Source organism: Equus asinus, chromosome 17, assembly GCF_041296235.1.
Source record: "Equus asinus isolate D_3611 breed Donkey chromosome 17, EquAss-T2T_v2, whole genome shotgun sequence".
Taxonomy (NCBI): Eukaryota; Metazoa; Chordata; class Mammalia; order Perissodactyla; family Equidae; genus Equus; species Equus asinus.
The window spans coordinates 20,139,462-20,283,640 of NC_091806.1; the positions used below are offsets into that span (position 1 = coordinate 20,139,462).

Below are 144,179 nucleotides of genomic sequence, written 5' to 3' on the forward strand. Positions count from 1 at the left end.
TTTATTGATATGGGCTTACAAAACAGAGATTCTGCATTTAATGTTATAGCTGGAGGAGTTAAGAAAGGCTCTAGCAGTTTGTGTGGTTGGTGGCTAACACATGAACCAAAAGGTGGCCTACAGTGAGAAACTTAGAAATACCAAACATGCCTTGGTTTACTGTAGGGGAAGAATTTTGACAGATTAAGGAAATCAGAATGTTAGAGTGGATTTGTCATTTAAGATATACTCAAGCACACTGGGAGAGTCCAGATAACATAGCTTTCATCATAATCATAAAAAATAAATTTGTGAAGGGATCCCCAGCATCCTTGAAAAGCTCTGTGATTAGTCTTTTCTATAGGCCAGTCTTCTAATAGGACCTATGGTCACTGAACTGGGAAATTTAATGCAATGGGAGTAATGTGATCCTGGGTAACAGTGGCCAACTGGTGGCACTCAATCCCCAGAGGTAAGGTGGGCATGGTTACCATAAAGGACAGCAAAGTCAAAACAACAATCAGAATAATCAACACAAGAAGACTTACAGTGTTGGCTAATTGATCACGATATTCCTAGAAGTGAAATAGAGAGGAAGCCAACTCAACTTTTAGTTGATCTTTGTCAGCAGAGAAGTTCCAAGTTAAGAGACCAAAAGTCTCACTTGAATCATAGAAACAGAGATATGGCCTTATAATCGATTCCTGTACTTGAGCCAGTTTCCAGACTGAATTCATTGAATGAAGGGGAGATCGAATCCCCTTGAGGAAGGACCCTGGAAAACTGCTAAAACTTTACATATTTTTATTTCTCCCAGCCTTCCCCAAAGGGACCTGTGATGTTTTATCAGGGTAACTGTGAATTGTGGAAAAGAAAATAACCAGACATATCAGGAACTACTGGGCACTGGCTGGGACCTAACAATGATTCCAAGAGACCCAAAAATAACACTGTGATCCACCAGTTAGAGTAGGAGGTTATAGAGGTCAGGTGATCAATAAAGATTTAGCTCATGTCTATTTCACTCAGGTCCGTTGGGTCATTGAACCCATGCTGTGTTTTTTCCCCCAGTTCCAGAAGGCATAATTGGAATAAACATACTCAACAACTCGTAGAATCACAGCATTGGTTCTCTGACCTGTCGATTGAGGGCTATTATGGTGGGAAACGCCGAGTAGAAGCCACTAGTACTGCCTTTACCTGGGAAAATAGTAATCCAAAAGCAATGCCATGTTCTTGGAGGGACTGTAGAGATTAGCGCCACTAGCAAGGACTTCAGAGATGTAGGCGTGGCAATTCCCAACACATGCACATTCAACATTTTTATCTCACTGTGCAGAAGATAGATGGATCTTGGAGAATGACAGTGCGTAATTGTAAGCTTAACCAGGTGAAAACTTCAATTGTAGCTGCTGGGCCAGATGTGGCTTCATTGCTTGGGAAAATTAATAGATGATCTGGTATGTGATCTGTAGCTAGAGATCCGGCAAATGCTTTTTATCTCCCTGTCAATAAGAACCATCAGAAGCAGTTTGATTTAAGCTTGCAAGGCCAGCAGTATTGTCCTACATCAGGGGTATGCCAATTTTCCAGCACTGTGTCATAATTTAGTTCATAAGAATCTTGATTGTATTTTGTTCTATAAGATATCATGCTGATCCCTTAAATTGACAACGTTTGGGGTTATGTCTGTGAGGTTCTTCTGGTTGATATTAATGTTTGAATCAGTAGACTGAATAAACCAGATTGTCCTCTCTAATGTAGGAGGTCCTCATCCAATCAGTTGAAGGAATGAAAATAACAAAAAGCTTAGGTCCACTGAGTAAGGAAGAATTTTCCTGCCTGAGATCTTTGGAACTGAAACATTAGCTTTTCCTGTCTGACACCCTGCATACGGGCACATTAACTCTTCCTGATTTTACAGCAGCTTTCTGCCTATGGACCTGAACTGGGACATTGGCTCTGCACAATTTTCACTTGCCACCTTCCATAATTTCAAGTGCTAATTCCTTATCATAAATCTCTTCATATATCTCTCTGTCTTTTTCTCTCTCTTTCTGTATATATATACATATAATTATCCATCATTGAATGACAGGGATACACTCTGAGAAATTATTCATTAGGTGATTTCACCATTGTTCAAACATCATAGAGTGTACTTACACAAACCTAGACAGTACACCTTACTACACACCTAAGCTATATGATAGTAATCTTATGGGACCACCACAGTATATGCAGTTCATTATCTACTAAAATATCTTTATGCAGTGCATGACTGCATATATGCTATTGGTTCTGTAAGATATTTCCTTTTCATGGATTGGACAACTTAATATTGTTAAGGTTTCAGTAATACTTAAAACAATACAGATTCAATACAATCCCTATCAAAACTCCAATGACATTTTTTGCAGATATAGAAAATTTATTTGAAAATTTCATATGGAATCTCAAGGGACCCCATAGCCAAGAAAATCTTGAAAAGAAAAACAAACTTGGTGGTCTCACATTTCCTGATTTCAAAACTTACTGTAAAGCTACAATAATCAAAATAATGTGGTACTGGCATAAAGACAGGCATGTGGACCAATGGAATAGACTAGAGTCCAAAAAGAAACCATCACACGAGTGGTCAAATGACTTCTACAAATGTTCCAAGACCATTCAATGAGGAAAGGACAGTTTTCTCAACAAATTGTGTTGACAAAAATAGATATCTACATGTAAAAGAATGAAGGTGGACCCTTAACTTACACCATATATACAATAAACTCAAAATGGATCAACATAAACATAACAGCTAAACCAACATTTTATTGTTTTAGAAAAAGTAGAGAGGAGAACTTTAGGGCATTATATTAGGCAATAATTTTTGGAATGTGACAGCAAAAACGGGCAACTGAAGAAAAAAATAGATAAATTGAACTACTTCATAATTAAAAACACATATGTTCCAAAGGACACAATCAACAGAGATAAAAGGCTAGCCTTTGGTTGGGAAGAAATTCCTGCAAATATATGTCCGATAAGCAGTTAATATCTGGAATATACAAGGAGTTCCTACAACTCAATAACAAATAATAACCTGATTAATAAAAGCACAAAGGACTTGAATAGACATTTCCTCCAAAGAAGATATGCAGGAGGCCAATAAGCACTGAAAGGATGCCCTACATAACTAATCACACTTTTGCATTCTTCATGGGAATGCAAAAAGGTGCAGCTGCTATGAAAGATGATAAAATGTTAAAATTACAATTACTATATGGTCCAGCATTTCCACTTCTGTGCGTATACCCAAAGTAATTGAAAGCAGGGACTCAGAGAGATATTTGTATGCTCGTGTTCATAGCAGCATTATTCACAGCAGCAAAAATGTTTAAGCAACCTATGTATTCATCACTACATGAATAGGTAAAGAAAATGTGATATATATGCAATGGGATCTTATTTAACACTCAAAAGGAAAGAGTTTCTGACACATACTACGACACAGACAAACTTTGAGGATGTGTTAAATGAAACAAGTCATTCAGAATTCTCGTCAAGATGGCGCTGTGAGCAGACGTTGAACTCGCCTCCTCCCATGAACACAACCAGGTTACAACAATTTTGGGAAGAATACACCCTGGATTGAAAACTGAAAACTGGATAAAAAGAAACCCCACGACAAGGGACAGTCCTGACGAAAGCAGAAGAGGCACTAACTCCAGCCGGAGAGGAAAAAAGCCACCTTTGGGAACAGCGGAGCTTCTCAGCTGGCCAGGCGGGAACCAACCTAAGGTACGAGCCATCCCTGGAGGAGTGAGGTACGGAGCGGGGGCAATACTGCTATAACCATCCTTCAGACTCAGCCCAACTGAGAGGAGGGTGTTACTGTCTGGCTTTGCTGGCTATTAACTGCAGCAAGGACACCCCAGAAAAGCTATCAGCCAAAAGCCGAAAAGATCCAGGTCTTAAAGGGCCCACACACAAACTCACTCACTGCAGCAACCTAAAATCACCAGAGAGAAGGCTGACTATCCTTTGGTGAAACAAGACTCACCTGGTGGGCTCTGGGGGCATCTTGCTGAGAGGAGGATCCTCTCTGGACACAGAGACATTGGTGGGGGCCCTTGGCCTGAGCTGGTCCAGGCGTGCTGATACAGACACTGGTGGGGGCCATTAAGGTGCATCCCTTGGGCTGTTAGCCCAGGGGTCTGCCACACCCACTAGAGCACAGATTTAATCCAGTTCAGCCAGGGCAGGCAACCCGCCCTAGGGACTGGCCCCACCTAACATCAAGCCCTCAGGCTACTTTTCAGCCTGCATTGACTGAGTGCTTGATCCTCTACAGGCAGGCAAGGGTGTCTGCCTCTGTGGGGCAGGGCTTGTGTGAGGACCTGGTGAACTGTGGGGGGCATTGGGGAAGAGGTGGGGGCCTCTGCAGTGTGGTGGTGGGGTACACTCCAGGGGGTTGAGAAGTGAGCACCGACCAGGACTGTGTTGACAGTGCATGTGGTCCAGAGGGGGGTGAGGCTTATCAGGGGCAGAAGACTTGTGCTTCACTAATAGCCATAAAAAGGATCAGCCCCACCTTCCAAAGCCTGAAACAACTGAGTGTCTCCATGCCAAGGGCTAGCCCCACTCAGCTGCACTCCTAAGAGAAGTGACATCAGCCTTGTTGGCCTCAGGCCTATCACAACTGTAGCCCCTGAGCCTAGCAACCACATACACTGGGTACCAACCCAATTAAGAGGACACTTGCAATAAGAGTGTGCTAATAGACTTTGTAGCCAACAGTGCTGAGACCCCTCCAAGCCGGATTTACAAACAGCTGGCCAGGGAAGGAAAGATCAGACTCCCTGGGTACCTGCAGTGGGAGCAACCCTGCCACAGCAGAAGAACACAAGTAGCCCACAAAGGGGTCACTCCTGGCTTTTATGGTCTGGTGACGAGAGGGAAACACACTGCTGGGCCTCATAAGGCATGTCATACATAAGGCCACTTCTCCAAGATCAGGAGACATAGCTGACTCACCTTGTACAAAGAAAATAGCACAGAGAAAGGGGCATAATGAGGAGGCAAAGGAATACTTTCCAAGCAAGGGAACACTACAAAACACCAGAAAAAAACCTAAGTGAAACAGAAACTAGTGACCTCCTTGACAAAGAATTCAAACAAAATATAATCTGATGCTCACAGATATACGGAGAAGAATGGATGAACACAGTGAGCACATCAGCAAAGAATTGGAAGATATAAAAAAGAACCAATCAGAAATGAAGAATACAATACTTGAAATGAGAAATTCACTAGAGGGACTCAATAGCAGAGCAGAGGCAGCAGAAGAACAGATCAGCGAGCTAGACGAAAGATTAGAGGAAATCACTCAAGCAGAACAGAAAAGAGAAAAAAGAATTAGACAGAGTGAGAACAGTGTAAGGGAAGTCTGGGACAATATCTAGAGTGCTAACATTTGGATTATAGGGGTCTCAGAAGGAGAAGAGAAAGACAAAGGGGCAGAAAATATATTTGTCAAAATAATAGAGGAAAATTTTCCTCACCTGAGGAAGGAAACAGACATCCAAGTTCAGGAAGCACAGAGAGCTCCAAACAAGAGAAGCCCAAAGAGGCCCACACCAAGACATATTATAATCAAAATGTCTAAAATTAAAGACAAAGAGAGAATCCTAAAAGCAGCAAGAGAAAGGCCACAAGTGACGTATAAAGGGAAGCCCATCAGGCTGTCAGCGGACTTCTCAGTCGAGACCCTACAGACGAGAAAAGAATGGCACGACATATTTGAAGTGCTAAAAGGAAAAAACCTACAACCAAGAATACTCTATCCATCAAGGCTGTCATTCAGAATGGAAGGAGAGATAAAGAGCTTCCCAGACAAGCTAAAATTAAAGGAGTTTATCACCAAGAAACCAGTTCTACAAGAAATGCTGAAGGGACTTATTTAAGTGGGAAAGCAATGACCACAAATAGAGATAAAAGAAAAAAAATTATCGAAAAAACCCAAAACAACAACAAGAAAAAACAGGCAATAAAATCACTTGTAAGGTAAAAGTATAGTAAAGGTAGCAGTTCAACTACCTGTGAAGGTAATATGAAGGTTAAAATACAAATGTACTAAAATCACCTATTTCAATGATAAGAGGGTAATGGATAGACACCCACTAAACAAAAGACTATATATGATGTGAAAAACATATGATGGGGGAGGAGGGGAGTGAAAAAGTAGAGCTTTTAGAAAGAGGTCAAGCTAAAAAGTCTATCTACTCAATATAGACTGTTATATGCATAGTATATTAAATAGGATCCTCATGGTAACCACAGACCAGAAACCTATAACAAGCAGGAAAAAAAGTAAGACAAAAGAAATCAAACATATTACTAAAGATAGCCATCAAACCACAAGTGAAGAAAGCAAGAGAAAAAGAAAGGAACTGAGAAGAACTACTAAAACACCCCCCCAAAAAAAGTGACAAAATGGCAATAAATACATATTTATCAATAGCTACTTTAAATGTCAATGGACTATATGCTCCAATCAAATGCCATAGGGGTGGCCAACTGGATAAATAAAGAAGATCCATGTAGATGCTGCATGCAAGAGACACACTTCAGACATACAGACACTCACAAACTGAAAGTGAAAGGATGGAAAAAGATATTCCATGCAAATGGCAAAGAAAAGAAAGCGGGAGTAGCAATACTTATATCAGAAAAAATAGACTTTAAATCAAAAACTGTAATAAGAGACAAAGGCGGGCACTACATAATGATAAAGGGAACAATCCAACAAGAAAATATAACCCTTGTAAATATCTACGCACCCAACATAGGAGCACCTAAATATATAAAGCAATTATTAACAGACATAAGAGGAGAGATAGACAGTAACACAATAATAGTAGGGGACTTTGACACTCCACTTACACCAATGGATAGATCATCCAAACAGAAGATCAATGAGGAAACACTCGCCTTAAAGGACACATTAGACCAGATGGACTTAGTAGATATATACGGAACATTCCATCCAAAAACCACAGAATACACATTCTTTTCAAATGCCAATGGAACATTTTCCAGGATTGATCACATATTAGGCCACAAAACAAGTCTCAATAAATTTAAGAAGATCGAAATAATGCCATGCATCTTTTCTGACCACAAAGGTATGAAACTGGAAATCAACTACAGAAAGAAAACCAGAAAAGCCACAAAAATGTGGAGATTGAACAAAATGCTACTGAACAATGATTGGGTCAATGAAGAAATCAAAGAAGAAACAAAAAATTCCTGGAGGCAAATGAAAATGAAAACACGACATTGTAAAATCTGTGGGATACAGCAAAAGCGGTTCTACAAGGGAAGTTTATAGCGATTCAGGCCTACCTCGACAAAGAAGAAAAATCCCAAATAGATAATCTAAAAGCGCACCTAAAGGTACTGGAATAAGAACAACAAACAAACCCCAAAATCAGCAGAAGGAAGGAAATAATAAAAATCAGAGCAGAAATGAACAAAATAGAGACTAAAAAAACAATAGAAAAAATTAATGAAACCAAGACCTGGTTCTTTGAAAAGATAAACAAAACTGACAACCCCTTATCTTGACTCACCAAGAAAACAAGAGAGAAGGCTCAAATAAATAACATCAGAAATGAAAGAGGAGAGATTACAACGGACACCTCAGAAATACAAAAGATAATAAGAGAATACTATGAAAAGCTATACGCCAACAAATTGGAAAATCTAGAAGAAATAGATAAATTCTTAGAAACATACAACCTCCCAAAACTGGACCAAGAAGATGTAGAAAATTTGAATAGACCAATCACCAGTAAGGAGATCAAAACAGCAATTAAAAACCTCCCAAAAAATAAAAGTCCAGGACCAGATGGCTTCCCTGGTGAATTCTACCAAACATTCAAAGAAGACCTAATACCTATCCTTCTCAAACTCTTCCAAAAAATTGAAGAGGAGGGGAAGCTTCCTAACTCCTTCTACGAAGCAAACATTATCCTGATGCCAAAACCAGACAAGGACAACACAAAAAAAGAAAATTACAGGCCAATATCACTGATGAACATCAATGCAAAAATCCTCAACAAAATACTAGCAAATTGAATACAACAACACATTTAAAAGATCATACATCATGATCAAGTGGGTTTCATTCCGGGGATGCAGGGATGGTTCAACATCCGCAAATCTATCAACGTGATAAACCACATTAACAAAATGAAGAATAAAAATCACATGATCATCTCAATAGATGCAGAGAAAGCATTTGACAAGATGCAGCATCCATATATAAAAACTCTAAATAAAATGGCTATGGAAGGAAAATATCTCAACATAATAAAGGCCATATATGACAAACCCACAGCAAATATCATTCTCAATGGAGAAAAACTGAAAGCTATCCCTCTAAGAACAGGAACCAGACAACGATGCCCGTTGTCACCACTCTTATTTAACATAGTATTGGAAGTCCTAGCCAGAGCAATCAGGCAAGAGAAAGAAATAAAAGGGATCCACATTGGAAAAGAAGTGAAACTATCACTCTTTGCAGACGACATGATTTTATATCTAGAAAACCCTAAAGAGTCCACTAAAAAACTTTTAGAAATAATAAAGGAATACAGTCAAGTTGCGGGATACAAAATCAATGTACAAAAATCGGTTGCGTTTCTACACACTAACAACAAAGTAGCAGAAAGAGAAATTAAGAATACGATCCCATTTACAATTGCAACAAAAATAATAAAATACCTCGGAATAAACTTAACGAAAGAGGTGAAAGATCTGTACACTGAAAACTATAAGACATTGTTGAAAGAAATCGAAGAAGACACAAAGAAATGGAAAGATATTCCATGCTCTTGGATTGGAAGAACTAACATTGTTAAAATGTCCATACTTCCTAAAGCAATCTATAGATTCAATGCAATCCCTATCAAAGTTCCAACAACATTTTTTACAGAAATAGAACAAAGAATCCTAAAATTTATATGGAACAACAAAAGACCCTGAATAGCCAAAAGATTCCTGAGAAAAAAAGAACAAAGCTGGAGGTATCACACTCCCCGATTTCAAATTATACTACAAAGCCATAGTAACCAAAACAGCATGGTACTGGCACAGAAACAGACACATAGATCAATGGAACAAAATTGAGAGCCCAGAAGTAAACCCACATGTTTATGGACAGTTAATATTCGACAAGGGAGCCAAGAGCATATGATGGAGAAAGGAGAGTCTCTTCAATAAATGGTGTTGGGAAAATGGACCGCCACAAGCAAAAGAATGAAAGTAGACCATTCCCTTATACCACGCACAAAAATTAACTCAAAATGGATTAAAGACTTGAATGTAAGACTTGAAACCATGAGACTTCTAGAAGAAAACATAGGCAGTATGCTCTATGACATTGGTCTGAGCAGCATATTTTCAAGTCCCATGTCTGACTGGGCAAGGGAAACAAAAGAAAAAATGAACAAATGGGACTACATAAAACTAAAACGTTTCTGCACAGCAAAGGAAACCATCAACAAAACGAAAAGACAACCTAACAATTGGGAGAAGATATTTGCAAACCAAATATCAGATAAGGGGTTAATATCCAAAATACACAAAGAACTCATACAGCTCAACAAGAAAAAAACCAACAATCCAATTAGAAAATGGGTAAAAGATCTGAACAGAGATTTCTCCAAAGAAGATATACAGATGGCCAACAGGCATATGAAAAGATGCTCAACATCATTAGTTATCAGGGAAATGCAAATCAAAACTACAATGAGGTATCACCTCACTCCAGTCAGAATGGCTATAATTAACAAGACAGGAAACAACAATTGTTGGAGAGGGTGTGGAGAAAAGGGAACCCTTGTTCACTGCTGGTGGCAGTGCAAACTGGTGCAGCCACTATGGAAAGCAGTTTGGAGTATCCTCAGAAAATTAAGGATAGATCTACCATATGATCCAGCTATTCCACTGCTGGGTATTTATCCAAAGAACTTGAAAACACAAAGGCATAAAGATACTTGCACCCCTATGTTCACTGCGGCATTATACACAATAGCCAAGACTTGGAAGCAACCTAGGTGCCCATCAAGGGACGAACGGATAAAGAAGATGTGGTATTTATACATGATGGACTACTACTCAGCCATAAGAAATGACAAAATCCGGCCACTTGTGACAACATGGATGGACCTTGAGGGTATTATGCTGAGTGAAATAAGTCAGAAGGAGAAAGTCAAATACCATATGATCTCACTCATAAGTAGAAGATAAAAACGACAAAAAAAGAACACATAGCATTGAAGATTGGACTGGTGGTTACTGTTGGGTAAGGGGAGAGGGAGGAGGGCAAAAGGGGTGATTAGGGTCACATGTGAGGCGATGCACTATAATTAGTGTTCAGGTGGTAAACATGATGTAATGTATACAGAATTTGAAATATGATGTACATCCGGAAAAAAATAAAAATTAAAAAAATAAAATAAAAAAAGAAACGTCATTCATTTTTAATAAACTTTATATTTTATAACAGGTTTATATTTACAGGGAAGTTGTGAAAATAATACTGAAAGTTTCCATATACCCCACCTCAGTTTCCCCTACTGTCTTCTTATATTAGTATGGTACATTTATCACAACTAATTAATTGCCATTATTACATCATTTTTAACTAAAATCCATGCTTTAATCAGATTGATTAGTCTCTATTAAAGCTTTTTTCTTCTCCAGAATCTGACCTAGGATACCACATTACAGTCAGTTGTCAAGTTTTCTTCAGCTCCTGCAGACAGTGACAGTTTCTCTAACTTTTCTTGTTTTTGGTGAACTTGACAATTGAAGAGTAAGAGTCAGACATTCCGTATAAAGTCCCGCAACTGGAGTTTTCTAATATATTACTCAAGATTAGACTGGGGTTATAGACTACTGGGAGAAAGATCACAGAGGTAAAGTGTCATATTCATCACATCATATCAACGGGTACATATTCTCAATGTGACATTACTGTTGATGATAATCTTGATCACCTGGCTAAGGTAGTATTTGTCACATTTCTTCTCTGTAAATTTACTCTTTTCCCTCCTTCCATACTGTGGTTTTTGGAAGGAAGCCACCATATACAGCCCACACTTAACAGACAAAGAGTTTGAGGTCAGAGTATCTATGTAAATCACTTGGCATTCTTTGGTATATTCTCCCCCTATTTATTTAGTTATTTATTCAATTATTTGCATCATTATAACTCATGGACATTTATTTTGTACTTTGAGTTATATTTCAATTCAGTTTTATTTATTTTGTTGCTCAATTTTCTTACAACTTTGGCCACTGGGGCTCTTTCACTTGGCTCCTGTGTCCCTTTGCCATCACTTCATCACTACGCGCGTGTGTGTGTGTGTGTGTGTGTTAGCACTTCTCTACTTTCTAGTACTACAAGATGCTCTGGTTCACCTGTACATTCCCTGCCCCAGACCTAGAATCAGCAATTTCTACAAGAAGCTCTGATTCATTTTATTGGAGAATGGTATTAGAAACCAAAGCTTCACACTAGAAGACCATCATTTTTTATTCTAATCAAAAGATGTTATTTATGACCCATATCAACATCTTTACTTGCAAGAATAGGCCACCTTTTTTCATAATGTAATAAGACAAATTGAGGATTATCACATCTGGCTCATGTTTTTAATTGGAAGAGAAGGGACGCTTCAGGGAATAACTTACCCCAGACTCCTGTATTGCACAGCATTGGTGTTAAATATCCTGCACGGAAGACAGAAGAGAAGAATTTCCCAGTCAAAATCCTGTGTGAGCATAGATTTCAGAAAGAGTGAGATGAATCTGGGACCATCTTAGCCTGCCCTCTGGCATGTAGGTGAGAACTTAAGCCTCTTCGTGAGAGCAAAGAGATCCTGGTTCCAGATAATCAGACAGAATTTAAGATCATTTTTTTATTCTCATTTGAGTAAAGAGTGTCCAAATTTCCTTGGGAAGAAAAGAGGGCAACTGAACATCCTAACCTCTCCGTAAGCTCTTATCAAAGCTAGTAAGATTTGTACTGGGGATTAACTTAGTTTTATTTAATACTTGGAGAATGAATCTTACCAATGCTACTGTGAGGATCTAATACATACAATGCATTTGTGGAAGGATAGAAAGTTTAGGACATTTTTAGGAGTGTTTTACATTCTAAAGTGAGATGATGGAAATAAAAATGTGCACAGCAGCTCCTGATGGAAATGGCACTATTAGGTATGGTATATTGGAATGAATGTGTGAGAGACAAGCAAATAGAAATAATATCTGCTTGGGTGTTCCAGGAAATAGTCCATAGATATGATGACATGGTGGTGGATATGGTAGGATACAGGCTTCCCTTTTCCTCAATGCCACCTGAGTATAGAATAGTGAAGGACACTATTGGATTGTAGGATATTTTCTTAATTCTTTCATTCATTCAACAGATATTTATTAAGCACCTACTTTTTTTTAGATGCTGAAATTCAGTAGTTTATGGATAAAAATTCTCATCCTTATGTTGATTCGTTCTACAGTGTGTCATTTGTATATATGTAACTGTGTTATTTGTATACGTGTAATTCTAACATATGTATATCTATACATATGTAAACAGATATAGATAAGGAAATATATTTATATAATATTCTTAATTGATATAAACTGCCAAGAATTTTTCATTTGTTTGTTGAAGAGTTTTGACAAAAAGCATATTTGGAAAATATCCAAGAAAGCCAGGGGACCTGTAGTTAATGGCAGCGTGGTAGTGTATAATGTGATTAAAGAGCACTGAGTTCTAGAACTACCTCTATGATTAGCTCACCATTTCACTCTTGGGTCTTATTGTTGCCTCAAAAATGTTTATTTTCTTCCCGCCTACATCAGGAGACACTTGTTATGGCTCAGTGGTATGCCAGTATGAATAATAGACCATCTCCTTTTATTTTTTTTTTGAGGAAGATTAGCCCTTCGCTAACTACTGACAGTCCTCCTCTTTTTGCTGAGGAAGACTGGCCCTGAACTAACATCCTTGCCCATCTTCCTCTACTTTATATGTGGGATGCCTACCACAGCATGGCATGCCAAGCGGTGCCAAGTCCGCACCCAGGATCCGAACCGGCGAACCCCAGGGCCGCCGAGAAGTGGAACGAGCGCACTTAACCGCTGCACCACCCGGCTGGACCCCTAGACCATCTCTTAAGGTAAGATAATGTTGTAAAAAGATTTATTATTTTTATGAAATGACGATAGTGATGTATTTTTAAATTTTTACAAAATAGCACACCTTAAAAATTAGATATTGCTCACATTTGTGATGCCAAGAATGCAGTTTCTTCACATAGAGGTGCAAATGCATGCTTTCGTTGACATTCATCTTCAAAGTACCGTTCATTTACATAACAGTATGTGTGTAATATGTATATCCTGCTTTTAATTAAAAGTTACTATCTTAGCATACAATTCTGTCCTCTTATTTTTCACTTTAAACTATATTGTAGCGACCATTGCATGTATATCAGCCTTTTTTTATGAATGATTTTATCAATGAGTAGTATCAATAAAGTACCATTTTTGCTTAATTCAGCTCCCTGCAGATGGATTTTAAGTTCTTTCTCATCTTTGCCAATGAGATTATCTGTAGGACATAGAATCACTTGATTGTTTTCTATGTGTAATTATAATATTATAGATATTGAAAATCACCCCCTAAGAGACTGTGTCCACTTAAACTCCTACCAAAATGAGTGGGGTTGACTATTTCCCACAACTTGTCAGCACTATATGTCAACAAATTTATATCATAAAGATTAATTTATTCAAATAATTAGTGAAAATGATATCTAATTGGAAATTTAATTTGAATGTATTTAACTCCTAATGAAATTGAACATCTTTCCATATGCTTAATTATGTTTCATAACCCATTATTCATTTTACTATTTTTTCTTTTAGGAGAAGATTTGCCCTAAGCTAACATCTGTTACCAATCTTTCTCTTTTTCATTCCTCCTCCCTAAAGTTGCAGTACATAGTTGTGTAAAGTTGTAAATTCTTCTAGTTCTATGAGCTGCCCCCACAGCATTGCTTCTGACAGGTGAGTGGTGTGGTTCCATGCCTGGGAACCAAACCCAGGCTGCCAAAGCAAAGTGCACCAAACTTTAACCACTAGGCAATCAGTGCTGGCTCAATGTTACCGTATTTTTTAAGACTGATGAGTGAAATCCATTTATCCTTGAAAATTACGCTTTGTCTGGTCAGTGAGTTGTAAATATACTTTACCAGTTTGGCGCTTATAATTTTCTATTGACTATGCTATTGTTTGGAAAATATAAAGGCAAGTAAAACAATTTATCCACTATTCGACATTCAATATATATGAATAAATATTAATTCCCTTTTTATTTCTATAGTTTCTTACTTGAAGTGAGAGTATAAGACATTCAAGATACATATCATAAGAATTCTACTGAAGAGTATCAGGTACGACTTAGAGCTTCCTGAGCTCATTATCCCAATCCCTTATGCTTAATCTTAAACCTGAAATTTGAAAGAGTGTTCTGATTTATGGAAAATATTCTCCATGCATTTTTTTCTTCATTTTAGTCTCAATGAGTCCTTGTATCTTAAGAACATATATTGAAATATGTAGAAAAATAATAAATAATGGGACAAATTTAACTTTGGATAACATAGTATACTTTGGAACATATGAAGTTCAATAATAGAAACTGAATTTAGAACCATAAACAATTAGAAATGTTTGAGAAGAAAAGTAAAATGAGATAAACAGTCAGGGCAACAGATTAAAATGTCAGATAATGGAATGAAACAACTGGCTTGTGTTCATTGCTAAAATTTTAATTTTATCATTTCTCTCTTTCAACCTTCCTCCTTATATTTTATATGTGTGGTGTATTTGTGTGTATGTATGGGTTTAGGTTTTATCAAGGAAGATACTCTGAAATGTTTAGACACTCATCCTCTAAGACAATATTTACTAGAAGAGTATTTTATAAATGAACTCTGTTCAAGAAATGTGAAAACATATTGAGTAAATCATGTAAAAGTTTCCTCTACTTCTGCAGCCCACTACACTAATATTGACATGTCCCTAAAGAAAACATTAAGCTGAAGAAGTTATTCACTCATTCCAAATAAACAAAATTAATGTATATTATGTCTGAAGAATCATTTACTTTTTCATTATTTTTCTATTTCTTATATCATTATTTTCACATGCAATCAGGTAAATAGATTGAATAAGTGCTATGAATTCAATTTCATTCTGCTAAAGCAGTACACAACAGGTAAGGAATACCCATTGGGAAGTGGCATTTCCATGATCAAGCATATGTATTCAGCCTCCAAATGCAGTATTCATTTTAAAATTCCTTTTTCATCTCTTCTTCACAGATTATTTTTAACCAGTGCTTTCCCTGCATCAAATGAAACAATGGAGCAAAATAACAGTGTAACTGAGTTCATACTGTTAGGATTGACACAAGATCCTAAGATGCAGAAACTGGCATTTGTAATCTTCTTCATTTTCTATGTGGGAACAGTGCTGGGAAATTTGCTTATTATTGTGACCATCAAATCCAGCCAGACACTTGGAAGCCCCATGTACTTCTTCCTATTTTATTTGTCCTTAGGTGATACCTGCTTTTCAATGTTTACAGCCCCTAGACTAATTGTGGATGCTCTCTCTGCAGAGAAAATCATTTCTTACAATGAGTGCATGACTCAGATCTTTGCACTGCATTTATTTGGTGCCATGTAGATCTTTGTCCTTGTCCTCATGGCTATTGATCGCTATGTGGCCATCTGTAAGCCCTTGCATTATCCAATCATCATCAGCCAGCAGATCTGCATCACCCTGATTGTGCTTGCATGGATAGGGTCTTTTATACATTCTATAGCTCAGATTATCCTGGCCTTGAGACTGCCTTTCTGTGGATCCAATTTGGTTGACCATTATTGCTGTGATATGCAGCCTTTGTTGAAACTTGCCTGCATGGATATTTATGTGACCAACCTCCTGGTGGTGTCTAATAGCGGGGCTATCTGCACAAGCAGTTTTGTAATTCTGATGATCTCATATATTGTCATCTTGCATTCTCTGAGAAACCACAGTGCAGAAGGGAGGAAAAAAGCTCTCTCCACTTGCACTACCCACATCATTGTAGTTGTCTTATTCTTTGGTCCATGTATATTCATTTACGTACGCCCCCCAACCACTTTCTCCATAGACAAGATGGTGACAGTATTTTATACTATTGGAACACCCTTTCTCAACCCACTCATCTACACACTGAGGAATGCAGAAGTGAAAAATGCAATGAGAAAGTTATGGCATACCAAAATAACCTCAGAAAGCAAAAAGTGAGTTGAGGGTTTGTCATGATTATTTGTTGAGTCACGGTTTGACTGAATCTGTACAAATATCAAATAGCATAGTCAATGACTATTGTGGGAATAACATACACTCATATATGACTGTGGGCAGCTATTTGTTTTTTTCTAGTTCACAGGCAAGATGCATGCTAAGGCTTCTAATTCTTTAACTGCACCAAACTTACTAGTTCTAGCTATATCCTCCTGTCAAAGATTATTTTGAAATAAATTCAGTAAAGTAACATAAGTTTTCTTGTTTTCATTTCTTTTAACTTTCTGGCTCATTATGAAGCTCAGTGTCTACCCTTGTGCCTCAAAATTGGAATGTCATACATGAAGAGGGCCATATAGTCACTAGAGAATGAAAATGTCATGATTCCGTTATAAACTCACTTAATCTACGCCTCAATAATACCAGCATACACACATGCACAAAATAGAGGGTTTCATGGTTATTTACATTTCAGATGAATGAATGAATGTATGAAAGTAAAATGTATAGAATAAAATAAGCTAACATGTAAGTGAAAAAATAAAGTTAAGATAATAGAATAAAAAGAAGTTATATAAAGAAGAAAGTTTAGAACATTTATTTGGTTCAAAAGAACTTGTAGTTAAATTAAAACTAAAAAAATAGTGTAAATTTTTTTAAAATTTCTAGAACATGATATCCATCCAATGTATTCTTTTGAAGAGACCACCCTCCATCTAAAGTGATTCACCTTAAAGAGAAACTGTGAATCCTACTTATCCTTTCATTTTAAGAACAAGTAGAATGCCTGAAAAGTGTCCAATGTTCTCCTGTTATCATACTTCTGTCTCATAAAAATAGTACAAATTTAGGTATATCTATTGAAAAGTTACAGATGAACAATCTACATTTCAGATAAGTAAACAAATTCTTTGAAGTTGTTCTGCTAAGAAGTGCCAGAAGCAAGGTTTTAAACCAGTTCTGTATGCCTCCCAAATCAGTAATAAATATTTCTATCTCTCTTTATCTCTTAATTCAATTATCTCTGCAAGCTGGCCTAAAAACAGGAAACATTTGGAAGTTGGTGAGTGATCATGAATTATACTTATTTTTTATTATAGATTCAAGATGTGTGGGAGAATATAATGATTGAGAATATGAATTCTGTACTCAGATTCATAAATCCAAATCCAGGGGCTACTTGCTACTTTATAGCCCTGTAACTTTAGAAAAGATATATGAAATCCTGGGCCTAAATTTTTGTCTGTAAACTAGAGATGAAAATAGTCCCTGTTTTATTGACTTGTCATGAGAATTAAACAAGATAGTATACATAAAATCTTAGGAAAAAAAAGAAAATTTAGTATATGCTATCTATTTTCATCATAATATAGATTTTTCAAAATATATTTACTGAAATTTATATTTTTAAATATAACAGCCACTATATATGTTTACTGAGTATTTTTATCTTATTCAGAAAATGCAATTTATAATTATAATGGAAGGTAAATTTTCAGTTAAAATTAAAAGTCAAGAACTGATTTAATAGGATTAAATAGAAACCTAAGAGAAGGTTAAACACATTGGTATGGCTTAAGTAAGAAATAAAACAGAGTCTTGACAATATGCTCTAGCCTCTTTATGTTTTGCATCATCAGATTTAAAGATGACTTATATGTGGAATCTAAAAAATAAAGAAAGAAGGAAAAGTCAGACTTGTGCAAATAGAAAACAGAAAAGTATTTGCCAGGTGCTGGGGGGTGGGGAAAATAGGGAGAGGTTGGTAAAAGGGTAGAAATTTTCAGCTATAAGATGAATAAGGTCTGAGGATCTAATGTAAAATATGGTGACTATAGTTGAAAACATGGTGACTGTACGGTGTAACTGAAATGTGCTAAGCCTGTAGAACTCAAATGTTCTCACACACACAAAAAGATAAATATGTGAGGTGATGGATGTGTTAATTAACTAGTTGAGGGGAATCCTTTCACAATGTGTACAATATATCAAACATCAAATCACCATGATGTACCCCATAAATAACTTAGAATTTTATATGTCAATTATACCTCAATAAATCTGAAATTAAAAAAACAAAAAGTGTATACCTTATATAAAGGGAGGAGAGGAACATCTGCTGGTTTTGAGCATGTGAAGATGTATTCAAAAATGGGGCTGATGGACATAAACTCAGATTGGCATCTTGCATGCAATTGAGGTTTGAAAATAGAAGAGATAAGAGAAGCAGAAATCTCAGAATATTCACACATACAGTCAGGTGCTGCATAATGATGTTTCAGCCAATAATGGACCGCATATATGATGATGGTCCCATGAGATCAGTACCATATAGCCTAGAGGTGTAGTAGGCTATACCATCTAGGCTTGTGTAAGTACATTCTATGATGTTCACACAATGATGGGATCACGTACTGATGCATTTCTCAGAACATGTGCCCATCATTAAGTGACTCATGACTGTCGTGCACCTTTGTAGTACTGATACCGACCCGGATATCAGTTTCCCCACATTAAACCCAGCATATATAGGGTTAAAACCAAAACACTCATTCCCTGCTTACTCTCTGGCTTCCTGGCTCCAGAATCCACTATTCCCCATGGAGACAGACACCATCAAGGACAAGCAGCTGGACTATCTCCCCCCACAAAGAGATACAGACTGGTGGGAAAGCTGCTGACCAGCAAGGTCATTGGTTTCCTCCTCTCTGTAAGTCTCTCAAGGCCAAAGACAGGCTGGTGGGAAAGCTCTGACCAGCAAGGCCATATGCTCCCCCTCCCCTACCTAAAGCCCCAGATAAAAACCCTTCCTTTTAGCTTTTTGGGGAGTTTGGGATTTCAGCGTTAGCTGCCCTCTCTCCTTGCTCAGCACTGTGCAAAAATAAAATTCCTACTTTCTTCCACCACACCTGGTGTCAGAGATTGGCTTGCTGTGTAACGGATGAGTGAACTCACTTCAGGTTTGGTAACAGTACAGTTTGAAATTAGGAAGCGTGATGCTTCTGACTTTGTTTTTCATTCTCAGTAACACTTTAGCTATTCAAAGTCTTTTGTGATTATATATAAATTTTAGTATTGTTTGTTCTATTTATGTGAAAAATGTCACTGAAATTTTGATAAGGATTGTGTTGAATTCTACAGATGGCTTTGAGTAGTCTAGTCAATTTAACAGTATTAACTCTTCCAATCCATGAAAAGGGATTGTTCTTCCATTTGTTTGTATCTTCTTTGATTTCTTTCATCAAAGTTGTTTAGGATTCATTGTATGGATATTTCATTTTATTGGTTAAATTTATTTCTAAGTATTTTACTGTTTTTGATGCTGTTGTGAGCAGGATTGTTTCCTTTATTTCTCTTTTAGATGTTTTGTTGTTAGTGTGCATAAACACAACTGATTTCTGTATGTTGATTTTATATCCTGCAACTTTACTGAATTTGTGGATTCATTCTGACATTTTTTTCAGTGGAGTCTTTAGGATTTTCTCTATATAAGATCATACCATCTGCAAACAGAAACATTTTTACTTCTTTCCAATTTGAATGCCTTTTATTTATCATGCCTGATTACTCTAGCCAGGATTTCCAGTACAATGTTGAATAGGAGTGGTAAGCATGGATATCCTTGAATTATTTCAGGACTTAGAGGAAAAATATTTCAACTTTTCTCATTTGAGTATGATGTTAGCTGTGGGTTTGTCATATATAACCTTTATTATGTTGAAGTATGTTCCTTCTATACCCAATTTATCAAGTGTTTTTATCATGAAAGTATGTTGTATTTTGTCTAATGCTTTTTCTGCGTCTATTGAGACAATTGTATGATTTTAGCATTCATTTTATTAGTATGGTGTGTCACATTTAGGGCTCCAAGAATACTCAATGGAGAAAAGACAGTCTCTTCAATAAATGATGTTGGGAAAACTGGATAACAACATGCAGAAAAATGAAATTGAACCTCCATCTTACACTCCTCACAAAAATTAACTTGAAATGGATTAAAGACTTAAACACAAGATCTGATACCATAAAACTTCTAGAAGTAAACAGAGGGAAAATCTCCTTGACAAAATCTCCTTGGCAAAAAGTTTTTGTATATGACATCAAAAGCAAAAATCAATAAGTTGAACTATAATTAAACTGAAAATCTGCACAGGAAGAGAAACAATCAAAAAAGTGAAAGACAACTTATGGGATGGGGGAAAATATTTAAAAACCTTATATCTGATAAGGGGTTAATATCCAAAATATAGGAACTGAACAGAAGTTTTTTCAAGGACGACATCCAATAGCCAACAAGAACAGGAAAAAAAGTGTCCAACATCAATAATCATCAGGGGAATGTAAATCAAAATCACAATAGGATATCACCTCACACCTGTTAGAATGGCTATCATGAAGAAGACAAGAGATAACAAATGTTGGTGAAGATGTAGAGAAAAGGGAACCCAACTGCACTATTGGTGAGAAGATAAATTAGTACAGTCAAATTGAAGATTAAGTTCTTTATTACATCTGGCTCATGTTTCTTAATTGGAAGGGAAGGGACTCTTAAGGGAATGACATTTCCCACACTCCTATATTTTGCATCATTCATGTTTAATTACTCCTACAGGGAAGGCAAAAGAAGCATTTTCCAGTCAAAATCTTGTGTGAGAGTGGATTTCAGAAAGCGTGAAATAAAGCTGTGATCATCCCTTGTGCCTTCTGGCATGCAGGTGAGAACCTAGCCTCTTTGTGAGATCTAAGAAATCCTGATCCCGGATAATCAGGAAGAATATTAAAATCATTTTTTAAATCTCTTTTAGGTAAGGGTCCCCTTAATGTCTTGGGAAGAAAAGAGGACAGTTGAATACCCTAACTTCTACATGAGCTCTTATCAAAATTGGTAAGATTTGTATTGGAGATTAACTTAGTTATATTTAGTATTTAGAGAAAATAAATCTGATGAATGCTGCAGTGTGCATCTCATACTTAAAAGGCACTTGTGGAAGGATAAAATGTTTAGGAAATTTTCCAGAAGTGTTTTATGATCTAAACTGAGAAGATGGAAATAAAAGACATGCACAGCAGCTCATGATGGAAATGGACCCTAGGTAAGGGCTATTTTTAGACAGGGGTATGAGAGAGAAGCCAATAGAAATAATATCTGTTTGAGTGTTCCAGGAAATGTTCCAAGGAGATGATGACTTTGCTGTGAATATAGTAGGGTGTAGGCTTCCCTTCTCAATGATATTTGCTTACAGAATAGGGTTGAACACTACTGGATTGTATCTATAGGAAATTCTCTTAATTCTTTGACTAATTCAAAAAATATTTATTATTAAATACGTATTTTCTTCTAGATGCTTAAATTCAGCAGTGAACAAATAAAAATTACTTTCGTTATGTTACTTCATTCTAACGTATGTCACTCATATCTATCACTCTAATTTATACGTATATATGTATATACGTATATATCAATTTTGTGAGCTGTACAAACATGTCAGTCTGTCTATATCTCTATCTTGTGACTTAGATACATAGATGATAGATAGATAGACTATAGATAATCATTTTATAATACTTAATTGCTAGAAACTGCAAACAACTTTTCACTTGTTTGCTAAAGAGTTTTGACAAAGAGAATATTTGCAAAACTTCTAAGACTGCAAGTGAACCTGTAGTTAGTGGCATTCTGGGGCTATGTAACGTGGTAAAGAGTACTGAGTTCCAGAACTGCCTCTATAGCTGACTCACTGTCTTACCCAAACTCCTAGATCTTACTGTGATCTAAGAATTTTGCTGTCCCTCCAGCCTAAATCACAAGACAGTGGTTATTGTTACGTAATATGCCAATGTGAATAACAAATCATTCCTAAGGTAAAGTTTTTAGAAGCTTTATTTTTAATGCAGTGTGATTAAGACATTTTCAAATATTATCAAAGGGAATATATTAAAAGGCAGGTCATCTTTCCACCTCAGACATTAACAATGCAATTTCCCCACCTAGAGACCACAATTGTCATGCTATTTTGGTACTTTCCTAATACAATTAATTTATTTAAGTGTATGTGTATGTGATATATATTATTCTACTGTTAATGAGTATATTAAATTCTTAAGCTCAAACTTCTGAACTCTTTCACTTTACAACATATTTTAGAAAAAATGGCATCTATATCATCCATTTTGATTAATAATTGCATAACGAACATTCCCTGATTTATTCAGCTTCCTTCTGATGGCCACTGAAGTTGTCCTGTCTTTTGCTACCATGGAAAGGGATGCAAAGATTGTCTTTGTGCCTGTGAGTGAGATTTTCCACAGTAAATGAAACCACTAGACTTACATCCACATGCAGTTGTAATATCATGGATGTTGAAAATCACTCCCTAAGAGATTGCACCCACTTAAACTCCTACCAAAAATGTGGAGATTGATCGTTTCCCACATTATTTTCAGTACTATTTGTTAAATGACACTTAGCAAAAAGATCACTGTTAATATGATAGGTGAAAAAGATATCTAATTGGAATTTAAATTTGAATGTATTTAGCTGTGAAGGAAAGGTTTTCTTTGAAATCAGTTTATTGTCCATTACTCACTTATGCTGTCTTTGTAACAATTGATCTCTAAAATCCATCTATGGATTTTATCCTTCGACGAGATTACGCTTCTGTCTGACATATATGTCATATATATATTTTACCAGTTTGGTGCTTATCTTATGCTTTTCATTGTGCTATTATCTGGAGAATATACGTGAGAGGTACATAAAAGAATTCGTCTACCGTTTGGTATATACGAATGAGTATTCATTCCCTTCTATTTATATCTTTTCTTACTGAAGTCAATGTATGGGAAATTCAAGAATATAGATCCCAAAAATTTTATTGAAAAGTTTCAGCTATGACTTGGAGCTTCTTGAGCTCATTTTCTAAATCCCTGGTGCTTAACATAACAAGAAATTTGAAAGAACATTCTGATTTATGGCAAACATTCTCCCTCTATTTTTTCTTAGTTTTCATCTCAGTATCTCCTTATGTCAGTATCTTCCTTATAAGAAAATATGTTGAAAGACTCAGAAAAATAATGAATAATGGGAATAATTTAACTTTGGACACAGAGTATAATTTAAAAAGTATAAACTTTAATGATAGAAGTTGAATTTAGAACTGTAAACAATGGGAAAAGTTTGAGAGGTAAAGTGAAAGGAAATAAACTTCATCAAGGAAAAAAATTAAAATAAGTCTCATGATCCTGGATCAACTAACCCGGTGTTCATTGCTAAATTTGTGTCTGTTTTTATCTCATTCTCCCTCTCTCTCAACCTGTGTGTGTGTGTTTGGGTTTTATTAAGGAAGTTTTGTTTTGATATCATTCCTTGAATATTCAGAGTATTTACCAGAAGATATTTTATAACTGGACTACCAGGTTTATGTAATGTGAAAGCATATTAGAATAAATCATTCACAAGTTTTCTCTATTTTTTCAACATGCTTCTAATAGGTCTTCACTGAAAACTAAAGAAAGGCATTCAGCTCAAGAAGTTAGCCATTCATACTAAAACTCCTAAATTAATGTTTATTATGCCTGAAGAATCATTTAATTTTTCATTATTTATATATTTTATTGTTTTCATAAACAGTCAGGTAAACATATTGAATAAATCTTTTCATTTCTATTTTATTCAGAGAAAACAACACAGAAGTTGGTGATCACCCGTGGATAAGTGGCACTTCCACAATACAGTACATGTATTTGACCTTCAAATGTAGTATTTATTTCATAATTTTTTTCCTTTGCAGATTACCTATTTCTACCCCACACTTTGTCTGCTTTGACTGAAACAATGAAACAAAATAACAGTGTAAATGACTTCATACTGTTAGGATTGACACAAGATCCTGTGAGGCAGAAAATGGTGTTTGTAATCTTCTTCATTTTCTATGTGGGAACTGTGGTGGGGAATTTGCTTATTATTGTGACCATCAAGTCCAACCAGACACTTGAGACCCCCATGTACTTCTTCCTATTTTACTTGTCCCTTGCTGATTCTTGCTTTTCAACTTCCACGGCTCCAAGACTAATTGTGAATGCTCTCTCTGCCACAACAATCATATCTTACAATGAGTGCATGACCCAAGTCTTTGCACTACATTTATTTGGCTGCATGGAAATCTTTGTCCTCATCCTCATGGCCATGGATCGCTATGTAGCCATCTTTAAGCCCTTACATTACCCAACTATTATGAGCCGGAAGGTCTGCATCATCCTGATTGTTCTTGCATGGATAGGGTCTTTTATACATTCTATAGCTCAGATTATCCTGGCCTTGAGATTGCCTTTCTGTGGACCAAATTTGATTGATCATTATTGCTGTGATTTGCAGCCCTTGCTGAAACTCGCATGCATGGACACTTATTTAATCAACCTGTTGTTGGTGTCTAACAGTGGGGCTATTTGCTCAAGTAGTTTTGTGATTCTGATGACCTCATACATTGTTATTTTGCATTCACTGATAAATCACAGTGCAGAAGGGAGGAACAAAGCTCTCTCCACTTGCACTTCCCACATCATTGTAGTTATCTTATTTTTTGGTCCGTGTATATTCATATATACATGCCCCCCAACCACTCTTCCCATGGACAAGATGGTAGCAGTATTTTATACTATTGGCACACCCTTTCTCAACCCACTCATCTACACACTGAGGAATTCACAAGTGAAAAATGCAATGAGAAAATTATGGCATATCAAAATTACCTCAGGAACCAAAAAATGAATTGAGAGCCTCAGTTGATTATTTATTGAGTCATGGTTCAACTCAATCTGTACAGATATCAAATATGATAGTGTACATCCTGACTCCCCCATGCAATCTAATAAAATGTGCCTGATTGTCTTACCTTTTTCTGTGCTTCTGCCCTCAGATAGTAGCTCCCCTCCTATCTTCAGCCTCTTTCTCTTCTGACGCTTTCTCTACCTGAGAGCTCAATTCTGCTTTTGCAGATGGTGAAATACACTTCACAACACTGTCTATACTCTGGTTCAATAAGAAGAGAGACACTATACGATCACAACTGTTAAGCATGTGGGCATCTATAAGTAAAGTGTAGCTAGTTTTCTATGATTAGTAATTCCCTCTTTAGCACCTCTCAGATAAGGTATTCTGTTTTTTCTTGAACACTTCCAGAGCAAAGGAACTAAATTTGTGTATCAAGAAGTTCATTACATTACCTCATTATTTTTTCTTGAAAAGTTGCATATTATTGAATCAAAAGTTTTTTTATATAATAATATTCTAAAATAGTTTTTCTTACTGTTTTCTTTGCTTGTTAAGATAATTGGGGTTTTATGTACGGGATTTTATAAATGTAATGTGACAGAGACCTTGAGATAGTCAGCTGTTTGTGTGATTGTATATAGGAGCTACAACAGTAGAATCCTACAATTCTAAGAGGTAAGAAAGTAAAATAATGTATGTTGTCAGGACTTAATGAAAATTAAAAATACACAAGAGATACTACCTATACTCTGAGAATGAAGTATATAGAAGTAGAACCCGGTTTGAAGAAAAAGAAATGTATATTATTTTTTAAAGTGGGATCATGTCAATGAAACAAAAGAAAGTACCATTGACATTAAAGAAATACTACTCTTGTCTATAATTAGTGAAGATAGGATCCATTACTGCAGCAGGAAGCTGCTTTCTTTCTCTATGTGTGCTTCCCAATACGGGGTAGTACAGAATCATAAGTTAGAATTGCCAATAGAATGTTGGTGCCCAGAGTGGGCAGAGCAGATTAACACCTGTGCCTTGGATGTGAATGCTGGGGGTAATATGGACTTTTAATATTTATCAATTTCAGTATACTAAAGTGTATGACAATCTTAGTAACTCTTACAAGATTCCGTTTCATTTTTAATACTGTTTCTCCTTATTTAAATGGAAAACCTTACCAATACTAATATTATTCTGCTGTCAAAGATTATTTTAAAATAAATTCATTTAAAATAACACAAGTTTTCAGTTTTGTCACTTCTTTTTGCTTCCCGAAACATTATGAAGCTCAGCGTCTGCACTGGTGTCCCATAGTGGCATGTCATGCACGAGGAGTGTCATTAAATTAACTCTGAGTGGAGATGTTATGATTCATCATAAATTTACCTAATTTACTTCTCTATAACACCAGCACTGGCAAACACACGCATGCACACACACACACACACACACACACACACATACTATACAGACTTTCATGGTGATTTGCATCTTAGATGAATAATTGATGGTAGGAGGTATAGAAGAAAAGAAATAAACTGAAATATAATGAAAAACATCAAAACTGTAAAATAGAAGTCAAAGCTACAAAGGGGAAGAAAAATTGGAAGAGTTTGAGTGGTTCAAAAGCACTTTTAGTCAAATTAAAACTGGGAAAATGAAGTAAAATTTTTTAAATTTCTAGGATATCATATCCATCCAATAGATGCCTTTGAAGTGACTGCCAGCCCTAAAAAGCACTTCATCTAAAAGAAAAACTATGAATTCTAGTTTTCCTTTTATTTTAGGAACAAGTAGTGTCTGATATATGTCCAAAGCTTTCTGGTTATCATGTTCGTGTCTCACAAAAATAGTACAAAGTCATGTTTTCCTATGGAAAATATACGGATGAAAAATCTAAAGGTGAGAGAAATAAACAAATTCCTTGTGGTTGTTTTGCTAAGTATGGTAACCAATGTTTTAAACCACTTCTATGTGTGATTCCAAGTCAGTAACAAACACCTCTATTCTGTATTGTGTCTTATTTCAAATATCTTCGTAAATGGCAGAAAACACCATAAATATTAAGAAGTTGTTGCAGTGATCATAAACTACACTCATTTTAGCATCAAAGTAGGTGATAGACTGTAAAGATTAAGAGTATAATCTCTGAAGTCAGACTGCGTGAATCTGAATGCTGACTTTAACACTTTTGTTAACAGCTTTATTGAGATTTTTTGGCAACAAAAATTGCATATATTTGGCTTTTACACCTTGATGTTTTGAGATATCTATAATGTGAAAAGATAACCCCAATTAAACTAATTAACATGCCCATTGTCTCTACCTAGTTTCCATTGTGTGTGTGTGATGAGATTTAAGATCTACCCTCTTTGCAAATTCGAGTATACAATATGGTATTGTTAATTATAGTTTCCATGCTATATATTAGATCTCTAGAACTTATTCATTCTACATAACTGAAACCCTGTACCCTTTGACCAACATCTTTCCATTTCCCACAACCCCTGTACCCTGGTAACCAACATTCAGTTCTCAGCTTCTATGACTTGAGGTCTTAGGGTTTGGGGAGAGCCTGGGGGTTTTATTGAGGTCGAAGGTGAAGACCTAGGGTCTCTAGAACTCACAGTTCATTGGCAAATTCAGAACATAGGAGAGGCAATTTAAAGAATGAGAAGAGAGAAAAAAAGAAGAAAAATAACAAGAGCCTCAAATAGCCAGTTATTTAAATCAACCAGGATCTCTAAAAAAGGGAGCTTCATGGGGTGGGGTGGAGGCCCACATCCTGGCTCTTTATCTACTCACATGGCTGGGAATATATTTATTTAAGATAGCCTGCCTTGAAGTGGATGCCTTTTTTTTTTTCTTCTTAAAGATTGGCACCTGAGCTAACATCTGTTGCCAATCTTTTATTTTTCCTTCTTTTCTTCTTCCTCTTCCCAAAGCCCCCAGTATGTAGGTGTATATTCTAGTTGTAGGTCCTTCTGGCTATGCTATGTGGGACGCCACCTCAGCATGGCCTGATGAGCTGTGCTATGTCCATGCCTAGGATCCGAACTGGCAAAACCCCCGGTCTCTGAAGTGGAGAGTGCAAACTTAACCACTAAGCTGTGGGGTGGCCCCTGGATGCTTCTTTAAAATGGATGTGTTGGCAGTCAAAGCTTAAGTCAGGCACTTACATTATAAAAAGAATATGCGTATGAAAGATGTATGTATATTTACATATATATCAAATATATATACAAAAGTATATATGCACACATACACTCATAATGTATTTTCTTTTCTATTTTCTTTATTCATCATTTGACAGAGATTTAGGTTGTTTCCATATCTTGGGTATTTTGACTAATGCTGCACTGAAAATGAAACTGCGGAAATCTCTTTGAGGTCCTGTTTTAATCCTTTGGATGTATTCAGAAGCAGAATCACTGTATTATATGGTAGTTTGATATTTAATTTTTTGAGGAACCTCCCTACTGTTTTCCATAGTGGCTGTACCAATGTACATCCCCATCAAAAGTGCACAAGCGTTCCCTTTTTTCTACATCTTAACTAAAACTTCTTAGCTCTTGTCTTTTTGATGATATTTATTCTAAGTATAAGATGATACCTCATTATGGTTTTGATTTGCATTTCTCTGATGATTAGTGATGTTGAGCACCTTTTCATGCACCTGTTGGCCACTTGTATGTCTTTGGAAAAATGTCCATTCCATTCTTCTGGCTATTTTTTAATCAGATTATTTGTTTTTATTGGTATTGAGTCATATGAGTTCTTTATATATTTTGGATATTAACCATTTATCAGGTAGATGGTTTGTAAATATTGTCTCCCACCCCGTAGATTTACTTTTCATTTTATTGATTGTTTCTTTTGCTGTGCAAAAGCTTTTTAGTTTGCTATAGTCCCACTTGTTGATTTTTGCTATTTTGCTTATGCTTTTGATGTATCCAAAAACTTTTTCCAAGACTAATGTCAAGGAGTTTTTCCCTATGTTTTCTTCTAGGAATTTTATGATTTCAGGTTTAAGATTTAAGATTTTAATACATTTTGGGTTAATTTTTGCCAGTGATGTAAGATATGGGTGGAATTTCATTCTTCTGAATGTGGTTATCCAGTTTCCATACATCACTTATCAAAGAGACTATCGATTCTCCATTGAGTATTCTTATCTTTGTCAAATATTAGTTGACCATACATTCCTGGGTGTATTTCTGGGCACGTAATTCTGGTCCATTGATGTGTGGCTATTTTAACGCCAGTCCCATACAATTTAGATTATAGTGTATGGTATAGTTTGAAATCATGAAGTGTGATACCTCCAGTTTTGTTCTTCTTTCTCAGAATTGATTTGGTTATTTAGGGTCTTTTGTTGTTCCATATTTATTTTAGAATTATTTCTTATATTTCTGTGAAAAATGCCATTGGAATTTTTGTAAAGATTACAGTAAATAATAGGTTACTTTGGGTAGCATGGACATTTTAACAATATCACTTCTTTCAATCTGTGAACATGAAATGTCTTTCCATTTGTTGGTTTCTTCTTTAATTTCTCCCATGAAAGTCTTTTAGTTTTCCATGTTCCAGATCTTTCCCCTCTTTGGTCAAATTTATACCTAAGTGTTTTATTGTTTTTTGTGCTATTGTGAATGTGATATTTTTAACTTTCTTTTTCAGGTGCTTTATTGTTAGTGTACAGAAATGCAACTGATTTAAGTATGTTGATTTTGTATCCTTCAAATTTAGTAAGTTTGTTTATTCATTCTAAAAGTATTTTGGTTGAGTCTTTAGAATTTTCTACACATAAGATCATATCATCTCTAAACAGATATAGCATTAGTTTCTCCTTTTCAATTTGGATGCATTTTATTTCTTTTTCATGCCTAATTGCTCTGCCTAGGATTTCTGGTACTATGTTGAATAGGAGTGGTGAGAGTGGATACACTTGACTTGTTCCCTACCTTGGAGGAAAAGCTTTCAAACTTTCACCATTGAGTATGATGTTAGTAATGGATTTTTTATATATGACCTTTATTATGTTGTGGTATGCTTCATGTATATGCAATTTTTGAGTGTTTTTATCAATGAAAGGATGTTGTATTTTGTCAAATGTCTTTTCTGTATCTATTGAGATGATGATATGATTTTCCTCTTTCATTCTATTAATGTAGTATGTCACATTTGTTGATTTGTGTATTTTGGGCCATCCTTGCATCCCAGAGATAATTCCCATTAAACCATAGTGTATAATCCTTAATGTGCTGTTAAATTCAATTTACGATATTTTTTGCATCTTTATTCATCAAGTATATCGACCTGTAGTTTTCCTTTCTTGTAATCTCATTATCTGGCTTTGATGTCCGGGTAATGTTGGCTTCATAAAATGAATTTAGAGTACACCTTCCTTTTCAATATTTTGGAGATGATATATCATTGCAGTTTTCACTTGCATTTCTCTGATTAATTGAGATGTTGAGCACCATTTCAGATATGTGTTAGCTATTTGAATTTCTTCTTTTGAAATTCAATTTATAACTTTGGCCCATTTTTAATTGAATAATTTGTATTTTGGGTGTTGAGGTACATATATTCCTTATGTATTTTCAGTATTAACCCCATATTCAATGTATAGTTGGCAAATATTTTTCCTTTCTGTACGTTGCCTTTTTATGTTGATTTTTATTTATTTGTTTGTTTGCTTGTTTATTTATTTTTGAGGAAGATTAGCCCTGAACTAACATCTGCCACTAATCCTCCTATTTTTGCTCAGTCAGATTGACCCTGAGCTAACATCTGTGCCCATCATTCTCTACTTTGTACATGGGATGGCTGCCATAGCATGGCTTGATAAGCTGTGCATAGGTCTGTGCCCAGGATGCAAACCTGTGAACCCGAGGCTGACAAAGCAGAGCAGATGAACTTAACTGCTACACCACTGGGCCAGCCTCTGTTGATTTTTTTTTCTGTGCAGAAGCTTCTAAATTTGATGTAATCACACATATATTTTTATTTTCATTGCTTTTCTTTTTCATGTCATATCCAAAACAATTATTGTCAAGGCCAACATCAAGAAAGTTTTTCCCTGTATTTTCTCAAGAATTTTATGGTTTCAGGTCTTACATTAAAGTATTAATCCATTTTGAGTTGATTTTTTGTATGTTGTAAGGTAGGCGTCCAGTTTCCATCTTTCCCTCTAGATATGCAGTTTTAACGACCCCCTTTGTTGAAGAGACTATCCTTTTCACATTATGTGTTCTTGTTTCCTTGTTGAACATCAGTGGACCATACATGCATGGGTTTATTTCTGGGTTCTATATTCTGTTCCAAGATGCTTGGCTATTAGGGGTCTTTTGTGGTTCCATATGAATTTTAGAATAGTTTTCTATCTATTTCTGTGAAACACATTGGGATTTTACAGAGATTACATTGAATCTGTAGATCACTTTGGGTATTAATACATTTTAACAGTATTAGTACTTCTGACACATGAGTATAGGATGTCTTTCCGTTTATGTGTGTCCTTTTAAATTTTCATCAATGTTTTATAATTTCAATGTAGAAGACTTCCATCTCTTTATGTAGGTCAATTCCTAAGTATTTATTATTTTTATTTCTAACATGGATTCTGTTCTTAATTTCCATTTCAGGTACTTCCTTGTTTTTCTATTGTAATGCCATTGCTTTTTATACATTGAATTTGTATCAACTTTACTGAATTTATTAGTTCTAATGGTTTTTTTGTACAGTCTTTGGGTTTTCTAAGTATATAATCATGTCATCTGGAAACAGAGGTAATTTTACCTCTTCTCTTCCAGCTTGGTTACCTTTTATTTTCTTTACTTGCCTAAGTGCTCTGGCTAGGACTTTCAGTACTCTGTTTAGCAGAAGTGGTGAGAGTGGGCATCTTTGTCTTGTTCTGGACTGTAAAAGAAAAGCTATCAGTTTTTCATCATAGAGAATGGTAGCTGTGGATTTTTTTATATAAAACCTTATTTTATTGAGTTCTGTTCCTCCTATACTTATTTTGTTAAGAGTTTTTATCACAAAAAGGTGTGGAATTTTGTCAAACACTTTTTCTACATCTAGTGAGATAATCATGTGATTTTTGTCTTTCATTCTGTTAATATGGTGTAAGACTTTTACTAATTTTCATATGTTTAACCATCCTTGCATCACAGGTATAAATCTCAGATGGCTGTGATGAATGATTCTCTTAAGGTGCTATTGAATTTAGTTTGATAGTGTTTTATTGAGGACTTTTGCATCAATGTTCATCGGGGAAATTGGCATAAAGTTTTCTGTTCTTGTGTTGTCTTTATCTGATTTTAGCATCAGCAATGCTGATCTCAAAAAACTTTGGAAGTATTCTCTCTTCTTCTACTTTTTGGAAGAGTTTAAAAAGTTTTGGTATTTGTGGTTATTTGAATGTTTGGTAGAATTCATCCGTGAAGCTTTCTGGTCCTGGGCCTGTTTTTGTAAGAAAGTTCTTGATTCAATCTTCTTGTTTGTTATTGGTCTGTTCATGCTTTCTGTTTCTTATTGATTCAATCTTGGTAGGATGTTTCTAAGAATTTATCCATTTCTTTGGGTTATTGTTTATGATAGTCCCTTATGATCTTTTATATTCCTGTGTCATCCATTGAACTATCACCTCCTTCATTTCTGATTTTATTTGTGAGTCCTTTTTGATTCTTAGTCTAGGTAAGGCTTTATTGATTTTGTTTTTCTGTTTAAGAAAACAAATCTTATTTTCATTGATTTTACTATTATTTTTCTTTCCACTATTTCATTTATTTCTGCTCTAATATTTCCTACTTCCTTTCTCATGCTATTTTTTGGTTCAGATAGTTAATATGTATTCCATTACTGTTGGTGCAAATTTCTCTATATGTCTGCTAGGTCTATTTAATCTATTGTGGTGTTTAAGTCAGCTGCTTCCTTATTGATGTTGTGCCTGGATGTTCGATCTAGTATTGAAGTGGGAGTATTGAAGAGCCCTACTATTATTGTATTGCTCCATCTTTCTCCCTTCAGTTATGTTAATATTTTCTTTATATATTTTGGTGCTCTGATGTTGTGTGCATATATTTTTATAATTGTTATGTTCTCTTGATGAATTCACCCTTTTATCATTACATAATGTCCTTCTTTATTTCCTTTGACCATTTTTGACTTAAAGACTATTTTTTCTGACATAAGTATAGCCACACCTGCTCACTTTTATTTATTATTAGCATTGAGTAGTATTCCATTGTGTGTATGTGTATGTGTGTGAGTATATACATATACATAAGGCATCTTATTTATCCATTCATCTGTAGAAGGGCACTTGAGTTGCTTCTACATCTTGCCTATTGTGAATAATGCTGCAATGAATATAGGAGTGAATAAACCTCTTTGGATCATTGATTTCAAGTTCTTGGATAAATACCAAGTCGTGGGATAGCTGGATCATATGGTATTTCTGTTTTTATTTTTTTGAGAAGTCTCCAAACTGTTTTCCAAAGTGGCAGCACCAGTTTGCACTCTGATCAGCAGTGCATGAGGGTTCCCTTTTCTCCACATCCTCTCCAACATTTGTTGTTTTTTGTCTTGCTAACTGTAGCCATTCTGACCAGTGTAAGGTGATATCTAATTACAGTTTTGATTTGCATTTCCCAAATAATTAGTGATTTTGAACATGCTTTCATGTTTTGTTGGCCATCTGTGTATCTTTTTTGGAAAAATGTTTGTTCCTATCCTCTGCCAATTTTTTTGATTGTTTTTTTGCTGTTGTTGAATTGTATGAGTTCTTTGTATATTTTGGGGATCAAGCAATGTTGATAAATGATTTGCAAATATTTTCTCCCAGTTTGGGGGTTATCTTTTTGCTTTCTTCGTTGTCTCCTTTGCTTTGCAAAAGATTTTTAGTCTGATGTAGTCCTATTTGTTAACTTTTTCTTTTGTTTCCCTTGCCTGAGTAGACATGGTATTTGAAAATATGCTGCTAAGACCGATGTCAAATAGTGTACTCCCTATATTTTATTCCAGGAGTTTTGTGGTTTCAGATCTTACATTCAAGTCTTTGAACTATTTTTAGTTAATTTTGTGTATGGTGAAAGATAGAGGTCTATTTTCATTCTTTGCATGTGGCTGTCCAATTTTCCCATTATCATTTATTGAAGAGACTTTCCTTTCTCTATTGGAAGTTCTTGGCTCCTTTGTTGAAGATTAACTGTCCATAGATGTATGATTTTATTTATAGGCTTTTAATTCTGTCCCATTGATTTGTGTCTGTTTTTGTGTCAGTACTATGCTGTTTTGATTACCATAGGTGTGTATTATATTTTAAAATGAGGGATTGTGATGGCCCCAGCTGTGTTCTTTTTTCTCAGGACTCCTCTGGTTATTTGCAGTCTTTTGCTGTTCCATATAAATTTTGGGATTCTTTGTTCTATTTCTGTGAAAAACGTTTTTGGAACTTTGATAAAGATTTCATTGAATCTGGAAATTGCTTTAGGAAGTATGGACATTTTAACTGTGTTAATACTTCCAATCCAAAAGCATTGAATGTCTTTACATTTCTTTTTGTTGTCTTCAATTTTCTTCAACAATGTTTTATAGTTTTCAGTGTACAGATTTTTCAACTCTTTGCTTAAGTTTATTCCTAGGTATTTTATTCTTTTTGTTGCAATTGTAAGTGGGATTGTATTCTTAATTTCTCTTTCTGCTACTTCTTTGTTAATGTATAGAAACACAACTGATTTTTGTGTCCTGCTACTTGACCATACTCATTTATTATTTCTAAAAGTTTTTTAGTGGATTCTTTAGGGTTTTCTGTATATAAAATCATATCATCTGCAAATAGTGACAATTTCACTTCTTCCTTTCCAATTTGATCCCTTTTATTTCTTTTTCTTGCCTGATTGCTCTAAGACTTCTAGTACTATGTTAAATAAGAGTAGTGAAAGTGCACATCCTAGGCTGGTTCCTGCTCTTAGAGGGATAAATTTCAGGTTTTCTCCATTGAGAATGATATTAGCTGTGGGTTTGTGGTATATGGCCTTTATTATGTTGAAGTACTTACCTTCTATGCCAATTTTATTCAGAGTTTTTATGATAAATGGATGCTAAATCTTGTCAAATGCTTTCTCTGCATCTGTTGAGATGATCATGTGATTTTTATTCTTCATTTTGTTAACATGGTGTATCATGTTGATTGGTTTGTGGATGTTAAACCATCCCAGCATCCCTGAAATAAATCCGACCTGATCATATTGTATGACCTTTTTAATGTATTCTTGTATTTGATTTGCTAGTATTTTGTTGAGTATTTTTGCATTGATGTTCATCAGTGATATTGGCCTGTAATTTTCATTTTTTTGTGTTGTCCTTGCCTGGTTCTGGTATAAGGCTTATGTTGACTTCTTAGAAAGAGTTAGGAAGCTTCCTTTCCTCTTTAACCTATTGGATGAGTTTGCAAAGGAGAGGTATTAAGTATTCTTTGAATGTTTGGCAGAATTTGCCAGGGAAGCCATCTGGTCCTGGATGTGTATTTTTTGGGAGGTTTTGGATTACTATTTCTATCTCCTTACTGGTGATTTGTCTATTCAAATTCTCTATTTCTTTTTTATTCAGTTTTTGAAGGTTGTATGACTCTGAGAATTTATCTATTTCTTCTAGATTATCCAATTTGTTGACATATAGCTTTTCATAGTATTCTCTTATAATTTTTTGTATTTCTGAGGTGCTCATTGTAATTTCTCCTCTTTCATATCTAATTTTATTTGTAAAGTATTCTCTCTTTTTTTCTTGGTGAGCCTAGATAAAGGTATTTCAATTTTGTCTGTCTTTTCAAAGAATTAGCTCTTGATTTCATTGATTTTTTTCTGTTTTTTTTTAGTCTGTTTCATTTATTTTGCTCTGATTTTTAAAATTTCCTTCCTTCTACTGATTTTGGGCATTGTTGTTCTTTTTCCACTTCCTTTAGGTGCACTGTTAGATTGTTTATTTGGGATCTTTCTTCTTTGTTGAGGCAAGCCTGTATTACTATAAACTTTGCTCTTGAGAACTGCTTCTGCTGTATCCCACAGACTTTGGCAGGTCGTATTTTCATTTTCATTTGTCTCCAGGTATTTCTTGGTTTCTCCTTTGAGTTCTTCATTGACCTGATCATTGTTCAGTAGCATTTTGTTTAATATCCACATATTTGAGGCTTTTCTGATTTTCTTCCTGTAGTTGATTTCTAGTTTCTTAGCTTAGTGGTCAGAAAAGATGCTTGGTATTATTTCAATCTTCTTAAATTTATTGAGACTTGTTTTGGGGTCTAATAAGTGATCAGTCTTGGAGAATGTTCCATGTGCATTTGAAAAGAACATGTATTCTTTGGTTTGGGGATGGAATGTTTATATATATCTACTAAGTCCATCTGGTCTAACGTGTCTTTTAAGACCAATGTTTCCTTATTGATCTTGTTTGGATGATCTATCCATTGGTGTAAATGGAGCGTTAAAGTCTTCTGTTATTATTGTGTTACTATTTCTCCTTTTATGTCTGTTAATAATTGCTTTATATATTTAGGTGCTCCTATGTTGGGTGCATAGATATTTACAAGTGTTATGTCTTCTTGTTGGATTGTTCCCTTTATCATTATGTAGTGCCCTTCTCTGTCTCTTGTTACAGTTTTTGTTTTAAAATCTATTTTTTCTGATATATGTATTGCTACCTCTGCTTTCTTTTCTTTGCCATTTGCATGGAGTATCTTTTCCCATCCCTTCAGTTTCAGTTTGTGAGTGTCTTTAGGTCTGAGATGTGTCTCTTGCATGAGGCATAAATATGCATCTTGATTTTTATCCAACTGACCATCCTATGCCTTCTGATTGGAACATTAAGTCCATCAATATTTAAGGTAGTTATTGATAAATATGTACTTATTGACATTTCGTGGCTTTTTTCTATGTGTTTCACTAGTACTTCTTTGTTTCTTTCTTCTTCCCTTGCTCTCTTCCCTTGTGGTTTGACGGCTTTCTTTAGTATTATGTTTGAGTTCCTTTCTCTTAATTACTTGCCTATTTATTACAAGTTTCTGGTTTGGGATTACCATGAGGTTCATATATAATAGTTTACGTATACAGCAATCTATTTCGCTTTAGTTTGACTTCTTTCTGAAAGCTCTATTCTTTTACTCCTCTCCTCCCAGATTTTATGTTTCGATATCATATCTAACCTCTTTGTGTGTGTGTGTGTGTATCCACTACTCTCTTATCATTGAAATAGGTAATTCTAGTACTTTTGTCTTTTGACCTTCATAGGTGTTGATCTGCAAACTTTACCGTATTTTTGCCTTTATCAGTGATTTTATTGCCTTTTTGTTTTTGATAATTTTCTTATTCCTATTTGTAGTCTTCTCTTTCCCACTTAAATAAGGCCCTTTAACATTTCTTGTCAAACTGGTTTCTTGGTGATAGACTCCTTTAATTTTCCCTTGTCTAGGAATCTCTTTATGTCTCCTTCCATTCTGAATGTTAACTTTGCCAGGTAGAGTACTCTTGGCTGTTGACTTTTTCCTTTAAGCACTTTAAATATATTTTGCTACTCCCTTCTTTCCTGTAAAGTTTCCGCTGAGAAGTTAACTGATAGCTTTATGGGCTTTTTTGTATGTCACCTGTTGCCTTTCTCTTGCAGCTTTTACGATTCTCTCTTTATCTTTAATTTTGGACATTTTAATTGTAATGTGTCTTGGTGTGGGCCTCTTTGGGTTTATCTTGTTTGGTACGCTCTGTGCTTCCTGTACTTGCATGTCTGTTTCCTTCATTTGGTTAGGAAAGTTTTCAGCCATGATATCTTCAAATAGATTTTCTGCCTATTTGTCTCTCTCTTCTCCTTCTAGGACACCTATAATACAAATGTTTCTGTGCTTGATGTTGTCCAAGAGGTCCCTTAGATTGTTCTCATACTTTTTAATTCCTTTTCTTTTATCTGTCCAGCTTGGGTGATTTCCTCTAGTCTTTCATCCAGCTCACTGATCCATTCTTCTGTATCATCTACTCTGCTATTGAGTGCCTCTATTGAATTTTTCATTTCCAATATTCTATTCTTCATTTCTGATTGGTTCTTATTTATATTTTCCAATTCTTTGTTGATGTTCTCACTGTGTTCATCCATTCTTCTCCCAAGATCAGTGAGCATCCTTATTATTTTTGAACTCTTTGTGAGGTAGATTGTTATTCACTTACTTCTTTCCTGGAGTTTCGCCCTGTTCCCTTGCTTGGAATATTTTCCTTTGCCTCCTCATTTTGCCTCTTTCTATGCACTTATATCTGTGTAGCAGGTGAGTCAGCTATGTCTCCTAATCTTGGAGAATAGACCTTATGTGGGAGACACCTATTGAGGCCCAGCCATGTGCTACCCTCTTGTCACCACTTCTAGATGTTCCATGAGTAACTCCTGTGTGGGCTACATGTGTCCTTCTGCTGTGGCTGGGTTACTCCTGCTGCAAGTGCCCAGGCAGGCTAGGCTATCCCCTGGTCAGCTGGTTGTAATGCTCAGCTGCCTATTGCTGCTATGGACCCTTCAGTCAATTTATTTGGTTTGGTTTGCCCCAACAGTTGGCTGCAATGTCGAATAGCACATTTGTGGTGCAGTTTTTCCGTTAAATGTGTGGTGCCCCATCATGGTTGGTTGATAGGTTCAGGAGCTTACAATTGCTCTAGGCCTCTGGCCTGCAATGTTATTGTCAGCTGTCTCAGGATTACAGCTGAGTGGCACTGACCCTAGACATGGGAGTACCCAATTCTTTCAGGCTTTCTAAAGTGGGGGCAGATCCCTTATGTGGCTGTTTGAGATGCACAGGTCTACAGCCTCTGATAAACCCCATGGCCCATGGATCCAAACCCACCATCAACACAGTCCTGGCCTGTCCATACATCCTGAGTCTCTGGAGCGGACCCAGTTGCCCCACTGCAGAGGCCCCCACACACTCCACCAATGCCCCACACACTCCACAATCTCCTCATGCCTGCCCAGCCCCACAGAGAAGAACCACTCATTCGCCTGCAGAGGATCTAGGCGCTCAGTCTATGCAGGTCAAAAATTTGCCCTAGGGCTTGCTGTTGAGTGGAGCCAGGCCCTTGGTTGGGCTGCCTGTCCCAGCTCAGATGGATTAAATGAACTCTCTAGTGGGTGAGGCAGACCCTGGGCTAACAGGCCAAGTGAAGAACTCCAATGGCGTCTGCCAGTATCTTTGCCAGCATGCCTGTACTAGGTCACAATATTGGCTGCTGTCAATGTCTCAGTCCTTTGGGAAGTCTCTTTTCACCAAAGAGCCATAGATCTTTCTTTCTGGTGATTTTAGGTTGTTTTCTGAAATGGGTCAGTTTTTGTGTGGACCCTTTAAGAGGTGACTTTTATCTGCTTATGTCTGATAGCTGTTCTAGAGGTATTCCCTGTTGTAGTTAATAGCCAGCAAAGCCAGATATTATGACACTTGTCACAGTTGTGTTGAGTCTGAAGAATGCTTATAGCAGTAATGTTCCTCTACTCAGTTTCCCCACTCCTCCAGGAAAGGCTGTCTACCTTCAGATTGCTCCTGCCTGGCTGTGAAGCTCCATGGACCACAAAGGTGGCTTTTTTTCTCTCCAAACAGGAATTTCTGTCTCTTCTGCCTCTGTCAGGATTGTCCCTTGATGCAGAGGTTCTCTTTAGCCAGTTTGCTGTTCTCTCTCAGTGGTAATTGTTCCAAAAATAGTTGTAACTTGGTTGTGTTAATGGAAGGAGGTGAGTTCAGAGTCTGCCTATGCCACCATCTTAACACCAACCTCTCTTTGCTCTTTCTGAGTCAGCAGAAAGTACCAGATTCAAATAATTAGTGGGGAGATTAATAATGGGAAGGCTATTCATGAGTGGAAGTAGGGGGTACTGTGTACCTCTGCTCAATTTTGCTGTGAACCTAAAACTCCTCAAAAAATAAAGTCTATTAAAAATAGATGTCAATAGAGAATATAGAGTTGATTGCTAAACAGAAACCACCTACTCAATTAGCTCAAAAGAATAGATGAGAGAAAGAAAATAATTTATAAAGGGGACAAAGGAAGGAGTAAATTACAATAAGATGAACTTAACTCCAAAAATGTACAATTGCATTAAATGCAAATACTCTGGATATAAAAGACAGAAGTTGTCAGAATAGACATAATAATCTTCAGCAAAAGAAAATAATGAACTAATGATACTCACCTAAACACCATGAATCTCAAAAATAGAGAGACCATACACAAATGGGTAAATGCTGTGGTTCAATTTATATGAAAAGTTCTTGAATAGGCAAAAGTGAAATAGAGTGAAACAAATCAAAATAGTGGTTGCATCTGGGGGTACTTACTGAAAGGGGCATGACAGGACTTTCTGAGTTAATGAAAGTATTCTGGATCTCGAATTTGTTAATGGTTACATGAGTATATACATTTGTCAAACTCATCAAACCATATATTAAAAGCTATGAATTTCATTGTATGTAAAATTTTTCTCAGAAAAAGAATTCTATTAAAGAAAAACTTATCAATATCTCTACATCCCAATAAAAATTGCTGGTCAATCTATTGATCATTTCTATAGAAAAAAACAGAACTGCAATTGTCATTAAGAATTTCATTCTCATAAGTGGAAAACGTAAGAATATTTTATTGAAAATTAGTACATAATAGTGACTTTGAATAGTTCCATTGGACTTCACCAAAATGAAAACTTTTGTACTGAAAATTATGTCACCAACAAAGTGAAGAGCCAACCCACAGATTGGAAGAGAATACTTGCTAATCATGTGTCTGAAAGGAACTTGTTTCTAGAATATATAAAGAACTCCTATCACTTAATAATAAAAAGACAATAATCCAATTAAAAGTTGGAAAAACATCTGAATAAAGAGATTTTCACAGAATAAATACAAATGGTCAAAAGCACATGAAAGGTGATAAACATCTTCAGTCATTAGGAAATGTAAACCTAAGCCATACTGAGATACCTTTTCATATCCACTATACTGTCAGAATCAAAAGACAGACAACAATAAGTGTTGGTGAGGATGTGGAGTAATTGGAGTTCTTGTACAATGCTGGTGGTAATATAAAATGCTGCAATCACTTCAGAAAACAGTTTGGCATTTCCTTAAAAGATTAAAGATATAATTACCAATAACCCAGCAATTTCACTCTTAGGTGTCTATCCAAGAGAAATGAAAATACATATTCCACAAAAACTTATACATCAATGTTCATAGAAGCATTATTCATAGTAGCCAAAATGGTGAAACAACTCACATGTCAATTAACTGCTGAATGCATAAATGATATACATAAAGTGAAATATTATTAATTAATAAAAATGAAATAAATACTGATACTTGCCACAACATGGATGAAAATCTAAGAACATGATGCTCAGTGAAAGAAGCAGGTTATAAAAGACAACATACTGTATGAATCCTTTCATATGAAATGTCCAGAAAAGCCATAGTGAAAATCCATAGTGAAAGAAAGCAGATTACTGCTTGACTAGGGTTGCTGGTGATGGTGGTAGATAATGAAGAGTGACCGCTAGTCGCTATGGGATTTCTTTCTTGAGTGACAAAGATGTTGTAAAGTTAGATAGTGTTGGTGGTTGCACAGACATACATAGTAAAAACCATTAAGTTATACACTTTAAATGAACAAACTGTATAGGATGTGAATTATATCTCAACAAAGCTGTTAAAAATAGATAAACACTAAACCTAGAGATCATTAACTATCATTAAAAATTTATTTTCCAGGAATTTACATTGTGTAAATATGTTATTAAAAAGTTAGTATATAACAGTGACTTTGAATCCCTAATTATCATGATTAAAATTTCAATTGATCAACATTGTATTTGATAATTTAATGTATATAATTCATAAAGAATGACTGCTTGTAAATTTTATTATTGGAATATTATTTCTCATGTAGCAAGAGAAAAGCCCACCTGTTTTTAATCTGTAAAATGGTACCGTATGAACTTCACCTTTGACATCTTCTTCAGCAGCCAAGTTCAGAGCACAATGCTGCCCATCAAGGGCAAACGTCCTACATGTTACTAGAGTTCCAGGTGCCCAAGGTGCCTCAGGGTGAGAAAACATGAGAACTTGGACCTTCAAATTCTCTTAACCTTTGGACTGGCAGAGTGATTCCCTTATCCATGCTCCAAAATAATAGCATACCTTTGAGTGGATAATACACAGTAACTTCACCTGAAACAAGATCCTCAAAAGATTCATATTTTTGTTTCTCAATATCAAAGGCCACAACCCTTATTACCTAGACCAATAAATAGACTCAAATATCAATGTGACACAAGTAAAGCTCTGAATGTGAAAGGAAATAGCCTGTACCCCCAATGTATTTGCAGCACAATCTAAAATTGTGGGAGCTAGGAGAACAGTTTTGAGGAATGGATCTTGAAAGTGTCAGATTTGAGTGGCAGGAGGAATCTAATTCTGGATAAAGATATTCTGGATATTGAATAAGGACTTGGTATTCAATATTTTGGCAATCTCCATGGGCAGCCATCTCCTTGGAGCTTGGATAGGATTATGGATTATAACAAATTACATGAAGGTGCATGAGCTTCCTGGGAGAGAGGAGAGGCTGACAAGGGATCAGTTTGCCAGAGGAACTGTGTTGTTGAGGATAGGAGAATACCCAGACCTCTTGAGAATTATTCGTTATAATATCTGACCTTGCACTGATAGAAGAAACTTAAAATACTATCATAATCCTCCAGTTAGACTGGAGGCTTATGAAGGCCACATGATAAATTGAGTTTTGCTACAAGACTGCCTCAGAGTAGGTTTGATGTGTCAATGAATATATGCTGTGATTATTTCCCCATTCCTCAAATATTTAATTGTAATATATGTATACATAACACCTGGAAGAAACCTCTTGTTGATTCTTCTATAATAAGAGCTCCTATGTCAAAGACAAAATAGGAAATCAGAAATGAAACCATATTTTGCAAGGAATTTCAAAGATAAAAGTAACCACAAAAGATTTGAAGGATTGAAGTTTTGCATAATATCACCATTTAATTAATTTGTCTCACCCATGTAAAAAGTAGATGGATTATAGCATATGACTTATATGACTTTGAACTGTTATAATATCATTTAGGTAGTATTCCCAGTGGAAGATTCAGTGAATGATGTATTAACCTTATTGGAGTATCAGATCCTCTAGTACTTGGTTTGTAGCTCTTCGCCAACACAATGAGAGAGTAGAAGAAAATAAATTCACCTTATGAGGCAAGGACAAGAGAACCTTGCCTGAGGGCCATGTTATCTCTTGTCATTTTTTTCATATCAGAATCCTAGCAAATTTAATCTTCTGAACAGTGTGCAAAACATCCAGTTGTCCACTATATTGATGACACCATTATGCTAAATGGACTAGTGAGTAAGAATTAGCAAGTATCCTATATAACCCTGTGTATACACTGATCACAACTCTTGCAATTCTTACCATTAAAAAGCAGAATATATCTCTACTTACTTTTATCTGAGCTAACCTTGTGACACGTCACGTGTAACCTTTCAACCACATGAGTAGAATGTGGTAAAAAGTGATGTTGTACGATTCCTGAAGCTTGTCTTGAGAAACCTTGAAGATTTAGTTTTCATGAAACAATAACTTCCTTGAAACAATTATGGTGTGCTGGAGCCCAATCTACACTACTGGAGAATGAAAGAGAACTGAAGTATCTGAATCAATTGCCAGATATATGAATGAAGGTATAGTGGACCTTCTACCCCATTCAAACCATCAGTGTTTCCAGGTAAAATCAGTAGAAAAAACACCCAGTTTGATCCAACCCAAATTGCAGAATAATAATCACATAAGTGTTTTTATTTTGAGCCTTTAAGTTTTGGTTTTGTGATTTAAAACAACTAACTTTTGGATTAAATTGTGTGGTTTTAAACCACTAATTTTTGGCTCAGTACTGTTATCCAGTACATAACAATAGGTAACTTACACACCTCCAAGTTCATACAGGCAGAAAGCAGAAGATAACCATTGTGAAGTTTCAGGGGATTGTCACATGGTTAGAGTTCTTAGGAGTCCTGTGGTCTGGAGGATGCAGAGGTTCCCTCAATGTAAAAGTAGTGTTTTCTATTCATGTCTTCTACCATTAAGAAAGAGGCGTAGTACTTCATGGGCCTTTAAATTTTAGAGATAATATATACTGTAAATGGCGGTGCTATTCCAAATCACTTATTTGATGACTAGGGAGACTGCTGATTTTCAGTAGCTTCTGCTGACAAAGGCAAAGCAAAAAAGAATCAAATCCCTTTTGGGTGAAGTTAAATTTACCTGAGATTTTAAGCAACTGAGACGTAACAGCTAACTGTAAAGGAGATCAAGTCCCAGTGTTTGGAGTAGCAAGTTGATGCATATCAGATATAGCCCTATGAACAGCCGCGGCAGTAGAGAACATAGTTTGATTTTTTTACCCCACTTCATGTCTTATGAGGAAACTAGAAGTGGCTAGCTTCTTGAAGAAGTCGATTTATGCCTCTGATCTCCTCTCCTTTAGTGGAAGAAGGAATTTCCCTCTCCAAAAAGACCCTAATATCATTATAAAATACAAGCAGATATAAGTGGCAAAAGAGTGAACTCTACTGAGCTTCATTTGTATGAAGAATCACCCAGATTCCTATACTTGCCTTGCTTGTAGCCAGAGACACTCTATCAATGGTCCACACTTTACCATGATATTAAGAGATCATAGATGAAACTATTCTCCATCTTAAGTTCACTTATGGGTTTGACTTGACAGGACCTTGGCTTCACCCATGTGGGCATTTCTGGAATCCTTCCTCAGAGATTCCGTGTTGTTCCTGAGGTGATAGATACTATGTTTCATGATTGGAGCCTAAGTATGCCTAATGGCTTTCCCATCAAGCTTACATCTTGCTATGAATGCCCCAGATGCTAATTTGGACTATTCCTTCTATTACAACTGCAGGAAGTGTCCAGGACATGGCCAGAAACTGTGGGGAAAGTGGCTCACTGTGGGGAGAACCTTGGCCAAAGGGAAAGGGGACATAATGGATACACTGTTTACAGATGGTTTGAAAAACGAACATACAGCCTCTCTTAAAAGGTCCAGTGGATCAAGAAATCAGCTGTGCTTACTACTAAGTGGTGGCAGCTCATAAGTTCCCTCTAAGAATACGAACAACTAAGAGTATTATGAATTTTGGGACATTGTAAGAAAAAGGAAGAAGGAGGTGAGATGAGGATTGAAAGGTGAAAGAAAGAAAAGCAGGAATGAAGGGAAAGAAAAGAGTAGGAATAGAAAAAAATAAAAAAGAATATTAGTAGTCAAGAGTCAACCTTAATGGTTTACAATCAACAAGTAAAAGGAGGAAAGCCTGCACTATGTTTCATCCCAGGTATAGGCTGGAATTGAACTTCTTCCCATCATTTTCTCCAGAAAACAGCAAAGATTCAACTGCAAACAGAAGCAGTGAAGCCCAATAGACTATTGAGTCCACTATTTTCCAATCAAATAGAACTTTCAAATGACTAGAATAAGTAAAATTCAATAGAGATATAGGCCAAAAAGATATTTTAATATATGTTATATTAAATATCTAATATTTAATATATATACTGAAGCACATTAGTCCAATGAACAATCATAAAACAATTACTTCTTTTTGTTCAACATCTTTATTTTTATTGAGGTAACGTTGGTTTATTACATTATATAAATTTCAGTGTATATCATTATATTTCATTTTCTGTGTAGACTACATCATGTTCACCACCCAAAGACTAATTGACACCCATCACTGTATGCATATGCCCTATTACCTCTTTCATCCTCCTCCCTCCCTCCTTCTGTTATAATTACTTTTGTTTGCAGAAATGCGTACGATTAGTGTTTGGTCTTAAACATAAGAATTGATCAGGTTTTAAATTTATCAAATAAAGGAAAATTTTCAATTTTTTTTAGCAAATTGAAAAGGCATCTGGAAATTAAAACTCGTTAGTTTTCTGATGTGGTCCTGATTATCGAGGGAAACTGGGAGAAAGACTTTCTCCAAGGTCATTTAACATTTTGCATCACTCTCTTTAAGAAGACCTTACACGAAGTAGAGAAAAGAGCATTTGTTGTCAAAGATACTGTGACATGGCAGATTTCAGTAGGTGAGAGACAGAACTGTGAGCAATAAATACAACCTCTATCAGCCTTTGAGTTTTTGGGGTCAGAGATTCTCTGGTACTAATTATTCATAAGGCAATTTACAAAGCATCACTCTTACTTTATTTTGGACAGCTGTACCCAAATTATCTCAGGAAAGACAGGAAAATAAAGCAAAACTCAAGCCCTGGACAAAACTGGTGAGATTGTTTTTATTCTAAAACGAATATAAAACATTTGCAGAAAAAGAGAATTCAATTAAATTTCTATATTGTGAATAACTGTAATACAATTGCAAGACATTTGTAGGGGCACTAGCCAGTGTGCCCCTTTAAAAACAATGTATCCTTGAAGCTCCTTGTCTGGACTACATGCCAGCACTCATGATGATAACAGTCCTGGGCTTGGCCAACCCAGCTGCTTTCTCGTGAGATAGTTAGAACAAGGACCCTCACAGTCTGAGGGAACATAGAGGCCCTCTAATGGGGGCTCTGGTCCTCGGAATGCAGGTCATACAGGGACAGTCCTCCATGGCAAGCATGCAGCCTTTGTTCCTCTGCCTACTTACACAAGCTTCTCTCAGGGAGCAGTAGTGGGTGCATATTGCCTGTCCCACCAGCCACACTGGACCTTCCCTGTAAGTTAATTCCCCAATAAACCAATATGTCTTGTTTGCTGTCTCTGGGATTTTTCTTTGGTCTCTGGGCAACCTGTCCTGCACTGGCTGCCCAGCTGGGCATGTGGTAGAACAACCCTGTGTTCAGAAATAAGGGGAGAATACAATTATTAAGATGATGATAAGGTAATGAAGTGCATCCATACATGACTATCACATAAGGTAACATGATGGTGAATAAGAAAATGCCAATAATTTCTAAACAAACTGAGGCATTACCATGTTTGAAATGCTCAGAAAGTTGACAGAGGAATTCTTTGAGATGGGTCTTGATCCAAGGAGAAAGAATTCCTTTAGGACTTAGGGTATGGACAGTGGTGGAACAAGTCTCAGTCTTCTAGATGAAAAGCAAGCAACACAACTCATGGTTGTCAAAAACTACTAGGATTTGAGCTCTCTAAAGTTGAAGGACTCTCTCAGTGAGAGTAGTAAGTTTTAATTCAGAAAGAAAAACCAGAGGGGAATGAACATGTAAAAAGAAGCATAGGGATGTGCTTGAGTCTGAATTTGAATTATTCCTATTCCTATTATTATTATTTTGTAATATATAAGAAAAGGTACACTTGTACTGACTGCTCTGTCAACACTATTATACAGACCTGAGAAAACACAGCCCTGTAGTTTCCCAAAAGCTAGAAGTGCCAGGCACAATGTTTCTTCAAAGGGATAGCCAAGAACAGAGATCAGTCAGAGTTGTAAGCACTAACTTGACAGATCTTGCAATGAAGTTGCCTCAGGTGGGCAAAATTCCTAATAATTATATAAGATTCTGTGCAATCCTATCCTAACCTAAAACTAAAGGAATAATTTACATCTGTGGCTTGGTTTGAGGAATAACTTGTAAGCCCCTTTGATCAAAACTATTCCACATATACATTCCAGTGACCCTGTTAGAGTACCCGAAATTCCATCACTGAAGACTTATCCATTTAAACTAAATATTGTCCTCTTCCTAAACCTGTCTTTCAGTATACTAAAGTATCTTTCAGTGATGAACTCTTCCAGGAATATTTAATTTATCCTACATGGAAGAGCTAATATAGACTAGCATGAAACATGAAAGATTAAAAGGATACATGAAGGAATGGTGAAATTAAAGGGCAGAGGTTTTCTTTTTCTTTTTCTGATTAACAGACAAATCTTTAAAATATCAAGGCAAAGTAATTTCTGAGGAATCCAGAAATTATCAAAGACTTCTCCTTCCCTCCATTCAAATCAAACAGATCTTACTTTGCCTCCAGAGGTTTATTTTATTGCTTTATCTTCTCTTATTTCTGCCTCCTTATCAGAGTTTTCTGGCTATTCCAGGCTGAGAGAATTGATTTAATTCATGGTAGAAATTACTGTAAATATGATAGACGATAATGAAATTGAAACTATATCATTTCACAAATTGGATTACAGAAGCCCCAAGAAGATAAATGATTTATCTAGAGTTACAGCACCATTGTCTCAGAATCAGGTTTGTATCAGGTCCTCTTTCTACTACACCACACCACCTCTTGACTCTGAGAGCTTGATATTGTGGGGGATGGGAATCGGCCACCTCAAGATGTGTCTCTTTGGCATGAGGATTATTTTAGGCTGATTACTTTTAATAAACTGCAGATAGGAAAGCAACTGAAAAGCAGAATTTACTTACCCTTTGTTAAGAGACATTTACATTGTAAAGGAAATCTCCATCTGTAAAGGTGTCTCCCTGTCCATACCAGGAAGAAAGGGGGATGACTTTTTCTCTAGAAACTCTTGTCAATGCAGAAGGCAAGGACTTAAATCTGTGTAATAACTTATTTCTGTTTACTGTGCTTATCTGGTAACCTCCTGTAAGTGACTCCCCCTACCCCCAACATCCTCCTTTGTCTTTAGCTGAAGATGATATTTAAGGTGGGGGCTTCAGCCACTTTGGCAAGTTGCTCAGGTTGCCTGAACCTCTCCCATGTATACATGTTATCAAGCTTTGTTTAATTTTCACCTGTTATTCTGTCTCATGTGAATTTAATTCATTCTCTGGCCAGAAGAACGCACAGTGGGTAGAGGAAATGTCTTCCTCCCGTACAATATCAAATAGGGGACCATAAATTCATGTACAAAAAGATCCACGTTTCTTAAGAAGAACCTGCAGAGGTCACCTGGTTTCAACTACTTGAATACTCATGGCAGTATTCAGAAGGAAAAATGCAGATATATGTTTACATTTCTGTGTCAAAAATAAAGTGAATCTTTTCAAATATCTAAATGTTACAATATCCCCAAACACAGAAAGTGTTTCAAAATTACATTGAGTGCCTTGGACAGAATAAGAACTAACTAAATTTTTAGAAACAAACAGATGAAAAAACCTAATAAAAGGTGAGAGAGGTGAGATCCTTGGTTAGATGTGTGACTAGGGGATTTACTTTATTTCGCTAGACTTTGTTTCCTCATCTGAAGTGAAGGAATGGACTATCATGTGGAAGTAAGATGATCAGAATATGTGAACTTCAATTTCTTTAAGTATGCATGCTAAGAAACAGTAAGCATCCATTTTTGCATTTTCAACTACTGTGACTATACATTTGTTTTGAGTTAGAAGTAAATTTTGTTGGTCTTTCATATGTTTTTCTTTCACACAATTTAATTCTCTTGGGAACTTGGCCACATAGATTAATTCCTTGGAAAAAAATTAACAATGTAACTCAATTCATTTTCTGTGGTCTTTCTCAGAACCTAGAGGTTGAAGAATTATGCTTTGGGGTGTTTTCTTTCTTCTACACAGTCGTTCTTCTGGGAAACCTCTTCATCATGCTGATAACTTACATGGGCAACCTTTTCAAGTCCCCTATGTATTTCTTTCTCAATTGCTTGTCTTTTGTGGACATTTGTTACTCTTCAGTCACAGCTCCTAAGATGCTTTTTGACCTACCAGCCAAGAGCAAAACTATCTCCTGTGTGGGTGCATGTTGCAACTCTTGGGGGAACATTTCTTTGGTTGAGATCATCATCCTTACTATAATGGGCTATGATGGTTATGTTGCTATCTGTAAACTCCCGTACTACATAGCTATAATGGGCCAGGACAGATGCAATAAAATGTTGCTGGGAATCTGGGTGGGAAGTTTCTTATACTCCATTAATCAAGAGGCTCTGGTAGTCCAACTATGCTTTTGTGGACCCAATGAGATTGATCATTACTTTTGTGCTGTCTGCCCTGTGCTGGAGCTTGCCTGCAGAAACACATATGTTGTTGGTGGTGTTGTAACAGCAAACAGTGCTGTCATCACTGAGGATATTTATTGTCTTGCTAACCTCATATACCATCATCCTGGTGTCCCTGAGAAAGCAGTCAGCAGAAGGCAGGTGCAAAACTCTCTCTAGCTGTGGCTTCCACATTGCTATGGTCATCCACATTTTCGGTCCCTGTACTTTCATGTGTACACACCCTGGTACTGCCTTTTCAGAGGATAAGATGGCGGCTGTATTTTACACCATTGTCACTCCATGTTAAACCCCCTGATTTACACACTGATAATGTACAAGTAAGGAATGCAAATCTACCCTGAAGTCTGGAATTAAGCCCCATCAAGCTCAACCTAGATCAGCTGAACCCCAGCTTACCCAAGAACACATAAGTGATAATTAAATGCTTAGTGTATAGGACACAGGTTTTAGAAGGGCTTGTTACATGTCAATATAGAGCTGGCTGATCCAAGAACAGCATGGTCAAACTGTAGAATTTGGGATTATGAGGTATATTCTTGAATTAATCAAACCTCCAATATCTTTAGTGTAAGGTACTTTCAAAGGAGCAGTATAAAAGGCCAAGTTAGAGAGACGGGGCATGAGGGACAAAAGATAACCTTGGTTATATACATAAAGGACAAATTCTAAATACCTACGTATACAAGCAGCCTCCCTCCCACTATTTCATCCATGGATAGCACATAGGAAGAGAAGGACATATTACTAATGACACTTGGGTAGATTCCTTTTCCCACCTCTTTTGTTAATAAATTATAAGAAAAGAGTTTAAAAAAGATAAATATGAGCCATATTCAAACTGACTTCTGAAAGGCGTGTCTTCTTTTGGGAGAAATCACATAGCGAATTTGTTACAATAAGCAAATTTAATTCATTTCTGGAGAATGTGACCTACATATGCATCAGTAACAGGCTTATTAAAAATAAATATCAGAATTAGATGCCTGTCCACGCATCTATAGACATTTCTGTTCTCCCTCACCTTGCTGAATTGGATAATCCCATGATGAGGTAATCACCACCAGGAGATCAACATTAAATCTAAACCCTGACTTGATCTTCTGTTGTCTTTCTTACCTCCTTTTCAGTATACTTTTATAACTTTTATAACTTTTCTTCCACGCCTTGTGTTCTGCGTTATCTAGTTTTTCAGGCAGTACACATGTCAGGGGCTTTTTGAAAGAGAAAAACTCTTGCTAAAATCTTCATCAACCTATGCCTAATTTTTTATGTACTCCTCACATTAAATTTACTTTTAATTGTACTCCTCATATTAAAACTTGGATTCCTATTGAATAAGGTACAATAATGCCTAAAGTATATACAATACAATTTCTTAATAGGGACTATGGTGAAGGTGATGTGGCACCAGAAAATAATAGAAATGTGTCTCTTATTTGAATACATATTGAACCCAACCTGTAGGCCTCAGTTCCTCAGGTGTATGTTGTGCTAGTGGATGACCTTAGATGACATCAGAAGTCCCTTCCACTTCACAAAGCTTGAGGAATCTTGTATAAATTAAGGAAACACTTCAATGTAACAATGATCTTGGCTTATGCCTCAGTTTTCAGTTGGTTTTACCTATTTCTTAATCTAATCTTCTTTATTTTTCCCTAGTATGAGGGCCTGCCTGAGTGGAAATGAGACAGATTTGCATAATTTGAATGATAGAACAAAACATCAAAAGATGCTAGTTAGCTTAAGGAGCAGTGAGAGTTAACAAAATGCACCCCAGGAGCCTCCATTTATTCAGCTACCTGCCTTCTTAAGCTCAAGGCCTTTCACAAGATTGTAGATTTTCTATGTTGCACATTTACATAGAGCATTAAGTTGTATGCTAATGAAGACAAATACAGTCATGGAATTACACTTCATAAGATCGAAAAAAGATGTTCATCATCCAATGTGAAACTTTTACAGTCATCTCTCAGTATCCATGGTGGATTGGTTCCAGAACTCCCCCATGCCAAAATCCATAAATGGCGTAGTTATTTGCAGATAACCTATGCACATCCTCCTGTTTACTTTAAATCACCTGTAGATTACTTATAATACCTAATACTATCTAAATGTAGGTAAATAGTTGTTGTACTATATTATTTAGAAAATAAGGACAAGATACCAATTCTGTGCATGTTCAGTACAGATGCAAGCATCTTAGGCCTTTGGATCCATGGTTGGTTGAGTTCACAGATGGGGAACCTACAAATACGGAGTGCAGACTGTACCGTAATGCACCACTGATGGGGTACTAAGAATCAATGACAATATGTTTCATTAGTATAGTGTGAATAGTATAAATACATTGCATTGCATTATTTTAGAAGCATTATTGTAATGTTAATTTAAAGATTTAAAATATACAATACACATACTTTTATCATTGCTTTTTTTTTATTGCAATGGAGGCTTCAAAAATATGGAAACACTTGTGGCTGGCTGGGTGGCACAGTGGTTAAATTTGCATGCTCCGCATTGGCAGCCCAGGTTCACTGGTTCGGATCCCAGGTGCTGACCTCCGCACCACTTGTCAAGCCATGCTGTGGTAAGCATCCCACAGATAGAGTGGAGAAAGATGGGCATGGATGTTGGCCCAGGGCCAGTCTTCCTCAGCAGAAAGGAGGAGGATTGGTGGCAGATGTTAACTCAGGGCTAATCTTCCTCAAAAAAGAAAAAATGGAAATGCTTAGGACCTCTATCTGTGAGAGGTATCTCAGTCAAGATATCTGTTTCCTAAAGCAGGGCACAACTGCCGAACCATGCAGTCTTTACAATTTACCCACAATTTGCCCTGATAAAAGTGCTATAATGCCCACTACGTCATGGATCATAAAAAGCAGAAGGGTTCAAAATGTCAGACGTAAATTCCAGATTGTCAGAGCTGGAAGAGATCTGGAGATCATATGGTCCACCTCTCTTCTATACAGTCTCAGAAAAGTAACAGAAAGAGAATGGCTGACGGTCCTTATCTCTTCAGGGCTTGCAAATTTTCATGACAGCCCTCCACATCTCTGTATCTGTGCATCTGTTGGCATTAATGATTCTGTAGATAGAACAGGATCTGCCAAAGGTTTGAACACCAGTGTCTTCATTTCCCTTGAAACAATGTATCTCAGCACACTTTCCTCATGGTGTTCTTCATGTCTGTGTTTCTCAGTGTGTAGATGAGAGGGTTGAATATGGGTGCAATCACGGTGTAAAATAGGGCAAAAAGCTTATCATCACTGAGAGAATCAACAGTGGGGACATAGGTGAAGAGGAGGGGCAAGAAGAACGTGAACACAGCAGTGATGTGTGAGCTGCAAGTGGAGAGGGCTTTGCAGTGGCCCTCGGATAAATGAGTCCTCAGGGTTGACAGGACGATGATGTAAGAAATTACCAAGGCAACAAAGGTCAAAATGGACATTACTCCTGTGGTGGTAATGGTCACAATGACCAATAAGCTGGTGTCCATGCAGGCCAGCTTCAGCAAGGGGAGTACATCACAGAAATAGTGGTCTATCTGATTGGGACCACAGAAGGGAAGTTCAATAATAATCAATACATGCAGGATTGAATGGATAAATGCTCCCATAATAGAGGCCATCACAAGGACATAGCACACTTGTCTGCTCATGATGACTATGTAATGAAGGGGCCTGCAGATGGCTGCAAAGTGGTCATAGGCCATGGCCACCAAGATGAAGGTCTCAGTGGCACCAAAGAAGTGAGCATAAAACATCTGGGGTATGTAGCCATTGTAGGAGATTGTCTTTTACTGGGCCAGTAAGTCTGTGATCAGTTTGGGGGCCACTGTGGAGCTGAAGCAGACATCCATGAAAGCATGTAGGCTACTCACTGAGGTGGCTGCTCCTGATGGTAAGAAGAATGAGCAGGTTTCCTGAGAGAACTGCAATATAGCAAAGCGAGAACAGGACAAAGCAGGCAACCTTCACATCCTCATAGCTAAAAAGTCCCAGGAGGATAAATTCTGTGATGTTTTTCTGTCCTATTGCTTCTGTGAGTTTGATCATATAGAGAGGGAAGTTAATATACTCGAAAACACTGAGCTTTTTAAAATTATTGATTTATTTTAAAAGCCATTTATTTATTCAATGAAAATATGTTGATGGTTTATTATGATACAACCCCTATAATTGGTACTAACAGAATAGCAGTGTACAAAATACATACAATCTCTACCTACGGGTAGAGTACAGTTCACTTCCCAGTCTAAGCAAGGAGTTCTCATCATTTTTATCCTTTGGTCACATTTTCTGACACTTTCTTTTATGGCAGCACACTTGAGGGGCAAACTGCATCCAGACACTCTTCTTCACTAGATCTGTTCCACTATCTTGTATCTCTTTGAATTGAGCCACTAACTTTCTTTGCCAGGCTCATTACAGGCTCCTGGGACCAATCCTTATAATATTTTAGTTAAAAAGAAAATATTTCTTTGGTGTAAAATATTATATTACATCTCTTACTTCCTTTCTCCAAAGTCATCTAAAATGTGTCACAAACAGCTAAACTCGAGGTTCATTTTTATAAAAAGATTAACCCAACACATTGATAAAATGTCAGCCTAATTGTGAAGAGCTATAACAGCAATTGAACACTGTCCATTATTCCCTCTGAGTTCCTGTGACATTGTGTTAGGAAAATGCACATTTGACATATAAAGATATTTTTAATAGGATTTTAAGAGGTTCATGGACTTTCGATTGAACTTGAATCCATGAATCCCAAGTTAACACCCTGTGGTCTGATTTTTTGCAAAATCTCTGGCAATATCACTGTCACACAAGCAAAACTCCAATTGCAATGGTTCTGAGCTGCAGTGTGATTTGTTTAAAATAAAATGTTAAAGATTCTTTTAACTGTGGTTATTTGTCCTTACAGATAAAATTCCCTCCTTGAATATAGAATGGTGTTAAAAAATATAAAAATATTGAAACAAGTAAAAAGATATACCATGTTAATGGCTAGGGGGGATCAATATAGAAAAGATGTCAATTCTTCCCAAATTAATCAATGCATTCAATAATTAAAACAAACATTCTGACAAAAACTTCCATGAAACTTGAAAATCTGATTCCAAAATTCAGAAACAGTTAATATCTACAGTAGTTAAGCTAACTTTTTAAAAGAAAGAATGAAGAACATAGACATACCTTTCAGAATGGAAGTATATTAGAAAACTATGACAATTAAAGAATTGATGAAAGCAGATAGCTAGACAATAGGACAGCCAATAAATAAACACATAAAATATTGGAATTTATTCTATGTTTGAATTGAAATTTAAAATTGATGTGAAATAATGAACTTTTCAGTAACTGATGTTAGGACTTTGAATCTCCCTCTGGAGGAAAAAAATACCTCACAAGGCATAAAAATTATATTCCAGATGATTGAAAGATATAAATTTGTCAAATAAAACTAGGAAAAATATTTGAGAAATAATTATAATGGATTTATTTCATAGAATAGGGATTTGTTTTAAGCAAATTACAGAAAGCAAATTCATAAAATATATATTTATACTTTCTGTATGAAAAAATTCTATATGAACAAAGTGTTTTTTTACTTTTTATTGAGATTATGATAGTTTACAACATTGTGAAATTTCAGCTGTACGTTATTATTTGTCAGTCATATTATAGGTGCACCACTTCACCCTTTGTGCCCACCTTGAACAAAATATTTAAAAAAGTGACAAAATGAGTGTAAATATAAATCCTACAAAGCAATAATTTAAAGATAAGCAACACAATTTTCTAAAAAAGAAAACATTTGACTAGTCAATACACAGAAAGGAAATTACTACTAGCCAATATCATATATAAAAACGCCCAACCTCATTAGAATCAGGGAAATAAAGCTTGAACAACAATGAGATACTACTCCTACTCATCAACTTCATAAAAATAAAGTTAAAAAGGCTGTTTATATAACACTTTGGTGAGTGGCCCAGTGAAAATACTCCAGAAAACATAGAAAAATATATTCATAGCAGATTTTCAAATTTGGAAAATGGAAATGATCTATCTGACAGTAGAATGGAAATAAGATGTGGTACGTTCTTATTATGGAAAACAAGGTAGAAATTTAAATTTTGGATCCTTGTGGCATATTTACTATGATACAAATCACTAAGATATATTTTTGAGTGGAAAATATAATAAAGTACACAAAGGTAATCAGTATGATAACTTGTATGTTAAAATAAATCACAACCACAGACGACTGTGTAGTTTCTATGAGAACATTTGTGCTCATAAATTAATTGGAGAATGTGTGGAAGGAAAGATTTACTTCTGAGAAATAAAGGGGGTGATGGCCAAAGGGGCTTTTAGAGGTATACAGTATTTTTATTAAAGAGTTTATGTTTCAGTATCAGTTCTGTAATTAAAGTTAATTTAAAAACTCCTTATTTGGTAATACGTTTATGAAGACTACATAATGAATGAAATGAAATGAAATATAAACACAATCGTTTACTGGAATTCAATAAACTCATGTAACTTACCACATTGTTTCCTCAATTACTTTAGTAAATATAGACATAGATGCTATTCTCAAAGCAGTATAAACCATCAATTGTCATAAAAAAATAAACATGACTAGACAGATACACTGCCCCCTCTCCTCCAGGAGGAGATATTTGATATAAGGAAACAGAAAACACCTCTGCATCTGCATCTACATTTATACCAGTGTCTGTATCTCTTTTTACAGCTATATCTGGATTTGTTTCTTATATCAACACTAAAAAGTCTAGTTATACTTTTATAATTTTGAGAGGATTTAAATAAATTCCAAGATGATCTGTTAAATCTAATGGTTCTTATTATTGAAGACTCAAGTTTATAATTTACTCTTTTATACGGCTCTTGTTTTGCTGAACTAACACTGGTGCTTATTATAGTTTAAGTGAGAGGAAAAAGTAAATTTGTCATAGAGGATGCTGAATAATCAGGATCTGCTACATGAAAGGTTAACAGCCTCTGATATATGTGGACTCAATAGAAATGCCACTATAAGTAAAACTTCTGATTATCTGAAATCATCCTCTCTGCTGCAACAAGCTCATTAAGAAAATCTACATTGGACAGCATCCTAAAAAGGATAGTCAGCACACTGAAGTTCACCCTGCTTTACCACAACCTCTACAATAAAAAGGGAAAAAATACTCAACTCTGATTTTCAGGGTCATCTTGGTGTCCTTAGTCTCACAGAAAGCCATCCCTCTAAGAACAGGAACCAGACAAGGATATCCACTTCACCACTCTTATTTAACATAGTATTGGAAGTCTTAGCCACAGCAACCAGGCAAGAAAAAGAAATAAAAGGAATCCAAACTGAAAAGGAAGAAGTGAAACGATCACTATTTGCAGATGACATGATTTTATAGATAGAAAACCCTACAGAATCTTCTAAAAACGTTTTGGAAATAATAAATGAATATAGTCAAGCCGCAGGATACAAAATCAACATATAAAAATGAGTTGTGTTCACTAACAATGAAGTAGCAGAAAGAGAAATTAAGAATACAATCACATTTACAGTTGGAACAAAAATAATAAAATATCTAGGAATAAGCTTAACCAAAAAGGTGAAAGATCTGTACACTGAAAACTATAAAACATTTTTTAAACAAATTAGGGAAGACATCAAGAAATGGAAAGATACTCCATGCTCCTGGATTGAAAGTATTAACATGGTTAAAATGCCCATACTTCCTAAAGCACCCTACAGATTCAATAAATTCCTTTCAAAGTTCCAACAATATTTTTCTCAGAAATAGAACAAAGAATCCTAAAATTTGTATGGAACAACAAAAGACTCCAAATAGTCAAAGGAATCTTGAGAAAAAAAGAACAAATTTGGAGATATCACTCTCCCTGATTTCAACATATACTATAAAACCATAGTAATAAAACCAGCATAGTTCTGGCAGAAAAACAGACACATAGATCAATGGAACAGAATTGAGAGCTCAGAAATAAACTCGTACATCTATGGACAGCTAATTTTCTATAAGGGATCCAAGAGCACACAATGGAGAAAGGAAAATCTCTTCAATAAATGGTGTTGGGAAAACCAGACAGCCAGATGAAAAAGAATGAAAGTAGACCATTATCTTACACCATGCACAAAAATTAACTCAAAATGGAATAAAGACTTGAATGTTAGACCTGAAACCATGAAATTCCTGGAAGAAAACATAGGCAGTATGTTCTTTGACATTAGTCTTAGCGGCAGATTTTCAAGTACCATGTCTGACCGTGAAAGGGAAACAATAGAAAACATAATCAAATGGGACTACATCAAACTAAAAAGCTTCTGCACAGCAAAGGAAACCATCAACAAAATGAAAAGACAGCCTAACAACTGGGAGAAGATATTTGCAAGCCATATACATGATAAGGGGATAATATCCAAAATATACAGAGACCTTATACATCTCAACAACAAAAATACTAATAATCCCATTAAAACGTGGGCAAAAGATCTGAACAGAGATTTCTCCAAAGAAGATATACAGGTGACCAACATTCGCATGAAAAGATGTTCAACATCATTAGCTATGAGGGAAATGCAAATCAAAATTACAATGAGATATCACCTCACTCCCCTCAGAATGGCTGTAATTAACACAACAGGAAACAACAAGTGTTGGAGAAGATGTGGAGAGAAGGGAACTCTCATATACTGTTGCTAGGAGTGCAAACTGGTGCAGCAACTATGGAAAACAATACAGCGATTCCTCCAAAAATTAATAGAACTACCATATGATCTAGCTATTCCACTGCTGGGTATTCATCCAAAGAACATGACAACACAAATCTGTAAAGATACATTCACCCCTATGTTCATTGAAGCATTAGTCACAATAGCCAAGACTTGGAAGCAAACTAGGTGCCCACCAAGGGACGAATCAATAAAGAAGATGTGGTATATATCCACAATAGAATACTCCTCAGTCATAAGAAATTATGAAATCGAATCATTTGTGACAATATGGATGGAACTTCAGAGTATTATGCAAAGTGAAATAAGTCAGAGGGAGAATGTCAAATACCATATGATCTCACTCATACATAAAAGAGAAAAACAGCAACAAATGAATGTATAGAAACGGAGATTGGATTGGTGGTTACTAGAGGGAAAGGGGGGAGGGGAGAGGGTGAAAGGGGCAATTAGGCACATGTGTGTGGTGATGGATTATAAGTATTTGGGTAGTGAACATGATGCAATCTACACAGAAATCTAAATATAATGATTTACACCTGAAATTAACATGCTATGAACCAACATTACCACAATAAAAAAGGGAAGTTATTTTGATAGAATCAGAGTTTCTAATAATTTTAAAGAAAGATTTGAAATATATGCTCTAAGTGTCCAACGACTTAAATAGAAAACAACCCTTGTGGTTGGCAGAGGAATTTGAATTTCATCTAAATAGAAAATGCTGCCCCAAAACACAGCCAGGTAAACTGTTTACAAAATAATTTGTGGAAGTATGTCTGCCATTTGGCTACATTTTGAGCTTAATTTGTAAACAGTATCCAATCCACATCTTAGAAGAAACGTCATTAATAAGACGTTTTCCTTTGGGTAGTAGCCCTGGGCCTAGAGAGGGCAGAGTGCACTTTCAAAGGGCATAGAATTTCAAAGTGTGCACACTTGCATCACTCTAATTGTATTCCTTTGAGGCTATGTTTCTACTGACTGAAGAGCTAATCACCATACCAGTGAATTCCCAACCACCTCTGCAATGATCTGCTTTTCCCAGGGGCGGAACTTCACTGGAGCCAGGTCAAGCTCATGCTCCACAAACACAAAATCAGATCGCTGTATTAACCATTCAATTATTTGCTCCACAACTAAGATCTCTTCTTCAATAACAGAATGGCCATACAATGATCCATCTGCCCATTAATGTAAATGAAGAAAAGTCAATAGGATTTATTCTTGACCACATAGCACGTATCAAGACTGAATTTTTCTGTCACCTAATTTGGTGCTCTTTCATCTTTTAAGAGTATTATTAAAATTGTGTCATATCTAGTTGAAGTACAGTTGCAAGTATTAAGGATTAAAAAAGGTACCTCAGCCAGAAAAAATAAGAACTAAATTCTGTCTGACCCCATAACAACTTGTACTCCCAAATGACATGTTTTCAATTTAGAAATATTTGGGGTTACAGTATTTATTCTTTTTCCACTTTCAATAGTAAAAAAATATCAATATGCTACATTTACAATATACTTCACAGATTACACCTGGTCATTAACATTTGCCCACATACCCTGGGAAGTTTCGTGAGAAAGAAGAGTCTCTCAGCTTTACTAAATATCATCCTCACAGGTGATGCACCAACCTCTGCACTTGGATTATCTTTACTAACATTCTAACATTACTCCATGTCCTTACCTAACTGTGGGTTAGGCAGTGCTCCTCCACCTTTTTTTTCAGTATTGCCCGCCTAAGGCACCTTTTTAGATACTCTTTCCCTAACAACCCCCCTACAATCTTAGCATCACAGATATACTATTTATGTACTTTATGTATATCTATGCTTTATATGTAAAAGCAGTAAGATATTTTCGTCTCCATAGAAATCATTTTTACCTACCTTTGGGGAGATAACATCCCCGTTGCAAATGCATGTGTTAAAGAAACTTACTTACAAAAGAAAGGGGAGAAATAATGTGTTTTTTTAACCTTGATCTTAACTAAAATTCTAGCTGTGCTTCAAACTACACAAATCTATATCTAATTTTTCTCCTCTGAGTCACCCTCTCAATAAAATGTTTTTCAGCAAACTTATTACTAACACAATTACATTTTTATTTATGTGTTAACTTGTTTATTATCCCTCTATTCCGCCCTGAATTTAAGATCCATACTGATGAGGATTTTAGGCTGGTTAATTTTAAAACAGCAGATGAGAAGCAGGCTCCGAGGACTGGAGTTTGATTGCCCTTTGCTGAGAAACATTTACATTTGTAAGGGACACCTCCATCTGTAAAGATGCCTTCCTCTCTGTGCCAGGAAGAAGGGGGATGGCCTTATCTCTAGAAACTCTTAATGGGGAAGGCAAGAACTTAAGTTGGTTACTGTCTGGCAACCTCATGTAACTGATTTAGGGTGGTGGCTTCTGGCCTTTACTTAATCCGATTTGATTCTTATCTAAAAGTTGTGGGACCACCCAATGGCCAGACCCCACCTGCACTGATACCATTTTAATTTTTTTACATGTTCTTTGTTTTGTAAAGAGATGGCTCACATACCTATGCCTTAAATTTAGCCTTACTCTCCACCCATGTTTGCAGCAGAAGCGGCTGCAGCAGCACCTCCTCCTGCCTGTGGGCCCTGTCCCCACGAAGCAGCTCTGACTGCCCATGGGTCCTGTCCCCATGCTATTCCACACTATTCTCTAAATAAAATAGCACTACTGCCAGATCTTGAGAGTCCAAGAAATCTTTCTTTCGACTCCTCGGCTCACCGACCCTGCATCACATACAAACACAGTTCTTGTCTGTGGTATTCAACAGCCCCCAGAACTCTCCAGCACACTGTTGGCACTGAACAATATATTTTGATAAATGAACTAAGTCAAAATTTGCTGAACTTAAATGACAATGGATCCAGTTTTCAAGTAATAAATATTAGCACTATGAGATAATAATGGGAAAAGTCCTATAGAAACAACATTTAGCTCTTCAAAGTGCTACCCTCATGCCCAGAGTATCAGTCTCCTCAATGATCGAGTTCCTTATTCTTCCTCCAAACATGTCTCTCACCTGTGTCACTTTCTTTGAAATTTCTCCTTTGACTTTTATTTCTTGAGCCCATTACATCTCACTTTCCACGAGGCCCATGTAGGGACATACACCTATAGAAATGAGATTGTGGGGAATTGGTCTTGGCCACGCCAAGATATGTCTCTTTGGTATGAGGATTATTGGGCTGATTGCTTTTGATAAACTGGGACAGGGAAGGAGGCTCTGAGGGGTGGAACTTGCTGGCCCTTTGTTAGGAGACATTTACATTGTAAAGGAAATCTCTATCTGTAAAGGTGCCTCCCTCTAGTACCAGGGAGAAGAAAGGGGATGACCTTCTCTCTAGAAGCTCTTAATCAATGCCAAAGGCAAAGACTTAAATCTGCATTTGTTTACTGTACTTGTGTGGTAATCTCCCATGATTGACCCCCTCTCCACCCCCAACATCCTCCTTTGTCTTTAGCCGAGATGATATTTACATGGGGACTTCAGCCATTTTGGCGAGTTGCTCAGCTTGCCTGACTTCTCCCATGTATACATGTTATAAAGCTTTGTTTAGTTTTCTCCTGCTATTCTGTCTCATGTGAATTAACTTCATTCTCCAGCCAGATGAACCCATTTTGGGTAGAGGAAATGTCTTACTCCCCTACAAGATCATCAGATGGCTTTTCTCTAACACATGAGGAATCAAGAGAATGCACGTGACCTAGGAGAAGGAGGTCAAGGGACAGCCGAGGGAAGAAAGTGATGCCCCAAAATAAGGGATGAATGCCTCAAGGGCAATCTTGACAATGCAACCAATGATCAGTTCTGTGTGTTGAAATTTTGACATCTTGCTGGCAAGCAGTATTGTGAAGTGGGAAGAGTAGAGATGACAGAGTCTAAAAGACTTGATATTGTTGCTTAACTTCACTGAGCCTCATTTTCTGCTTGTATAAAATGGAATAAAGACTAATAAAACTTGTTGCTACACTAAAAGAGTTAAAGTATGTAAAGAACCTATCAAAACTTGTGCCTTATGGTTGGCATTAAACACGGATTATTGATCTCTCCTCACTTAATGCCTATTTTCACTGAATTAAAAGTCCATATAAACCAAAGCATCCTTATACAACAGATCCAAATATTATTTACCTTATTAATTGTTTGTGGAAGATATACTTACTTCCTTATATGTTGTTTTAAGTATCAGAAAAAATCAGATGGCAGTTGGACCTCATGAGAGATTCTTGATGATGAATAAAAAGGGACATCTTAACATGACTTAAAATTATTCACAAACCAGAGGTTTCCATCTACTGAGAATGTCAGACTGACTTGCATTTCCTCCTTCAGTTCTCACAGCTTCCAAGATTGCTGTTGACAATTTATAATTTGTGTTTCATTAATCTTATCACCCCTCCCCTGAGCACTTGGTGTTACCTATAAGACACAATCGTTGGCCTTATTTTCCCTCTTTTGTCTTAGAGTAGAAACAATATTTACTCAATACTTTTTCCTCTCCTTACCACTGGCTTTCTCTCATCTCCTATGTGACAGTCAAAATGAACCACATCATTTAATCCAGATTCTGCTGAAATGTTTGATTCTCACCAGCAATTGTAAACTTGATCCTTTTTAATGTACTAAGTTCTGTTTATATGGTCTTTCAAGCGTAGAATCTGTGGGAAAAGGTCCTATTTCTTACGAATTTTGTAGAGCCATGCATACGCTAGAACACCTAGTCACCCAAAAGAACAGTGTACCATGCTCTGGCATTACTGTATGGTCAAAATAAAAAATAGCTCTAGAGGACCACAGTTTGAGAAAGGGAATTTTGTGAGAAGTAACACAAGTTGATGTGGTATAGTTGGAGAAGCTTTGATTTATAGTGTTATGTACTAATATAGAAAGATCTGATTTTCCTTGTCCATAGAGGAGTATAATTGCTTAAATATATGGCTACATGTGAGACAAGGCTACAACAAATTTGACACAATCTTTATTGAAGGACAACGTGAATCATTAAGACTGAAGAAAAGTTTCTTATCTATAGACGTAAACATGGACAACTGAGTTTTATTTCAAAGAAAGTAGGACTGAGATCTGAAAGACCTGGATTCAAATTTTGCAGCTGAAACATTAGATATGTGACCTGAGGCAAGTAAATTAGTAAACTTTTCTTGGCATCAACTTCTCTGTAAAATGGTGACAGTAATATTGGAACTACCAATTTAATACATGAAAAATCAACTAACTTAAGTGAATATGCCTGATAGATAATACAGTGTTCCTTTAGTGTAAATATACATATCACATCTACAGAGCAATACCTTTGGAACTTAAGTATATGCCTTTATGTTGAGTTTAAATAGAAGAATGTTTATCTTTATTGTTTCAAATGGTTCCTTAAGTCTTGGTAAGGAAAAAGAAAAAACTTCCTTTATATTCAAGAAAAACTGTGAGCCATAAGGATATTTATGAAAATAAGACAAAATTAAGAGTAATTTCAACATTTCTGGCTTATTTCTTGTGCCAAAAAACCCCATAAAGTTTGGCTTTAAATTATTCTTTCTTCCTTTTGTATCTGTATTTTTTGCTTTTTGTAAATTCATAGTGCCAAAAGTAAAAAATCTGTAGTGAATTTTTTCACTCCCCATCTGTCCCTTCTACATCCAGCTAAGAATTTCCATCCTCTTTTTTCCTTTACAACAGACAAAGCAAAAGCAAAAGAAGTTCTGAGATCATGGTTCTATGAAAAAGCTGATTTCATCCAAGTAACATATGTATGAAAAATTTAGTAAAGTAGCAGTGGGATTCGAGAAAAATACACTCTAGAATCGTCAAACTAGGGATCAATAGTTGTTCTTTCCATTGCATATCCTGAATCTATGCACATGACCTTTGAAGCCTTGGTAAAGTACATTAAAAGCTATCAAAAGAATGTATGAAAGAGCTTAACCACTGTTAAGTATTCAATAAATGTTAGCATGTGGGGTTTTTTTTTCTGTCAGTGATCTGCAGAATTTGTTAACTTTCTTTAACAGTTTACAACACATATAATCGTCCCTATATATATATATATATATATATATATCACCACTTTCTTGTTGTTATGAACAGCCTAAGTTACTCTCATCTTCAACAAACTTCTCGGGGCATTTTTCACCTCTGTATTTCTCACTGTGTAAATGATAGGATTTAACATGGGAGTGAAGATTGCAAAGAACACAGCCACCAACTTGTCCATAGGGTAGGTGGCCAAAGGACGCACATAGGTGAATACGCAAGGCACAAAATAGAGTGCAACTACAGTAAAGTGGGAGCCACATGTAGAGAGGGCTCTGCGTCGTCCTTTGGAATCTTGGGATTTCAGGGAGCTCAGGATGACTATATAGGAGATGAGCAGCATGGAAAAAATGAGCAAGCACATAGCCCCACTGTTGGCTGTCACCACAATTATGAGCATGTAGGAGTCCCTACAGGCAAGCTTCAACAGTGGGAAGAAATCACACATGAAGTGGTCGATGACATTGGGGCCACAAAAGGACAGGTTGACCATGAAAATAACCTGCACAGTGGCATTCAGTATTCCCCCAATCCAGGTCACAAACACCAGGAGACAGCAGAGGCCCTGTCTCATGATGGTCATGTAGTGCAGGGGCTTGCAGATGGCCACATAGCGATCATAGGCCATGACAGTGAGGAGGATGACCTCTGATCCTCCCAGGAAGTGTTCCACAAAGATCTGAGTCAGGCAGCCACCCAAGGAGATAGTTCTCCTCTGGTACAGCATGTCAATGATCATTTTTGGGGTGGTGACAGAGGTAAAGGAGGCATCTATGAAGGACAAGTAAGTAAGAAAGAAGTACATGGGAGCTGAAAGTGTGGGGCTGAGGGAGATGGTAACGACAATGAGCATATTGGCCAGCACAGTAAATAAGAAAATGAACAAAAAGGCAATGAAGAGTATTTTCTGCAAGTGTGGATTCTGTGTGAGTCCCAAGAGAATAAATTCAGTCACGTTGTTGGGAGTGAGGTGATCCATTTAGGAATTAATGCCTGGCTGAGGCCTAAATTACCTATAAAGGGATAAAGAAAGATACCTATTAATCATGCAGAGATTGTACTCTGAGTTTGATAATACGAAAACAGAGCAGTCACTGTAACTATGGAGCAGGTCCTTGGCACACCTTGCCCCAGTAATAGTTTCAATTCTTTCTTATTTCCTCCATGATATTTTCCATCTCTTCAAATATCTAATATCTGTCACCTATAAATCATCTATAGGGCAGCATTTGATTTGTAATTTACTGAGAAAATACTGGGCTATATACATGATATCTGGACTCTTCGGGTTCCAACTCCGTGACTTTACTTAGTCATTTCAGTGTCCCATCCTTCTCAGCCCTCCTCTGTGTCTACGAGCTAACAAATTGCAACTCTCAGATGTATTTTCTAAGTTAAGAGTTCCTCCCTCTTCTAGGAGAGTTCACATTTGGACCCACAGCTCTAAGTGTGGAAAGAAAGACAGGGTCGATAAATATCTGTCATAAGAAGACAGATTAGGTAAAATATGTGTCGTTGCTGACACACCCTGCCTGATACCTACCATAAAACCTATGCTATTCATGTGTGCTTCCTCTCTGTGCCTACCATAGTGCCTGGCAGAATATCTAGAGTATTTGGCTCCTACTGGGTGGTGAATAAATACTTAGTGAATCGCCACTTCCTTGTGTGTAAAACTACGCATGTTTCTCCAGCCCACAAACCCAGGTATTCATGTGCTCTCATCCTCCCACTCTGTTTATCATTACTCTCTACTTTAGGAGAAATGTAAATAAACTTTTGAAAGAAAGCTGCATTTCAGTTTAATAGTTTCTGACACACTTTTTAGGGTAAGTATGAAAATGTTAATGCTTCTAGGAAAGGGTATGTTACTGGGTCATTTTACTTTCAAGATAATTATTGTGTTTAGTCTTCAAAATTCTGCTCCACATATAATTTAGCATAGTCACATCAGTAAATTTATAGCTTCGGTAGACTGAGATTAAAAGAAAAAAACTTTTGGATGGTTGTTCAATACATGAGGATCTATCAAGCAAAGGAAAGTCTTATTTTCAAATTTTAAAAACAGAGATTTTGAGTGGAAAAGAGAAAGAAATAGTGTACTAGATACGATAGACACATAAAGTACTATACACATACACACAAGTGTATAAAGTGTATTACTTATGGTAAGTACCTATGACACGTTCACTCAGTAAACAAATATTTTTTGGACACTTACTATGTATATTAACGTATGTTCATCCATATAAAGCCATAAAATGTATCCCTTTTAAATGCCCTTCATAATCCCCCCAGACATTTTATTACCAAATGGCAGCGGCTCTTCCATCCATGAGATCCTCCCACTCCTTTATGTTTCTGCCTATGCAATCTCATGTCTTCTCCTCCCATCCTCCCATAACATCGATCATCCAACATTTCTGGTTACAGGATATTGCATTGCTAATAGAATGAGGAAATTTGGGGACATAAATTTCCCAATGGAAATAAAAGAGAAAATATTGATATAACAAAATGTACTCTGCAAAAAATATTTCTTTTCCTTTCAAAGATAATGAATAAAGAGCTTCATTTTTTTAATTACCCAAAATGAAGATCTTACACAGACATGAACACAAAGTGCACAGCTTCACTGCATTCCCTTATTCTGAGGTGGACTCCTCAACAGATCAGAAGAGTATAGTGACAGAACGTTAGAATAAGACACAGTTAATAAAAATGATTTAAAAATAACTATGGAGAGAGATAAATTAGTTTGTCTTTTTACTTTGACGCCACAATAATCTGTCCATGAGTAATCCTCAAAAGAAAATATTTTTAAAAGTTAAAAATCGTTACATACAAATATGTTTGATACAATTATTAAGAGCTTTGGGAAATTAGAAATTACATAGAATGTCCAACATTAAAGAAATGGATAAGTAAAATATAGGGCATCTCTTTGAATAATGTGTAGTTTTTAACAGGGATATTTTTTAAAATTGTTCAATAACATAGCAAAATTCTTACATTGTAATATTAAGTGGAGAAATATCTTAAAGCAATTTGAAATAGATAATATGATTCTAACTAATTTAAATATGTATTAATAAGAAAAAGCAGACCCCAACACATTTTTAGTTATGAATTGGTAGCAGGGTAATTGATTCTATTATCCTTGATACTTGACATGCTGAAGAGATTTAAAACTCAGATTGGTGGGGGTGAGAAGTGATTATGTGATTTGTAAGATCCATTTAAACCTCAGATTCTATAATTATATTATTTCTTGGAAGAAAAATCTCACCCGTGAATTTGTCTGAATTAGCTCCAGGGCCAGGCCCCCAGGCAGCTGTTAGTTCACCAAGAAAGAAGTCAAGCTGTAAGATTAAAAATGCCAACTAGCTCAGCTACAGTAAGTTCTTTGTTGATTTATAAATGGCATCCTTCGGATAAGGCCTTTCTCTTGAGCCTCATAAGTGCTAACACATATCCTGTTTGTAGGTAAATCCTGTGGAGTTTCTTAGCTGTGGCTAACTAGACCTCTGGAGTATTTCACTGTCATTAGCAGATCTTTCTAACAACCCAATTATTTCATGTAATCTAAGTGAACATCAGAAGACAACTTTTATAACATTCATCTTTAATTTTTAACACCTTCCTTAAGTCTACATGAAGACAAAACACCATGACAAGAGAAAAATAACTCAACCACATAAATTTGTATATTTGATAGCAAATGAACTCAACATAAAGTCTATATATCTGGTATTGTATAAATTAAACATTTAGGTCGGTAACTATCTGAATCAAACTTTTCATTATAATGTTTTGTTTTAATTGAACTACCATTCATGATGATCATAGTTTTTAAATATTGTTTTCAGATGTGCATCGTGATAGTTACAAACTCTACTATAATTTTGGCACTTCACACTGGCTAACGTTTACAGTACTTCTTCAATGTAGTTGTTTCTTATGCCAATTGTGGAATTAGATTAACATGATAATGAAGAAAATATTATGGCTACAATGGTGAGTGGAAAGATTGCTTTAGAACCCAAATACCTGTCTAGCTTCCCAAGGCCTAGAGTACTACAAAATGGAAAAAGTGCAGATTTAAGTCTAAACAGTAAGGAACTTTCAAAAGAGAAGTTCCTGGGGCTATTCCAGGATAAAGCTGTTTCTTCTTTTTCTTTTCCTTCTTCTCCCCAAAGCACCCCAGTACACAGTTGCATATTCTAGTTGTAGGTCCCTCTGGTTCTGCTTTGCAGGATTCCACCTCAGCATGGCTTGATGAGCCGTGCTAAGTCTGCGCCCAGGGCCTGACCTGGCAAAACCCTGGGCCACTGAAGCAGAATTAATTAACCACTCATCCACAGGGCCGGCCTCTCCAAAAAAAATCTGTTTCCATAATACAAATCTAAGGAGAGGGTGGTTTAAAACCCTAGAGAGACAGCAACATATATTTTCAAATGGGAAGGGTAAACCAGAATGAAGGCAGAAGAAATTATATATGGATCATATCCCAGTTGGTCAGAAACTAGTTGAGGTATGGTTTGACGTTTGATAGTTTCAAGGACTAATTTCGCAAAAACCAGGCACCTGTCAAAGTGTTCTTATTGGCAGCTTCATGCACTTCAATAGGTAGAGGAACATGTTCTCAAAGTAACAAAATGCTCAAGAGCAGAGCTCATCTTGTCTTAATCCAATCCAAAGATCTTTTCATCCCAGAAGGACTTCTCTTAAATTGTTTACTGGGAGTGGAAAAGTTTGGGGAGGTGGGCTGTAGTCTATTGCCAGCCTATAGACACATAATTTCTCATAACTCTTCCAATTTTACTTCTTCTAATTGAAGTAGAAGCAAATATAGTGATATTTATGGTAATAAAAATATTGGCATCAGCAGAATAACAGAACTTGGATACACCTTCTAAATTAACTAAGTAAACTACTTGTAGAAAAAGGGAGCATTGTTTAACGTCGTAGAATGAGATGATGGCACCGTGAGAAATAAAACCCATGTCTCCTGATCTTGAAGCTGGTGTTCTTACTCTCCATTATGTTTCCATAACCATAATACGCTTGCTAAATATTGTTACGTGATGGAATTCATCAATTTTTTCAATAAAGCATGCAGTATCCATGAGGTTGGAGGCTGGATCTTTCTGTCAAAAGAGGAAGCTATAGAAACATCTATGACATATGTACACATTTGTATTTTGGTAGCAGGTTTCATTTTTGAAAACAGCCAAAATAATTCACAAGAAAGTCTTAAAAGTTAGGTCAGTTGTTTAGCTGAGAAATAGATTCTTTGGTCAACTATGGAGTAACGATTACTGTTTGATGTTTTTTTTTCCCTTATAAAAGATCGCCCACAGCAGTTTTCAGAGAAGGTTCTAGATTCAAGAAATTAGTATATAGGCATCTTTTTAATAGTAAATTATTTTAGAGATGCATTTTGCCATTTGCTTTTGGAAAAAAGCTACATTTTATTGCCACTAATAACTTTCAATCTAATAAATTGTCTCTTCCTATGGTATATAATCAAAAAATATTTTAATATACCAAGCCATAATCACATACTAGCTCCAAGGAATTCTGTATAATGAAAAGATCACAGGATATGGAGTAAGAATATTTGGGGTCAAGGCTGACTTACATCTTCCATGATCTAGTTATTTAAACTTTTTGAACCCCCATTCTTTCTGTAAAATAAGAACACTAGATTTCAATTTTACAAGGTTGTTGTGACCATGTGAGGACATATTAAAAATTTCAATAGGTTTAAATACAATTAATTTTTATAAACACTAGCAATTTTTGCTCAACAGAACAAGATACCCAATATAATTTTAAATATTAGGTAGATTAAGGGTGTGCCAAGAGGTACTGGCAAGTATTTTCTTTCTAAATTATATTCCACAGTGTTCTAGACACCAGTGAAAAGAATGGCTTTCTGAATACCGAAGTTTATATACGCAGGCACATGATATGCCTCTGAAATTAGAAAAGAAACTGTTTCAATGTGCTACCAAACAAGAGAGGTTCTGGCGTAAATGCTGCCTTTTGTCCAATAACCTTTGAAATGGTTGAAAGAGCATCAAATTTGGATTTAAATGAATACTAGCTCTGTCTCTGACATTGGGCTGGTTATTTAGCTTTTTTGAACTTCATTTTCTTTCATCTGTAGGGATAATCATAATAATACCTACCCTGCAAAGGTGCTGGAAGTGTCAGGTGAGAGGTATGGGAAGGGCTTTAAAATAATAAAACATAAAAATGCAAAGGTCATGATAGAAATAAAGTGTTCATCTTGAGTCATTCATTATCTGAAGTTATATTGCCTTTTAACAAGCTTCTAATGGCATTTTTTACCTCTCTGTTCCTTACTGTGTAGCTAACAGGGTTTAACATGGGAGTAACAAGAATATAGAATACTGCTATGGTCTTATCCATGGGAAAGGTAGCTACTGGTCACAGGTACATAAAAATACAAAGCACAAAGGAAAACACAACAACTGTGATGTGGGAGCCACAGGTAGAGAGGTCTTTTTCCTCCCTGCAGAGCTGTGAGTCCTCACGGAGCACAGGATGACCACATAGGATACCAATAACATTACAAAAGTGTTCACAGGAATTACCCTATCATTGGCAGCAACCAAGAGAGAAATAAGGAAAGTGTCCACGCAGGCAAGTTGTATCAGGGGGAGAATGACACACATGAAGTGATCTATAATGTTGGAGCCACAGAATGGGAGCAAGAAAGAAATAGAATCTGTACAATATAGTAGAGAAAAGCCACTGCCCAACACTCCCCCACCAGGAGGTAGTATATGCGGTGGTTCATGATGATCAAATAGTGCAGAGGTCGACAGATGGCCACATAGTGGTCATAAGCCATGACGACAAAGAAGGATAAACTCTGAAGCTCCAGAGAAATGTTCAATAAAGAGCTGCGTCATGCAGCCATGGAAGAAGACAGCTTTTGAATCCAAGAGCAAATTTGCTAGCATTTTAGAGATTATGGAAGAGAAATAGCATGCATCTATCAAAAACAGGAAGGCCAGGCAGAAATACACTGGGGAGTCCAAAGTTTGGCTGCAGATTATAGTAACCACAATGAGCAAGTTGCCTATGACAATGACAATGTAGGTGATAAGTAACACTGAAAATAGGATTTTCTGCATCTGAAGATCCTGTGTAAGTCCCATTAGAATGAATTCAGTCACATTCATTCTGTCTTCTTTCATTTCAAAGCTGATGATGAATTCAGAAGTGAGGAATTAACCTGTAAAGACAATATTTTCAATAGCAAAGTGATGAGAACTTTATATTTTGAGTTTTCAGATAAGACCAAGCGTTTCAATAATATAAGCTATTTTCTTTCATGGTGTGCCAGAGGAGAAGACACATGCTACTTTTTTATTTTATAAAAAGAGTGAACTTTTGAAGCTGCCTAATTCACATCCTTACAAGGATGGTGAAATCCTTCTTCAATACCTTCTCTTTTTTTTTTAAGATTGGCACCTGAGCTAACATCTGTTGCCAATCTTCTCTTCTTTGTCCCTTTTGCTTCTCCCCAAAGCCCCCCAGTAAATAGTTGTATATTCTAGTTGTAGGTCCCTCTGGTTGTGCTATGTGGGATGCTGCCTCAGCGTAGCCTGATGAGCGGTGCCACGTCGGCGCCCAGCATCCAAACCAGCGAAACCCTGGGACGTCAAAGTGGAGCGTGCTAATTTAACCATTTGGCCACGGGGCGCCCCACAATACCTTCTGACAAGTGGTCACTGGAGCTTTGCTAGAGGACATCCAGGCACAAGGAGCTCACCATACAGTAAACTGATTGCTTTTCAGCCAGTAAAAAATGTTAAGTACTCTTCCTTAAATATAAAAAACATCTATTTGTACAACTATTGGTTCTGGTTCTGCACACTGCTGATATAGAGATTAAGTCTAACTCACCCCTCTTCCATTTCAAAGCCCTTTAAATAGGTCACAGAGAAGTGGGACTGTATCTGTCTTGTTCATCTTTTTATCCTCAGTACTTGGTTCAGTATGTGACTCATTTATTTATTCAATTAATATTAAATTAATAACTAAGTTGTGAGGCTCTTTACTTATTTCCTCTGTGTTTTATTGTCCAGGTAACTCCAAAAAAAGTGTTTGCTCTCTTTCATAGAAAAAACATTGATAAACTGTTGGAATGTTAACTATAGGTACTCCTTTCACCCCTTCACATCTGCTCTTACTCTCTCCACCTTGAGCAGCTGTCATCCCTGGTCTGTTTCCTTTACCTTCTGGACAACAGGTAGGGGTGGACCCTCTGGGTTCCTGTGATCACTCTCTCCCCTGCCCTCTAGGCCTAGTTGTGGGAACGGCTTCCTACTGTCCTTAGTCTTGGGGTGCTTTACCATCCCTTATTAGCACACCTTGATAACCATCATAAGTATACTCTTTTTAATCTCTCAATTTAAGTATGCTTCTTCAGGGCTCCGGTAGATACAGAAAGTTGCACTTTTCACTCAGTAAATAAATAAAAATAAATGAGAAAATACTTTCCTTTTATATAAATTTATTTAAAAAGCATCTTTGCTTCTTTTGATGTATAGCTGCTAAATAAATTTAACTGTAATCAAGAAAAAATATTGTACAAGACTTTGAAATGTAATATAAAGATATTGGGTGTCCTTAATGAAAATCTATATATTATCTATAGCACTCTCTTTTTTTAATAATTATATATAGGGTTTTATAATTGTATAGTGTTTGTGCTTTTTACTACCTTTAAGCTATTTTACAACTCTTTACATTGTAGAAAACTGATAACGCAAATAATTCTTGTCTATAGAAATGCAAATGTTGTCTGGTGGAAGTTCAGTTGATTACTCTGAACATTACATATGAAGCCAGTTTTGTATTTCTTTGTAAATTTATTATACACCCCTGATTGAACAATGTAAATGTGGTACATTGGATTCTGCTTTAAACTTTAAACTGATTACATCTTATTTGTTTCCTCTTTAATTAATGGGCTGAAAAAAAACCTTTGTAGTGCTCATTTTATATTTGTATGAAAGTCAGGATTTCACTTTTCTGATAATTTGTTGGCTGTTGGATATTAGAATATTATATTTTAGAAAGATCAGCTAAAAGACTCATAAAAACCGAGATAATTCTTACTCTGTGTGTTATTTCACAATGAGTGTTTCTGTTTTATTTTGTTTGGGATTTGTTTCTATTTAATCAATTTATTAAAAAATCTCCTTTAAACCTGTTTTGTGGTCAAATGGAAACAAACAATGTTATTAAAAAACATTTTTATTAATCTCTCTATTCCACTCCTACACTTACTTAGCTAACATGAGTATCCTTATCAATCAAAATAAAACCAAGCTATGGAACAAACTATGTCAATTTGGCCGTTGTGTGTGTGTAGGATGAGGGGGGTAAGGATTATGGGATGGAATATAGTTTTATGCTCTATTTAATCATTAATTTATGAGTTCATTTCCAAATATTTATTGATTATCTACCACATGCCCAAGACTCTAGGAAGTGGGATATAACAGTAAAACAAAACAAAAGAAAACAAAATACAAAGACAGATAAAGTCTCTACTTTCATGGAGTTTGCATTGTAGTAGGTAGAGAAAGAAAATAAATTAAAAAGGAATTATGTAGTATGTCAAATATTAATACCTGCTATGAGGAAAATAAAGCAAGGTGAAGGATACATGGAGTCTGGAAAGAAGGATTATTTTCTATAAGGTAGTCAGAGAAGGCTTTTTTGAGAAGGATACCCAAAAGCCAAACTTGAAGAATGTTAGGAAGGAGCTACAAAGACATCTATGGAAGGAAAGTTCCAGATAGGAAGATCAGCAAGTGGAAAATCCTTGAGGAGGGAACACAGCTGGTATAATAGATCAAAGGAGGTGAGGGTAGCTGGAGTGGAATGAATAAGGATTGGTTGATGGCAGATCTTACAGAGCATTGTAGATCATTGTAAGAGAGATGATTTTATTCCAAGTGACAAGTACAGCCATTGGAAGGTTTTCCATGGAAGAATGGTAGGTTCTGACTTAAGTGTCAAGTGGATTATTCTGGCTATGTATGGAGAATAGGTTACAGAGGAGCAAGAGTGGAAGCAGGCAGATTAATTAAGAGGTTATTGTAAACAACCAGCTGAAAAGTGATGGTGGTTTGGACCAGGATGGTAGGAGCAAAAGTGGAGGATGGTAGCAGTGGAGGTTGATGTATTACAAAAGCACATCCCATAGAGCTTGCTGATAGACTAATGTGGATGTAAAGAAAGAAAAGAGTAAAAATTACTCCAAAGTTTTTGGATATCACCTTAAGGCAGTGCTGTCATTTATTGAGACAATTTCATATCTAGATGTCACAACTAACACAGTCAATATTTCCTTGAATGTTTATCAAGTGCCAGACACATTTAATCTTTAATTCAACATTGAGTCAGACACTGTTGTCATCCTTATTTAGCAGATGAAATAACTAAGACTTAGAAAGGATAAGGAAGCTCTTCAACTTAAGTCAGTGGGCTGCAATCCTAGCCTTTCATTGAAATAAAAAGCAAAAATAATTATATAAAATGTATCTAACTTTTGAATCTCTTGACTGTTTACTGTAAAATGAAGATAACTGATTCAAATGATGTCTGAGAGTGAGAGGGCTACTAGCTCAGCAATTGGCACAAAGTAGATACAAAATAGGTAATTGGCAATATCAGTTATTTTCATTCTTACTGAACATTTTTAAAGAGTAGGTTATCATTATTGACTGTGAAAATGGATGACACTTGAGTATGACTCTTATTATAGTGTTCTTTCTATGAGGCTGCATGTATGCCATCCAAAGCAATGGATTATTAAAAAGAATGAGGACATGTTTGCCTATGACTTATCTACATGGTTTTTAACTACCCAGCATGAATCTTTTTTTACTTCTTTACCAAAGTGACTGTTTGTGTGCTATTTAACACACACACACATACACACACACTCCACACATATCAGAATTAGTTAATTTTGGCATTAGACAGAGACAGTGTCACACATGATTACAGTTTTAACATGAGTGTCAAATGTAATATTCTGACGTACAGAAATAGATTTACTTACAAGTGTTCTCCTTCACTGACACTCTCTCCTTCAAACCCATTTTCTTCTACCTTTTTCTTAGCACACCTCCTCCCCAACAAAAGAGATCTCTACTTGTCCAATGCTCTCCATCCCCTTCTTATGCCTCTAGATTTTGTTTTCCTAGAGTTACTGTAATGTATGATAGTGTATACGTGAGGAGTAAATAATATTTCTCCCCTTAGAGCCCCAGAAAATATTGCTATGGTATTTTCTGAAGAAAGACTGGTAAGAATAATCTGAGTAGACTCTAGTAGAGGCATAGCTACCAAGAGGGCCACAAAATGTGAAGAGCCTTATCTATGCCCATCAGTGATGCACGTGATAATATAGAAACCAAGATGGATATACTGCTAGCACTCAATCAGTCCCCTTTAAAGCTATAAATCATTTCAGTGCATTTAAATAAGGCACCCCTTTTTGCCTTCAGGAATTAAAGAAGCATTTCTCCAAAAGCTTTCAACTTGGTAAAAATATGCTTATTTACTATATTTTAAATCATGTACATTTTTTGGAAAAATATAGGTACAGTTATGTAAAAGTATGTATGAAAAAATACAGAAAGTAAATAGAGCAAAATTGTATTATTTTATAAAGTTATTGTAATGCTGAAACTATCTTTTTTCTTATCTGTATTTTATATTTTTCTATGAGGATTATATATTATTCTAATTAGAGAGTTAGAAAAGACACTTCTTAAAAACATTTTAATGCCCTTCTAAATGTTCTAATAGCTCTTTATCAGCTCTATTTCCATTTTTGTGGTGTCAGAAATATTAAAGTTCTGAAATAATTAAGGACTAAGGAAATTAAGCCTACTTTCCTCTTAAGATATGTGAATCATTTTGTAAATTATAGAGTTCTGTGAGAAGGCTAGCCTTTATTACTATAAGTAATATCAAAAAATGATATTCACTGCTTCATATATGCTAGGCATTGTGCAAAGAATTTTACATAAATTATCTCATTTAATATTTTTAAAATATAATCATACATGGTTGGAAGTTTCTTCCTTCCAACAGATAAGAAAAATTGAGACAAGGAGAGGTTAAGCCTTGTAGCCCAGGACATACAGGTAGTGAGGAGCAGACCTGAAGATAGAATTCAAGTCTGTCTGGCCTCAAGTATTCATCTTGACTTTGGCTCCACATTACCTTCCATGTAAAAGCTTACTGAGGTAGTTAGCATGATCTTTCTTTAGCATCCATCTTTCAACAAGGCTTTAAAAAGATGGTTTCTCATCCTGTCTCTTCGAGGCATTAAAAAATGGATTCAAAAAATATTTGGAATTTGAAACATGTCAACTTCTTCCTCTGAGAGTTTCACATCTCTCCTATTAGATAATTTAGAATTATTATTATTTATTTGTTTACTTTGTTAAGTCAGTTAATGGCATGTTACTATGCCTGTCCATTTCTAATCTGCCCTAAATTCACTATTATAAGGAAGTATCATATATTGAGCATGTACTATTTGCAGTGCTCTTTCATATGCAATGTCAAATAACCCTATGAAATGAATACACTATTCTCAATTCATAGATAAAAAAGCTGAGGCTTAGAATGGTTTATTTCACTTGTCCAGGATAGTGAGGCTGGTAAGTGGTAGAACTAAAAACCAGTCTGTGTTCTCTAAGTTCAGTGATCTCTGTCTAATTTAAAAGCTTTCCAAAATCAGAAGTCTCTGGAAAGTGTTGAAGCATGTTTCAATTGAAGCAGAATGATAATCCTGGATTTCAAATTATAATGAGAATATTCTGAGAATTCAAATACATGGAGGCCATAATTTGATCTATAAAGAAATAAATTTAAAAATCTTAGGCATTGAGAATTGAATGAATTATTAAAGACTATCGAATTCATTATTTTTATTTTTCATATGAAGAAAGTGACCCAGGGAACGAAAGAAATACTCCCCAAGTTGCACATTCAGATGGTGACACATTAAAAACAAGAAATTAGATTTCCTAAATCTCAACCTGTTTATCTTTTCCCTACATGTAATAGCTGGAATTCTCACTTGTTAAACAGTAATTTAAACAAAAGACATTGTTTTGTTTGTCTAATTGATCTATATAATTATTTCAATGAACCTCATTATTTTCCAAGTGAGACTTGCCTTGGGAAATGAAGACATTGAGAGATCATAGCCAAATATAGCCTTTGACTCTTTCCTATAGGATTTTCTCATAGAATGGTAAATCACAAAATGTCAAGCTTATGATACAGAATTCTTTTAAGCTTCCATTTTCCACACAGATTTAGCCTGTCTCTCCATTTTATTCCGAACCAAACAAGTAAATTAAGTGACAGTGTGTTAAGATTCACTTTCTGCATCTGTCAAATCTTTTTGATAGCCCGGGCACATAGTACAGATTTTTTGCTTACTATTTTGGAAAGAAAGATTAGTTCTAAATACTTCTACTCAGTCTTTCATACCATGATAACTTTACTGCAGTGGTCAGGGACCCACTATGGAAATGTATGCCTCCTGTAGAATACATTTAGTCCGACTGTATAGACAGAACTGGCCCAGTGTGACAGCTTTGGGCCAATATTCTTTCACCTTCCCTCTGCTTTCTGACCAGTGCACTATAGTGGCATTCTGCCACCCAGGAATGAGCATTAGTTTAGAACCTATTTCCAGTAATATCCAGAAAAATTTGAGTATTTTTCTTTGCCCAGAGCACAGTTATCCTGGTAAATAGTCTCAGATCGCTCAGAGAAATGTTTAGATGAAGGTTTATACCACCAATTTGTGGTGATATCATAGAGTTCTTATTCAAGGATGCCTGATGACACCTTCATTCAAAAGGCTCTGGATTCAGAAACTATTCACATCTGGTGATTAGATGAAAAACCATGCTTTTCCTTAATTGAAACGTGGTGATTCAATTCAGACCTCTGTTCACCAAAACAAGATTATTTTTATCATCATCAACATCATCATCATCATCATCATCATCATCATCATCATCATATTAGTCTGTTTGGGCTGCCATAACAAAATACTACAGAATGGGTAGCTTAAACAACAGACATTTATTTTCCCACAGTTATGGAGGATAGAAGTCCAGATCAAGGTGACAGCAGGGTTGATTTCTGGTGAGGTCTCTCTTCCTAGCTTACAGATGGCCACCTTCTCACTCTGTCCTCACATAGCCTTTCCTCTGTGAACACACATGCAAGAGAACTCTGGTGTCCTTTCCTCTTCTTACAAAGACACGGTTCTATTGAATTAGGACCCCACCCTCATTATCTCAAAGAGTGCCAGCCATTGCAGTCCCCATTGTTCAAGACTTTCAAACCTAGTACCAGATATATACGTATGAAGAAAATTTTTAGGGGGCCTGGCCCGGTGGCGCAGCAGTTAATTTCACATGTTCCACTTCAGCAGCTGGGGGTTCACTGGTTCGGATCGTGGGTGTGGACATATGCAATCCTTGTCAGCCATGCTATGGCAGGCATCCCACATACAAAGTGAAGGATGACAGGCATGGATGTTAACTCAAGGCCAGTCTTCCTCAGCAAAAAAGAGGACGATTGGTGGCAGACGTTAGCTCAGGGCTAATCTTCCTAAAAAAAAAATCAATAAAATTTTTTAATCTCAAAAAATTATCAAAATATAGTAAAAGATCAAAAAATAGTTTAATCTGAAAGAAAGGAATAGAATGCCTTGGACCTAACCTCTAGGAGTAGCCACTTGAATATATGAGATAAATGACATATACTAGTTGTCAGAATAACAACATATTACACTGACTCAACCAAAGTCACTCATGTGATAGAGACTAATGTGCTATACTAATAACAGAAAAGCTGTTTATAATCATTTGAGCAGGCTTTGCTAGGGCTAAGGATCACCACATAGCTTGTAGGGATGTTACAAAAGACCATTAGGCATGGCTCCCCGTAGTCTCCAATGGATTTATGTTGAAGTGGACTTTTAATTCCACTCTTGACTTCAGTTAGCCTGTGATCCATATCACAAATGAAAATGCTATCAAGCTATTTGAACAATACATGGTGTGCCAATTTGTTCCCATAAGTTACATCTTAATGAACCAAGGCACAAATTTCCCCATGTCCGGTGCACATAAATGGCTAAGAAGTATATCACATGAACATGTTATCCTCCTTACAATTGATATAATAAGGGATTATTCAAAGTTAAAAATTGGGATCAGATGGGTAATAAGTGGCTAAAAGGGAAAATCATGACAAAAAGGAGAGAAGCACACAAATGGGTGATAACTCTTAGGAAGGACACTATTATTCTTTACCCATGAGATTATCTTGACTCTAGAGAATAAAATTCAAGTATTTCTCTTATATGTGACATTAAGTCAGTTTATGCTAGGAAAAGGCGCTCAATCCCTTTTTGACTGAGTGGGAGAACATGACTGAAGTTTATTTAGTCCTTTACCTGAGAATTATATTATTTTTTGGAAAGATATAATGCAATGCATCTACTGACCCACAGGAACTATCAAATGGTGGAAATCATAAAGGCTAAAGAAGGAAAACTGGTAGTCCAGTTGGTAGAGGAATGCCTAAAAGTCCTATAGTATAGTCCAGAATCCTGGGATGTAGACAGCAATCCTGAGGCATGGACCTTCTTGAGTCTCAATGGAAAGTCTAAGGCATTTAATTAGTCCCTCTGAACTGGTAGAACTTGAGCTCCAAACTCTTCTGCCGTGCCTCCGCGTTGGGAGGCTACTGAAATTTCTGCTCACTCTTTCAGCCTTTCAGCTATTTTTCAGCTGGGCTGAATGTAGTCTCAACCTGCGTATATGCAACTCAGGAGTAAACTCAGTATTTGAGGGGTGGAAAAAGCCCTAGCCAGCAGAAGTACATTGCAAGAAATGCAAAAAGAAGTTATTCAGGCTGAAAAAAAATCATATAAAAATCAGGATTTATGGAAAAGAATGGAGAAAGTGGAAATGAAATACATGGATAAAACAGAGATTCTTTTTTCTTAAATGCTTTTCAAATTAACCATTTAAAGGAAAATTAATAATATACTCAGGAGTTTATAACATTTGTATCAGTAAAATGTATGACAACAATTTCAAAAGACAGTGGGATGTAATGGGAATTACAATTTGAAGAGATTCTTAATTTATGTTGAGAAACTGAATTATGGCAACAATTATCTGAGCAAGCTAAGTGGATTCTTCCTCAGCTAAGCCTTCATATGAGACTGTAGCCCCAGCCAACACCTTGATTATAGCCTTGTGAGAGATCCTGAAGTGAAGAAAATAGCTAAGTCATGCCCAGTTTCCTGAAATAAAGAAACTGTGAGGTTAGAAGTGTGTTTTGTTTCAAGCCACTAAGCGTTGGAGCATTTGTCATGCAGAAAGAAAGTAAATATAGATATCCAGAAAATTTTCCAAATATTTGGAAATAGCAATAAATACTTAAAGAACTCATGAATCAAAGAAGAAATCATCTACTTATTTCTAAGAAGAAATCATATTAGAAATAAGTAGATGTTTATAACTAGCTAATAAAAGCATATTGGGATGTGTGAGATTCAACCAAAACAGTACTTAGAAGGAAATTTATAGTTTCAAATGCTTATATTAAAGATAAAGTCTTAAAAGCAACTATCTGAGCATTTATCTTGAGAAGCTAGAACAAGTGGTGTAAATTAAAGCCAAAGTAAAAGAAAGGACACAATAAAGATAAGATCAAAAATCAGGCGCTGGCCCAGTGGCGCAGCAGTTCCCACGTTCCGCTTCGTTGGCCTGGGATCCAGTGCGGACATGGTACCGTTTGACAAACCCTGCCATGGCAGGTGTCCTACATATAAAGTAGAGGACGATGGGCATGGAGGTTAGCTGAGGGCCAGTCTTCCTCAGCAAAAAGAGGAGGATTGGCAGCAGATGTTAGCTCAGGGCTAATCTTCCTCAAAAAAAAAAAATCAAAAATCAATAAAATATAAAAGGAAAATGGAGGGAATCAAAACAGCCAAAAGCTGGTACTTTTTAAGCAAAATTGATGAACTTCTAGCAAGAGTGATCAAGAGAAAACAGAGAAAAATCCAAATTACCAGTATGAGAAATAAAAGAGGAGATAAATATCACACAGATCCCTCACACTTAAAAAAAAATAAGGTTGGGGGCCGGCTCCGTGGCCGAGTGGTTAAGTTCACGCGCTCTGCTGCTGCGGCCCAGGGTTCGGATCCTGGGCGCCGACATGGCACCGCTCTCAGGCCACGTTGAGGCGGCGTCCCACATCCCACAACTAGAAGGACCTGTAACTAAGACATACAACTGTGTACAGGGGGGCATTGGGGAGATAAAGCAGAAAAAAAAAAAGATTGGCAACAGTTGTTAGCCCAGGTGCCAATCTTTAATAAAAAAAATAATAATAATAAGGTTGTTATTAAAAAACCTTATTCCAATAAATTTGATAACCAGGTAAAATATAGGAAAAATACATACTTCTGAACATGACTCAAAAAGAAATTGAAAAGGAAGTACTCACATCTCTCGAAGAAATGAACTGTCCTTTTTTAGTGGACAACATGATTGTGTCATAGAAAATCCTAAGGAATCTACAGAGATTATTAGAAATAGTGAATTTAGAAAGTTTGCAGGATCCAAGGTCAAAATTAAATAATCAATTGGATTTCTATATATATATTAATATCAATAACAATTGGAAAAAATATTAAAGATCTGTTACAATGGCATCTGAAACATAAATATTTAGGAAAAGATGAGCAACATACCTATACTAAAAACTACTTTTCAAAAATAAAATGAAAAGAAAATATCTAAATAGATAGATAGTATTCAGGAATTAGAAAATTCAATATTGTTAAGAATAGTGTTCACTCCAAAATGATCTATAAATTCAACTTAATCTGAATGAAACTCCCAGCATGCCCTTTCAGAGATGTAGATGATTATATTTTCCAAAAATGATTACAACAATATCTCCCATCCCACATCCTGTTCTGCAATTTGACTTTGCCAGTCTGCCATCAAATGATGTCATCTATTTCTCCACCACCCCAAATCTGGGCAAGCCATGTAACTGCTTTGAGCAATAGACGATCGTGACAGTGACAGTATGATAGTTTGGGACATAGCCCTTAATTTGCCTGACACTTTCAACTTTCTACTGCTGGAATCCCTGAGTATCACATAAAAAGTCCAACTATCCTGCTTGTGGCCCTACATCTAAAGGAATAGGGAGAGGGACCCCGGAGGTCCCTTCCAGTCATCACTTCCAAGATAACATGATTGTGAATTAAGGTGTCCTGGATCTTACAGAGCACCCAGTTGTCAGTTGAAAGCAAGATGTTAAAGCACCATTTTCCTTGAAATAATTATGTAGAGTCGTAAAATTCTGAATATATTTTTATGAGTTTTCAAACTTTACAAAATGACCCTAAAATTTATCAGGAAAAATAAATATTTGAGAATTGCAAGAAACTTTTGAAAAAGATAACTAATTAGGGGAGACTACCCCTGGTAAGCATAAATATACATTACAAATCCTTGACTACTGAAATAGTGTGCTATTTGTAGGGGAATACACCAAAGAACAAGAAGGAACACGAGGATAAGGAGAAGGAGGAGGAGGAAAAGGAGGAGAAATGCTCCCCAAATTGAACCTTTTAAGTGTGTAAAATGACATATTACATAGAAAAATTTCATATTATTACTGAAAATAATAATAATGCTGGCAGATTGTTTTACCTGTTTTGGGGAAGTAGGCTTAGATATTTCCTAACTGCAAACAAAATTAAATTCTAGAAGGATTAAAAAATAAAACTTTTTTTTAAAAGTTATCAAAACAAACCCAAGAGGTTAAAATTTATAAAATCACTGAAAAAAAAGGAATTTTCCAAGAGTGATGTGATGGAAGAAATCAAAAAGTAAAAGAATATTAGAATATAACATCTTTATATAAAGTCCCCATAATTACAGCCTAAATATGGTTAACATTTGTAGCAAATATCAAAGAAGAGCAAATGTTTGTAGCAAATATATATATTTAATGTAGAAAGAGTTCATCAAAATTAATCAGTAAAAATTCTCACTCCAGTACAGCAAGAATTCAAGGACACAAGTAACAACAAAGTTTATGGAGAGGATTCTGTGTCCCAGACATTATGCAGGGAAAAGACAGCACAAAAACTACTGAGTTACTTTCCCTGACTTCAGGCAGCTTATAGAACAAGGAACAGAGGCAATTGATAAAGATTTTTATCTCATCCATTGAAATAACTATACAAACTTGAAAATTAACTGAATGTCTGTCTTAGTCAATTTGGGCTGCTATTACAGAATACCATAGACCGGGTGGCTTAAACCACAAATACGTATTTCTCACAGTTCTGGAGGTTCAGAAGTATCAGATCAAGGTGCTGGCTGATTCCGTGTCTGGTAAGGATCTGCTTTCTAGTTCATAGACAAGTACGTTTTTGCCATGTCCTCACAAGGCAGAGGGTCAAGTGAACTCTCTGGGGTCTCTTTTATGAGAACACTTACCTTATTCCTGAGGGTTCCACCCTTGTGACTTAGTAATTTCCAAAAAAAACCACCTCCAAATGCCACCACATTGTAAAGAATTTAACTTGTGAATTTGGAGGGGGGAGGGTGGTTCTTAAGTATGGTTGATTAATTTCACCTCACTTTCTGAAAAATATATTATGAGAATAGATGCATTTCCTTACTGCAAAATAAAAGTATAAATCTTAAACCTAAAATTGGTAACGCGATTAATAGTGAAACATTAAGCCTGTCTTATTTCAGCTTAATTTTAAAAGCAGAATTTTCCTCCTGTTTATGTGAGTTTTTATGCTTAGGTCAGAACAGAAATACATTATATACCATTAGGATAATAACGTTTAAGGGTACCTCTGACCCTCTTGAGAACGAGTAGTAAAGAAAAGGCATGAATCCCAGACAAAAAGTAGAATTATAGGATATGAATTCTCAAAACTCTCAGCAAAATGTGTATGCTTACACTGTGTGAGGTAAGGAAATAGGATGTCACTGTGAATGTCCCAGGCCTCCAGTCTCCTTCTCTGACCAGCATTTCTGTCAGACGACTTCAGCACTCACAACATGTGCAGTACAAACAAGCTGCATGTTCTGCTATTTTATTCTGTCCAGTAGGACATTTGACTATTTTGGGGGCAAATACCAGTTAAAAGAGAAAGATAATAATGAATAATAAATGCTAAAAATAAGGTAATAAATTCTAGGTATGATTCTTCCTCACAAAGCTTCAAAGAAAATATCATCCCAATGCTATTTAAACTGTTTGGGAAAGTAGATTATTTCAAAAAATAAAATTCCTAATTCTCTCTATAAGGCATTCATTCAATTATTTGCTATGCCAAGCACTACTATAAGTGCTAAGGAACCAAAAAGAAACTTACATTCTGATGGGAGAACAGATGATACACAAAATTTTAAAAGTATATGTATAGTGCATCAGCTAGTCATAAGTGTTAACATTAATTGTGAAAGAAAACATTACATGGGACAGAGAGATAGGGACTGTCCGTATGTATTGTAACTTATGAAAATCCATGCAGGAATGCTTTAAAAACATCTCACAGAATCTAGCAATATAAAAACATGGTATAAAGTGACCTAGAAAAGTTCATTCCACAAATGCACCGGTGATCCAATACAATAAAATCCTCTAATATAATTAATTACATTAATATATTTTAGGAGAAAATAGTGTAATCATCTCAATAACTGATGAAAAGTCATTTTGAATGATAACACCATTCTTGATTTTTAAAAAACTCTCTAAAATGCAAATTGTGGGAAATTTCAGCTACTAACAACTTTATTTGATATTATTCTGAGTGTAACAACCAATGTTAACTCCACAAGAGAAATAAATAAGAAGTATTAGAATTTGGAAAGGAAAAAGTGCAGATGATGTAATTATGTACCTGTAAAAACAGAAAAAGAGAAAGAAGCTATTCCTAAAATTTGAAGGAAAAAAACAACCAAATGATTTTAACTTACATAAAGTTGGTGGCATAACAACAGAGAAAAATGGATATCTTGAGTTAATTTTAAACAATATTCTAATTGTAAATCTCTACTAGAATAAATTCTACAGGCAAAAAGAACTGCAAAGTAATCTTAAACTGCATTGAGTAGTAGTAATATTAATATTGTTACTTTTTGGAAGTACCAAAAAGTAAGGAACAGGGGCCGGCCTGGTGGCGCAGTGGTTAAGTGCGCACATTCCGCTTTGGCGGCCCTGGGTTCACCAGTTCGGATCCCGGGTGTGGACATGGCACCACTTGGCATGCCATGCTATGGTAGGCGTCCCACATATAAAGTAGAGGAAGATGGGCATGGACGTTAGCTCAGGGCCAGTCTTCCTCAGCAAAAAGAGGAGGATTGGCAGCAGTTAGCTCAGGGCTAATCTTCCTCAAAATAAAAAAAAGTAAGGAACAACTTGAACACTACTATAACTTGAACTCAAACAATTTTAAGCTTTTGAACATTCTATAAGACTGGTGACCTGGTATCTCTAACAAAACAATAACGTTAAAGTGGCCATTAAATAGATCATTTGTGGATTAAAAAATAAGATATGTTAAGTCACTAAAATAGATTAAAATGAGAGAGATGAATATTACAAAATAAAAGTAACCCAAGAGAATTTCTAACAAATACAATGGCTGGATCTTGTTTGCATGGTGATAAAAACAAGCAATTGTAAAGAGACGACTTTCAGAAAATGAAATCAATAATTCTGCTAAATATAAATGGTCCAAACACAATAAGTAAAAGACAAAGATTTTCAGATTAGATAGAAAGCAAGACCCAATATACTTGCTGTCTACAAAAAAATCAGTTGAAATATAAAGATAGATATACCAAAGTGAAGGAATGGACAACAATATACCATGCAAACACTGATCAAAACTGAGCTGGAGTAAGTATATTGATAAAGCAGGCTTCAGAAAAATAAATATTACCAGGAATAAAGATGACTATAACATAATGAAAAGGAGTCAATTCACCAAGAACATATAACAATCTTAAATGTGTATTCACCGAACAAGAGAAATTCAAAATACATGCAGCAGATAATAATAGAAATAAAAGCAACAAAAAAAATCCACAATTTTAATTGATAAATACAACTCATTTCTCCCATTAGTCAATATAAATGTAGACAGATAATCAATAAGGAGATCAATCCAACTGAAGAGCACTATGAACCAACTTGACCTTTATGACACATAGCAACAGAACACATATTTTCTCCAAGTGCATATGTAATATTTACCACTCACAAACATTACGCATATTGGGACTACAAAATGTTGAATTCCTAAGAATTCTAATCGTGTATACCATATTCCTTTGCAAGGCAGAAATTAAATTCAAAATCAAGAATGAAAAAATCTATAAAATCTACCAAATATTTGGAAATTAAATGACAAACAGAATATTCATTCTTGTCACATAAACACAGAACATTCCCCAAGATAAAGTACATTCTGGGCAATAAAAAAATACATTAACAAATGTAAAAGGATTCAAATCATACATAGTATATGCTTGTATCTTAACAAAATTGAACTAGAAATCAATAACAGGAAAAAAAAAGAAAAAATCACCAACTATTTGGAAATTAAACACAAGCTTATAAATAACACAAAGCCAAAGAAGAAATCAGAACATTTTAAATTAAATAAATTAAACTAAAATTAAAATGAAAGTAAATTAAATTAAATAAATATTTAAAAACAGCATTTTGGTGGCCAGCCCCACGGCCTGGTGGTTAGATACAGTGTGTGCCACTTCAGCAGCCTGAGTCTGGTTCCCAGATGTGGACCTACACTACTCATTGGTGACCATACTGCGGTGCTGACCGACATACAAAGCAGAGGAATATTGGCACAGATGTTAGCTCAAGTCAAACGTTCTTCAGAAAAAACAAAAAAGGAAACAGCATTTCAAAATTTGTGGGATGCAGCTAAAAGTCTTCAGACATAAATCACCATTATACAGTCCTTGGATGTAAATTAGCATTAAATGCATGCATCAGAAAAGAAGAAACATCTCAAATCAATTATCTAAGTACCTACCTAAAAAGCTGAAGAAAAAAGAACAAGTTAAATCCAAGCAAGGAAAAAGAGAGAAACAATTAAGAGCACAAATCAATGAAACTGAGAACAGAAAAAGGTTAGAGGAGAACAAATGAGATGAAGAGCTGATTCCTTAAAAAAAATTTTTAAAGTTGGTAAATTTCTACCCAGACTGATTTAGAAAGAAAAAGAGAAAACAGACAAATTGCAAATATCTAGAAAGAAAAAGAGAAAACACACAAATTACAAGTTATAAATCACAAATATCAAGAGTGAAAAAGGGGAAATAAAAACCTACAGACATTAAAAGGATAATAAGGAAATACGATAGATTGAGTATGCTCATAAATGTGACAACTTAAAGGGAAAATTCTTTGGAGCACATAAGTTGCCAGAGCTCACTCAGAAAGAAATAGATAGCATGAATATCCCTTTTGCTATGAAATAACTTGAATTAATAGTAAAAATCCTTTCAACAAAGTAAAATCCAGAGGTAGATCACTTCATTCGTGAATTCTACTAAACACTTAAGGAAGAAATAATATCAATTCTATAGCAATTCTTCCAGAATATAGAGGAGTATGAATCAATTCCTAAATCAGTTTACAAGGCCAGAATTACCTTGATACCAAAACTAGACAAAGAGCTTAACAGAAAAGTGCAGATTCTTACATGAACACAGGCACAAAAATCCTCAACAGAATTCTATCAAATCAAAATTATATATGATGACCAAGTAGGATTTATCCTGGGAATGCAAGGCTGACCCAATATTTGAAAATCTACTTATGTAATTCATCCTATCAAAGTAGTAAAAAAGTAAAATCATATGATCATTGTAATAGATGTGAAAAATGCTGAGACAAAATTCAACTTCTAGTCATGATAAAAAATCCTTGGCGGATTACAAACAGAAGGAAACTCCCTCAATATGATAGCAGGTATCTCCAAAACCCTACAGCTAACATCATACGTAATCAAAAAAGCACAAATGCTTTCAATCCAAGATCACAAACAAGGAAAAGATGGCATCTCTCACCACTCATGTTCAATACCAGATGTAGGTCCTAACTGAAGCAATAAGGCAAGAAAAAGAAATAAAATGCATCACATTGGAAAGGATGGAATCAAAATGTTCCTATCCACAGAGAAGAATTATATACCTAGAAAATCTCAAAGAATCTAGAGAAACAGCTACTATAACTAATAAGTGAGTTTAGTAAGCTCATAAGATACACAGTCAAAAATTAACCATATATCTATACACTAATAAGGAATAATTTGAAATTGAAATTTTCTTTTGAGGAAGATTAACCTTAGCTAACATCCACCGCCAATCCTCCTCTTTTTGTGCAGGAAGATTGGCCCTGAGATAACATCTGTACCTATCTTCTTCTATTTTATATATGTAGGACAAATACCACAGGATGGCTTGATAAGCAGTGCATAGGCCTGTGCCAAGGATCCAAACCAAGGAACCCCAGGCCCCCAAAGCAGAATGTGTGAACTTAAGTGCTTCACCAATGGGCCAGCCCCTGAAATTGAAATTTTTAAATGTGCCATTTAAGCTAACAAGAAAAATCATGAAATCTTTAGTCATAAAACTTATAAATATTGCCATAGTGTTCTGAACTACAAAATACTGATAAAAAACAAAAGAAAATGAAATATGTAAAGAGATATACCAGAGTCATGAATTAGAAGACTCATCATTGTTAAAATCTCAGATCTCCTCAAATGGATCTATAGATTCAATGCAATCCTAAACAAATTCCCACTACAATTTATTTTGTAGAAATTGACAAACTGATTCAAAATTTTGTATGGAAAAGCAAAAGAACTAGAATTGCCAAAATAATTTTGAAAAGAATAAAACTGAAGAACTCACATCACCTGCTTTCTAGAAGTAATATACAGTGTAGTATTGAGGAAAGCTTATACATGTAGATCAATGAAATAGAATAGATAGTCTAGAAACAGACACACACATTTGATGATTTATAACAAGTGCTAGAGGTAATTAACTGTAGATATAACAGTCTTTCCAATAAGTGGTACTTCAATAATTAGATATCTATTTGCAAAATGTGAACTTTGATCAATACATCAAGCCATAAACAAAAGTTAATCCAATATGGCTCACAGAACTAAATGGTAAACCTAAAAATAATATTTTAAAAAAACCTTCTAAAAGCAAACATCAGAGAATGTCTTTGCGACCTTGGATTAGTCAGAAATTTCCTAGATATGACAATAAAAGCATGATAAATAAAATAAACAGATGATACATTGGAGTCTATCAAAACTGAGAAATTCTGATCTTCAGAAGATATTTTAAAGAAAATGAAAAGATAAGAAACAGACTGGGAGAAGATACTTGCAAATCACATATCTGATAAAGGACTTGTTTTCAGAGTATATAAAGTACTCTCAATTTTCAATAATAATAAACAACTAAGAACAAAGTGGTCAAAATAATTGAACATAAATATCACTAAGGAATGGCGAAAAATGGCAAAAAAGCACATGAAAATTGCCCAACATCATTAGTTATTCAGGAAATGCAAATTAAAATCATAACAAGATATCACTACTGACTTATTGGTATGGCTAAAATAAAAATCTTGAGAATATCCAGTTCTAACAAAGGTGGAGAAAGCCTGAAAAATATCATGTGTTGCTAGCAGGAAAATTATGTGCTATGCTTTGGAAAATATTTTGGGAGTGTTTTATGAAATTAAACATACACTTACTATAAAACCAAGCTCTCCCTCTCCTAGGTAATTATCCAAGTGTAAAGAGAACTTATAAAATCTATACATGAAAATTATAGCAGTTTTATTAATAACTTCAAATATCTAGAAAAAATAAAAATGTCTTCATTGAGAAAAGGATAAACAAACTGTGATACATCTGAAAAAACGGAATACCATTCAGCAGTAAAGTGAATGATCTATTGATGAGCACAATAATGTGCATTAATCTCAAATGCATGTACTGAGAGAAAGAAGCCAAATTTAAAAGACGACATACTGGACATATACTTATATATAGAAAACTCTGAAGACTCCATCAAAAACTGGTAGAACTAATAAACAAATGCAATGAATTCAACAAATAAATAAGTTAGAATATTATACATACTAATAGTGCACTATCCAAAAACAAAATTAAGAAAATAATCACATTTAGAATATCATGAAAAAGAATAAAATATTTAGGATTAAAATTAACCAAACAGGTGAAAGATTTGTACACTAAATTTCATGGAACCACAAAAGACCCCAAATAGCCAAAGCAATCTTGAGAAAGAAGAACAAAGCTGGGTAAATCACACTGTCTGATTTAAAAATATATTACAAAAGTAATCACAACAGTATTGTACCAGCATAAAAATAGACACATTGAAGAAGGGAACAGAATACAAAGCTCAGAAATAAACTCATCATATGCAATCAATTGACCTTCGAAGAAGAGGCCAAGAATACACATAGGGAAAGGAAAGTCTCTTCATTGCACTGGGAAAACTGGATATCCATATGAAAAGAATGAAATTGAACCCTTGCTGTGGTTTGAGTGTTTGTGTCCCCTAAAATTTGTATGTTGAAATCCTAATGTCCAATGATGGCATTAGGGGTGGAGCCTTTGGAAAGTGATTAGGTCATGAGAGTTGAGCCTTCAACAATGAAATTAATATCCTTATAAAAGAGACATGTTGACAAGGATGTAGAAAATTTAGAACCCGTGTACACTGTTGGTAGGAATGTAAATTAGTTCAACTGCTAGGGAAAACAGTACCTAAAATAGAACTACCACATGATCCTGCAGTCCCAATTCTGGGTATATATCCAAAGGGTATGATATCCATATCTCAAAGAGATATTTGTACTCCCATATTCACTGAAACATTATTCACAATAACCAAGATATGGAAACAACCTAAGTATTTATTAGGTTTATATGTCATCTGCCTGTCGACAGATGAATGAACAAAGAAATGTAGCACATAGAAAAACTAAAGTCTTATTCAGCCATAGAAATGAAGATAATTTTGCCTTTTGGGACATGGGTGAACCTGGAGGATGCTAAGTGAAATAAACCAGATAGAGAAAGGTAAATACTTTATGATCTCACTTATATGTGGAATCTAAAAAAGTCAAACTTATGGAAGCAGAGAATAGAATGTTGATTGCCAGGGACTGGGGGTGGGGGTAGGGGATATGGGAGATGTTATTCAAAGGGTACAAACTTCCAGTTATAGGATAAATACGTTCTGGAGGTCTAATATACGGCATGGTGACTGTAGTTAATAATGCTGTATTGTATACTTGAAATTTTCTGAGATTGTAGATTTTAACTGGTGTTACAAAAAATGGTAATAATGTGAGGTGGTGGATGTGTTAAATGGGCTTGATCACTGTAAAGATTTCTCAGTGTGTGTATATATATATTAAATCATCACATTGTACATCTTAAATATATACAGTTTTAATTTGTCAATTATACACCAACAATGCATCGAGAAAAAAGATGACATTCTTTGTGATTCAATATATATGACACTCTGGAAAAAACAAAACTATAGGGATAGAAATAGATCAGTGTTTGCCAAGATATGGAGGTGATGGAAGAAGATGACTACAAAGGTGTATAGGGAAATATTTTTGGTGATGAAGTGTTCTGTATATTGATTAGGATGGTGGTTATGCAAACTCTGTGTATTTGTCACAACTTAGGCTAAAAGAAACAATAAATGATGTTCTGGGAAAATTATATCTCATTTTAAATTTTTTTTTAAAAATTGCCTACATCCGAACAACAGACACTCAGAAATATAATAGAAGATAAGATCCTATTTACAATAGTACCATAAAAAACAAACCCAAACAGACTGAATTTACAAAGAAACATACTAGATCCATACGACCATAAAAGAAGACCAGTTAAATGAAAATACCTGCTCAGTTGGTGGATAAAAGAATTCTCAATTCTTCAAAGATACAAACTCTTTCTAAATCAAATGTTACTGAAAATACTAACTAAACTTAGTTTTTACTAGACTGAATCTTTGAAATTTAATTTTAAAACATAAATATGGAAGAATAGACATAGTTTTGATAAGGAATAGTTATGAAGGTGTGCTAAGCTTCTCAAAGTGTATTATAAATCAAATGCAATCACATCCACAAGATATGACATTTCTTCTCAAGAGCTTCTTCATAGCATTAGTCATTTCCGAATTTCTCAGAGTATAAATTAATGGTTTCAGCATGGGGGTTACAACTGTATAAAACATAGCCAAGGATTTGTCATTGGGGAAGGTCTCCGCAGGGCTGGCATACATGAAAATACAAAGAATGTGAAGAAGACAACCACAGTGATGTGGGAACCACAGGTCTAGAAGGCTTTCCACCACCCTCCCTGACTATGGTTCTTCAGGGAGCACAAGATTACACCGTAAGAGATGAGTAACAGCAGACACACAATGGTGCAAATCAGTCCTCGATTGTCCACCAATGAGAAGCCAATGACATAGGTGTCAGTACAAAGTTTCAATAAGGTGTACACCTCACAGGAAAAATGATCAATGACATTAGGTTTACAGAATTGGAGCCAATAAATAGTGCTAAGTTGAGTTACTGAATGAAGAAAACCTCCAACCCAACACACTAATAACAACACAATACACATTCATTGCCTCATGATAACCAAATAATGCAAGGGCTTACAGATGGTCACATAGTGGTCATAAGCCATCACCAACATACAAAAAACCTCTGATCCACCAACAAAATATGCTATAAAGACCTGGGTCATACAAGATTGGAAAGATATGGTATTTTCCCCAAAGAACAAATCTGAAATCAATATGGAGGTAATGGAAGAGGAATAAATGACATCCATAAATGAGAGGCTAACAAGAAAAACGTACATGGAAGAGTCTAGGGTCTTAATGACAGTTACGGTCATAACAATGAGTATGTTGCCCCCATTGTCAAAATGTAAAAGAGCAAAAACATGACAAACAGAACTTTCTGCTGTTTTGGATTCTGTGTGAGACCCAAGAGGACAAAGTAAGTCACACTTTTCCTTGGTTCAGTGTAATTATTTTAGGGACTGACTTCAGAGATTAGAAGCAGTTTACCTACAAAACAGGGGAGAGGGGACTTTTAAATGAATCAGTTTAATCTTTTACTTATTCATTCAATTAGAAGAACATGTGCAGAATATCTATTTCTGTCAAGTGTGTCACAATGTGATTACCAAGTTGAAAAAGACATAATTCCAAACACTCATTGATACGAAGCATAATTAGGGATCAGTCAATTCCAGAGCAATGTAATATGTGCCATTGTAAAAATATTCACACACTGCTAAAGGTCACAATATATGGATATATCAAACAAATCAGAGAAGGCTTCCCAAAGGAAGCAATGCTATAGCTGAATTTTAAAGGAAGAACTGAACAAAAAAGAGACGGTGGAAGGGAATTCCATGAAAAGATTCACCATATGTAAAATCACAAAAGTGTAATACTGGAGTCTCATTTAAGGTAATTTACATATTCAAAGTGAGTATATCAAATTATGAATGGAAAATCCCTGTCCTGGATTGTCTCAGACCTCATTAAGACCTTTTCCTTCAGGTCTTTAGACAGATTTCCCACTTTCCTGTGACCAACAAATGCTGAGGCACTTCAATTTTGTCTCTCCAACCCCCATCCATCCTCTAGTTTTCAAGGATCTGTGTGTAACATCTCCAATTTTGGACATTTCCAACTGGATATCACTCTAGAGCTTTTAAAACTAAATTTTTAATTTTCTGCCATAAACGTAGGTGTTTCTAATCTCAGTAAATGGTTCCACCTTCCATGTAATTGTGCAGACAGTAACTCTTACCATGTCCTTCACTCCTTTAATGCTCTCAAATTACTTATTCGGATCTTAACAAATCTTGTTGACTCTACTTTCTAATATTTCACAAATTTTACCATTTCCCATCCCCCATTTCCTTCGTGGCCCACTTCAAAAGCCTTCTGCCAACTCTCTCCACTTTCATTCGGGCCTCCAACACCTTCTTCTCCTGAAGCAGCCCAAATGGTTCTTTTCAAATCTTATTGAAGATATATCACTCCACTGATCAAAACTCATACAGTTGATTACAATCCTATTCATAATTTATCACATTTAATATTTACAGTAACAAGGACTGTAATCTCCATAGTTGAAGAAACTGAGGTTCAGTATATCTAATGCATTTTTCAAAAGTCACACATTTTTTAAGCGAGAAAACTAGGACTGGAATCTAAGTTTGATTTATTTCAAAGCGATTCAATTTCTTACATAATGAAGAAATTCACACAATTGTGCAACTTGGTTCCCACTATTTACTGTTACTCTTACCTTGTGGAGGCTTGTTCACAATCTGTAGGAAGACATTTTAACTCCCTCAGAGAGACCTGGAATTCTTTCTTCATCCAGTGTGACAACAGAGGACAAAACGCTGTAATATTTCTTGAAGATATATTTTGTTTCATTCTACTATCTGTCCATTTTCTCCATGGAGTCTTTGATTATTTAGAAGACTGTTTTTATTGACACTGTAGATTATTTAATAGAAATACCATGGTGCACACAGAAAAACAAGAGTTTACCATTTAGGATACTTCATCAAAAAGGCAAGCAAATCTTATGTTTACATAAGAAGATGGCAACCAGCCACTTGGAAGGAAATATTTCTGCAGTAACTTCATTCCGACTAACTTCAAGCTAGGAAAATATTCAATTGTTTCACCATTCTCACTCTATTGTTTGTATAGCTGGATTATTTGACTTGAAATTTTGGGATACATTCTTGTGTACGTTTTTTATGTCATGCTTTAAAGGACATCCTGAAAAATTGATTTCACTTCTTAAGATGATAACATCTTCTTCCTGACAGAGTCAAAGATCATTGAACATTTTCTCCTATAACTACAATTATCACCAAGTCCTAGAATTGAAATATATTCATGACTAATTCTAGCTTAATTAAATTCACTGACATTTTCGAACACATTTAAAAGTATATCTATATGTAAACATATTACTAGGCGAAATCAGATAATTAGGATCAGAAAGATGTAATATGGATAAAAAATATGTTTAGAACAATTATGGTACTATTGCTAACTATGAATAAAATATCAGCCCAGACATTTTGTTCCAGTGAAGATTGATTCATCAAGTGTTTCCCTACTTGCCATAGCAAGCTTCCCTCTCCTTTTATTTAATACTCAATTTATTCTGCCTTGAAATGCAGGTAGATATGTTAAAAATTTTGTCACCAATTTACATGAAATTACTAATTATTTATCCAATTTTTAATTATTAATCTAATTAATTAACCTGTGCTTATACAGCAAACAGGATACTGTGACAGAAAGTAAGAGAGAGAATTCTACTATGGATAACGTAATCAGAGGATGCCTTTCTTAAAAGGTGATGTTAAAGCTGAGATCCAAAGGGCAGGAAGTTGTTACCAGGGGAAGCACCACTACATGTAGTCTCAACAGTGAAAATAGCTTAGCAAGTTAATGACACTGACATTTTCCTTTTGTGTGTTGTCCTTGTCTGGTTTTGATTTCAAGGTAATGTTGGCTTCCTAGAATGAGTTTGGAAGCATCCTGTCCTCTTCAATAGTTTGGAGCAGTTTGAGAAAGATAGTATTAAATCTTCTTTGATTGTCTAGGAGAATTCACCAGAGAATCCATCTGGTCCTGGACTTTTGGTTTTGGGGGAAGTTTTGATTACTGTTTCAATCTTTTTACTTGTGATTGGCCTGTTCAGATTCTCTATTTATTCTTGATTCAGAATATTCTTGATTGAGAGGATGTATGATTCTGAGAATTTATCCATTTTTTCTAGGCTACCCAATTTGTTGCCATATAGCTTCTCAAAGTACTCTCTTGTAATTCTTTGTATTTATGTGATGTCCACTGTAATTTCTCTTCATGCCTTTCTGATTTCATTTATTTGAGGCTTCTGTCTCTTTTTTAGTGAGTTTGGCTATATGGCTGATGCACACAGATGCAAAAACCCTCAGCAAAATATTAGCAAACTGGATACAACAATACATTAAAAGGATCATACACCACCATCCAGAGAGATTTATTTCAGGGTTGTAGGGATGCTTCAGTATCTGCAAATCAACGAATGTGATACACCACACTAAAAAGTGAAGAAAAATAATGTGATAATCTCAATAGATGCAGAGAAATCATTTGAAAAGATTCAACATACATTTATGATAAATCTCTCAATAAAAAGGGTATAGAAGGAAAGTACTTCAACATAATAAAGGCCATATATGACAAACCCACAGTCAACATCATACTCCATGGTGAAAAACTGAAAGCTACTCCTCTGGAACAGGAAAAAGACAAGGATGCCCACACTCACCACTCTTATTCAACAGAGTAATGGAAGTTTTGGCCAGAGCAATTAGGCAAGAAGAAGAAATTAAAATGATCAGAACTACAAAGGAAGAAGTAAAACTCTCACTATTTGCAACTGACATGATTCTATATATATGAAACCCTAAAGAATCCGCAAAAAAACTATTAGAAATCATCAATGAATATTATAAAGTTGCAGGGTACATAATCAGCTTACAAAAATCAGTTGCATTTCTATATATTAACAATGAACTTGCAGAAAGAGTATTCAAGAATACAATCTTATTTACAATCACAACAAAAATAATAAAATACCTAGAAATAAATTCAACCCAGCAGGTGAAGACCTATACACTGAAAAATACAAGATATTATTGAAAGAAATTGAAGAAGATATAAAGAAATGGAAAGATTGGGAGAAGAGCCAAGATGGCGCCGTGAGTAGTCCTCTTTGTCTCTCGCCCTTCGAGTCTACAATTATTTGGACACTTATCGCTTGACAAAGGATATCCAGACAGCATCTCAGGACGTCTGAGACACCCACGCGACTATACATCGGAAGGCGGATGGACTTTCCTCCGGGAGGATGTGGAAATAGGTGAAAACTCTCCGACCCCGACGGGAAGCCTAGTACCCGCAAGCGGCTTTCTTCCAACGGACGCCCCCAGAGGATCCACACACATCTAGGGCAGGAGCGAGAACACAACAGAGGAGCGACGGTGGAAACAGGTGACCAGAACCCTACCTAAACCCCCTGCAATTACTCCTAAACGCAGAGGGAAACTTTGGAGTTGCACACCTGAGCCCGCGGGGAGAGTCTCTCCCCGCCATTGGCGGGGAGACCCAGCCTGGTGCTCAGGGCGCCCGGAGGGTCCCAGAGAGAGACACGGAGGGCACGGAGATCTCCCAGCTGCCGTTGCCCGCCCCGTGGGACTAGGGACTGCCGGAGATCTCGGAGAGGACCGGGGCCGGGGGAACTTTCAAAGGCCGGTTCTGCGACCCGGAGGGGAAGCGCCGGAGCTCCGCCCGGGCAGCAGACAAGGCTCTCTGTCTGCCGTTAGCAGAGGGGCCACGCTGAGCATTCACGGCTCCGGGAGAGGCCCGGAGAGAATCCCAGAGGGCGGGGCGACCCCCAGCTGCCGTTGCCCGCCCCCGTGGGGCTAGGGATTGCCAGAGATCTCGGAGAGGACCGGGGCGGGGGGAACTTTCAAAGGCCGGTCCTGCGACCCGGAGGGGAAGCGCCGGAGCTCCGCCAGGCAGCAGACAAAACTCTCTGTCTGCCATTAGCAGAGGGGCCACGCCCAGCATTCAGGGCTCCCGGCAGAGGCCCGGAGAGAAGCCCTGAGGGCGGGGCGACCCCCAGCTGCCGTTGCCCACCCCGTGAGGCTAGGGATTGCCGGAGATCTCAGAGAGGACTGGGGCTGGACAGAGTTCCAGAGACCCAGCTTAGTAGCCTAGGGGGAAACCCTACAGGCTCACAGCAGCCTTAGGGAAAGCCTCTGCACAGCACCAGTAGAAGGCACCCAGCCACCAGCCACAAGGCTGGAAGACCCCAGGGCAAAAGCAGCATAGCTAGGTGTACTAACCACAGACTGTAGAAGATGCCAATAGCTCTCCTGCGACCCATAGAGGACAAGTGAGATTTGGTGGGTGCCAACAGCAACGGAGCGACAAATATAAGTGATCCCACCCCTGGCCGCTGGAAAAGCCCATAACACCGTTGCAGACCCCAAGGAGAGAGCACATCTAGGTGGGCTGCAACAGTAGGCCCCTGCAGCCTGAAGCCCCCCTGTGACGGCCCCCACGGCAGAGGAGGGAATCCAAAGGGCCACTGTGGCTACGAAGAGGGGCCCAGGCCCAGTTAGCAACTACGGACAGGGTTCCTGGTTGGTGAAGTATAAACAGCTGCTCCCCCCACCGCAGCAGCTGAAACAAGTGAAAGGAGCAACTAAACTCTATCTCCATGCGGAGGCACAAATCAACAACATCAAGCAATATGAAAAAATACATTAAATCTCCAGAACAGAAAGAAAGCAACAAATACACAGAAAACAATCCCAAAGAAAATGAGATATATAACCTAAATGACGATGACTTCAAAACAGCCATCATTAAGATTCTCAATGAGTTAAGAGAGAATTCTGACCGACAACTCAACGAGTTCAGGAGCTAGGTCACAAAAGAGTTTGATACGATAAAGAAGAACCAAACAGAAATATTGGAAATGAAGAACACAATAGAGGAGATTAAGAAAAATCTAGATGCTCTGAACAGTAGGGCCGATAATATGGAGGAAAGAATTAGCAATTTGGAAGATGGCAATATAGAATTGTTGCAGGCAGAGGAGGAGAGAGAAGCAAGACTTAAAAGAAATGAAGAAACTCTCCGAGAATTATCAGACACAATTAGGAGATGCAACGTAAGGATTATAGGTATACCAGAGGGAGAAGAGAAGGAGAAAGGGGCAGAAAACCTATTCAAAGAAATAATGGCTGAGAACTTCCCAAATCTGGTGAGGGAGATGGATCTTCAGGTGACAGAAGCCAATAGATCTCCAAACTTTATCAATGCAAGAAGACCAACTCCACGGCATATAGTAGTGAAGCTAGCAAAAGTCAACGACAAGGAGAAAATATTAAGGACAGCCAGGCAAAAGAAACTAACCTACAAAGGAACCCCCATCAGGCTATCAGCAGATTTCTCAGCAGAAACTTTACAGGCTAGAAGAGAGTGGAATGATATATTCAAAAATCTGAAGGACAAAAATCTACAGCCGAGAATTCTCTACCCAGCGAAAATGTCCTTCAAATACGATGGAGAAATAAAAACTTTCCCAGATAAACAAAAATTAAGGGAGTTCATTGCCACAAAAACCTCCTCTTCAGGAAATCCTCAGGAAAACCCTCATTCCTGAAAAATCCAAAAAAGGAAAGGGGCTACAAAACCAAGAGCAGAGGAGATAAGTAGAAGGACAACAACAGAGAGTAGCAGCTCTACATCAGAACAGATTAAACCATGGGACGAGAAACAAAGGAAACTGAAGAAAACCAGAAAACAAGACACAAAATGGGAGTGGTAGGCCCCCACGTCTCAATAATCACTCTAAATGTAAATGGATTGAACTCCCCAATCAAAAGACACAGAGTGGCAGGATGGATCAAAGAACAAGATCCAACAATATGCTGCCTCCAGGAAACACACCTCAGCCCCAAAGACAAACACAGACTCAGAGTGAAGGGATGGAGAACAATACTCCAAGCTAATAATGAACAAAAGAAAGCAGGTGTCGCTATACTAATATCAGACAAGGTAGATTTCAAAGCAAAACAGATAAAGAAAGATAAAGAGGGACAGTATATAATGATAAAAGGGACTCTCCACCAAGAAGACATAACACTTATAAATATATACGCACCCAGCACAGGAGCACCAAAATTTGTAAAGAAACTCTTAATAGAACTAAAAGAAGACATCAACAACAATGCAATAATAGTAGGGGACCTCAACACACCATTAACACCAATGGACAGAACATCCAGACAGAAAATCAACAAGGAAATAATAGAATTAAATGAAAAATTAGACCAGATGGACTTAATAGATATATATAGAACACTTCATCCAAAAACAGCAGGTTACACATTCTTCTCAAGTGCACATGGAACATTCTCAAGGATTGACCATATTTTGGGAACCAAAGCAAACAACAATAAATACAAGAGAGTTGAAATAATATCAAGCATCTTTTCTGATCATAACGCTATTAAACTAGAAATCAACTACAAGAAAAAAGCAGAGAAAGGTGCAAAAATGTGGAGACTAAACAACACGCTTCTCAACAAACAATGGATCATTGAAGAAATTAAAGAAGAAATCAAATATTATCTGGAGACAAATGAAAATGAGAACACGACATACCAAATCATTTGGGATGCAGCAAAAGCAGTCCTAAGAGGGAAATTCATCGCAATACAGGCTCACCTCACTAAACAAGAAAAAGCTCACGTAAGCAACCTCAAACGACACCTAACGGAACTAGAAAAAGAAGAACAAACAAAGCCCAGAGTCAGTAGAAGGAGGGAAATAATAAAAATAAGAGCAGAAATAAACGATATTGAAACAAAAAAGACAATAGAAAGGATCAATGAAACAAAGAGTTGGTTCTTCGAAAGAATTAACAAAATTGACAAACCCCTAGCCAGACTCACCAAGAAAAGAAGAGAGAAAGCGCAAATTAATAAAATCAGGAATGACAGAGGAGAAATCACAACAGATACCAATGAAATACAAGAGATCATAAGAGAATACTATGAAAAACTATATGCCAACAAATTGAACAACTTGGAAGAAATGGACAAATTCCTAGACTCCTACAATCTCCCCAAACTGAATCAGGAAGAAATGGAGAATCTGAATAGACCAATCACAAGTAAGGAAATAGAAACGGTAATCAAAAACCTCCCCAAAAACAAGAGTCCAGGACCAGACGGCTTCTCTGGAGAATTCTACCAAACATTCAAAGAAGACTTAATACCTATTCTCCTCAAACTGTTCCAGAAAATTGAGAAAGATGGAGAACTCACTAACACATTCTATGAAGCCAACATCACTCTGATCCCCAAACCTGACAAGGACAACACAAAGAAGGAGAACTACAGGCCGATATCACTGATGAACATAGATGCAAAAATCCTCAACAAAATTTTGGCAAACCGATTACAGCAATACATCAAAAAGATTATACACCATGATCAAGTGGGATTTATACCAGGGACACAGGGATGGTTCAACATCCGCAAGTCAATCAACGTGATACACTACATCAACAAAATGAAAAACAAAAACCACATGATCATCTCAATAGACGCAGAGAAAGCATTCGACAAGATCCAACACCCATTTATGATAAAAACCCTCAGTAAAATGGGTATAGAAGGAAAGTACCTCAACATAATAAAGGCCATATGTGATAGACCCACAGCCAACATCATACTCAATGGACAAAAGCTGAAAGCCATCCCTCTGAGGACAGGAGCAAGACAAGGGTGCCCACTTTCACCACTCCTATTCAACATAGTACTGGAGGTGCTGGCCAGAGCAATTCGGCAGGAAAAAAAAATAAAAGGAATCCAAATAGGTAACGAAGAAGTAAAACTCGCGTTGTTTGCAGACGACATGATCTTATACATAGAAAACCCCAAAGAATCCACAGAAAAACTATTAGAAATAATCAACAACTACAGCAAAGTAGCAGGGTATAAAATTAACGTGCATAAATCAGTAGCATTTCTATACACTAACAATAAACTAACAGAAAAAGAACTCAAGAACTCTATCCCATTCACAATCGCAACGAAAAGAATAAAATACCTTGGGATAAACTTAACCAAGGAAGTGAAGGATCTATACAATGAAAACTACAAGACTTTCTTGAAAGAAATAGACGATGACATAAAGAGATGGAAAAACATTCCTTGCACATGGATTGGAAGAATAAACATAGTTAAAATGTCCATACTACCTAAAGCAATATACAGATTCAATGCTATCCCAATCAGAATCCCAAGAACATTCTTCACAGAAATTGAACAAACAATCCTAAAATTCATATGGGGGAACAAAAGACCACGAATTGCTAAAGCAATCCTGAGCAAGAAAAACAAAGCTGGCGGAATCACAATCCCCGATTTCAAAACATACTACAAAGCTACAGTGATCAAAACAGCATGGTACTGGTACAAAAACAGGTCCACAGATCAATGGAACAGAATTGAAAGCCCAGAGATAAAACCACACATCTATGGACAGCTAATCTTCGACAAAGGAGCAGAGGGCCTACAATGGAGAAAAGAAAGTCTCTTCAACAAATGGTGCTGGGAAAACTGGACAGCCACATGCAAAAGATTGAAAATTGACCATTCTTTTTCACCACACACCAAAATAAACTCAAAATGGATCAAAGACCTAAAGATTAGGCCTGAGACAATAAGTCTTTTGGAAGAGAATATAGGCAGTACACTCTTTGACATCAGTTTCAAAAGAATCTTTTCGGACACTGTAACTCCTCAGTTGAGGGAAACAATAGAAAGAATAAACAAATGGGACTTCATCAGACTAAAGAGCTTCTTCAAGGCAAGGGAAAACAGAATTGAAACAAAAAAACAGCTCACTAATTGGGAAAAAATATTTACAAGCCACTTATCCGACAAAGGGTTAATCTCCATAATATACAAAGAACTCACACTGCTTAACAACAAAAAAAACAAACAACCCGATCAAAAAATGGGCAGAGGACATGAACAGACATTTCTCAAAAGAAGATATGAATATGGCCAATAGACACATGAAAAGATGTTCATCATCGCTAATCATCAGGGAAATGCAAATCAAAACTACACTAAGATATCACCTTACCCCCGTTAGATTGGCAAAAACATCCAAAACCAAGAACGACAAATGTTGGAGAGGTTGTGGAGAAAGAGGAACCCTCATACACTGTTGGTGGGAATGCAAACTGGTACAGCCACTATGGAAAACAGTATGGAGATTTCTCAAAAAGTTAAAAATAGAAATACCCTATGACCCAGCCATCCCATTACTGGGTATCTATCCTAAGAACCTGATATCAGAAATCTCAAGAGTCCGTTGCACCCCTATGTTCATCGCAGCATTATTTACAATAGCCAAGACGTGGAACCAGCCTACATGCCCAGAAACTGATGATTGGATAAAGAAGATGTGGTATATATACACAATGGAATACTACTCAGCCATAAAAAAAGACGAAATTGGCCCATTCACAACAATGTGGATGGACCTCGAGGGCATTATGTTAAGCGAAATAAGTCAGTCAGAGAAAGACGAACTCTATATGACTCCACTCATAGGTGGAAATTAGTATATTGAGAAGGAGATCTGATCGGTGGTTACCAGGGAAAAGGGGGGGTGGGGGGAGGGTACGGAGGGGGAAGTGGTGTACCCACAACATGACTAACAAAAATGTACAACTGAAATTTCACAAGCTTGTAATCCATCATAACATTAATAAAAAAAAAAAAAAGAAATGGAAAGATTGGAAGAATAAACATAGTTAAAATGCCCATGCTACCTAAAGCAATCTATAGATTCAGTGCAATTCCAATCAGAATTCCACTGATACTCTATATGGAAATAGAACGAAGAATACAAAGTTTATATGGAACAATGAATAGACAAAGCAATTCTGAATAAAAAGAATAAAATCTGGGGTATCTCATTCTCTGAATTCAAAAGATGCTACAAAGCTACAGTAATCAAAGTAACATGGTACTGGCAGAAAAGCATACACACAGATCATTGGAACAGCATTGAAAGCCCAGAAATAAAACCACACATCTATGGACAGCTAATCTTTGACAGAGGAGCCAAGAATATACACCAGAGAATATGTTGTGGGGCCAGCCCAGTGGTGTATCAGTTAAGTTCACTTACTTGTGGTTCTTTATGCCCTCCTGCTTTTTTATGTGTAGGGCAAAGAGCGACAAGCACAACTATCTATCAGATAAAATAAAACACTTTACACAAGTCCCCATCCCCTAATGTAATGAAAATTGAAGGTGTGTGGCTACCCAAAATCTTTGAATGCACTCAGACATTTTGTTAGTACCCCAGATGATGTAGTACCCACTTTTCTGAAATAAAATTCAAAGGACTACTTTTTCCAGATCTCCTTGACAATTGAGTGCAGACGTGTGACAGGGGTTCTGCCAATCAGGATCATCCATGCAAGTCTTCACATTGGAAATTAGTTATCTGATCCTGGGTTCTTGTATGATGTCAGAGTCAGACTGGTTCCTAAGTCAGCACAGTAGGGGCACCTTTGCAGTTAGTCAGTACCAGCATGGCCATGGTGTCAGCAGAGGCAGGATCTCCTTTAGCATGCCAGCCCTGTTAGATGTGCTTTTACAAATTGTTCCTTGCCAATCTGTCTAGAATCTGTGACTCTAGTCCTTACAAAGATTATTTATGCTATAATTTAATATAGTAAATATCTTCCAATTGAACTTTCTAGGTATAATTCTATCTCTTCAAATAAGAACCATGACATATACCAACTAATCTAAAATTCTCCATTTCACTTTATCACCAAGGTGGAAAGTCATCAATTTCAGAGGCATTCCTATTAACAAGCCTTCTTTTTACAAATACATTTATTCTAAAGAATGTTACGAGGCCATGATTCCAATTTATTGAGTAAATATTTATTAAGCATTTATTCTGTGTTGATCTCCGTTCTAGAAACTTAGAGATGTGGTAGTGAGTACTACAAGTAATGACCTGTACTTTTATGGAGTTTGCACACTAGTTGTAAGACAGAGAAAATAAACAGATAAATCAGATTTCGAAAATGCTGTAAAGAAAATTAACAGAGCTGTTTGACAAACTGCAACTCAATGAGAAAGAGAATGGCTTTACATGGATGGTTAAGAGGGACCTCTCTTAGAAGGTGACAGAACTGAAGACTGAGTGATGAAAATGAACCAGTAATGTGGACATCTAGAAGACAAGCATTTTAGGACTAAAGAAGAGCTGGTGTAAGTGTCCTGAGGCAATAAGGAAGCCATTGGGACTGAAACATAGGCACTCTGGGAGACAGTAATACTGAGTAAGTTTAAGGAAATGTATTTTTGAGTGGAAGCCATTGTGTATAGTTTTAAGGCTATGAAAAAGTCAGTTATATTTTAGTGTAAATTTGGTCAAAGAGATTTATTTCTTTATACAGTTCAGCTTAGTTCAGCATCTTGAAATAATATTTGCTTAAATAAATATGATAAATATGTATTATACATATATATGTATATTACGTTTTATTTAGCTTCATGCTGATTTCGTTGGAGCTGAACTTATTAAATAAATTTTAGATTGTTTGGTGATCTTTGAGACAGAAGAGACAAGAATAGTTAATGATACTCATCCAGGCCAGGTAAAATTCCCCTTCCCATATACAGAAATTCCTCTCCTGTGGTTTTATCCATGACCTTCAGCTCATTATCTCTCATCTCTGGACATAGTTAGATAAATGCTCTAAATTCTTGCCCCTGGGTCTTCTTTGAAGATCCAATTTAAAGTGCTCTCCTGTCTTCTGTGTCACTCTCTATCACATTACTTCTTTTTTAAGAATTTTTTATTCTCTTTATCATCTTCATATATGTTCACTTATCTCTCACCACTAGAAAGTGGTTTTTGATTTGCATATGGGTCATTATCATATTTACCACAGTGTTTAAGATTGCAAGTTCTGGAACAAAACTACACTGGTTCAAATCCTACCTTAGGCATTTAACAGCTCTGTGACCATGGGTAAGTTAGTTATTCAAGTTTTCCAAACTTCAGTTGGTTATTCCTGAAAAAGCATTAATTGTAGCTATTTCATAAGTCTCTTATGAGGATTAAACAAAGCAGTGCTTTCATAGCATGTCCTACATTATAGTACATGAATAAGAGACTACAATACAATTACAATTATGCTGCATCTTTTTAATCTGACATTAAAAACTTCATTCAATCATAAGGTTTTCCTTAACTTTGTTTTAATTTGTGTGACATGGACATTTTTAAAGTAAGTTATTCACTTAATATCATTCATCTTATATTATTTTGTTAGATTTGCTTTGTGATTTATGAAACTTTTTCATGGCCTTAATATAATACCTATATATAATTGAATGATGAAAATAAATCATACACTTCAAAAAAGTTAGACAAACTAGACACTGAGTAGAAGTGAGGGAGGCAACAAACAGTGACATCAATTGAGTACCTACTGAGCACCAGACATTTTCCTCAATGCTTTGCATATATAATTGCATCAAATGATTAGAACACCCCTATGAAGTCAGTACTACCATTTCATTATATTTAATAAGTGAGATTAAAATAAGCCTGAGATTGAGACATGCATGCAGCATTTCATTAACTAGTGAGATAGAATATGCTCCTAATTCAATTGACTCCAGACTACTAAATGCTGCCATATTATCTGAATCTCTGCTGCTTAGAGAACTTGCTGAGGCTCATCAATGACCCTAAGACTCCATATGCAACTACTTGAACATCAAGGAAAAAATTATGTTGTTCATAATTTGCTTTGCGTTAGTCATACAAGAAACAAGTTTTTTTACCCCAATCTGGAAGTTGAGTGAATGCAAGTCAACATTTTTTGCTTTAAAAAGATTGTATAATGTTTTCTATGTGTCAGACACTATTATAAGAACATAACACGTAACTCATTTATGTGGCCCAGCCTCTTGATGAGATGGATACTATCATGACTCTTTGTACAGGAAAAGAAAATGTGGCATAGAGAGTTTTAAAAAATTTCCCAGGTCACATTGAAACAGGAAATCTGACTCCAAAACCTTCTCTTAACCATCACATCATACTGTCTTCTCTAGACAAATATCTTTCTTTATTTTGACACTTCATATTCTAGTTGTCTGCTATTTTGATCTCAGGTTCATAGTAAATGGCCTTCTGACTGCTCAAAAAGAACTTGTCAGTAGAAAATAAGACCCACAAATGGCTCAGCCTCAGGAACGTAGAGGCACAGGACAAATGCAGGTTAGAAAACCAGGAGGGGCCAGCTGGTGGCCGAGTGGTTAAGTTGTGCTGTGCTTCAGCAGCCCAGAGTCTCACCGGTTCAGATCCTGGGCACGGACCCACCACTGCTCATCAAACCATGCTGAAGTAGTGTCCCATATAGCAGAACTAGAAGGACCTACAACTAGAATCTACAACTATGTACTGGGGGCTTTCGGAAGAAGAAGAAAAAAAAAAGATTGGCAACAGATGTTAGTTCGGGGCTAAGGATAAAAAAAGAGAAAGAAAGAAAAGAAAACCAAGACACGGAGGTTCAGCAGTGGACAATGTCTTTGTAATTGCAAAGACAATAGGCTTACTTTGCATGATTTATCAAAATTTGAGAATTTCATGATTCCTGCAACTTTAGCTGTGAAGGACACTTCTTATGAAATGCTGTAACAATGTGCCTCCAGGGAAAGATGGCAAAAACGTGATGAAAAGGCCTTTCTGCTCCTTTGAATTCTATGTGAGACCCAACAGGACAAAGTAAGTCACATATTTCCTTGGCTCCATCCATTTATAGTAGCGTCAAAAAGAATAAAATATTTAGGAATAAAGTCAACTAAGGAAGCAAAAGCCTTGTACATTGAAAACTACAAAATGTTGCTGAAAGATTTTATAGACAACACAAATAAATAGAAAGACATTCATGGACTACAAAAATTAATATTATTAAGATGTCAATACTACCTAAAGTGATCTACAAATTCAGTGTAAACTGTATTAAGTCCTAAAAATGTTTTCTGCAGAAATAGAAAATCTTGCCCTAAAATTCATATGGAATCTCAAGAGATCCCAAATAGCCAAAATAATCTTGAAAAAGAAGAACAAAGTTGGAGGTCTCACACTTCCTGATTCTAAAATTTACTCCCAAGCTATGACAATCAAACATTGTGGTAGTGGCACACAGATAGATGTGTAGACTAATGGAATAAAATAGAGAGCCTAGAAATAAACCTTTACACATGGTTTCAAATGATTTTTGACAAAGATACCAAGAACTTTCAATGGGGAAAGGACAACCTGTTCAACAAAGGGCATAGTGAAAACTGGATATCCACAAGCAAACAAATGAAATTGAACCTTGAACTTACACCATGTACCAAAAAAACCTCAAAATGGATCAAAGACCTAAAATACTAGCTAAAACCATAAAATTCTTAGAAGAAAACGTAGAAAAAGCTTCGTAACATTGGATTTGGCAAGGATTTCTTGGGTATGACACCAAAAGCACAGGCTATGAAAGAAAAAAATAGATGTATTGTACTTTATACAAATTAAGAGTTTTTTGCATCAAATGATGCTATAACAGAGAGAAAGGGACTCCCACAGAATGGGAGAATAGATCAGCACATAATATATTTGATAAGGTATTAACATGCAGAATAAAGAACTTCTACATCTCAACAACAACAACAAAAAAACAACTGATTAAAAATGAGCAAAGGATTTGAGTAAACAGTTCCTCAAAGAAGATATATAAATTCCCAGAAGCACATAGAAAGATACTCAATGTCAGTAATCAATAATGAAATGCAAATCAAAACTATAATAAAATATCACTTCACAGCCACTAGGATAGCTATCATAAAAAATAAATTAAAATAACACATGTAGGGGAGAATGTGGGGAAGTTTGAACTATTGTACATTGCTGGTAGAAATGTAAAAGGACATAGCTGCTATGAAAATGTTATGGTAGTTACTCCAAAAATTAAACAAAGAATTATCTTATGATTCACCAGTTCTACTTCTAATATATATCCAAAATAATGGAAGGTAGGGACACAAAAATCCTGCTATTTATACACTCATCTTCAGGGCAATATTCTTCACAGTAATCAGAAAGTAGAAGCAATCAAAGTATCTACTGATAGAGAAATGTATAAACAAAATGAGGCATATGAATACACTGGAATATTATTCAGCCATGAAAAGGAAGGAAATCTTGACAGATGCTAAAACATAGATTAACTTATAATACGTTATCCTAAGTGAAATAAGGCAGTAACAAAAGGACAAAGATTGCATGATTTCACTTACATGAGATACTTAAAGCAGTCAAATTCATAGACAGAAATTAGAATGTTGGTTGCCTGGGGCTGAGAGAAGGGAAATGGGGAATTATTGTTTAATGCGTATGGAATTTCCATTTAGGAAGGAGAAAATGTTCTGGAGATGGATGGTGGTGATGTTTGTACAACAATGTGAATTAACTTAATGCCACTGAACTGGACACTTAAAAATGGTTTAAATTGCAAATTATATTATGAATTTTACCACAATTTAAAAAAAATTTAAAAACTAAAGTGACTTCATTAATAAGCTCTCCATGTGAACATAAACTATAGCACACAATAGCTCAAAGTGTATGTGAAGATCATAGGCTTCAGATATACCTGGCGTATTTGTTTAAAAGGTAGATATGTCAATCCAACAACAAAACTGCTCAATTTAAATCTTTATTGCTGTCTCCTGAGAGTCTGCATTCTACAAGAACCTTAACTAATTTTGATAGTTTATTAAAGTTTGACAACCAGTTAGGCAAGACATATATCTAATAGGGTATCTTTATGATAATAAATAGTTTTCCCCCTGGACATTTCCCCAGAGTGCCTATATGACAACATCAACATAGTTTTGACAAATAGTGTTGATTTGTTCCTGGACTATAAAAATTATCTTCTTTTCTCTTCTCCATTTAAAGGAAAAAGTCATTTTATATTGTAGTGATTATATTTCAAAGTCACTTTTTTACTACAGAACTTGCTCATAGCATTTTCACCTCTAAATTTCTGAGTATGTAGCTTTAAGAAATTTAACTAGGAAGTTCTCATAGTATAAAACACAGCCACAGCTTTATCAATGGAGAGGGTGGTGATTGGGTGCAAACATATAAATATGCAGGGCACAAAGTTTAGGATGATCACAGTGATGTAAGAGACACTGGTAGACAGGGCATTGCATCCACCTCCAAGCTATAGGTACTCAGGGAGCACAAGAAGACAGAATAGAGACCATCTAGAGGACAATAATTAACAGGCAGATGAACCTACTGTTGGCAGCAACAGAGAGACCAAAGGCATGAGTGTCCAGGGAGAAGAGTGTCAACAAAGGGTGTAAGTCATACATGAATGGTCTGTGACGTTGGAGCCACAGACAGGGAAGCAGACCTTGAAGAGGATCTGATTGGCTGCGAGGACAAAGCCTCTGGCTCGTGCCACTGAAAAGAGGAAGCCGCATCCCTGTCACTCATGAGAATTTCATATCACAGGGGTTTGCAGATGGCCACATAGCGCTAATTGACAACCACCATGGGCAGAATAATCTCAGCAGCACCAAAAGATGCTCAGCCAAGACTTTTGTCATGCACTTCCTGGAAAAGATGATTTTTCTTACAGTTAAAGTGTCGACTAGCATTTTAAGGGCCATGGATGAAGAACAGCAGCTATCTCTAAAGGAAAGTAGCACAGGCAGGAAACGGAAGCACTACCCAAGGGTACAAAAGATGACCTGATGAATGAAAAGATCTATTCTGTTCATGACTCTAAAGATATAGCTCTTTCTAAATTAATCATGTTAAATTGAATCTTATTGAAAATAATAACTGAACTTTGCTTTGCAACTAAACTATTTTAAACTTTTTACCTTAATTGTAAACTTACTTTGACTTTAAACATATTATTTTCTTATTTAAATTTATAATTTTATTTTGATTTTGAAATATATATATGAAGACTAGACATAATTCTGAAAAAGAACAGCAATGAGGGACTGCTTGTCTTTTCACATATCAAAATGTTATATATCAAAGCAAGTATATTGTGTATCATGTGGCACATGAATAAAGAGATCAACAAAATTAAATAGAGTCCTGAATTGGATCCAAATATATATAGTAGTTTAGAATACAGTAGTCAGGATTTCAAATCAATAGTAAAAAGAGAATTATGCAACTATGAAAACAACTCAAATGGAATGCCTATTTAACTCCTATATCAAAATAAGTTCCAGATGGATCAAAAGTTTTAAAATAAGATACAGACCAGAAAAATGCTTTAAAAATTAAGTGTTAAGTAATAGTTGAAGAATATTTTATTAGAAGTGATGTGAGGAACGTCATTTTAAGCATGATACAAAAACAAAAAAAAATTAAAGAAAAAATGTAAAGGAAAAAAATATATATGCCAAAAGCAATATACACAGTATTAAAAAGTGAAGACCATAGCAAAAGCCATAAAAATAATAATTACATATACAATAGTAAAAAGAATCATTTTTAGCATAAAATTAGCTCATAAATATCAGTATGCAAAAGACCAACAATTGAATAAAATAGATAAAAGATATTAATAGATGATTTACAGAAAGAGAAATATAAATTATTCTAAAAAGATGAAAAGATACTCAAACTCAATGATATCAGAAGGATTTCTTTCAAAGAATAAAAAATGAAAAAAATAACTTTAGTCAGATATCATATGCCATAAATATTTATCAGGTACTGGTTGCTGAGAAAGTGGACAAAAGCATCCTCAGAGATGGTGGGCAGTAGTGCAGCAATTAGCGCAACCTCAACGATGGCAGTTTGGCACTAACTGAATACCAATATTTTATATGCATACGCTATCTGACCATTGATTCAAATATGTATATTACAATTTCACTTCTAGGAACTCATACTTGCACATATTCAAAAATGGGTATTTATGACAAAATTATTGGCGTAGAAAAATATAAGGAACAACCTGAAGAGGGATGGATACGTTAATTTTAGTATGTATTTATAAGGCAGTATAACAGTATTAGAGATCTGTGTGGACTTGCATGCAAAAATCTTGAAGATGTTGCATAGTAAAAGCAAATATTTACATACACATGGAAAAACACAAATATATTTGAGTACATTTGCATTTGCAATGATTATTACCTGATGAATCTTAAGAAACAAATTAAGTGACTGCCTCTGTGGAAGAGGACTGGAGACTATAATGAGGGGCAAATAAGAAATTTATTCTACGCTTTATCATATTTTGTATGATTTTTATTTTTACTACTTATTATATCAGTTACACTTCAATTTTTCTTTAAAAAGTAGAAGTATTACACTAAAACTTGTATATAATGCAACTGAAAATTCATAAAGTCTTTACAGCATTAAACATCTTGAGTACAGTAATAATGACAACTTAAGTGACAAGAATATAAATAAAAATGATATTAAGTCTCAGAAAAAAGTGAAAAAGATAAATACATACACTGATTAAAATTTAGTTTAACTATATAAAAATTTCCTCTCTAATGAATTACATACTATTGACTCCTTCTATATAGGCATTATGGCTTTCTAGCTGAAGTGATGAACAAGACATTGTAGACCTCACATTCTAGCAGGGAGAGAAACAGTAATTAATGGCAAAATCACATAGTTCATTCCTAAAGTGTAATTATCATAAATTCTTTGAAGAAAAGAAAGTAAGCATCGGATTTAAGAAGACTTCTACATTTCAAGGAAATGGACTCTAATGTCAAATGACTATGTTCATGGTGGATGATGAACTTATTTACTACAAGATATGACCTTTCTTTGTCCAGAGCTGCTTCATAGCATTTGTCATCTCTGAATTTCTCAGAGTGTAGATTAGTGGGTTGAGCATCGGGGTTACGACTGTATAAAACACGCTCAATGGTTTGTCAATGGGGAAGGTTTTAGCAGGTCTCACATATGTGAAAATACAGGGAACAAAGAAAAAGACAACCACAGTGATGTGGGAACCACAGGTCTGGAGGGCTTTCTGCCTCCCTTTGTGACTAAGGTTCTTTAGAGAGTGCAAGATGACACCATAGGAGATGAGTAACAGCAGAAACACAATAGTGCAGATTAGTCCTCCATTGGCCACCACTAAGACACCAATGACGTAGGTGTCAGCACAGATGAGTTTCAATAAGGGGTACATGTCACAGAAAAAATGATCAATGACATTAGGGCCACAGAATGGGAGCCCATAAATAGTGCTAAGCTGAATTATTGAGTGCAGAAAACCTCCAACCCAACAGACTACCAGTAGCACGATGCAAACCCATCGCCTCATGATGACCAAATAATGCAAAGGCTTACAGATGGCCACATAGCGGTCATAGGCCATCACCAACAGAATAAACACCCCTGATCCACTAGAAAAATGTTCTGTAAAGAGCTGGATCATGCAAGATTGGAAGGATATGGTACTTTCCCCAAAGAACAAGTCTGAAATCAATCTGGGGGTAATGGAAGAGGAATAAATAGCATCCATAATTGATAGGCTGGCAAGAAAAAAGTACATTGGGGAGTTCAGAGTCTTACTGAAACTTACAGTCACAACAATGAGCATGTTGCCCACCACAGTCAAAATGTAAAAGAGCAAGAACATAACAAAAAGGACTTTCTGCTCCTTTGGATTCTGTGTGAGGCCCAAGAGGACAAAGTAAGTCACATTGTTCCTTGGTTCCATATAATCTTTATAGGTGCTGATTTTAGATATTAGAAGCACTTTACCTACAAAGCAAGAGACAAATCTTTTAAATGTATTGTAAGTTTAACATCTCATTTATTCATTTCATTATTAGAATGTATACAGAGTTTTTGTTTGTGTCAAACGTGTCATAGACACTGTGGTTACCAAGTTGAATAAGACATAGTTGTCTACCCTCAGTGATTTGATATGTAATGAGGCATCAGTCAATTCTAGGCTAATGTATTTTGTCATTATAAAAATATTCACACAATGCTAAAGGTCATAATGTATGAATATATCAACCAAACTGGAATGAGAGAAGGCTTCCCAGAGGAAGGAACGCTGTAGCTGAGTTTAAAGGAAAAGTAAAGGAACAGGACAAGATGGGAAGGGAATTCCACGAAAAAGTACAGCATTCATAAAGTCACAAAAGTGCAATGCTTGATACTCATTGAAGGTAATTTACATATTCAAAGTGAGTAGATCAAGTTATAAATGGAATGTCACTGACCTGCATTGTCTCAGTTCTCATTGAGACCACTTTCTTGTTTTTTTTTTAAAGATTTTATTTTTTTTTCCTTTTCCTCCCCAAAGCCCCCCAGTACATAGTTGTATATTCTTCGTTGTGGGTCCTTCTAGTCGTGGCATGTGGGACACCGCCTCAGTGTGGCTTGATGAGCAGTGCCATGTCTGCGCCCAGGATTCGAACCAACAAAACACTGGGCCGCCTGCAGCGGAGGGCGTGAAATTAACCGCTCGGCCACGGGGCCAGCCCTGAGACCACTTTCTTAGGGTCTTTAGATGGATAATTCACTTTTCTGTGACCAATAAATTCTGAAGCACTTCACTTTTGTCTCCAGCCTGTATCTCTTCCAGAAATTTCAAATATGTACGTGCAACATCTCCAATTTTAGACATCTCTAATTGGACGCCAATTTAGTATTATAAAACTAAATCTTCAATTTTTCACAGTAATTATGTGTTCCTCTTCTCATTAAATGGCGCCACCTTTCGTGTAATTTTTCAGACAACAAATCCCACAGTGTTCTTCACTCCTCTATTGCTCTCATATTACTTACTGATACCTTTATCGATAGGATTTGGTATCAAATCCTATTGACTCTACTTTCTAACATTTCACAAATTTGATCATATCCCAGCCACTATTTTCTTCCTGGTCCGCTGCAACAGTCTACTGCCAAGATTCTTCCTGTTCATTCTGCCCTCCAACAATTTCTTCTCCTTAAGCAGTGCAAACGTTCGTTTTGAAGTCTTCTGATTATATCATTCCACTGTTCAAAACTCCTATAGTGGATTCCAATCACCTACTCACTATTTAATTGTATCACATTTAGTATTTACAGTAACAAGAACTATAATCCCCATTTCATAGTTAAAGAAATTGAGGCTCAGAACATCTAATTAATTTTCCCAAGGTCCCACGTTTTTAAGGGATAAAACTAGAATTGGACTCTGTTTTATTTATTTCAAAGTCCATTAATTTCTTACATAATGAAAAAATGCACACAATTGTGAAGCCTGTTTCCCACTATTTACTGTTACTCTTACCTTGTGCAGGCTTGTTCACAATTTGAAGGAAGAATTTTTAACTCATTCAAAGGAAGCTAGAATTCTTCATTCCTCCAGTATGACAGCAGAGGACAAAAAGCTGCATTATAAGTTGAGGATATATTTGCTTTCATTTGGCTATCTATCCATTTTCTCCAAGGAGTTTTTTGATTATTTAGCAGATTCTTTTTACTTGCACAACAGATAATTTAACAGGATTTCCATGATAAACATAGAAAAACAAAAATTTGTCATGTCAGGGTGATTTAAAGAAGGCAAGAAAATCCTAATTTTACATAAGAACAGATACTAGCCACTCCCCAGGGAAATATTTCTGCAGCAACTTCTTTGCTAAAACTTCAAAAGAGAAAAACATCGTTCAATTGTTTAGTCCTTCTCATACCATTGTGTTGATATGGCTAGTCTATTTGAACTGAGATTTTGAGAGAATCTCTTGTGCTTTTTTTAATGTCACACTTTAAGCCTAACAAAGGACCTCCTCAAAATTTTATCAGTTCTTAAGATGATACCATCTTCTTCCCAAAGGGACAAAAAACATTGGATGTTTTATCCCTTCCAACCACATTTATCATTGACTCCTGGAATTGGCGCATGTCCAATACTAATTTTTCCTTAATTAAACTCACTGGGATTTGCCAGAAAATTAAAAAAAAAGATTTATATGTAAAGGCACTACTAGTCCAAATCACATGATTGGCGTGAGAAAGATGTAACAGAGGAAAAAAAGCTTTAGAACAATTACAAGAGTATTTCCAGTCAAGAATAAAATCTCAGTCCAGTCATTTTGTTCCAGTGAAGATTACTTTATCAATATTTCCTCACTTATCATAGCAGATTTTTATTTCCTTTTAGTTAATTCTCAATTTATTTTGCCTTGAAGTGTGATAATATATGTTAAAAAAAATTGTCACCAATTTAGATGTAATAACTGATTATTTATCCAGTGATTATTTTTTAAAAATTAAGAGCACCTATTTTATGCCAATGGCAACTTAAGAAGCAAATTCACCTATTTTACCCTCAAAATAAGATTTTTTGGGGAATAGCCAAAGGAATTGCAATTTGGGATGTGAATGCTATGGAAAACCATGGGCAAATCTGGAAAACAAAGGAGGATACTTCGCTTTTATAGAGAAAATGAGGGAGTAGAGAGGGGCTGTTCTAAACGAAAGTACCTGGGGGAAAGCAACAGTTCAGGGAAGCAATGACTTCTCCTTAGCTGAGCTGTGGCATTTCTCATTGGCTGGGCTGTTGCAGGGGAGAAGAATCTTCCCTGAGTAGTAAAGTACATCTACTTCCTGTTGAAGATGTAAGCACAGGTCTTTTCTTATTTGGTGTATTTAAGAATGTTTGAGAGAGTGTGAGAGTGCCCCCTACAGTCTTCTGGACTCAAATTTAGTTAAGGTTTCTTTATTAACTTCTGCACCAAGAAGTGTACTATGAGTGAGGACACAGCAATGAATAAAATAGGAAAAGCATCATGTAAAATGTCCTTCTTGCATGGGCCTTACATTCTTATGATAAAGTCAGATAAATATAAGGGGACAGATTACTAAAGTAATTATTGTCTTATTCAGTGGTTATAAGATAACAAGCAGGGTACTGTGAGAGAAAATAAGGCAAGGAATTCTACTATGGATAAGGTTATCAGAGAAGGTCTTTCTTAAATAGTGATGTTTAAGCTGAGATCCAAAGGCTAGGAAGTTGCTACCATTGGAAGCACTGCTACATCTAGTAATATTAAGTAAAAATTAATTAAGTGAGTAAAATTATCTCACCTCACAGATGACATGATTTATACCTGGAAAACTAAAAATTTCACAGGAGTTTTTATTGCAGTACTATGTCAAAAACGAGCAGTGAGAATGGTCACTCTTATCTCGTTCCTGATTTTAGTGGGAAAACTTTCAAACTTCGACTGTTGAATATGATGTTACCTGTGAATTTGTCCTATATGGCATTTATTACATTGAGGTATATTCCTTCTATACCCAATTTCTTGAGAGTATTTTATCATAAAAGGATGTTGAATTTCTACAGTATCTATGAATGACCCAAAAACCGTATTAAGAAAACAATTCCATTTACAATAGCATCAAAAAGAATAAAATACTTAAGAATAAACTTAACCAGGGAGGCAAAAGGCTTGTACACTGAAAACAGCAAAATGTTTCATAAAGATATTATAGTAGACACAAATAAATGGAAAGACATTCATAGACTGTAAGATTTCATATGATTAAGATGTCAAACTTCCTAAAGTGGTCTTTGGATTCAATGCAATCCTTTTTAAATCCCAAAAGCGTGTTTTGCAGACATAGAAAAATCCATCCCAGAATTCACGTGGAATCTCAAGGGACTCCAAATAGCCAAAACAAGATAGAAAAAGAAGAACAAAGTTGGAGGTCTCACACTTCCTGATTTCAAAACTTACTACAAAGCTATGGTAATCAAAACTGTGTGGTATGGGCATAAAGACAGACATGCAGACTAGTGGAATAAAATAGATTGCCTAGAAATAAATCTTTGCATATGTTTTCAATTGATATTTAGCAAGGGTGCCAAGAGCATTCAATGGTGATAGGACAATATGTTGAACAAATTGTTTTGTTAAAACTAGATATCCAGAAACAAATGAATGAAATTGAACTCTGAACTTACACTATATTCAAAAAAAAACTCAAAATGGATCAAAGAACTAAAATACTAGCTGAAACTATAAAACTCTCACAAGAAAACATAGAAGAAAGTTGGATTTGGCGATGATTTCTTGGGTATACACCGAAAGCACAGCGAGAAAAGAAAAGATAGACAAATTGTACTTTATCAAAATTAAGAACTTTTGTGCATCAGATGACTCAACAGCAAGTGAAAAGACAACCCACAGAATGGCAGAAATGATTTTCAAGAAATATAGATAATAAGGTATTAATATATAAACAACTTCTACATCTCAACAGCAGCAAAAAAAAAAAAAAACCCAAATAACCAATTAAAAATGAGCAAAGGATTTAAACAGACATTTCTCCAAAGAAAATATATAAATGGGCAGTAAGCACTTGAAAAGATGCTTACCATCACTAGTCATTAGGGAAATGTAACTCAAAACCATAAGAAATGCAGCTTCATACCAATTAGTATAGATATTATAAAAAGAAAAGAACAACAGAAAATAACACGTAGGAGAAAATATGGAGAAATTGGAACAATTGTACATTGCTGGTAGAAATGTAAAATGATGTAACCTCTAGGGAAATATTATAATTGTTCCTCAAAAAATTAAATAAAGAATTATCATATGTTTCAGCAGTTCCATTTTGGGTATATATCCAAAATAATGGAGAGAAAAGACTCGAACACTCTGATATTTCTACACTCTGCTATTTCTACACCTATTTTAATGGCAATGTTACTCACAATAGCCAGAGAGTAGAAGCAACCGAAGTGTCTACTGATAGAGAAATGTATAAGCAAAACAAGGCATATGCACACAGTGGAATATTTTCAACCTTAAAATGGAAGAAAATCCTGACACATGCTAAAACATACATTAATCTACAATACATTATCCTAAGTGAAATAAGGCAGTCACAAAAAAACAAAGATTATGTGATTTCACTTACAGGAGGTACTTAAAGTAGTCAAATTCATAGACAGAAAGTGGAATGTTGGTTGCACGGGGCTCAGAGAGGAGAATTGTGGAATTACTGTTTAATGGGTGTGGAGATTCAGTTTGGGAAGAAGAAAAAGTTCCGGAGATGGATGGTGGTGCAGTTTATATAGCAATGTGAATTAACATAATGCCACTGGACAGGATACTTAAAATGATTAAAATCATAAATTTTGTTATGTATGTTTTACCTCATATTAAAAATAAATTTAAAGACTAAAGTGATTTCATTAATAAGCTCCTGATGTGAACATAATAGCTCAAAGTACATGTAAAGATCATTGACTTCAGATACACCTGGGTAATTTGCTTAAGAGCTAGATATATCAATCCAGCAACAAATCCACAAAATTAAAATCTTTATAGCTGTGTCCTTGAGAATCTGCCTTTTACAAGAACCCTAACTAATTCCGACAAAACACAGCCACAGCTTTATCAATGGAGAACGTGTTGATTGGGTGCAAATATATAAACATGCAGGGCACAAAGACTAAGATGACCACAGTGATGTGAGAGAGACAGAAAGGGCTCTTCATCTCCCCTCCAAGCTATAAGTCCTTAGGGATTACAAGATGATTACATAGGAGACTATCAGGAAGAAAAAATTTAACAAGCAGATGAATCCACTGATGGCAGCAATGAAGAGACTGAGGGTATGAGTGTCCATGCAAAGGAGTTTCAACAAAGGGTTTAAGTCACACATGGATGGTCTATGACACTGGAGCCACGGACAGACAGGCAGACAGTGCAGAGGATCTGAATGGCTGTAAAGATGAAGCCTCTGGCTCATGCCTCTAGAGAAAGGAAGGCACGTCCCTGTCACTCATAGTACAGGGGTTCATAGCACACAGGAAATCATATGATTTCATAGCACAGGGGTTTTCAGATGGCCACATAGTGCTCATTAGGAACCACCATAGGAAGAATGATCTCAGCAGCACCAAAAGTTGCCCAGCAAAGACTTCAATTGTGCACTCTCTGAAAAATATGGTTTTCCTTAAAGCAAAAGTGCGAGCTAGCTTTGTAAGGGTCATGGAAGAAGAATACAGTCGTCTCTAAGGGATAAGTAACACAGGCAGGAAATGGAAGCACTACCCAAGTGTATAAAAGCTGACTTGTTAAATGAAAAAATATAGTCTCTTCATGGATCATAGTTCTCTGAACTCTAAAGATATAAACTCTTCCAAAATTAATCTTCTTAAATTGAATCTTGCTGAAAATAATAACTGAACTTTGTTTTGTCACTAAACTACATTAAACTTATTTTAACTTAATTGTAAACTTACCTTTAATTTTGTTTCTATTATTTATCTTATTTAAATTGAAACCTTATTTTATTTTCAACTTAATTTTGAAACATACATATGCAAGATTAGGCATAATACTGAAAAAGAAAGTAATGAGTCCTATCACATACCAAAATGCACTGTATATCAAAGCAATTATATTGTATGTCAACTGGTACCTGAATAAACAGATCAATGAAATAGAGTCCTCGATTGGATCCTAATACATATGAGACTTTAGAATACAGTACTCAAGATTTCAAATACATGACGAAAAATAATTACACAACTATAAAAGAAAACCCTAAAATTTAGAACAACTAAAATTCAATTCCTATTTAACTCCTGTACCAAAATAAATTCCAGATGGATCAAAAATGATGAAATATGAGGGAGAATTCAACTATGAATAATATAATCAGAGAAGACCTTTCTTAAAAGGTGATGTTTAAGCTGAGATCCAAATGATAGGAAATTACTTCCATTGGAAACACTGTTACACATAGACTTTCAACTTTGAAAAGAGGTTATCAAGTTCAAGACACTAAAAGGTGAGTATACAAGGAGGTGATAGGAAAGGCAGAGAAGAAAAACTGAAATTGAAGGGATGATTAGGAAGCATACTCCAGCACAGTACAGAGCTTAGTAAAGAATTTAAAGTTTAAGTCTCCTAAATTGAGAGTAAATAGAGTCATTTTCTTTGTCTTTAGTTTGGGAAATGTTCCATCTAAAACATTAAGAAAGTAAGATAGAAGATAGCTTTAAAAAAATGCTTTTCTAAAATTGCTACCAAATCACATGCTATACCATACTGAAAAGGTTAAGAAATATCTCAGTTATTTGTGTTTCTCTTTGAGCACTAAGCACAATGCTTACAGAGTAGGTGTTCAGTAAATATTAATTGAATATATCAATAGCTCTCTTTAGTATCAATAATTTTTCTGTTCACTCACCTACTTGTGATTCTTTATGTCTCCCTGCTTTCTTATGTGTGGGGCAAAGAACAACAAGGACAACTATCTATCAGATAAAATAAAACACTTTACATAAGGCTCCATCCCCAAATGTAGTGAAAATGGAAGGTTTGTGTGACTACCCAAAATCTTTGAATTCACTCAGACATTTTGTTAGTACCCAAGATGATGTAGTATCCACTTTTCTGACACAAAATCCAAAAGACTACTTTTTCCAGATCTCCTTGACAATTGAGTGCAGACATGTGACTTGGGTTCTGCCAATCAAGATCATCTGCGCAAGTCTTCAAATCGGAAATTAGTTATGTGAGCCTGGGTTCTTGTATGATGTCAGAGTCAGAGTGGTTCCTAAGTCAGCACAGTGGCAGCACCTTCACAGTTAGCCAGTGTCAGCATGGTCATGGTGTCAGCAGAGGCAGCATCTCCTTTAGGATGCCAGTCCTGTCAGATGTACTTCCACAAATTGTTCCTTGTCGCTCTCACTAGATTCTGCGCTGTAGCCCTTCCTAAGATTCTTTATGCCTTAATTTCATATACTAAATCCCTTCCAGTTAAACTTTCTAGATACAATTCTATCTATTCAGATAAGAACTATGACATACACAAAACTAATCTAAAATTCTCCATTTCAATTTATCACCAAGGTAGAAAGTCATCAATTTCAGAAGCATTCCTGTTAACAAGACTTTTTTTTATAAATTCATTTATCAGAAAATATTTTACATGGAGATGATGGCAATTTATTGAGTAAATATTTATTAAGTATTTAGTCTGTGCAAATCTCTGTTTTAGGTGCTTGGAGATGTGGTAGTGAACAGAATAAGCAATGCCTCTACTTTTACAGAGTTTATATTCTAGTTGGAATAAACAATAAACAGATAAATCAGATAATGAAAATGCTGTAGAGAAAATTAACAGAGTTGTTTGATAGTAACTCAAGGAGAAAGAGGATGGCTTTACATCATTGGTTAAGAAAGACCTCTCTTAGAACGTGGCAGTTGGACTAAGACTGAGTGATGATAATGAGCCAGTCATATGGGCCTCTAGATGACAAGCATTTTGGGAATAAAGAAGAACCAGCGCAATAGCCCTAGCTAAGAATGAAGCCTTGGGACAGAAACATAGGCAACGTGGGAGAGAGTGATACTGGACAAGTTCAAGGAGACATGTATTCGAGTGAGGAGCAATTGAGCACAGTCTTATAATCTATGAAAAGGCCATTTATATTTTAGTGTATATTTGATTAAACAGATAACTTTCTTTCCACAAATCTGCTTAACTCAGCATGTCGAAATAATATTTTCTGGAATATATATAATATATGTTTATGTGCGTGTGTGTATGTTGTAATGTTTTATTTAGCTGCATCCTGATTTTAGTTAGTGCTGAATTCATTATAATAAACTTAAGGTTGCTCAGTGATCTTTGAGTCAGAAGAGACAAGAGTAGTTCATGATATTCACCCAAATCAGATAAAATTCCCATTCCACAAACAGAAATTACTATTAGTGCTTTTACTCATGAACTTCAGCTCATTATCTCTCATTCCTTGACATGGCTGATAAATGCTGTAAATTCTTGGTCTTGGGTCTTCTTTCAACACCCAATCTAAAGTGGACCCTTGCCTTCTGCGTCACTCTGTATCACATCGCTGCGTTCTTTTGTAAGAACTTTTCACACTCTTCATCTTTTTTGTGGATGTTTACTTATTCATTGCTTATCTCTCCCCACTAGAAACTATTTCTTTATTCAGGTATGTGTCATTAATGTAATATTTACCATAGTGTTTAATAGTGCAAGCTCTAAAGTGAAACTTCATCGGTTCAAAGCCTACCTCAGGTATTTGCCAGCTCTGTGATCTTGGTAGGTTATTTAAGTTTTCCAAACCTCAGTTAATTATTTCTGGAGAACAGGGAGAATTGTAGGTACTTCATAAGTCTCTGATGAGGATTATACAAAGCAATTCTTTCATAGCATGTGCCACATTATAGTACGTAAATAATAGGCTTTAATACAATTATAATTATGCCACATCTTTCTTATTTGACATTAAAAATTTCATTCAGTTATGAGGTTTTCTTTAACCTGATTTTAATTTGGAGGGCATTGACATTATTAAAGTAAATTATTCAGAGTTAATCTCATCTATCTTATATTAGAAAATAAATCACAGAGTTCAAAAAAGCCAGACAAATTGGACACTGATGTAGAAGTGAGGGAGGCAACAAAAACAGTGGCATTAATTAAGCACCTACCGGCTTTGCATACATTATCTCATCTAATGCATAAAATAACCCTCTGAATAAAGTATTACTATTTTATTATATTTAATAACTGAAATTAAAATGGGGCTCTGAGTTTGGGACACACATGTAGTGTTGCATTAACTAGTGAGATGGAACACAATCTTGATTCAGTTGACTCCAGACTACCAAATGCTTCCACGTTATCTGAAACTCTCCTGCTTACAGGACTTCCAGAGGCTGAATAATGACCCTAAGACTCCATACACAAGTATTTGAACTTTAAGTAAAACATATTTTGGTCATAATTTGGGTTAGTTTGATCATACAAGAGGGTACTTTTTTCACTTAGAAAGATAAAGAGAGGGCAAGATCCAATCCCAACTGGAAATTAGGTCAGTACAAGTCAGTACTTTTTGTTTTTACAAACACTTTTATAATGTTTTCTATGTGTCAGGCACATTTATAAGTACTTACCAAATATTAAATTGTTTATATGGCTCAATGACTTTGTGAGATAAGTACTATCATTACTGTTTTTATAGACGAAGAAAATATGGCATAGGGAGTTTTAAAAAATTTCCCAGGTCATGTTCAAACCCAGGAAATCTGATTCCATAACCTCTTAACCACCGCGCCATACTATGTTCTCTAAAAATTATCTCACTTTATTTTGTCAGTTTGTATACTGGTTGCCTTCTCGCTTGGCTTCAGATTCACAGCAAAATGACCCTTTGACCACGCACAAAGAACCTGTCAGGAGAAAATCAGACCCACAATTGGCTCAGCCCCAAGAACATGGAGGCCCTGGACAAATGTATATTAGAAAACCGGGAGACAGAGGTTCAGTAATAGCCAAGGAGGTTGGAAATCATTCTAGTCCTCAAGAGCCTCTTAAATGACAGTCAGCTTTCAAAACATTCTTCACAACAGGAGAATGCAGAGTACCATTTCTTCTAAATCTCACAAAAGTTTAGATTAATGGATATTTCTGTTGTACTTTTGAAGACTCCAGTAATAAAGAATGTTCATAATAACTGACAATTATTAAGCATTCAGTGGTACTAAGAGCTTTACAAGGATTATTTATTTGATCCAGGTAAGATCTAGATCATTACTCTTTAATTGAATCCCCAGTATGTTGTGGTTTGCAAAAATTCACACTATAAATGGAAAATTAAGTCTCAGGGCTGTTTCACTCAAACAATGTGCTCTAGTATTTCTAATCATATCATATTATATAATGATGAGAATGCTCATAATCATGAATCATTCTAATATACTTACTCCTATCATCTACTTCTCCTAAATGTTCCTACAAAAATTATACGGAAAATCTTGTTCACACAGCAAAATCATGAGAAAAAGGCTCTCAATGAGAATGACTAGTTAAGACAACTATAACAATGACTTTTAGTCCAATTAATATGGCAAGAATAATGGTAAAACTTCCCTTTGGGGGCAGAAAGAGAAAAAAGGAGTCAGCCCAAGTGTGGCAGAAGATTGGGAAGTAGAAGAAAAATATATGGAGAATACAGACCTACACCATTTCTATGCACTCAGATTTTTTGTTTTGTAATTGCAAAGACAATGAGCTTGCTTTGAATGATTTATGAAAATTTGAGCATTTCGTGATTCTCAAAACTTTATCTGTGAAGGGTACTTCCCAAGAAATGCCTTGATAATGTGCCTCTAGCAAAAGATGACAGATTAGGATGTTCCAGGTCCTAGATTCCCCACAGAAATATGAGGAAAACCATTCAACTGACTAAAATAACATTATAGGAGCTTGAGAAACTAGTCACACATATACAGCAACCAAATATCCAGTCAATAAAAAGCCACATTCAAATGATGGGATATTATAGCATGGCTTATGGCAAAGTTTATTACTTGAAGAATCTTACAGAATATATGACTGCATCTAAAGAAGTGGAAGACTCTGATAAGGGATGAGTAGGAAGTTGATTCTAATACTATTACCATTTTTGTATGGATTCTGTATTAATTTTTAATTTATATTAATTAATTAGTAATATTTAAAATAAATAAATATAAAAGTATTAATTTAATTCATTATTAAATTTTATTACCTTAAATCCAATATTATTAAATAAATTAAATTAATAAAAATAAAATTTATTGATTGATGTAATATTTATCTATTGCACTTTCAATTTTTATTTAAAAAGTAAAAATATGACACTAAAAAGTTCATATATAATGCAAATGAAATGGAAAAATAGAATGGTTTACATAGCATTAAATTCTTTGACTAGTACAATAAATAGAATGAAGATAAAGGACAAGAATCTGACTAAATACAAAATTAAGAACTATAAAGAAAGTTACAATAGTAAATGCAGAAATTAAATAATAGCATGACTCTATAGATATTTCATTGACTAATTAATTACATATTATTTACTGATTCCCTGCTGTACATGCATTTCACATTTCTAGCTACAGAGTTAAGACATAGCGCTTACATTCTAACAGGGAAACTGTTATTAACAGAATGTATAATTCTTTAATTATAATTAAAGTTCATTTTATGTACATATTAGTTATATATATTTACTAGATAATTATAGTTCATTCTTTAATTATAATTATCATAGATCCTGTGGAGAAAAGTTTGCATCACTTTTAAGAAAATTTCTGCATACTAAGGGGATTCACCTTAACGTCAAAGGACTTCATGGTGAATGGCAAACTTAATTATTACCAGATATTACTTTTCTTCTCCAGAGCTTCTTCATAGTATTTGTCATCTCTGAATTTCTCAGAGAGTAGATTGGTGGATTAAGCATGGAAGTTATGATTGTATAAAACACGCTAAGTAATTTTTCAATGGGGAAGGTCTCTACAGTTCTTGCAAATCTGAAAATACAGGGAGCAAAGAAGAAGACACCACAACCATGTGGGAACCACAGGTCTATAGGGCTTTCCACCTCCCTTCCTAAAGTTCTTTAAAGAGTGAAAGATGACACCATAAGAGATGAGTAAGAACAAAAAGAAGGGTGCAGATTAATCCTCCATTGGCCACCACTAAGACACTAAATGACATAGGTGTCAGTACAGATGAGTTTCAATAAGGGGTACATGTCACAGGCAAAGTGATCAACGACATTGGAGTCACAAAATGGAAGCCCATAAATAGTGCAAAGTTGAATTACTGAGTGCAGAAAACCTCCAACCAAACACACTGCCGGCAGCACAACTCACACCCAATGCCTCATGATAATGAACAAACGCAAAGTCTTAAGCATGGTCACATAGGGGTCGTAGGTCATCACCAATGGAAGTAAGTGTCCTGTAAAGAGCTGGGCCATACAAGATTGAAAAAATCTGTTTGTCCCAAAGAACAAGTCTGAAGTCAATCTGGTGGTAATGACTGAAGAAAAAATGGCCTCTAGAAATGATATGGTAGAAGAAAAACCCCATCAGAGAGTTCAGTATCTTGCTGACAATTACAGTCACAATAATGAGCATGTTGCCCACCATGGCCAAAATATAGAAGAGCAAAAATGTGATACAAATGACTTTCTGCTCTTTTGGATTCTGTGTGAAGCCCAAGAGGACAAAGTAAGTCACATTGTTCCTTGGTTCCATCTAATCCTTATAGGTGCTGACTTCAGTTATTAGAAGCACTTTACCTATAGAAAAAGAGTGAAAACTTTTAAATGTGCTATAAGTCTAGTCTTATATTAAGTCATTCAATTAAAAAACTCTGTATGGAGTATCTATTTGTGTCAAATATCTCTTAGACATTGTGGTCACCAAGTTGAATAAAACATAGCTGCCTACCCTCCGTGATATGATGCATAATGAAGGATCAGTCAATTCCAGATCAATGTAATAAGTGCCATTATAAAAATATTCACACAATGCTAAGGGTCACAGTGTAGGAAGATGCCAGTCACACTGGAATCAGAGAAGGCTTCCCAGAGGAAGCATTGCTTTAGCAGAGTTTTAAATGAACATGAAGAAAGAGAAGATGGGAAGGAAATTCGATGAAAATGTGCACCATTCGTAGAGTCACAAAATTGTAATACTTGAGACAATTTGAAGGTAATTTACATTCTCAAAATGCATAGATCAAATAATGAATGGAAAGTCACTGCCCTGGATTGTCTCAGATCTCTTCGAGACCTCTTCTTAGAACATTTGGATGGATAGTCCACCTTTTTGAAACCAATCAATGCTGAAGCTCTTCAGTTTTGTGTCTCCAGCCCCTATCTCCCCACAAATTTTCAAGCGTGTATATGCAACATCTCCAAATTTGGACATATCCAATTGGATATCAATATAGTACTTATAAAACTAAATGTTTCACAAAATTAGAGATGAGGAACACCAATAAACATAAATATTCCTCATCTCATTAAATAATACCACCTTTCATGTAATTGTTCAGACAATAAATTTCACAGCTCTTTCAGTCCTTTGTTGCTCTCATATTACTTAGTGATACATTTAACAAGCCCTGTTGACTCTGGTTTCTAATATATCACATATTTGATCATTTCCCAGATTGTCTTCCTGGCCCACTGAAATAGCCCCCTGCCAAGAGTCTCCAGGCTCTTTCCGTCCTCCAACAATTTCTTCCCCTGAAGTACCACAAAGGATCCATATAAAGTCTTATTGTGAACATATCACTCCAATGCTCGCAACACCTGCAGTGGATTCCAATCACATGCTCACAATTTAATGTATCACATTTAATATTTACAGTAACAAGAACTTTAATCCCCATTTCACAGTTGAAGATACTGAGGCTCAGAGTATATAATTAATTTCCCCATGGTCACATATTTTTAAGTGAGAAAACTAAGCCTGGAATGCAAGGTTGATTTATTTCAAAATGATTTAGTTTCTTACACAATGAAGAAATTCACAAAATTTTGAAGCTTGGTTCCACTACAGTTATTCTTACCTCGTGGAGGCTTGTTCACAGTCTGGAGGAAGAGTAGTTAACTCACTCATAGGGACCTGTTATTCTTCTTTCACTCAGCATGAGAACAGAGGACAAAAAGCTGCATTATTACTTGAGGATATATTTTGCTTCATTCGGTTGTCTGTCCATTTTCTCCATGGAGTCTTCTGGCTATTCTAGAGATAATTTTTATGTGCACCACACGTTTTTAAAAACAATTTCCACTGTGTACAGGGAAAAACAAAAGTTTATCATTTAGGATAATTTACAAAAAAGACAAGCAAATCCTAAGTTTATATTAGAAGATAGCGACTGGCCATTTCCCAGAAATTTTTTCTGGAGTAACATCTTTCCTATTAACTTCAAAATAGAAAAATGCGATACAATTGTTTAGCTCTTCTCATTCTATCATGATGGGATAGCCGGACTATTTGACTTGAGATTTTTGAGAGATGTTCTTGTGCGCTACTAGGCCAAATCACATAGTTAATATCAGAAAGATCTAACATGGGGAAAAAATAGCTTTAGAACCATTGTGAGACTGCCACCAGTCAAGAATAAAATTTCAGCCAAGTTGTTTTGTTCCAGTGAAGATTAGTTTATCAAGTATTTTCCCACTTGCCATAGGAAATCTTTCTTTTCTTATTTTTAATACTCAATTTATTCTGCCTTGAGGTGTGATAACATGTTTAAAAAAATTGTTACCAATTTAGATGTAATAACTGATCATTTATCCAATTATTAATTATTTTTCAATTAAGAGCATCTAATTTATGCCATTGCCAACTTAAAAAGCAAATTCACCTGTTATTTTACCCTTAAAATCAGTTTATTTGGGAATAGCCAAAAGAACTACAATCTAGGATGCAATCTGTGCATGCTACAGTGAGCCATAGACAAATTGATAAAACAAAGGAAGGGAGCTCCTTTTACACATAGAAAGTAGGAGTAGACAGGGGCTGTTCTAAAAGAAGCACCAGTGGGGGAAAGTGACAGTTCAGAGAGGCAATACTTATCATAGGCTGAGCTGCATCATTTCCCAATGGAAGGGCTGTTGCCTGGTGGGAAGAGAAATCTTCCTTCAGTAGTAAAGTAGTTTTACTTCCTGTTGCATATGGGAGCATAGGCTTTTTCTTCTTTGACGCAACTCAGGATGTATAAATAGTAAGTGAAAGCTCCCACTACAGGCCTTCTCAATTCCGGTTTAGTTAAGCTTTCTTTGATTAATTTCCACATTATCAGGAACTGTGCTATAAGTGAGAACACAACAAATAATAAAGCTGGGGGAAAAAAAACAGGTAAAAAGTCCTTCCTACACGGACCTTATATTCTTATGATAGAATCAGACAATCAATAACAGCATGATGTAATAAAGTAATTATAGTTTTATTCAGTGCTTATAAGACAACAAAGAGGGTAAGAGTTAGAAAATAAGAAGGAGAATTCTACTATGGATGAAGTTATCAAAGAAGGTCTTTCTTGGAAGGTGATGTTTAAGTGAGATACAGAGGATTGGAACCTGCTACCATTGGAAGCATTGTTTCATGTAGTAAGGCTAAGTAAAAATTAATTAAGGAAAATTACTTCACCTGAGATATGACATGACATATAGAAAACTAAAAATTGCACAGGAATTCATGTTGCAGTACCATGTTGAAAAGAAAATGGTGAGGGTGGACACTCTTATCTTGTTCCTGATTTTAGTGGGAAAGTTTTTAAACTTTCACTGTTGAATATGATGTTACCTGTGAATTTGTCTTAATTGGCATTTATTATATTGAGGTACATTCCATCTATACCCAATTCTTGGGAGTTTTCTATCATAAAACGATGTTGAATTTCCATACTATCTATGAGCAACCTGAAGAGGAAATTAAGAAAATAATTTCATTTGCAAAAGTATTAAAAACAATAAAATACTTAAGAATAAACTTAACCAAGGAAGCAAAAGGATTGTAAACTGAAAACTAGAAAATGTTGATGAGAGATATTACAAAAGACACAAATAAATGGAAAGACATTCATGTATTGAAAGATTTAATATTGCTAAATGTCAAACTACCTAAAGTGATCTATGGATTCAGTGCAATCCCTATTAAATCCCAAGTGTGTTTTGCAGAAATAGAACAATCTATCCTAAAATTCACACGGAATTTCAAGAGTCCAAATAGCCAAAGCAATCTTGAAAAAGAAAAATATTGTAAGAGGTCTCACACTTTCTGATCCTAAAACTTACTACAAGGCTGTGGTAATCAAAACAGTGTGGTATTTGCATAAAGGCAGACATATAGACTAATGGAATAAAATAGAGAGTCTAGAAATAAACCTTTGCTTATGCTTTCAAATTATTTTTGACATGGATGCCAAGAGCATTCACTGGGGGAAGAACAACCTGTTCAACATATGGTGTCATGAAACTAGATATCCACAAGCAAGGGAATGAAACTGAACACTTAACTTACAGCATATACAGAAATTAACTCAAAACGGATTAAAGACCTAAAGTACTAGTTAAAACTAGAAAACGTTTAGAAGAATATGTAGAAGAAAAGCTTCATAATGTGGAATTTGACAATGATTTCAGGGTATGTCACTAAAAGCACAGGCAAGCAAAGAAAAAATAGTTGAATTGTACTGTATCAAAATTAAGAACTTTTGTACATCAAATGACACTATAATAGAGTAAAAAGGCAATCCACAGGTTGGAGGAAATGATTTGCAAACAATACATATGATAGGGTAGTAATGTGCATAATATATAAATAACTTCTACATCTCAATAACAACATAAAAAGCCAAAAACCAATTTAAAATAAGCAAAGGATTTGAACAGGCATTCTCTAAAAAGGATATAAAATGGCCATTAAGCACATGAAAAGATGATTAACATCAATAATCATTATGGAAATACAAATCAAAACTATAATAAAATACCAGTTCATATCCATTAGGATAGCTATTACATATATTTTTTTTAAAACCCAGAAAGTAAAACATGTAAGAGAGCATGTGGAGAAACTGGAACAATTGTGTGTTGCTGGTGGGAACATAAAATGATTTAGCTGCTATGGAAAACATTATGGTAGTTCCTCAAATAATTAAACAAAGAATAGTCATATGATTCAGCATTTCTACATTTGGATATATATTCGAAATAATCAGAAGCAGGGACTCAAACCCCTGCTATTTCTACCCTACCATTTTCCTGGGAGTACTATTTACAATAGCCAGAAAGTAGAACCAACTGAAGTGTCTTCTGTTAGATAAGTGCATAAACAAAATGAGGTATACACATACAATGGAATATTATTCAGCCTTGAAAAGGAAGGAAATACTGACACATGCTAAACATAGATTAACCTATATTATCCTAAGTAAAATAAGGCAGTCACAGAAGGACAGATATTGTATGATTTCACTTACATGAGTTACTTAAAGTAGTCAAATTCATAAATAGAAAGTAGAATGTTGATTGCCTGGTGCTCAGAGAGAGAGAATGGAGAATTATTGTTTAATGAGAGGTGAGTTTCAATTTAGGCAGATGAAACAGTTGTGGAGATTAATGGTGGTGATGTTTACATAACAATATTAATTAACATAATATCACTGAATGGAGACTTAACATGGTTAAAATTGTAAATTTGGTTATATATATTTTAATGCAATTTAAGAAGATTTAAAAACTAAGGTGACTATTAATAGGTTCATGATGTGAACACAACAGCTCAAGGCATATGCAAAGATCATTGGCTTCAGATACACCTGAATAATAGGTTTAAAAGGTAGATATGCCAATCTAACATCAAAACTATAAAATTAAAATCTCTATTGCTGTGTTCCAAGAATCTGCATTTTACAAGAACCCTAACTAATTCTAACAGTGAATCAAGGTCTGAAAACCAACTGGGCAATACATAAATCTACAAAGGATATGTTTATAATGACAAATAATTTCCTGCCTGGACCTTTTCTCAGAGTGCTTATAGGTCAACATCAACATACTTTTGACAAACAGTATTCATTTTGCCCTGAACCATAGACATTATCTTCTTTCCTCTTCTCCATTTAAAGGATAAAGTCATTTTATATTGTCGTGATCATGTCTCAAAGTCACTCTTTTACTCAAGAACTCCCTCATAGCATTTTTCACCTCTAAGTTTTGAGTGTGTAGGTTTAAGAAATTTAACAAGGGAGTTATCATGGTAAAAAACACAGCCACAGCTTTATCAATGGAGAAGGTGGCAATTGGGTGCAAACATATAAACATGCAGGGCACAAAGACTAAGTTGACCAGAGTAATATGAGAGACACAGATGTAGAGGGTGTCGCATCTCCCCTCCAAGCTATAGATCCTTAGGGAGCACAAGATGACCACATAGAAGACCTTCAAGAGGAACGAAAAAATAACAGGCAGATGAGTCCACTGTTGGCAGCAAAAGGAGACCCAGGGTACAAGTGTCCATGCAGATGAGTTTCAACAAAGGGTTTAAGTCACACATGGAAGGTCTATGATATTGGAGCCACAGACAGGCAGCCAGACTGTGAAGATGATATGAATAGTTGTAAGGCAAAGCCTCTGGCTCATGCCATTCAAAAGAGGAAGCCACATTCCTGTCACTCATGATGATTTCATAGTACAGGGGTTTGCAGATGGCCGCATAGTCGTCACTGGCAACCGCCATAATCAAAATGATGTCAGCAGCACAAAAAGTTGCTCAGTAAAGACCTGATTCATGCACTTCCTGAAAGAAATGGTTTTTCTTACAGCAAAAGTGTCAGCTAACATTTTAGTGGTCAGGAGTGAAGAATAGCAGCAATATATAAGGAATAAGTAGCACAGGCAGAAGAAGCACTGTCAAGGATATAAGACATCACTTGTTAAACGGATCTATTCTGTTCTTGGATAACAGTTTTCAATAATCTAAAGATATATAACTCTTCCTAAGTTAACTTTCTTAAATTGAATCTTATTGAAAGTAATAACTGCACTTTGTTTTGTGACTAAACTATCTTTAACTTATTTTAACTTTCCTGTAAACTTATTTCAATCATATTATTTATCTTGTTTAAATTTAAATTTATTATTTTATGTTAAACAATTTTGAAACATAAACCATGTAAGACTAGGCATAATTCTAAAAAGTAATTCTAATGAGGGACTGCTAGTCTTATCATATATGAAAATGTTATATATCAAAGCTATTATATTGTGTCAATTGGAACGTGAATAAAGAAATCAATAAAACAGAATAGAGTTCTGAACTGGATCCACATACACAAGAGACTTTAGAATACAATAGTCAGGATTTCAAATCAATATCAAAAAGATAATTATGCAACTATAAAAAACAACTAAAATTTATAAAAACAGCTAAAATTAAATCCCTATTTAACTCCTATATAAGGATAAATTCCAGATGAATCAAAAGTTTTAATATAAGACCACAAAAATCTTAAAAAATTAAATGCTAAAATATTCTTTTAGAATATTTTGGTAAGAGTGAAATAAAGATCTTTTTAAGCAAGATTCAAAAACCAAAAACATGCAAAGTGTAAGGAAAAAAATTTTACATAAAAGAGCATTTTACATAGCGTAAAAAATGTAAAAATTGAGCATAAGCCAGAAAAGCAATAATTGCATATACAATAGTAAAAGGGGTCATTTTTAATTATATAATTAATGTTAGCTCATAGAAATCAGTGTGGAGAAGACCAACAATGGAATGAAACAGAAAAAAACATATGAATAGATAATTTACAGAAAAAGAAATGAAAGTCATAATATAGGTGAAAAGATGCTCTAACTCAATAATGTAAAAAAGATTCTGATTAAAGTGTTAAAATAAAATACCTATAGTCAGATTGTTATGTGCCATAAATATTTGTCAGGTACTGGTTGTTGAGAATGTGGAGGAAAATATTCTGCCAGACTGTGAGCAGGAGTGCAACAGTTAGCACAAACTCAAGGGTGGCAGTTTGGCACTAACTATGAATACCAACACTTTATAAACCTATACTATCTGACCATTGATTCAAATACATACTTTGACAGTTTCACTTCTAGGAATTCTTCCATGCACATATTCAAAAATGCATATTTACTGCAAAATTATTTGTCATAGCAAAAGTTGAGGAACACCATGAAGACGAATGGATATATTAATTGTAGTATATATTTATAAGACAGTATCATACAGTATGAGAAAAACTAAGAGATCTATATGGACTTGTATGGAAATGTCTTCAAGATGTTCCATAGTGAAAGTAAACATTTACACACAAAGAAAAAAAATTATTATAGTTAAATATATTTGCATTTGCAAAGACCATTACCTGATGAAACTTAAGAAACAAATTAAGTTACTGCCTCTGGGGAAGAGGACTGGAGACTATAATGAGTGATAAATGAGAAATTTATTCTACACTTTATCACATTTTGCATGGGTTTTATTTTTACTATTTATCTGTCACACTTCAATGTTTCTTTAAAAAAGTAGAATTATTACACTAAAAATTTTGTATACAATGCAACTGTATTTATTAGAGAAGAAAATCTATACAGCGTAAGATATCTTAATTACTAAAATGAAAAGAATTAACTAAATGAGAAGAACCTAAATAAAAATAATATTCTCAGAAAAAAGTGAAAAACATCAATGAAATAATTGATTAAGATTAGTGTAACTATATAAATTTTTTCTCACTAATTCATTACATATTATTGACTCCTTGCTACATAGTCATTACAGCTTTCTAGGTGAATTGATAAACAAGACTTTATAGACCTTACATGCTAGCAGGGAGAGAAACTGTTATTAATAGCACGATCACAGCATTCATTTTAAAGTTATAATTATCATATGTTATTTGAAAGAAGGAAAGCCAGCATTGGATTTAAGAAGACATAGGCATTCCAAGGAAATGGACTCTAATGTCAAATAACTCTCTTGTGGTGGAAGATGCACTTATTTACCACAGGATATGACATTTCTTCTCAAGAGCTTCTTCATAGCATTAGTCATTTCTGAATTTCTCAGAGTGTAGATTAATGGGTTCAGCATGGGGGTTATGACTGTGTAAAACACACTCAGTAATTTGTCAATGGGAAAGGTCTTAGCAGGTCTCATATACATGAAAATACAGGGAACAAAGAAGAAGACAACCATAGTGATATGGGAACCACAGGTCTGGAGGGCTTTCCACTTCCTTTCCTGACTTAAATTCTTCAAAGAGTGCAAGATGACACCATAAGAGATGAGTAAGAGGAGAAATACAATAGTGCAGATCAATCCACCATTGGCCGCAACTAAGAATCCAATGACATAGGTGTCAGTACAGATGAGTTTCAATAAGGGGTACATGTCACAGAAAAAATGATCAATGACATTGGGGCCACAGAATGGGAGCCCATAAATAGTGCTAAGTTGAATTACTGAGTGCAGAAAACCTCCAATCCAGGAGACTACCAGCAGTGCAATGCACGCCCATTGCCTCATGATAACCAAATAATGCAAAGTCTTACAGATGGTCACATAGCGGTCATAGGCCATCGCCAGCAGAAGAAAGACCTCTGATCCACCAAAAAAGTGCTCTGTGAAGAGCTGAGCCATACAAGATTGGAAGGATATGGTATTTTCCCCAAAGAACAAGTTTGAAATCAGTTTGGGGGATATAGATGAGGAATAAATGACATCCATAAATGACAAGCTACCAAGAAAAAAGTACATTGGTGAGCCCAGGCTCTTACTGAAAGTTACAGTCACAACAATGAGCATGTTGCCTATCATGGTCAAAATATAGAAGAGCAAGAACATAAAAAAAGAACTGTCTGCTCCTTTGGATTCTGCGTGAGACCCAAGAGGACAAAGTAAGTCACATTGTTCCTTGGTTCCATTACCTTGGTTCCATCTATTCCTTATAGGTTTTGACTTCAGATATTAGAAATAGTTTACCTATAGAACAAAAGGGAAAAAAAAACTTTAAATGTATTGTAAGCTTTATCTTTTTTATTTACTCAATCAAAAAATGAGCACGGAGAATCTATTTGTGTCAAATCTGTCATAAACATTGGGATCACCAAGTTGAATAAGACATGGCTTGCTATTTCAGTGACTTGATACATGATGAGGGGTCAGGCTATTGCAGGCCAATTTCATGTGTCACTATAAATATCTTCATGTGTCACGATAAATGTCTTCATGTGGGCTGAGAGTTCACAGCACAAGATCTAAATTAACATGGAATCTGCAAAGGCTTCCCAGAGGAAGCATTCATTCAGCTGAGTTTTAAAGGGAAAGCGAGAGAAAAGAGGATGGAAAGGGAATTCCATGAGAAGATGCACCATGTATAAAGTCACAAAAGTTTGATCCTTAAGTGAAGAGTCACTTAAGATAATTTACATTTTCAAAGTGAGGAGAACAATTTATGAATGGATCTGTGTATATAACTACCTAATCAATATCTCCAATGGATATCAATTTAGTATTTTATAAATTTGTTTTAATTTTTCACAATAAATCTATTCCTTACCAGATGTTCTTCATCTCATTACGTGGTGCAAAGTATTTTAATGGAACAAAATGTTAACATTGCAAGAACACCTATCTTTGTTATGAGGAACTATATATCAGATGCTATGCTCATGTTTACACTGATCTTTTATTTATACAGAAACATATATACTTACAAATATGTGTACATCTATATGCATACATATATATAAAACACATTTAATGTAACACTTAATCTTTACAGTAATTAGTATTATCCTCATTTTATAGTTGAAGAAACAGACTGTTTAGTTGATTTTCTCAAAGTCATACATTTTTCAGCGACAGAAATGAATTATAAACTTTGACTTCCAGAAGTTTTCAACATTTCAATTTTTATAAACTAAAATTTATAATAACTTCCAATTTAATAAAGTAATGCACACAATTGAAAAGTCTGGCTTCCACTATTAATTGTGATAGGATTACCTTTTGGAGCCTTCTTCACAATAAGCATGAGGACTTTTCCAAGTAAATCATAGGGACCTGGAAGTGCCTCTTCCATCTGATAGACCACAAAGAACAAAAAGCTTCATTAGTCCTTAAGGATCTATTTAATTTCACTTGACTGTTTCTGTCCATTTTATTCACATAGCATTTTAAATACTTTAGAATACTATTACTTTCACTGTGGATCTACTTAAAAGGAATTCCACAATGCAAATGGAAAAACAAAAATTTTCCACGTTAGGATAATTTATTTAACAGGCAAATAAATCCTATGTAACATAAGAAGTTGGCAATTAGCTATTTCACCAAGGCAATTGTTCTCTGGTAACTAACTTCTTTTCTTGTAACTTCATAAAAGAAAAAATAAAATTCAGATTGTGTTGCCATCTCATTATATTATGTCAGTATGGTGAAACTAATTGTACTGAGATTTTGAGAGGGCATTCTTGAAATAGTTATTGCTCCTCCTGAAAGAGTTATGTCTGTTCTGAAGAGGAGAATATCTTCTTCCTGATAGGGGTAAAGATCAGGGGACATTTTATACCTTCTAACCAGAATATGCTTGAGTTATGCAATTGGAATGTGTCCAAGACCAATTCATACTTCATTATATTCACTGTAATTTTGCACCAAATTTGAAAAGAATATCTATATGTAAAGATACTGTTAGACAATCACATAATTAGGGTCAGGAAGATGTAACAAAGAGAAAAACATAGCTTCAAAACCATTGCAGAACTTTTGCCAGTAGGAAATAAAGTATCACTCCTGTCATTTTGTTCCAAGGAAAATGAATTTATCACTTATTTCCCCACTTTGTCATAGCAAGATTTTCTTTCTTTTTATCCAATACTCACTTTTTCTACCTGTTAGTGTGGGGTTCTATGATAAAATTTAATCTCCAATTTAATGCAATAACCAAACACTGATCCAAATATTATTTTTTAAAATTTTTATTTACCAGCTTCTTTTTGTCAGGCTGTATGCTATGAGCTAGGGAAAATACTAGCAACTAAAACAGAAGAAAAAGTCAAGAGAAAAGTCCTGTCTTCACTGACCTTATATTCTTTTTTTCTTTTTCTTTTTCTTTTATTGCTAACATTGGATTATAACCTTATATAACTTTTGGGTGTACATCATAATGTATTTTGAATTCTGTGTAGATTACATCATGTTCACAACCCAAAGACTAATTACAATCCATCACCACACACATGTTCCTAATCACTCCTTTCGCCCTCCTCCCTCCCCCCTTCCCCTCTGGTAATGATGAATCCAAAGTCTGTTGCTATGTGCTTGTTTGATGTTGTTTTCATCTTCTACTTATCCGTGAGATCATACGGTAATTGACTTTCTCCCTCTCACTTATTTCACTCAGCATAATACCCTAAAGGTCCATCCACGTTATCACAAAGGGCCAGATTTCATCATTTCTCATGGTTGAGTAGTATTCCATTATGCATATGCATCACATCTTGCTTATCCAGTCGTCACTTGATGGGCCCCTAGGTTGCTTCCCAGTCTTGGCTATTGTAAATAACGCTCTGCTGAGCATAGGGGTGCATGTATCTTTATGCATTTGTGTTTTCAAGTTCTTTGAATAAGTACCCAGGAGTGGAATAGCTGGATCACATGGTAGATCCATCATTAATTTTCTGAGGAAACTCCATAACATTTTCTGTAGTGGCTGCACCAGTTTGCACTCCCACCAGCAGTGTACAAGGGTTCCCTTCTCTCCACATCCTCTCTAACACTTATCTATTCTTGTTTTCTTAATTATAGTCATTCTGATGGGAGTGAGATGATATCTCATTGTAGGCTTGATTTGAATTTTGCTGATAGTTAATCATGTTGAACATGTTTCCATGTGCCTGTTGGCCATCCATTTATTTTCTTTGGAGAAATGTCTATTCAGATCTTTTGCCCATTTTTCAATTGGGTTGTTGATTTATTTGTTGTTGAGATGTATGAGTTCTTCGTATATTTTGGATATTAACCCCTTATCTGATATATGGTTTGCAACTAAATTCTCCCAATTCTTAGGGTGTCTTTTCATTTCGTTGATGGTTTCATTGGCTGTGCAGATTTTTAGTTTGATGTAGTCCTATTTATTTATTTTTTCTATTGTTTCCCTTGCCCCCTCAGGTATGGTATTTAAAAAGATGCCGCAAAGACCGATGTGAAAGAGCGTACTGCCTATGTGTCTTCTAGAAGTTTCATGGTTTCGGTCTTACATTCAAGTCTTTAATCCATTTTGAGTTGATTTTTGTGCGTGGAGTAAGATAACGGACTACTTTCATTCTTTTGCATGTGGCTGTCCAGTTTTCCCAACACCATTTAGTGAAGAGACTCTGCTTTCTCCATTGTATGCTCTTGGCTCCCTTGTCGAAAATTAGGTGTCAATATATATGTGGGTTTATTTCTGGGCTCTCAATTCTGTTCCTTTGATCTGTGTGTCTGTTTTATGTTTTTGTGCCAGTACCATGCTGATTTGGTTACTATACCTTTGTAGTATACTTTGAAATCAGGGAGTATGATACCTCCAGCTTTGTTCTTTTTCCTCAGGATCCCTTTGTTATATGGGGCCTTTTATTGTTCCATATAAACTTAGGGTTTTTTGTTGTATTTCTGTGAAAAATGTTATTGGAACTTTGGTAGGGATTGCATTGAATCTGTAAATTGCTTTAGGAAGTAGGGACATTTTAACTATGTTAATTCTTCCAATCCAAGAACACAGAATATCTTTCCATTTCTTTGCGTCTTCTCCAATTTCTTTAAACAACGTTCTACAGTTTTTGGTGTACAGATCTTTCACCTCTTTGGTTAAGTTTATTCCCAGGTATTTTATCCTTTTTGTTTCAATTGTAAATGGGATTGTATTCTTAATTTCTCTTTCTCCTTCTTTGTTGTTAGTGTATATAAACACAAGATTTTCACACGTTGATTTTCTATCCTGCAACTTTACCATATTCATTTATTATTTTTAAAAGTTTTTTAGTGGATTCTGCAGGGTTTTATATATTTAAAATCATGTCATCAGCAAATAGTGACACTTTCACTTCTTCTTTTCCTATTTGGATCCCTTTTATTTCCTGTTCTTGCCTGATTGCTCTGGCTAGCACTTCCAATACTATGTTAAATAAGAGCAGTGAAAGGGGCATCCTTGTCTGGTTCCCATTCTTAGATGGATAACTTTCAGTTTTTCTCCATTGAGAATGATATTAGCAGTGGATTTGTCATATATGGCCTTTATTATTTTGAGGTTCTTTTCCTTCTAGACCCATTTTATTTAGAGTTTTCATCATAAATGGATGCTGTATCTTGTCAAAGGCTTTGACAAGATGATCATGTGATTTCCATTCTTCATTTTGTTAATGTGGTGTATTATATAGATTGATTTGTGTATGTTGAACCATCACTGCATCCCTGGACTAAATCCCACTTGATCATGTTGTATGATCTTTTTAATGTACTGTCCTATTTGATTTGCTAGCATTTTCTTGAGGATGTTTGCATTGATATTCATCAGTGATATTGGTCTGTGTTTTCCTTTTTTGTGTGTTGTCCTCATCCGGTTTTGATATCAGGATAATGTTGGCTTCATAGAATGAGTTAGAAACCTCCTCCCCCCTCTTCAATTTTTTAGAAGAGTTTGAGAAGGATAGTTATTACGTCTTCTTTGAATGTTTGGCAGAATTCACCACGGAAGCCATCTGGTCCTGGACTTTTATTTTTGATGAGGTTTTTGAGTACTGTTTCAATCTCCTAACTAGTGATTGGTCTATTCAAATACTGTACTTCTTCTTGACTCAGTTTGGAGGATTGTGTGATTCCAAGAATTTATCCATTTCTTCTAGATTATCCAATTTGTTGGCATATAGCTTTTCATAGTATTCTCTCATTATCTTTTGTATTTCTGAGGTGTCTGTTGTAATTTCTCCTCTTTCACTTCTCATTTTATTTATTTGAGCCTTGTCTTTTTTTTTTTTTCGTGGTGAGTCTCTCTAAAGGTTTGTCTATTTTATCTATCTTTTCAAAGAACAAAGCTCTCGGCTTCATTGATTTTTTCCATTGTTTTTTAAGTCTCTATTTCATTTATTTCTGCTCAGATTTTTATTATTTCCTTCCTTCTGATGATTTGGGCTTTGTTTGTTCTTCTTTTTCCAGATCATTTACCTGCACTGTTAAATTGTTTATTTGAGATTTTTCTTGCTTTTTTGAGGTAGGCCTGAATTACTATAAACTTCCCTCTTAGAACAGCTTTTGCTGTATCCCATACATTTTGGCATGTCGTATTTTCATTTTAATTTGTCTTCAGGTATTTTTTTGGTTTCTCCTTTGATTTCTTCATTGACCCAATCATTGTTAAGTAGCAGTTTTATTTAATCTTCACATATTGTGGCTTTTATGATTTTCTTCCTGTAGTTGACTTCTAGTTTCATACCTTTGTGGTCAGAAAAAGTATTTGGTATTATTTTGGTTTTCTTAAATTTATTGAGACTTGTTTTGTGGCCTAATATGTGATCAATCTTGGAGAATGTTCCATGTGCATTTGAAAAGGATGTGTATTCTTCAGTTTTGGGATGGAATGTTCCATATGTATATGTACTAAGTCTATCTGATCTAATGTCTCATTTAAGACCAATGTTTCCTTATTGATCTTCTGTTTCGATGATCTCTCCATTGGTGTAAGTGGAGTGTTAAAGTCCCCTACTATTATTATGTTACTGTCTATTTCTAATTTTATGTCTGTTAATAATTGCTCTCTATATTTAGGTGCTCCTATGTTGGGTGAATAGATATTTACAAGTATTATATCCTCTTGTTGGACTTTTCCCTCTATCATTACATAGTACCCTTCTTTATTTCTTGTTAGAGTTTTGTTTATTTTTGAGGAAGATTAGCCCTGAGCTAACTAATGCCAATCCTCTTCTTTTTGCTGAGGAAGACTGGACCTGAGCTAACATCCATGCCCATCTTCGTCTACTTTATACATGGGATGCCTACCACAGAATAGCTTTTGCCAAGCTGTGCCATGTCCACACCCAGGATCCAAACCGGTGAACCCCAGGCTACTGAGAAGCAGAATGTGTGAACTTAACCGCTGCACCATTGGACTGGCCCCTAGAGTTTTTGTTTTAAAGTCTATTTTGTCTGACATAAGTATTACTACCACAGCTTTCTTTTCTTTGCCATTTGCATGGAGTATCTTTTTCCATCCTTTCACTTTCAGTTTGTGATTTTCTTTAGCTCTTAAGTGTGCCTATCGTATGCAGTATATATATGGGTCTTGTTCTTTTGACTGGAGCATTTAGTCCACTGACATTTAAAGGAACTATTGATATATTTATTGCCATTTTGTTACTTTTTTCTGGGTGTTTTATTAGCTCTTCTCTGTTCCTTTCTTCTTCTCTTGCTCTCTTCCTTTGTGGTTTGATGGCTTTCTTTAGTAATGTGTTTGATTTCTGTCCTCTTACTTATTTATTTATTATAGGTTTCTGGTTTGTGATTACCGTAAGGTTCATATATAATATTTCTACATATTAGCAATCTGTATTGAAT

General features: G+C 35.6%; 4 protein-coding genes and 2 pseudogenes across 4 annotated transcripts; 2 read left to right on the top strand and 4 right to left on the bottom strand.

Annotated features, from left to right (window-relative positions):
* Positions 1-15,480: 15,480 nt before the first annotated feature.
* On the top strand, positions 15,481-16,413 carry LOC123278083 (olfactory receptor 4C11-like; annotated as a pseudogene).
* Positions 16,414-24,247: 7,834 nt separating this feature from the next.
* Positions 24,248-25,180, top strand: LOC123278053 (olfactory receptor 4C11). Its single transcript, XM_044750344.2, has one exon. The coding sequence runs from the start codon at positions 24,248-24,250 to the stop codon at positions 25,178-25,180; it is 933 nt and encodes a 310-aa protein (XP_044606279.2).
* A 28,232-nt stretch (positions 25,181-53,412) lies between these two features.
* Positions 53,413-53,970, bottom strand: LOC139040543 (olfactory receptor 4P4-like). The gene has a single exon (XM_070487304.1). It carries the CDS (start codon positions 53,968-53,970, stop codon positions 53,413-53,415), a length of 558 nt encoding a protein of 185 aa, XP_070343405.1.
* An 84-nt stretch (positions 53,971-54,054) lies between these two features.
* LOC139040544 (olfactory receptor 4C3D-like) lies at positions 54,055-66,107 on the bottom strand. Its single transcript, XM_070487305.1, has 3 exons — positions 65,210-66,107; positions 60,045-60,223; positions 54,055-54,189 (listed from the first exon to the last, which is right to left on the bottom strand). The coding sequence occupies exons 1-3, from the start codon at positions 66,105-66,107 to the stop codon at positions 54,055-54,057; spliced, it is 1,212 nt and encodes a 403-aa protein (XP_070343406.1).
* A 47,882-nt stretch (positions 66,108-113,989) lies between these two features.
* On the bottom strand, positions 113,990-114,913 carry LOC139040545 (olfactory receptor 4A47-like). The gene has a single exon (XM_070487306.1). It carries the CDS (start codon positions 114,911-114,913, stop codon positions 113,990-113,992), a length of 924 nt encoding a protein of 307 aa, XP_070343407.1.
* A 21,670-nt stretch (positions 114,914-136,583) lies between these two features.
* LOC139040546 (olfactory receptor 4A47-like) lies at positions 136,584-137,512 on the bottom strand (annotated as a pseudogene).
* Positions 137,513-144,179: the final 6,667 nt, after the last annotated feature.

Bases quoted from the DNA above. Each gene is read 5' to 3' on its own strand.
- LOC123278053 (XM_044750344.2), top strand. From the start codon at position 24,248: ATGAAACAAAATAACAGTGTAAATGACTTCATACTGTTAGGATTGACA.
- LOC139040543 (XM_070487304.1), bottom strand. From the start codon at position 53,970: ATGGCCTATGACCACTTTGCAGCCATCTGCAGGCCCCTTCATTACATA.
- LOC139040544 (XM_070487305.1), bottom strand. From the start codon at position 66,107: ATGGATCACCTCACTCCCAACAACGTGACTGAATTTATTCTCTTGGGA. The intron at 60,224-65,209 runs GTTTGTTGAAGA...ATTAATGGGCAG, and splicing joins GGTGAAAAATGCCCCGAGAA to ATGGATCATTGTATGGCCAT. The intron at 54,190-60,044 runs GTATGGTGATTA...GCTATATTGCAG, and splicing joins AGGTGGTTGGGAATTCACTG to TTCTCTCAGGAAACCTGCTC.
- LOC139040545 (XM_070487306.1), bottom strand. From the start codon at position 114,913: ATGGAACCAAGGAACAATGTGACTTACTTTGTCCTCTTGGGCCTCACA.